This window comes from Scyliorhinus torazame, chromosome 5, assembly GCF_047496885.1.
Source record: "Scyliorhinus torazame isolate Kashiwa2021f chromosome 5, sScyTor2.1, whole genome shotgun sequence".
NCBI lineage: Eukaryota > Metazoa > Chordata > Chondrichthyes > Carcharhiniformes > Scyliorhinidae > Scyliorhinus > Scyliorhinus torazame.
Window position 1 is genome coordinate 90650604 of NC_092711.1, and position 143711 is coordinate 90794314.

At 46.8% G+C, this 143711-nt stretch overlaps 5 protein-coding genes, 2 long non-coding RNA genes and 1 other non-coding gene across 16 annotated transcripts in view; 4 read left to right on the forward strand and 4 right to left on the reverse strand.

Annotated features, from left to right (window-relative positions):
• Nucleotides 1-25990: 25990 nt before the first annotated feature.
• On the reverse strand, nt 25991-56168 carry LOC140417788 (uncharacterized). The gene is made up of 5 exons (XM_072501249.1): nt 55909-56168; nt 49717-49840; nt 44803-46508; nt 36058-36111; nt 25991-27069 (listed from the first exon to the last, which is right to left on the reverse strand). Exons 3-5 carry the CDS (start codon nt 45997-45999, stop codon nt 26134-26136), a joined length of 2187 nt encoding a protein of 728 aa, XP_072357350.1. The 5' UTR covers nt 46000-46508; nt 49717-49840; nt 55909-56168; the 3' UTR covers nt 25991-26133.
• Nucleotides 30991-36550, forward strand: LOC140418918 (uncharacterized). The gene is made up of 2 exons (XR_011945417.1): nt 30991-31387; nt 33773-36550. It is a non-coding gene; the product is annotated as an uncharacterized lncRNA (long non-coding RNA).
• Nucleotides 56169-56329: 161 nt separating the features above from the next.
• LOC140418917 (uncharacterized) lies at nt 56330-68471 on the forward strand. Of its 5 annotated transcripts, none has more exons than XR_011945415.1 (4): nt 61907-61991; nt 62734-62840; nt 65348-65464; nt 67596-68471. XR_011945415.1 is itself a non-coding variant. In XM_072502598.1 (2 exons), exon 2 carries the CDS (start codon nt 57101-57103, stop codon nt 57752-57754), a length of 654 nt encoding a protein of 217 aa, XP_072358699.1. In that variant the 5' UTR covers nt 56330-56476; nt 56766-57100; the 3' UTR covers nt 57755-58207. The 5 variants fall into 5 exon arrangements, 2 of the variants coding, with proteins under 2 accessions (XP_072358699.1, XP_072358698.1); XR_011945414.1 differs by having other exon boundaries at nt 61909-61991; nt 65348-65457; XR_011945416.1 differs by lacking the exon at nt 62734-62840 and having other exon boundaries at nt 65348-65457.
• A 7905-nt stretch (nt 68472-76376) lies between these two features.
• LOC140418909 (uncharacterized) lies at nt 76377-84168 on the reverse strand. Its single transcript, XM_072502572.1, is given in 3 exon segments — nt 76377-79113; nt 79116-80570; nt 84092-84168. Coding segments are annotated over 2 exon segments (1347 nt in total). The 5' UTR covers nt 80161-80570; nt 84092-84168; the 3' UTR covers nt 76377-78811.
• A 14091-nt stretch (nt 84169-98259) lies between these two features.
• Nucleotides 98260-107057, reverse strand: LOC140418913 (uncharacterized). The gene is made up of 2 exons (XM_072502584.1): nt 106986-107057; nt 98260-100625 (listed from the first exon to the last, which is right to left on the reverse strand). Exon 2 carries the CDS (start codon nt 100138-100140, stop codon nt 99190-99192), a length of 951 nt encoding a protein of 316 aa, XP_072358685.1. The 5' UTR covers nt 100141-100625; nt 106986-107057; the 3' UTR covers nt 98260-99189.
• Nucleotides 107058-117331: 10274 nt separating this feature from the next.
• LOC140418910 (uncharacterized) lies at nt 117332-139593 on the forward strand. 5 transcript variants are annotated; one of them, XR_011945409.1, is made up of 4 exons: nt 117332-117476; nt 120707-120799; nt 124496-130218; nt 138719-139593. XR_011945409.1 is itself a non-coding variant. In XM_072502575.1 (3 exons), the coding sequence occupies exon 3, from the start codon at nt 124927-124929 to the stop codon at nt 126115-126117; it is 1191 nt and encodes a 396-aa protein (XP_072358676.1). In that variant the 5' UTR covers nt 117332-117532; nt 120707-120799; nt 124496-124926; the 3' UTR covers nt 126118-126334. The 5 variants fall into 5 exon arrangements, 3 of the variants coding, with proteins under 3 accessions (XP_072358676.1, XP_072358674.1, XP_072358677.1); XM_072502575.1 differs by lacking the exon at nt 138719-139593 and having other exon boundaries at nt 117332-117532; nt 124496-126334; XM_072502573.1 differs by lacking the exon at nt 138719-139593 and having other exon boundaries at nt 117332-117468; nt 124496-126334.
• Nucleotides 118582-118654, reverse strand: trnak-cuu (transfer RNA lysine (anticodon CUU)). The gene has a single exon. It is a non-coding gene; the product is annotated as a tRNA-Lys (tRNA).
• Nucleotides 139594-142163: 2570 nt separating the features above from the next.
• Nucleotides 142164-143711, forward strand: part of LOC140418921 (uncharacterized) — a 3057-nt gene continuing 1509 nt past the window's right edge. Inside the window, exons 1-2 of the long non-coding RNA XR_011945420.1 lie at nt 142164-142824; nt 143409-143711. The exon at nt 143409-143711 is cut by the window's right edge and continues 1509 nt beyond it. This is a non-coding gene — a long non-coding RNA (uncharacterized lncRNA). The remainder of the gene's footprint in view (nt 142825-143408) is intronic.

Below are 143711 nucleotides of genomic sequence, written 5' to 3' on the forward strand. Positions count from 1 at the left end.
GGAGTCTGCACATTCTCCCCGTGTGTGCGTGGGTTTCCTCCGGGTGCTCCGGTTTCCTCCCACAGTCCAAAGATGTGCAGGTTAGGTGGATTGGGGTTGATAAATTGCCCTTGGTGTCCAAAATTGCCCTTAGAGTTGGGTGGGGTTACTGGGTTATGGGGATAGGGTGGAGGTGTTGGCCTTGGGTAGGGTGCTCTTTCCAAGAGCCGGTGCAGACTCGATGGGCCGAATGGCCTCCTTCTGCACTGTAAATTCTATGGAAAATTCCCCTTTAGGGTTAGTCTATCGCGTGGAAGGAGTGATGAAAAAGGCCAATGTTGTTGTGTTGCTAATTCCGGAGTTTCTGAGGAGAAGAGCTTCTCACTGGCCATACTAACTGCCTACGGTCTAAATAGGAGGGGTAATAGGAAGGCAGTGGCCCCGTGAGGTAACTGAAGGGGAAATTGTGGTAAATTACAAAAATAGAAATGAAATACGGAGTGCCCCACGGATTTGAGGAAAATGGGATTATTGGACAAACAAGTAGAATCAGTGATATTTGGGTGGAAAGATCAGTCAGGGGATAATGGAGCTTTAAAGTGAGGGAACGAGTTTCTGAGAAGTCAGATCATGTTGAGGAGTGGAACCAGGAGGATCATTAATTAGTCCCTCTTCAGTGGAGGAAGTGATCAGCTGGAGCAGAAATACACACTCCCCGACCACTGCATTGCTGACCTATCCGATGCCACGAATGGGTCATGTGCAGCAATGTCCCCAACAGCACAATCGTTTCAGAATGAAAATGAGAACAGCAAACGGAAGCTGCTCCCCGGGACACCGCAGACTCGAAACTAGTCAGACTATGTGGCTGGTATCAGCTGCAGGCGGGATTGCCGGAGCGGAAATAGCGACGGTTGAATCTCTAACGTTATGTGACCATCCTGCACCTGCTCACTTTTCAAGTGAGTGAGAACAATTAGCGGGGGACTGGCATGAATCGCCCAGCAGTATCGAAAATTAGGGAACGGAATGAACAATACGCTTACCGTGCAGTGCCTATTTGAAAATGCTATCCCAATCGCATTTCGCACCCCACATTTTCCAGATTGCTTTCCATTTTCAGATTACGACAATCCCCTTTTGAAATTTGCTATTGAATCTTCTTTCATTATTTTACGCGTCGTGTTCTAGATGTTAACAAATGGAATATTATGAATAAATACATTATTCTCTGTCGTATTTTTCCATGAAAACGGGATGATTTGTTTTGGACCTGCTGCTAATGGGAACAATTACAGACGATCTACGCTTCGAAATGGCATATTTTTCAGCAAAACGATTGAGTCTTCCTTCTACCTCCTTTGTGACAGGTAAATGAAGCCAAAATTCTCTGGGTCTTTTGCATAAACGGCCCTCGTCCCTGGTAATCTTTAAATATCCTCACTTTCTCCAACGTCCTCACACTACTTCTCATTTGTCGTGCACCGGATTTGGAAAGAAACGGCCAGCAAAGATTTCATCGATTTAGCATCCCTTTCTGACATAAACATCAACAGCAGTAAAAACTGTTTCGCACCAGATCTAGTTTAGATTTCTGGGAAACATTTGTGTCTTCTTGTGTATTTCAATACCCCCTGAATCCATTCAGTGGCTGAATTGTAACAGGAGTAAAACTACTCCGGCACCAGAGGGCGCCACCTTCAAACATGGGAATGATGAACTTCCGTGACGGCACCGTCAAAACCAATAGGCGTCGTGGTCTGAGTGATGTCACAATGGGCTTTACCCCCTGCAGTGTGTGTGTGGAAAAATGAGCTGAACCAGAGCCCGGTTTCCCTCTCTGCTTCTCAGTCTCTGCCTCAGTCCATTCCCATTCACTCAGAGATTCAGTCAGACATGTTTCTGCTAATACTGGCGGCGCTGTTGGACGGTTAGTAACGGATAATGTTCATAAAATCAGATTAGCAGGTTATAGATTGGAATTACATTTAACATAATTAACGATCAGAAATATCCACATGATGAGTAGAGTTGAGTTTCCACAAACTCACACATATACAAACAAATGTAGATGAATTATGTTTAGACTATTGATGTTTCATTTCTCTCCCTTCGCAGGCGGGCTAAGCGCAGATCCAGTAACTCAATCACCGGTGACAAAAACTGTGTCAGAAGGAGGTTCGGTGCGGCTGGATTGTGAATATACAGACTCCAGCATGGATTACATGCAATGGTATCAGAAGAAAGCGGTACAGCCACCCAGGATTATTACTAATGTACTTGCTCTGAAGCAAGATGCAGTTTCAGGTCGATATCTGGCGGCTGCTGACAAGTCTAAACAGAACGGTTACCTCAATATCAGCGCCCTCAGTGTGGATGACGGGGCGGTCTATTACTGTGCAGTGAGGCACAGCGTTAGAAAGCAGCTAGAGCACCGTACAAAATCCTCAGCGAGTATTCACAGCTCCACTAAGTCTGCTTTGCTGCCGCTGTCTGCGGAAATTGTTGGATTCTGGAGTCATGAACAGTCAGGTGTATGTATCATACAGTTAGATTAGTGTCCCCGCTCTTCTCCGGGTGAACAGAGGAGCGATTTGGGGAATCACGAGACTCATCTCCATGGCGCGATGTAGATGGTAAATTAAAACGTGGAAAGCCCGCGGACCAGCGGGGGAATGAAAGCTCTCAGATGTGGAAATTATGTAGCCGGAAATTATAGTTTGGTCTTCCAGACCCGTTAACTCAGATGAGCCCAAGGCCGCTGAGTCTGTTCCGTCCGTTCCTGTAACAAAACAGAGAGTATCAAACTCTGCTGTTGCATTTAACACATGAAATTCTTCATTTAACACAATAATTTCAACAAGGACTCACGGGCAACCCGATTATTATTATTATGTTGGATCATGGGGTCTGCTTTAGGCTTCAGTATAAATTCGATTTTTCGATCGAAAACACATCTCTTGCCTGCTGCGAGGGAGTCGGCCAGATACGGGACTTGCTTCAGAGGGGTGTGGTTCACGGTGAGGGCCATAAAACTTGCGGCGCTCGGATGAATCCACAAGTCATGAACGTCCGAGACCGCCACAGCCTTGTTCTTGTATCGTCCTTACAGATTTTTGCTGCACTGTCACGGGGGCCAATGTTTCTGACGTTGTCTTGCACCCGAGTGTCCCTGGCAATCAGAGGATTGATCTTCCCTGCTGAGCTGAACAGGGCCTGTTCTGATCGTCAGTAACCCGCTCCTGCTGCTACATTGAGCTGTCTACACTACTGTACATCCTTCCTCTTCCTGTGGTCAGAAAGCTCAACTGTGCTGTATCTCGGTCGGTAACTTATGTACAGGGATTTATCTGGAAGTGAGTCATATTACGATCATTTATACCTTTCTGCTGCGCAGATTCTCTCCAATCAGATGAAACATGAACCATGCAGGCTGCCCGGATGCTGACTGTATCTGTCAGGATCTATTGTATCCACTGTGAGCTGTTGTGTGACGTCACTGTCCTCTTCAACTCTTATCTCAGCCTCCCCACTGTTCCCCTGAGTCCTGGTGGCTCCAGTCTGACAGAAACCAACAGCAAAAATAAAACCAATTTCAACATCAGCCTCATATTGACCAACATAACGGCCACCCCATCATCATCATCATTATTTAATTAACAATAATATCAGGTTACACCGTGGAGGAGTTTTCGCGAGGAGAGATGGTGATGAGGAGAGCTGAGGGGCGGTTTCTCAAGTTCCAGAATTAGTTGCTCTCAGGAAATTATCTGTCCGAGCAGAAAAAACAGACTCAGGTCCCACTGCACGGCTGATCAAACCAATGACAGGAATCGAGAAGCGACAGCAATTTCTAGAATATCACAATGGTGTTAGAGTGAGATCAACAATCGGAAACTGTGACCGGGGACACCACAGACTCTAAACTAGTCGGGTTGTTATCAGGAGCAGGCACGACAGATGGAGCGGAAATAGCTACGGTTCAATCTCTAAAGTTATGTGACCATCCTGCACCTGCTCACTGCTCAGCTGAATGAGAACTATTAGTGGCGGACTGGCATGAATCGCCCAGAGTTGTAGACAATTAGGGAACGGAATGAGCATTCCACTTACCGTGCACGTGCCTATTTGAAAATGCTTTCCCAATCGTCTTTCGCACCCCAAATCTTCCATCTTGTTTTCCCTTTTCACATTATGACAATCCCCTTTTGAAATTTCCCATTGAATCTTCTTCTGTCATCATTTTACGCGTCCTGTTCGAGATGTTAACAAATCGGAATGCTATGAATAAATACATTATTCTCTATCATATTTTTCCACGAAATCGGGATGATTTGCCATTGGAACTGCTGCTAATGGGAACAATTACAGACGATCTACGCCATCGAAAAGGCATATTTTTCAGCAAATGGATTGAGTCTGATTTGTTATGTTGTAGGTGTAACATAAGCGTCTTCCTTGTGGTGCATTTGACAAAGGAAGGTTCAGTCGTGGAGATAACTTCAACACGTTTATTAAACTATTTAGACTTGTATTACTCGGGTTTGACACTACTGCTAATCCTACTATAGCGACCCAGACTGACTAACCAGCTGCTGCAATCCACGTGGTGGGTGTAATATTGAATCAACCCTGTGTCTGTTCTCACTGACTGTCTCCACTGGAAAGAGGCAGATCATGTGTGTGGTGTCCATAAGACATAGGAGTGGAAGTAAGGCCATTCGGCCCATCGAGTCCACTCCACCATTCAATCATGGCTGATTTCAACTCCATTTACCCGCTCTCTCTCCATAGCCCATAATTCCTCGAGAAATCAAGATTTTATCATCTTCTATCTTAAGGACACTCAACGTCCCGGCCTCCACCGCCCTCTGTGGTAATGAATTCCACAGATCCACCACTCTCTGGCTGAAGAAATTTCTCCTCATCTCTGTTCTAAAGTGACTCCCTTTTATTCTAAGGCTGTCCCCCGGGTCCTAGTCTCCCCTGCTAATGGAAACAACTTCCCTACACCCACCCTATCTAAGCCATTCATTATCTTGTAAGTTTCTATTAGATCTCCCCTCAACCTCCTAAACTCCAATGAATATAATCCCAGGATCCTCAGATGTTCATCGTATGTTAGGCCTACCATTCCTGGGATCATCCGTATGAATCTCCGCTGGACCCGCTCCAGTGCCAGTATATTCGTCCTGAGGTGTGGGGCCCAAAATTGCTCACAGTATTCTAAATGGGGCCTAACTAATGCTTTATAAAGCTTCAGAAGTACATCCCTGCTTTTATATTCCAAGCCTCTTGAGATAAATGACAACATTGCATTTGCTTTCTTAATTACGGACTCAACCTGCAAGTTTACCTTTAGAGAATCCTGGACTAGGACTCCCAAGTCCCTTTGCACTTCAGCATTATGAATTTTGTCACCGTTTAGAAAATAGTCCATGCCTCTATTCTTTTTTCCAAAGTGCAAGACCTCGCACTTGCCCACGTTGAATTTCATCAGCCATTTCTTGGACCACTCTCCTAAACTGTCTAAATCTTTCTGCAGCCTCCCCACCTCCTCCATACTACCTGCCCCTCCACCTATCTTTGTATCATCGGCAAACTTAGCCAGAATGCCCCCAGTCCCGTCATCTAGATCGTTAATATATAAAGAGAACAGCTGTGGCCCCAACACTGAACCCTGCGGGACACCACTCATCACCGGTTGCCATTCCGGAAAAGAACCTTTTATCCCAACTCTCTGCCTTTTGCCTGACAGCCAATCATCAATCCATGTTAGTACCTTGCCTCGAATACCATGGGCCCTTATTTTACTCAGCAGTCTCCTGTGAGGTAACTTATCAAAGGCCTTTTGGAAGTCAAGATAGATAAGATCCATTGGCTCTCCTTGGTCTAACCTATTTGTTATCTCTTCAAAGAACTCTAACAGGTTTGTCAGGCACAGCCTCCCCTTACTAAATCCATGCTGACTTGTCCTAATCCGACCCTGCACTTCCAAGAATTTAGAAATCTCATCCTTAATAATGGATTCTAGAATCTTGCCAACAACCGAGGTTAGGCTAATTGGCCTATAATTTTCCATCTTTTTCCTTGTTCCCTTCTTGAACAGGGGGGTTACAACAGCGATTTTCCAATCCTCTGGGACTTTCCCTGGCTCCAGTGACTTTTGAAAGATCATAACTAACGCCTCCACTATTTCTTCAGCTATCTCCTTCAGAACTCTAGGATGTAGTCCATCTGGGCCCGGGGATTTATCAATTTTTAGACCTCTTAGTTTCTCTAGCACTTTCTCCTTTGTGATGGCTACCATATTCAACTCTGCCCCCTGACTCTCCGGAATTGTTGGGATATTACTCATGTCTTCTACTGTGAAGACTGACGCAAAGTACTTATTCAGTTCCTCAGCTATTTCCTTGTCTCCCATCACAAAATTACCACCGTCATTTTGGAGCGGCCCAATGTCAACTTTTGCCTCCCGTTTGTTTTTAATGTATTTAAAGAAACTTTTACTATCATTCCTAATGTTACTGGCTAGCCTACCTTCAAATTTGATCCTCTCTTTCCTTATTTCTCTCTTTGTTATCCTCAGTTTGTTTTTGTAGTCTTACCAATCTTCTGACTTCCCACTACTCTTTGCCACATTATAGGCTTTCTCTTTTGCTTTGATGCATTCCCGAACTTCCTTTGTCAGCCATGGCTGCCTAATCCCCCCTCTGATAACCTTTCTTTTCTTTGGGGTGAACCTCTGTACTGTGTCCTCAATTACTCCCAGAAACTCCTGCCATTGCTGTTCTACTGTCTTTCCCACTAGGCTCTGCTCCCAGTTGATTTTCGTCAGTTCCTCCCTCATGCCCCTGTAGTTACCTTTATTTAACTGTAACACCTTTACATCTGATTCTACCTTCTTTCTTTCAAATTGGAGATTGAATTCGACCATATTATGATCACTGCCTCCAGAGTGTTCCCTTACTTTAAGATCTTTAATCAAGTCTGGCTCATTACATAACACTAAGTCCAGAATGGCCTGTTCCCTCGTGGGCTCCATCACAAGCTGTTCCAAAAAGCCCTCCTGTAAGCATTCAATGAATTCCCTTTCCTTGGGTCCACTGGCAGCATTATTTACCCAGTCCACCTGCATGTTGAAGTCCCCCATGATCACTGTGACCTTGCCTTTCTGACATGCACTTTCTATTTCGTGGTGCATTTTGTGTCCCCGGTCCTGACCACTGTTAGGAGGCCTGTACGTAACTCCCATTATGGTTTTTTTGCCTTTGTGGTTCCTCAACTCTACCCACACAGACTCCACATCATCTGACCCTCTGTCGTTTAGTGCTATTGATTTAATTTCATTCCTAATTAACATGGCAACCCCGCCCCCTCTGCCCACCTCTCTGTCTTTTCAATAGGTTGTGAATCCCTGGATGTTTAAATGCCAGTCCTGAACCCCTGCAACCATGTCCTTTATATATGGGTTGGTGTAATGCCCCCCTGTGGTTGTGTCACCTCCTTGTGTATCGTGAATGCCCATTGGTCATGTCCCATCTACTTGATCTATTGGTTGAGTGTGTGTGTGTGTGATGTTTCTGGTGCTCCCTCTAGTGTCTAGTTAGCCTACATGCATTTACATTGATGCACATCACCACACAGTCTTCCTTCTACCTCCTTTGTGACAGACAAATTAAGCCAAAGTTTTCTGGGTCTTTTGCATAAACGGCCCTCGTCCCTGGCAACATTTACATATACAACATCAGCACTTTCTCCAACGTCCTAACACTACTTCTCATTTGTCGTGCGGGACTTGGAAAGTAACGGCCAGCAAAGAATAATCGATTTAATATCCCTTTCTGACATAAACATCAACAGTAGTAAAAATTGTCTCGTAGCAGATCCAGTTTAGATTTCTGGGAAACATTAGTGTCTTCTTGTGTATTTCAATACGCCCTGAATCCATTCACTGGCTGCATTCCAACAGGAATGAAACTACTCCGGCACCAGGGGGCGCCACCTTCAACCATGGGGATGATGAAGTTCCGTGATGGAACCGCCAAAACCAATGGGCGTCGTGGCCTGAGTGATGTCACAATAGGCATAGCCTCCTGCAGGATGTGGGTGGAACAATGAGCTGAACACAGCATCCCCCCCCCCGCCCCCCTCCTCTCAATCTCTGCCTCATCCCATTCCCATTCACTCAGATAGATTCAGCCAGACATGTTTTTGTTAATACTGGCAGCGCTGATGGACGGTGAGTAATGGACAATGTTCATAATGTCAGATTAGCAGGTTATTTCGTAGAATGTACAGTGCAGAAGGATTCCATTCAACCCATCGAGTCTGCACCAGCCAAACACACGCCTCCACCCGATCCCTGTAACCCAGTAACCGCACCTTACCTTTTTGGACACTAAGGGCAAATTAGCATGGCCACATCTTTTGACTGTGGGAGGAAACCGGAGCACTCGGAGGAAACCCACGCAGACACGGGGAGAATGTGCAGACTCCGCACAAACAGTGACCCAGCAGGAAATCGAACCTGGGACCCTGGAGCTGTGAAGTGACTGTGCTAACCACTGTGCTACCATGCCGCCCAAATTATAGATTGTAATAACATTTAATATAATTAACGATCAGAAATATCCACATGATGAGTAGAGTTGAGTTTCCACAAATTCACACATATACAAACAAATTGGATCAATTATGTTTAAACTATTGATATTTCATTTATCTCCCTTTACAGGCGGTCTGAGCGCAGATCCAGTAACTCAATCACCGATGACAAAACCCATGTCAGAAGGGGGTTCAGTGCGGCTGGATTGTGAATATACAGACTCCAGTATGCAGTACATGCAATGGTATCAGCAACAAGCGGCACATCCACCAATCTGGATTATTAGAAAATTCGTAGCTCTGAAGGAAGATGCAGTTTCAGTTCGATATCTGGCGGCTGCTGACAAATCCAAACAGAACGGTTACCTCAATATCAGCGCCCTCAGTGTGCAGGACGGCGCTGTCTATTACTGTGCAGTGAGGCACAGCGTTAGATAGCAGCTCGAGCATTGTACAAAAACCTCAGCTAGTCTGTACAGCTCCAGTAAACCTGCTTTCCCTTTTCCACGTCAACATGACAACACGTCATTGATGACGATGAACATCTTGCCAAGGTCATCCCCACACCCCCACTACTTGCCTTCAAACAACCGCGCAACCTCAAACAAACCATTGTTTGCAGCAAACTACCCAGTCTTCAGAACAGTGACCACGACACCACACAACCCTGGCATGGCAATCTCTGCAAGACGTGCCAGATCATCGACATGGATACCACTACTACACGTGGGAACACCACCCACCAGGTACGCGGTACATACTCGTGCGACTCGGCCAACGTTGTCTACCTCATACGCTGCAGGAAAGGAAGTCCCGAAGCATGGTACATTGGCGAGACCATGCAGACGCTGCGACAATGAATGAACGGACATCGCGCAACAATCACCAGGCAGGAATGTTCCCTTCCAGTCGGGGAACACTTCAGCAGTCAAGGGCATTCAGCCTCTGATCTCCGGTTAAGCGTTCTCCAAGGCGGCCTTCAGGACGCGCGACAACAACGCAGAATCGCCGAGCAGAAACTTATAGCCAAGTTCCACACACATGAGTGCGGCCTCAACCGGGACCTGGGATTCATGTCGCATTACATTCATCCCCCAGCATCTGGCCTGCAAAATCCTACCAACTGTCCTGGCTTGATACAATTCACGCAATTGAGTGCGCAACAAAGGTAAAACTAAAATGTACAGGAATCGCAGAGAATATAAAATCAAAGCACTGTGGAAAAAGAAATGAGATAAAGTGAAAAGGAACAAGCATCATGCGTTTAAAGATGAGATCAAGTCATAATTGTAAATCATCCCAAATCAATTTATATTTTCTCTTCTTTAACACACCTCACATTTCCTTGATAATTAGACAGTTTAATCCTCTGAAAACGTTCTCTAATAACTGGTCCTTGGATATCGCTGCAGTAAATGAACTGTTTTCTCGTTGTTCTGCAAAATTCTTTCCGATCCCCCCCCCCCCCCCCCCCCCAGCTTGCAGTGATCCCCCGCTCCTCATTATAGCTTGTGAAATGTATTCGTTTTGTACCAACGGTGTCTAAACTAACAATATACTCTGAACAAATAGACAATGTGCACCGGCTGTGGTCAAAGTGACGCAGAAACGGAGAAAGAAGATTGAGAAAGGACTGCACATGAATTCAGACAGACAGGGAAGCTCACAAAAAGACTGAATGCGAGTGAACACAACATACTTTGATTTATGAAATTAATTTTCAGCATGGATCCTAGTTAGAAGTAATTAATATAATTATTCAGTTCCTGCTCAATTGTTTTTGTTTAGTGTTGTGTTTTGTTATTTTATTAATGGCTCTGAGACCCCCACAGGCTGTCGACTCGTTTCTGTCTATCAGTGCGAGCGCGCCCTCTGCTGATCAGTAACTGGATCTCTCAGTGTGGGTTTTTTGTACGAGAGCCCCTCGACCTGCAGCAGTGTGGGCTCCATGGCACAGAAATACACCGCGCTGTCCGATAGACGAGCACTGGCGGTAGTTAAAGTGACCGCTTTGTTTCCGCTGTGCCAAACAGCAGAAAATCTTTCTGGTAAATCTTCAGACGTATCTCCCGTGCTATATATAATGAATAAATAACGGAGTGCTTCTGCGGGAGACTGGATGTGCCAGAGCAGATTTCGAGAACCAGCTGCCGAGTAACTGCAGTCCAATGTGACGGTCTGTTCTTCCAGAACGGTTAATTCAGGGGGATTCTGGGACACTGTATATCTGCCATTGGTTCCTGCAACACATTACAGAATCTGTTAAATGTCTGTAAGAAAACCCTGGCGACAGACACTGACTATTAAAATACAGACTCACTGGGTAACAAGACCAAGAGGATAAGTGAAGAACATCGGGAGAACATGGTTCCTGCTTTGGAATTTCACAGAAGTCACAGCAGTTTTAAAGTATATGAACACTTATAGTCTAACATGAGAAAAGTAAATGCAGATCATGGGCAGGCTTCATTTATTGGGAAACTGAGGGGCGGTGTCCAATGGCATGATTGGCGGACTGTGCGCAGATCCAGTAACTCAGTCACCGGTGACAATACCCGCATCAGAAGGGGGTTCAGTGCGCTTCGATTGCGAATATACAGACTCGACTATGTACCACATGCTCTGGCAGCACAGCCGCCGAAATTGATCATCATTAACATATTGGCGATGAAGAAAGCGGAGATCTCAGGGCGATATCTGGCGGCTGCCAACAAGTCTAAAAAAAATGGTTATCTCAATATAAACGCGCTCAGTCTGGAGGACGGTGCAGTCTATTGCTGGACATTGAGCACAGTGTCACAAAGCAGCTAAACCACGTACAAAAACCTCAGAGTTTTTAAAATTCCACTAATGTTGTGTTCCTGCCCTTGACTGATTCTCCATGTCCTCGAACTTCTCCTGCCATTTCTTATGCAGCACCTCGTGCGCCTCCACCTTCACCGCCAGGCCCAATATCTCGTCCTCATTCTCCGAGGCCTTCTGCCGAACCTCCCGGATCGCAGACCCTTTGGCCTTCTGGGTCTCGACCAGCTTGCCGATCGTAGCCTTCATCGGCTACAGCAGCTCTGCTTTCAATTCCATTAAGCAGCGCTTGAGAAACTCCTGCTGCTCTTGACCCCACTGCGCCTACGCTGCCTGGTCTCCACCCGCCGCCATCTTGGCTTTCCTCCCTCGCACTTTTCGCTGCACCAAAATTACTTTTTTCACCGCTCCACTCCTGGTCCAATCCATACAGTGCCGGGGAAATCGTACTGTCACCTTCCCACACTGGGAACCGTCGAACAAATGCCGCTGGGGCCCCTCAAAAGAGCCCAAAAGTCCGTTTCTGGCAGGAGCTGCCGAACGTGCGACTTAGCTCAGCATAGCCGCAACCGGAAGTCAACCTGTGTATTAGTCAGGTTGATGGTGCTGTCTACCTATGTGACAGGAAGTATTCCTGTATTAGTGTGTGTGTCTGTGGTTCTGTGTATGAGAATGTGGTTGTGTGTCTGCAGAATATCTGTGCTGCTTCTAATCAGCTGCAACACAAACTTCCTCTCTCTGAGCAAATGATGTTGGTTCACTGAGAATCCCATCCAGTGATTTGAAAAGTACCACTCAGAGATTCATAAAATTGTAGGAGGCCATTCGGCCCATCACTTCACCAACAACCCTTTGAAAGACCAATTTAACTAGGCCCAATCCCCTGCCCTATTCCTGCAACCCCACCCTAAGGGGCAATTTAGCATAGCCAATCCACATAACCTGCACATCATTGGACTATGGACAGAAACCAGAGCACTCTGTTGGAGGAAACTCATGCAGATAGAGGGGGGGGGGGGGGGAGGGGGAAAATTCAAGGAGACTGTCACCTCCAGCCACAGAGATCACCATCCCCCTGATGTGGGTCCAGTAAATTGTTCCCACCTGATCCAGGGTCATATGCCTTTTCTGTTTATTTAGCTGATGCATTACATCTAAACTGCTGCTTCTTAATCAACTGCTTTATATTCACCTATGATTTCAACCCCCTTTTTGGATAATCTGTGACTCCCGGACACTTGTCCGTTAGAGTAGCGGAAGGTCTGAGAACTGAAATAATGCAGAGTAATGATGAGGTGTATTTCTATCACCACTTTTCTTTGAAATCTCCCCCTAAACCAAAAAGAGTCAAAAAGGTTCTTTAAATGGTGTACAAGGAGTTTCACTCCTTAAGGCAGACTTAAGTAGGTGCTATTCGACTTCCGGGGGCGGCGATGACCAGCTAAGTCGCATGTTTCGGCAGCTCACGGTGGAACGGACTTTTGGGCTCTTTATAGGAGCCCCAACGGCAATTTTAACGGCTAAAAACGCTGTGCTGTAAACCAGAAGGGAATTCCCCCTGGATACGGATGGAAAAAGGAGGGGAAAGTGACCGGATTGCAGTGGATCCCTTAGAGCAGCAGCAAGGAAGGCAAGCAAAAACCAAGATGGCGTCGGAAGGTGGCAGTTTTACATGGGGCCCTGAACAACAAGAGTTCTTGAAATGCTGTGTGGAAGAACTCAAAAAGGAAATGAAGAAAGAGCTATTGGCCCCGATATTACAGGCGATCAAAGGGCTAAAGGATGAGCAAAAGACCCAGGAGCGGGAGCTTCGGGTCGTGAAGGCAAAGGCTGCCGAGAATGAGGACGACATACAGGGCCTGGTGGTGAAGACGGAGATGCACGAGGCACACCATAAACGATGTGTGGAAAGACTGGAGGTGCTGGAGAACAACGCGAGGAGGAATAACTTAAGGATTCTTGGTCTTCCTGAAGGTGCGGAGGGAGCGGACGTCGGGGCATATGCGAGCACGATGCTGCACTCGTTAATGGGAGCGGAGGCCCCGGCGGGCCCACTGGAGGTGGAGGGAGCATACGGAGTGATGGCGCGAGGACCGAGAGCAGGAGAAATTCCTAGAGCCATAGTGGTGAGATTCCTCCGTTTTAAGGATAGAGAGATGGTCCTTAGATGGGCAAAGAAAACTCGGAGCAGTAAGTGGGAGAACGCGGTGATCCGCGTATACCAAGACTGGAGTGCGGAGGTGGCGAGAAGGAGGGCGAGCTTTAATCGGGCCAAGGCGGTGCTTCACAAAAAGAAGATAAAATTCGGGATGCTGCAACCGGCAAGACTGTGGGTCACATACCAAGGGAGGCACCACTACTTTGAGACGGCGGATGAGGCGTGGACTTTTATCATGGAAGAAAAATTGGAATGATCGGGTTATTAAAAAGAACGTTTGAAACAAAGTGGTGGGGCGAGTATGGGGGGCGAAGTGGGGGGTAAAAAGGGGGGAAAGAGGAGTTTTATGTTATTAATCCTGCGATGTGGTAACTTTTCTCTCTTCCACAGGTGGTGGTGGGGGGAGGAAAGGAGGTGGAGGAGATGGGGCGTTGGCCATTGGGGGCGGGGCCAAGGGGGAAGCGCGGGCTTGGTTCCCGCGCTATGATAATCATGGCGGGAATAGGGAAGCAGGAAGGAGGGGGCGTCGCATGGTGCGAGCCGAGGTCACGGGGGGAAGCCGAGGTCGGCCAGAGTTTGCTGACTTCTGGGAGCAACATGGGGGGTGTAACTACGCTAGTGGGGGATCTAGCTGGGGGGGGCGGGGGGGGGGAGGGGGGAATTATTGGGTTGCTGCTGCTGGGGAGAGGGGGGAGCTGGTATGGGGTGGGGTGGGCGGGGGGGCACCGCCTGGGGGAGATACAGCTGTGTGGGAACCGGGGGAGGAGCTGGAAAAAGGGGATGGCTAATCGACAAGGGGGGTGGTAAAAAGCCCCCCAACCCGGCTGATCACGTGGAATGTGAGAGGGCTGAACGGGCCGATAAAAAGGGCAAGGGTACTCGCACACCTTAAGAAACTTAAGGCAGACGTGGTTATGTTACAGGAGACGCACTTGAAACTGATAGACCAGGTTAGACTATGCAAAGGATGGGTGGGGCAGGTGTTTCATTCGGGGCTAGATGTGAAAAACAGGGGGGTGGCTATATTAGTGGGGAAGCAGGTCATGTTTGAGGCAAAGACTATAGTGGCGGATAGCGGGGGCAGATACGTGATGGTGAGTGGCAAATTACAGGGGGAGACGGTGGTTTTGGTAAACGTATATGCCCCGAACTGGGATGATGCCAATTTTATGAGGCGTATGCTAGGACGCATCCCGGACCTAGAGGTGGGAAAGTTGGTAATGGGGGGAGATTTCAATACAGTGTTGGAACCAGGGCTGGACAGGTCGAGGTCCAGGACTGGAAGGAGGCCGGCAGCAGCCAAGGTGCTTAAAGATTTTATGGAGCAAATGGGAGGAGTAGACCCGTGGAGATTTAGCAGACCTAGGAGTAAGGAGTTTTCGTTTTTCTCCTATGTCCACAAAGTCTATTCGCGAATAGACTTTTTCGTTTTGGGAAGGGCGTTGATCCCGAACGGAGGGGAACGGAGTATACGGCTATAGCCATTTCGGATCTCGCTCCACACTGGGTGGACTTGGAGATTGGGGAGGAAACAGAAGGGCGCCCACCCTGGAGAATGGACATGGGATTAATGTCAGATGAGGGTGTGTGTCTAAGGGTGAGGGGGTGCATTGAAAAGTACTTGGAACTCAATGATAATGGGGAGGTCCAGGTGGGAGTGGTCTGGGAGGCGCTGAAGGCAGTGGTTAGAGGGGAGCTGATATCAATAAGGGCACATGAAGGAAAGCAGGAGAGTAGGGAACGGGAGCGGTTGCTGCAAGAACTTCTGAGGGTGGACAGGCAATATGCGGAGGCACCGGAGGAGGGACTGTACAGGGAGAGGCAAAGGCTACACGTAGAATTTGACTTGCTGACAACGGGTACTGCAGAAGCATAGTGGAGGAAGGCACAGGGTGTACAGTACGAATATGGGGAGAAGGCGAGCAGGTTACTGGCCCACCAATTGAGGAAAAGGGGAGCAGCGAGGGAAATAGGGGGAGTGAGGGATGAGGAAGAAGAGATGGAGCGGGGAGCGGAGAGAGTGAATGGAGTGTTCAAGGCATTTTATAAAAGATTATACGAAGCTCAACCCCTGGATGGGAGGGAGAGAATGATGGGCTTTCTGGACCAGCTGGAATTTCCTAAGGTGGAGGAGCAGGAGAGGGTGGGACTGGGAGCACAGATCGAAATAGAGGAAGGAGTGAAAGGAATTAGGAGCATGCAGGCGGGGAAGGCTCTGGGACCGGATGGATTTCCAGTTGAATTTTATAGGAAATATGTGGACTTGCTCGCCCCGCTACTGATGAGGACCTTTAATGAGGCAAAGGAAAGGGGACAGCTGCCCCCGACTATGTCTGAGGCAACGATATCGCTTCTCCTAAAGAAGGAAAAGGACCCGCTGCAATGCGGGTCCTATAGACCTATTTCCCTCCTAAATGTAGACGCTAAGATTCTGGCCAAGGTAATGGCAATGAGGATAGAGGACTGTGTCCCGGGGGTGGTCCACGAGGACCAAACTGGGTTTGTGAAGGTGAGACAGCTGAATACGAATATACGGAGGCTGCTAGGGGTAATGATGATGCCCCCACCAGAGGGGGAAGCGGAGATAGTGGTGGCGATGGATGCCGAGAAAGCATTTGATAGAGAGGAGTGGGATTACTTGTGGGAGGTGCTGAGGAGATTTGGTTTTGGAGATGAGTATGGTAGATGGGTACAGCTGTTGTATAGGGCCCCGATGGCGAGTGTGGTTACGAATGGACAGGGATCTGCATACTTTCGGCTCCATCGAGGGACAAGGCAGGGATGCCCTCTGTCCCCATTATTGTTTGCACTGGCGATTGAGCCCCTGGCAATAGCATTGAGGGGTTCCAGGAAGTGGAGGGGAGTACTCAGAGGAGAAGAACACCGGGTATCTCTGTATGCGGATGATTTGTTGTTATATGTAGCGGACCCGGCGGAGGGGATGCCAGAGATAATGTGGACACTTCGGGAGTTTGGAGAATTTTCAGGATATAAACTGAACATGGGGTAAAGTGAGTTGTTTGTGGTGCATCCAGGGGCGCAGAGCAGAGAAATAGAGGATTTACCGTTGAGGAAGGTAACGAGGGACTTTCGTTACTTGGGGATCCAGATAGCCAAGAATTGGGGTACATTGCATAGGTTAAATTTAACGCGGTTGGTGGAACAAATGGAGGAGGACTTCAAGAGATGGGACATGGTGTCCCTGTCATTGGCAGGGAGGGTGCAGGCGGTTAAAATGGTAGTCCTCCCGAGATTCCTCTTTGTGTTTCAGTGCCTCCCGGTGGCGATCACGAAGGCTTTTTTCAAAAGGATTGAAAAGAGTATCATGAGTTTTGTGTGGGCCGGGAAGACCCCGAGAGTGAGGAAGGGATTTTTAGTGTAGTAGGGATAGGTCGGGGGGGGGGGGCTGGCACTACCGAGCCTAAGTGGGTACTACTGGGCCGCCAATATCTCAATGGTGAGTAAGTGGATGGGAGAAGAGGAGGGTGCGGCGTGGAAGAGACTGGAGAGGGCGGCCTGTAGGGGGACTAGTCTACAAGCTATGGTGACAGCCCCATTGCCGCTCTCACCGAAGAAATACACCACAAGCCTGGTGGTGGTGGCTACTTTGAAAATTTGGGGACAGTGGAGACGGCATAGGGGAAAGACGGGAGCCTTGGTGGGGTCCCCGATAAGAAATAATCATAGGTTTGCCCCGGGGAGAATGGATGGGGGATTTGGAATATGGCAAAGAGCAGGAGTAACACAATTGAAAGATCTGTTTGTGGATGAGAAGTTTGCAAGTCTGGGAGCGCTGACCGAGAAATATGGGTTGCTCCAAGGGAATGCATTCCGGTATATGCAACTAAGGGCTTTTGCGAGGCAACAGGTGAGGGAATTCCCGCAGCTCCCGACGCAGGAGGTGCAGGACAGAGTGATCTCAAAGACATGGGTGGGGGACGGTAAGGTGTCAGATATATATAGGGAAATGAGGGACGAGGGGGAGATTATGGTAGATGAGCTGAAAGGGAAATGGGAAAAAGAGCTGGGGGAGGAGATTGAGGAGGGGCTGTGGGCGGATGCCCTAAGTAGGGTAAACTCATCGTCCTCGTGTGCCAGGCTAAGCCTGATACAATTTAAGGTGTTACACAGGGCGCATATGACTGGAGCACGGCTCAGTAAATTTTTTGGGGTGGAAGATAGGTGTGCGAGATGCTCGAGAAGCCCAGCAAATCACACCCACATGTTCTGGTCATGTCCGGCACTGCAGGGGTTTTGGGTGGGGGTGACAAAGGTGCTTTCGAAAGTAGTGGGGGTCCGGGTCGAACCAAGCTGGGGGTTGGCTATATTTGGGGTTGCAGAAGAGCCGGGAGTGCAGGAGGCGAGAGAGGCTGATGTTTTGGCCTTTGCGTCCCTAGTAGCCCGGTGCAGGATACTGTTGATGTGGAAGGAAGCCAAGCCCCCGGGGGTGGAGACCTGGATAAATGACATGGCAGGGTTTATAAAGCTGGAACGGATTAAGTTCGTCCTAAGGGGATCAGCTCAAGGGTTCACCAGGCGGTGGCAACCGTTCGTCGAATACGTCACAGAATGATAGAGGGAATGGAAAAGAAGAAGGCAGCAGCAGCAGCCCTGGGGGGGGGGGGGGGGGGGGGGGGGGGGGCGGGGGGAGGAACCAGAAGGACTCTCAGGTCCGTTAATATATATGTATATGTATAGGTTGTTGCTATAGTTAATTGTATATTGGACTGTCAAATCATATTTTTGGAGAGTGTTTATCTGAGACGAGGCAGTTGCCATTTAGAGTTAGTTTTCGTTTTTTGTTAGATATTATTTATTTTTTGTTTATAAAACAGGCCATTGTTATTTATACTGTTATATTACTGTGTAAAGGATACACAATGTACTGTGATGGTTGGCCAAAAAGTTTCAATTAAAAAAATATATATTTTTTTTAAAAAGTAGGTGCTATTCAGGGTCAAACTAATATTTCAAGTTATTCCTGGTATAACCTATATCTACAAAGAAGTAAAAGATCTTGCTTCTGGAGTGCCTTTCGAGTTGATCAGACCTTTGTGACCCCCTTCCAAATCTCTCTTCTTATCTGTGGGTGTTCTCAGTAGTTTAGATTCTCTGTTCGGCTCCTCAGTACTGCAGTCCCCATGCACCGAAGTAGTTGTAAAAGCTCATGCTGGTAATTAGCGATTCAGGGTATTTATTACCCTTCTAGCAGCCTTACCGTTTACATGGCGTTCTCCTGAAGTAATATCTTCTGCTTATTGATATATATATTTTGTCAATTTCTTAACATATGTTTAATTCTGCTGAAGCGTAAGTACACCTCTTTTTAATGTGGTGTTAATATGACCTTAGCTTGTCAGACTTTTACCTAAAGAGTGATACATCTGACCTTAGCTTGTCAGATCACTGGCAGGGAAGCTTCCTGCTAATTATTTTGTTGTATTTCAGTTTTTTAACCCCTTATCATTTTTAAACATTGCACTTTGTCATATTCCTTTCAAATGTTTCAAATGACATTCTTTCTATTTTACTATTTTACAAAAGTGTTGGTTGCTTTTTGGGAAGAAATTGTACCATAGCAAAGGCAACTGTTATATCCAGATTTCCACTTTTAACTCGTGTCATTAAGTTTCTATCTTTCACAAATAAACATTATTTCAAGTAATTCAAATTTAAGACTCTGGCAACTCCAATCAATTGCTTGCTAAAATAATTACCTTCTATCAAAGGGACTTGTTCCCTTTATGTAACTTAAAATTTAACTTTGCTAGAATTTCTCTAACTTTAAGAAAGGTATTGGGTTACAGCACGAGTTGTTGCGAGGTGTTATCTCAAAGCCTGTGTGATAATAACTGTCTGCAGTCTGAAACCTTTTGCTGCTGTTAACCCTTTGAGAGACTTCTGCTTTAACTTCTCTATATTATTTTTAAGCATTGCATTTTCTCATATTCCTTCGGGTTCATCATCAGACCTTCATATATCAATTGACATTCTTCCCATTTTAATTTACAGGTGTTAGTGTGGCTCAGTGGTTACATTCTTATCTCTAAAGTCAGCAGGTTGTGGGTTCAAATCCACCTCCAGAAACATGAGCATCAAATCCAGGTTGATGATCTGATGCAGTCCTGAGGGAGCACTGCACTGTCAAAGGTCCCGTCTTCCAGATCAGATCTTCAACTCTGGCCCCATCTGCTCTCAGTTGGGTGTAAAAGTTTCCATGATGTTATTCCAAAGAGCAGGGGGGTTCGCCCTGGTTTACTGCTTAATATTTATCCCTCAACAAACATGACTGAACAGATTCTCTGGTCACAGTCACATTTCTGTTTGTGGGACCTTGGTGGATTGGCTGTGCTAAATTGCCCCTTAGTGTCCAAAGGTGAAGTGGGGTTACAGGGAAAGGGTGGGGGAAGTGCACCTGAGTGGGGTGCTCTTTTGTAGTATTGGTGGAAGCTCGATGGCCGAATAGCCTCCTTCTGCACTGCAGGGATTCTATGATGCTGCCAGACCTGTTGAGTTAATTTAGCATTTTCTGCTTTTATTCTATATTACACACCCTTTTAATCCACTGATTATATTTATTGAACCACTGTACCATCAACTACCAGGAACAGTGTGTTGATGTTTCAGCTATTCTGGCCTTGGGTGACTGTGTGGAGTTTGTACATTCTCCCCATGTCTTTGTGGGTTCCCTCCGGGTGTCCCAGTTTTCACTCGCTGTCCAAAGATGTGGTTAGGTGGATTGGCTGTGCTAAATTGCCCCTTAGTGTCCAAAAAAAAGTTAGGTGGAGTTACTGGGTTACGGGGATAGGGTGGAGGCATGGGCTTAAGTAGGGTGCTCTTTCCAAGGACCAGTGCAGGCTCGATGGGCGAATGGCCTCCTTCTGCACTGTAAATTCTATGATTCAGTATGATTTTCTCTCTGTCTGATCCAATGGGTCTGTCTGGTAATATTTCCCTGATGGTGTCACAGTGGTTAGCACTGTTGCTTCATAGCACCAGGGTCCCGTGTTCAAATCCCACTTGGGTCACTGTCTGTTCAGATTCTTCCCGTGTCTGCATGGGTTTCCTCCGGGTGCTCCGGTTTCCTCCCACAAGTCCTCAAAGATGTACTTGTTAGGTGAATTGGACAGTCTGAATTCTCCCTGTGTACCCGAACACACACCAGTGTGGCGACCAGGGGCTTTTCACAGTAACTTCATTGCAGAGTTAATGTAAGCCTATTTGTGACAATAATAATAATAGAACATAGAACAATACAGCGCAGTACAGGCCCTTCGGCCCACGATGTTGCACCGAAACAAAAGCCATCTAACCTACACTATGCCATTATCATCCATATGTTTATCCAATAAACTTTTAAATGCCCTCAATGTTGGCGAGTTCACTACTGTTGCAGGTAGGGCATTCCACGGCCTCATTACTCTTTGCGTAAAGAACCTAGCTCTGACCTCTGTCCTATATCTATTACCCCTCAGTTTAAAGTTATGTCCCCTCGTGCCAGCCATATCCATCCGCGGGAGAAGGCTCTCACTGTCCACCCTATCCAACCCCCTGATCATTTTGTATGCCTCTATTAAGTCTCCTCTTAACCTTCTTCTCTCCAACGACAACAACCTCAAGTCCATCAGCCTTTCCTCATAAGATTTTCCCTCCATACCAGGCAACATCCTGGTAAATCTCCTCTGCACCCGCTCCAAAGCCTCCACGTCCTTCCTATAATGCGGTGACCAGAACTGTACGCAATACTCCAAATGCGGCCGTACCAGAGTTCTGTACAGCTGCAACATGACCTCCTGACTCCGGAACTCAATCCCTCTACCAATAAAGGCCCACACTCCATAGGCCTGCTTCACAACCCTATCAACCTGGGTGGCAACTTTCAGGGATCTATGTACATGGATACCTAGATCCCTCTGCTCATCCACACTTTCAAGAACTTTACCATGAGCCAAATATTCCGCATTCCTGTTATTCCTTCCAAAGTGAATCACCTCACACTTCTCTACATTAAACTCCATTTGCCACCTCTCAGCCCAGCTCTGCAGCTTATCTATATCCCTCTGTAACCTGCTACATCCTTCCACCCTATCGACAACACCACCGACTTTAGTATCGTCTGCAAATTTACTCACCCACCCTTCTGCGCCTTCCTCTAGGTCATTGATAAAAATGACAAACAGCAACGGCCCCAGAACAGATCCTTGTGGTACTCCACTTGTGACTGTACTCCATTCTGAACATTTCCCATCAACCACCACCCTCTGTCTTCTTTCAGCTAGCCAATTTCTGATCCACATCTCTAAATCCCCAGCCTTCGTATTTTTTGCAATAGCCTACCGTGGGGAACCTTATCAAACGCTTTGCTGAAATCCATATATCAACTGCTCTACCCTCGTCTACCTGTTCAGTCACCTTCTCAAAGAACTCGATAAGGTTTGTGAGGCATGACCTACCCTTCACAAAGCCATGCTGACTATCCCTGATCATATTATTCCTATCTAGATGATTATAAATCTTGTCTCTTATAATCCCCTCCAAGACTTTACCCACTACAGACGTGAGGCTCACCGGTCTATAGTTGCCGGGGTTGTCTCTGCTCCCCTTTTTGAACAAAGGGACCACATTTGCTGTCCTCCAGTCCTCTGGCACTATTCCTGTAGCCAATGATGACATAAAAATCAAAGCCAAAGGTCCAGCAATCTCTTCCCTGGCCTCCCAGAGAATCCTAGGATAAATCCCATCAGGTCCCGGGGACTTATCTATTTTCAGCCTGTCCAGAATTGCCAACACCTCTTCCCTACGTACCTCAATGCCATCTATTCTATTAGCCTGGGGCTCAGCATTCTCCTCCACAACATTATCTTTTTCCTGAGTGAATACTGACGAAAAATATTCATTTAGTATCTCGCCTATCTCTTCAGACTCCACACACAATTTCCCATCCCTGTCCTTGACTGGTCCTACTCTTTCCCTAGTCATTCGCTTATTCCTGACACACCTATAGAAAGCTTTTGGGTTTTCCTTGATCCTTCCTGCCAAATACTTCTCATGTCCCCTCCTTGCTCGTCTTAGCTCTCTCTTTAGATCCTTCCTCGCTACCTTGTAACTATCCATCGCCCCAACCGAAACTTCACACTTCATCTTCACATAGGCCTCCTTCTTCCTCTTAACAAGAGATTCCACTTCCTTGGTAAACCACGGTTCCCTCGCTCGACGCCTTCCTCCCTGTCTGACCGGTACATACTTATCAAGAACACGCAGTAGCTGATCCTTGAACAAGCCCCACTTATCCAGTGTGCCCAACACTTGCAGCCTACTTCTCCACCTTATCCCCCCCAAGTCACGTCTAATGGCATCATAATTGCCCTTCCCCCAGCTATAACTCTTGCCCTGCGGTGTATACTTATCCCTTTCCATCATTAACGTAAACGTCACCAAATTGTGGTCACTGTCCCCAAAGTGCTCTCCTACCTCCAAATCCAACACCTGGCCTGGTTCATTACCCAAAACCAAATCCAACGTGGCCTCGCCTCTTGTTGGCCTGTCAACATATTGTTTCAGGAAACCCTCCTGCACACACTGTACAAAAAATGACCCACCTATTGTACTCGAACTATATCTTTTCCAGTCAATATTTGGAAAGTTAAAGTCTCCCATAATAACTACCCTGTTACTTTCGCTCATATCCAGAATCATCTTCGCCATCCTTTCCTCTACATCCCTAGAACTATTAGGAGGTCTATAAAAAACTCCCAACAGGGTGACCTCTCCTTTCCTGTTTCTAACTTCAGCCCATACTACCTCGGAAGAAGAGTCCCCATCTAGCATCCTCTCCGCCACCGTAATACTGCTCTTGACTAGCAGCGCCACACCTCCCCCTCTTTTGCCTCCTTCTCTGAGCTTACTAAAACACCTAAACCCCGGAACCTGCAACATCCATTCCTGTCCCTGCTCTATCCATGTCTCCGAAATGGCCACAACATCGAAGTCCCAGGTACCAACCCATGCTGCCAGTTCCCCTACCTTGTTTCGTATACTCCTGGCATTGAAGTAGACACACTTCAAACCACCTACCTGAACACTGGCCCCCTCCTGCGACGTCAAATCTGTGCTCCTGACCTCTATACTCTCATTCTCCCTTACCCTAAAACTACAATCCAGGTTCCCATGCCCCTGCTGCATTAGTTTAAACCCCCCCAAAGAGCACTAACAAATCTCCCCCCCAGGATATTTGTGCCCCTCAGGTTCAGATGTAGACCATCCTGTCTGTAGAGGTCCCACCTTCCCCAGAAAGAGCCCTAGTTATCCAAAAATCTGAATCCCTCCCGCCTGCACCATGCCTGTAGCCACGTGTTTAAATGCTCTCTCTCCCTATTCCTCATCTCACTATCACGTGGCACGGGCAACAACCCAGAGATAACAACTCTGTTTGTTCTAGTTCTGAGCTTCCATCCTAGCTCCCTGAAAGCCTGCCTGACATCCTTGTCCCCTTTCCTACCTATGTCGTTAGTGCCAATGTGGACCACGACTTGGGGCTGCTCCCCCTCCCCCTAAGGACCCGGAAAACACGATCCGAGATATCACGTACCCTTGCACCTGGGAGGCAACATACCAAACGTGAGTCTCTCACGCTCCCACAAAATCTCCTATCTGTGCCCCTGACTATAGAGTCCCCAATTACTAATGCTCTGCTCCTCTCCCCCCTTCCCTTCTGAGCAACAGGGACAGACTCCGTGCCAGAGGCCCGTACCCCATGGCTTACCCCTGGTAAGTCGTCCCCCCCACAAGTATCCAAAGCGGTATACTTGTTTCTCAGGGGAACGACCGCAGGGGATCCCTGCACTGACTGCTTTTTCCCAGTCCCTCTTACAGTTACCCACCTATCTCCAATCTTTGGTGTAACTAATTCCCTGAAGCTGCTATCTATGACCCCTTCTGCCTCCCGAATGATCCGAAGTTCTTCCAACTCCAGCACCAGTTCCCTAACTCGGTCTTGGAGGAGCTGGAGATGGCAGCACTTCCTGCAGGTAAAATCAGCAGGGACACTAACTGCATCCCTCACCTCAAACATCCTGCAGGAGGAACATTGCACTCCCTTCCCTGCCATTCCTCTAACTTTCTACCAAGATCTGGCTTTTAATAAAATTAAATTTTTATAAAAAATAATAATAATATAATAAAATATGGTACTTACCTCAGACCAATGGGTTTTATTATTAGGTTAGAGGAGGAGGGTGGGTGGGAGACTCTACACGTGTAGTGTCTCGGGTTTCCTCTCCACCAGAATTTATTGGTGAGGGTCTTCCCAGACGTCCGCGGGTCGACTTCCTGTTCCCGCCTAAAAAACTAATTAAAAAAAAAAGAAAAATTCTCAGCTCCTGCTGAAATTGACTAACCAGCCAGCTCCACTCCCGCCGAAATCGACTGGCCTGCCCCTGCAAAGACAAGTGCTTTTAAAGGTTAACTTACCTCCCAGCAACCTCCTTCCGCAATGCTCCCGCTGAAACTGACTCACCAGCTGTTCTCACGCCGAAATCGACTGCTATCTTTATATGTTTGGGTGTTTGGTATATTAAGGAGCAGGTAGAACTTCCTTGGTTCGACCTGTTGTCCTCTCAGATATTCCATCTGTTTTTGGTTAATGTGTCTGGAGTCTTTGAGTCCTTCCAGTTCGTCTCCAGTTCTCCTTCCTGTCTCAGGTATATGAGTCAAGGGATCTTGGTACTGTAATTCGTGTTGTTAGTTGTCTGTCTGTCTCCAGCAGGTATTGTTGTCTCTCGATAATGACTGTACTGCTACCCTTGCTTCTGGTCTTATGAACATTTCCGTGTTGGATCCAAGCTCCCGGATTGTCTGTCTTTCTCTCCGGGTAAGATTCTGTTTGTCTCTTGTATTTCCCTACTGTGACAGGGCAGATGATTGAAGAGATTCAAACAAGGGAGTTCTGGGAAAGATGGGCAAAGATTTGGGAGATGACAACATGTTCAATAAGTTTGGAGAGGAGAGGGAGGTTGAAGATGGGGCAGTAATTTGTAAGGATCGCAGGGTCAAGGGTTGTTTTATTGAGGAGGGGGTGATGATGGCAGATTTGAAGGACAGAGGGACAGTAGCTGAAGAGAGAGAAATGTTGACAATATCCATGGACACAGGGTAGTTGGCTGATCAGTAGCTGAGTGGGAATAGGGTCGATGGGAGAGACACTAGAGAAAGCTGTGGGTTTAGGGCTCGGGAAAGTATGAAATTTAGAGACAGTTTGGTCCGGTGGGCTCGTGGAAGGGAGGGAAGCAGCAGAGGCAGCTGATCGGATTTACTAAATCTCAGTTACAAAGAAGCTCCTCACACTTCTTGTTGGAGATGAGGATGGAAGAGACAGGGGAGAGCGAGAGTACTTCAAAAGGAACTAACTTGGGTCAGAGATATTAAAAAGTTTCAACACACTGCGTATTTAACACCAATCTGATTTATTTGACTTTTAGTCAGATTATTAGCCCCTGTAAATGGGCTGGAGTTTATCATCAGCAGAAAGAGATCCAAATGAACACGATTCAGTCCTGAATGTGAGGAACAGCAAAATCCAATCACTGTCGTTACTTGTGGCCTCGTTGGTGACTCAGCAGATGGGATGAAGTGGTGAATCCCTTCCCACACTCAGAGCAGGCGAATGGTCTCTCCCCAGTGTGAATTCGCTGATGTACAGCGAGGTTAGATAATCGCCTGAACCCAGTCCCGCAGTGAGAGCACCTGAACGGTCTCTCGTCAGTGTGAACACGTTGATGGACCATCAGATTCGTAGAACTTTTATAGCACTTCCCACAGTCTGCACATTGAAACGGTCTTTCATCAGTGTGAACTCGCTGGTGACTCAGCAGGTGGGATGACTGAGTGAATCCCTTCCCACACTTGGAGCAGGTGAATGGTCTCTCCCCAGTGTGAATTCGCTGATGTGCAGTGAGGTCAGATGATTGCCTGAACCCAGTCCCGCAATGAGAGCACCTGAACGGTCTCTCATCAGTGTGAACACGTTGATGGAACATCAGATTCCCAGAATTTTTATAGCACTTCCCACAGTCTGGACATTCAAACGGTCTCTCAGCAGTGTGAACTCGCTGGTGACTCAGCAGGTTGGATGACCGAGTGAATCCCTTCCCACACTTGGAGCAGGTGAATGGCCTCTCCCCGGTGTGAACTCGCTGGTGTGTAGACAGACTAGATGACTCAGTGAATCCCTTCCCACACTTGGAGCAGGTGAATGGTCTCTCCCCAGTGTGACTGCGCCGATGAGTTTCAAGCTTGGATGGAGAAGAGAATCCTTTCCCACAGTCTGCACATTTCCACGGTTTCTCCTCAGTGTGACAGCATTTGTGGCTTGTGAGACCTGATGATCGACTGAATTCTCGTCCACACACACAACACGTGTACGGTTTCTCCTCACTGTGAACGATGCTTTTTCCTTCCATGTTCAAAGTACGATGATATTCAGGATATGATAAATTGAGGACTCTGTCAGATCCTGAAGTGATGTTAGGTTAGAGTTTCTGGACTTTGAAGCCTCCCCTTCGAACACCCTGTGAAACTGATTTAAAACAGAAAATAGGGAGTGAGAGAGAACCCACAAAAACACAAAAGGCAGGTTGTGAAATTGAGCTGAATGAATCTGGTCATTTGTGGGGCCGGCCCTGGGAAAACGCGACTATGAAAACTGCTGGATTGTTATAAAACCCAACTTGCCTCTTTGGGAGGAGCGAGAAAGAGGCGAAGAGGGATTTTGTATATCTACAAGACATATTAAGAGAGTAGTTGGCAAAGCATATTCGACCTTGAGCTTCATAAATTGAAATATTGATACTGAAACTATGCTTTAGGTGGCAAAGTGGTTAGCACTGCTGCCTCACAGCTCCAGAGGCCCGGGTTCAATTCGAGTCTCGGTGACTGTGTCTGGAGTTTGCAGTTTCTCCCCGTGTCTGCGCGGGTTTCCTCCGGTTTCCTCCCACAGTCCAAACATGTGCAGGTTAGGTGGTTTGTCCATGTTAAATTGCCCCTTAGTGTCCGAAGGTTAGTTGGCGACACTGGGTTCCGGGGACAGGGTGGAGGCATGGTCTTAAGTTGAAGGAGGGTGCTCTTTGCAAAGGCCAGTGCAGAACTGATGGGCTGAAATGCCGCCTCCTGCACTGTAAATTCTATGATTCTGCACTGTAAGAATTCTATGAAGCTCTGGTCACCACGCGTCAGGAAGGATGTGAAGTGGGCAGCACGTTGGCGCAGAACGTTAGCCCTGCTGCTTCACGGCGCCGAGGTCACAGGTTCGATCCCAGCTCTGGGTCACTGTCCGTGTGGAGTTTGCACATTCTCCCCGTGTTTGCATGGGTTTCGCACCCACAACCCAAAGGTGTGCAGGCTAGGTGGATTGGCCACTCTAATTTGCATTTAAATTCATTTAATTGGAAAAAATGAATTGGGTACTCTGAAATTTAAAAAAAAAGGAAGGATGTGAAGGTTCTTGGAGAAGGTGCAGAGGAGATTTACCAGAATGGTTCCAGCAAAGGAGGTTGAGGGGAGATTTGATTCAGGTACGCAATATTGTGGGCAGCACGGTAGCATTGTGGATAGCACAATTGCTTCACAGCTCCAGGGTCCCAGGTTCGATTCCGGCTTGGGTCACTGTCTGTGCGGAGTCCGCACATCCTCCCCGTGTGTGCGTGGGTTTCCTCCCACAGTCCAAAGATGTGCAGCTTAGGTGGATTGGCCATGATAAATTGCCCTTAGTGTTGGGTTTGGTTACTGGGTTCTGGGGATGGGGTGGAGGTGTTGACCTTGGGTAGGGTGCTCTTTCCAAGAGCCGATGCAGACTCGATGGGCCGAATGGCCTCCTTCTGCACTGTAAATTCTATGATATGCCAGATTTCCATCGGGTGGTCAAAGGAACTGTTTCCATTCACTGATCTTACAAGCAGTCGGGACACAGATTTAAAGTTTTGGGTAAAACCTGGATTGTACGATATAAGATCCTGAGGGGTTTTGACAGGGTGGATGTGCAGAGGATGTTTCCTCTTGTGGGAGAATCGAGAACGAGGGCATCACTGTTGCAAAATAAGGAGTCGCCCATTTAAGATGGAGATGAGGATTTTTTATTCTCTTGAGGGCTGTAAGACTTTGGAACTCACATCCTTAAAAGGCAGTGGCAAGAGAGTCCTTGAATATGTTTAAGGCAGAGCTGGATAGATTCTTGATGAGCAAGGAGGTGAAATGTTATCAGGGGTAGGCAGGAATGTGGAGTTGAGGTTAGAATGAGATCAGCCGCAATCTTATTGAATGTTGAGCAGGCTCGAGGGGCCGAGTGGCCTGTTCCTAGTTTGTATGTAAAAGGTACAGGAGATATGAAGTGATATGAGATATGTTTTTACACAGCGAGCGGCAATGACCTGAAACTTGCTGCCTATGAGGGAGTTTGAAAATAGACACAATGAATGATTTGATTTCAAAAGGAAATTGGATAGACATCTGAGGGAAATAAACCTACGAGGATACAGGGATAGAGCAGGAGAATGGGACTAATTGGATTGCTCCAGAGAGCTAGCATTGTCTCAATGGGCCGAATGCCCTTCTCTGTGCCATCATGTCACTGACTCTTTTGTGCAGGCTAGTTTTGTAATTTAACCCTGGGGGGTTCAGATATCACTCAGATAAATCTGTGCTACACTCCCTCCGAGGCCATTCCATCCTTCCTCAGGTTTGTTGCCCAGAACTGAACACAGTTCTCCAGGTTTGGTCTAACCAGGGTTTGTGAATCTCGAGGCTTTTCCAGTCACACTGAGACCTGAAATCTTCCCTCACAGACAGAACAGACAAACCTTTTACCTTCCACACCTAGATGCTGCTGAAATTCAGTTTTTAATGAATTGAATGACTGTCAGATCACGTTGTGATGTTTGGTTTGCGTTTCCCGCCTGTTCAACCTCCACTTCCAGTATCCTGTAAATTTACAGAAACCTCACTGTCAGTTTACTTTCCTTGCCAACTTTGATTAAATGTATTCCTGGAGGTTTGATCACATGACCTGCCACCATCCTCCAGCCATTAATCGGTCAACATATCCATCCTTGTGACACACTGCCTTCCTCGGCCAATTGGGAAGCAAAAGGACTGGGTACCTTACAGGACAGTGATCGACTGTCAGCCAAACAACCTTTATCCCATTTTCAATATTTTAATGTCCGCTGAAGAGAAATGCTCAAAGAAAATTACCAAAAAATGTTTTTGACTGTCTTAATGATTTCCCTGCTTTGACTCTCACTAAGGCAGAAGGTAAAATTTGAATTCATTGAATGTCTACGGATGACCATGAAACCATGGTAAGAAGTCTTACAACACCAGGTTAAAGTCCAACAGGTTTGTTTGAAATCACGAGCTTTCGGAGCGCTGCACCTTGCTCTGGTGGATGAAGTGGTATGTTCTAGAAACATATAGAGACAAAGTTGATACAAGACGATACTTTGAATGCGAGCATTTGCAGGTAATTAAGTCTTTACAGATCCAGAGAGAGGGGTAATCCCAGGTTAAAGAGGGGAACACTTCAGCAGTCAAGGGCATTCAGCCTCTGATCTCCGGGTAAGCATTCTCCAAGGCAGCCTTCAGGATGTGCGACAACGCAGAATCACCGAGCAGAAGCTTATAGCCAAGTTTCGCACACGTGAGTACGGGCTCAACCGGGACCTTGGATTCATGTCGCATTACATTCACCCCCCACCATCTGGCCTGGGCTTGCGAAATCCTACCAACTGTCCTGGCTTGAGACAATTCACACCAGAGGAAGGAGCAGTGCTCTGAAAGCTAGTGATTTGAACCTGTTGGACTTTAACCTGGTGTTTTAAGACTTCTTACTGTGCTCACCCCAGTCGAACGCCGACATCGCCACATCATGAAACCATGGTCATCTTCGATGGTCAGCACGGTAGCATAGTGGTTAGCACAGGACTGACCGAGCGGCTGGGCCTCCAACCAATCAGGGTGAATGGGAGGCGGAGCAAAGCCGGCGCTCTCGCCCACTACGCATGCGCTCCGACGCGTACTTCGTCCACTCGGGCCTGTCTCGGGTAAAAGCCCGAGCAGCATTCGCCGACTCCACTGCCGTGTCCGAGCTCCGTATTCGGGGCTGAGGGCCTACACGGAATGTTTATGAAGCCTCCCGACCCCTCAACCGGCTCTGTCCATCCCTCATGACTTACCGAGCGGGATCTGACCAGTGGACGATTTCCACCCTACTGCCTGAATCCTGCGCTATCATTGGCACTGCGCATGCTCCAATTCACGTGGGCGACCTCGCTCTGCCCCGCCCCTCATTCACTCCGATTGGTTGGAGGACCAGCCGCTCCGCTCGGTCCCCCAGTCACGTCCCCTCTTCCTATTGGACGACCTGCCGTCAATCATTCCCAGGGCATGGTGAGCTGGAGCATGCGCAGTGCCGATGCTGCACTCGGCCGGGAGGTTTCACTGAAACCCGGTGGAGGCCCCGAACCCCAATAAGAAGTTTCCGGGTCCGGGTTTGCATCGAGCGGCGGGACAGCTGCGGCCTGCTCCCGGTGACAGGCCTGAGTTAACGGCCGCCGTCTTTATAGAGGCTGCAAACCCGCAGGGGGCAAAACATCAGAGTTTGTTGTGAAACCAATGGGATATTGTAAAACAGGAGGTCAGGGTTACAGTCAACAACAACAACTTCTATTTATATAACACCTTTAACATCATAAATCATCCCAGTCAACCTCACAGGAACATTATAAAACAAAGTGAGACACCCAGAAACAACAGGAGGTATTAGGGCAGGTGACCAAAAACTTGGTCAAAGAGGTGAGTTTTAAAGAGTCTGAAAGGAGGTGAGTGAGGTGGAGATGGGGAGGTTTAGGGAGGGAATTCAGTGCTTGGGGCCGAGGGAACTTAAAACCATGGTGGAGTAATTAGAATCGGGGGTGTACAAGAGTCCAGGATCAGAGCTGTACAGATATCTCAGGGGGTTGTGGAGCTGGAGGAGATGGCAGACACAGGGAGAGACGAGGCCATGGAGGGATTTGAAAACAAGGGTGAGAATTGACTGGGAGTGAATGCAAGTCTCGGAGCACAGGGATCATAGAGGAAAGGAACTTGCTGTGAAGTAAGACATGGGGAGCAGATTTTTGGATGGCTTTAATTTGCAGAAGTAGAATGTGGGAGAGCAGCCAGGTGTGTAATGAAATTGTCGAATCGGGAGGTGACGACAGTAAATTGCCTTCGTATCTAAAAAGGTTAGGGGGGGTTACGGGGCTAGGTGGTGGTGTGGGCTTAGCTAGGGTGCTCTTTCCAAGGGCCAGTGCAGATTCGATGGGCCGAATGGCCAGCTTCTGCACTGTAAATTCTATGAGGTCAGAAGCTCCTATTGGATCAAGTGTGAAACCAAGTTTACAAAGAGACTGGCTAAGTCTCAGACTGTTGTGAGGGAGAGGGATAGAGTTGGTATGTCAGGAATGGAGATTGGAGCAGGGACCGAACAGTGTGTTCAGTCTTCTCCATATGTGATTGAAGTTATTTAGTCAGCAGGAAGAGAACCAGAATGAGCCCTGAGTCTGATATCCGGTATAACTTAGTTCGAGAGGAAGAACAAAGGAAACCCAGGAAGGTTTGGAGAAACAACCTTTGCGATTGCTCATCAGATCTCCACACAGTCAGTTCTGGACACAAGGTTCACATCTGTTATTCTAATTGGTTAGTCAGGGTAATTCAGATTAATGTCTGTCACAAGTCATGAAGGAAGTGACTTATGAAGCATATTCTTACCTCTAATTATATAACATTGGTAAAAGGATACAGAAATAATGATCTAATACTTTATTTGGATTTCAGCCCAGGGAGGAGGGAGAGTGTGTGGGACGGGGATTTGCACCTTTGGGGACAGAAGAGAAAAAAAATGTTCCACAGAAACTGGAATTGTCTGTTCTGAATTTCTATCTTGTACTGATTGTGTGACCTTTGTAAACTCCTATTCCAGGGCATTAGGAGAGGATTTTTAAACAGGAAACAAACCAAATATCACATTAAGATCCGACAGTGTCACTTAATTGATCAGGACCTGAATATTCTTAGGCTATGAATGTGGAATGAAAAATGTTTGTTCTGTTTGTGGGAAAATATTTCAAACATCAGTGTGACTGGAAAAGCACCGAGACATACATGCACCCGAGTGAATGTGTTCCAGTGAACTGACTGTAGAAAGAGCTTTAACTAGTTACAGCCTGCAAAATCATACCATTCACTAAGGGGAGAAACCATACACGTGTTCTGTGTGAGGAACAAGCTTCACTTGATTGTCTAAAGAGGAAACGGACAACGACACTGACTCCATGGAGATACCATTGAAACCGTGGGGTATGATTTTCGCTTAGGGGGTTTCCAAAATGTGAGAGTTCCAGGGTTCATATCCTGGACGAGCTCTGCAAAGTGCTTGACTGGGTAGGTGATGGTGTAGTGGGATTGTCACTGGATGAGTAATCCCGAGACCCAGCACAATTCTCTGAGAATGCAGGTTCAAACCCCACCACAGCAGATGCTTCATCGTGGCTTGTATTTGAACTTGAATCCAATAAATCAGGGGCACAGTGGTTAGCACCGTTGCTTCACAGCTCCACTGTCCCAGGTTCGATTCCCGATTGGGTCACTGTCTGTGCAGAGTCTGCACATTCTCCCCATGTCTGCGTGGGTTTACTCCGGGTGCTCCGGTTTTCTCCCACAATCCAAAGATGTGCAGGTTTGGTGGAGTGGCCATGCTAAATTGCCCTTAGTGTCCAAAAGGGTTAAGTGGGGGTTAGGATTACGGGGCTAGGGTAGAGGTGTGTGCTTGAGAAGTGTGCTCTTTCCAAAGGCCAGTGCAGACTCGATGTGCCGAATGGCCTCCTTCTGCACTGTAAATTTTAAGACTGTGAGAATCAGGTCAAAGGAGCAATGGGTAAGTCTCACAGACAAGATGAGCACGATGGGAAATAGCAGGAAAAGAGGGGCAAGATGTGAGTTCAGAATGTGGACAAGAAAGGTCTTCGAGGCAGTTTTACAGAGTGGTTTAGTGGAAGAGGAGCTGTAGAATCAGCTGATCGGATTGTTTCAATGGGAGGGGTTTTCCAGCCCAGCCTGCTGGCTGGATCTTCCAGTCCCACAGATCTCTCAGTCTGCTGTTCTGATTCACTGTTTGTCTCATTGGGTTCGCTTTAGGCCTCTTGGGGTCTGTGGAAGAACTCCCGGTGCCTCATTTGCCTGATGAATTCCCTGGAGCGGAGAAACTACGACATCTTCTTTGCAGCCTTCAACATGTCATCGATAGAGACAAACATCTTGCCAAGGCCATCCCCACTACATTCCATCAAACAACCGCGCAACCTCAAACAGACCATCGATTGCAGCAAACTACCCAGCGTTCAGGAGAACAGCGACCATGACACCACCCAACCCTGCCATGGCAACCTTTGCAAGACGTGTCAGATCATCAACACGGTACCACCATTACACGTAAGAATACCACCCAACCAAGTATGCGGTATATTCTTGTGTGACTCGGCCAACGTTGTCTACCTCATACGCTGCAGCAAAGGATGTCCCGAGGCATGGTGCATTGGTGAGGCCAAGCAGACGCTGTGACAACAGACAAATGGACATCGCGCAACAATCACCAGGCAGGAATGTTCCCTTTAGCAGTAAAGGGCTTTTAGCCTCTGATCTTCGGGTAAGCGTTCTCCAAGGCACGCACGGTGGCATTGTGGTTGGCACAATTGCTTCACAGCTCCAGGGTCCCAGGTTCGATTCCCGGCTTGGGTCACTGTCTGTGCAGAGTCTGCACGTTCTCCCCGTGTGTGTGTGGGTTTCCTCCGGGTGCACCAGTTTTCTCCCACAGCCCAATGATGTGCAGGTTAGGTGGATTGGCCATGCTAAATTGTCCTTTGTGTCCAAAATTGCCCTTAGTGTCCAAAATTGCCCTTAGTGTTGGGTGGGATTACTGGGTAATGGGGATAGGATGGAAGTGTGGGCTTGGGTAGGGTGCTCTTTCCAAGAGTTGGTGCAGACTCGATGGGCCGAATGGCCTCCTTCTGCATTGTAAATTCTATGAAAAGGCGACCTTCAGGACTCGCGATAACGCAGAATCGCCGAGCAGAAACTGATAGCCAAGTTTCGCACACATGAGTATGGCCTCAAACGGGACCCTGGATTCATGTCACATTACATGCACTTGTGAAATCCTACCAACTGTCCTGGCTTGAGACAATTCACACCTCTTTAAACTGTGATTATCCCTCTCTCCAGTCGCACCGTTTTGACCTGTAAAGACTTAATTCCTTGCAAAGCCTCGCATTCAAAGTACCATCTCGCATCATTGAATTTTTCTACATATAGAACATACAGTGCAGAAGGAGGCCATTCGGCCCATCGAGTCTGCACCGACCCACTTAAACTCTCACTTACACCCTATCCCCGTAACCCAATAACCTCTCCTAACCTTTTGGGATAGTATGGCCTATCCACCTAACCTGCACGTCTTTGGACTGTGGGAGGAAACCGGAGCACCCGGAGGAAACCCATGCAGATACAGGGAGAATGTGCAGACTATGCACAAACAGTGACCCAGCGGGAAATTGAACCTGGGACCTGGCACTGTGAAGCCACAGTGCTATCCACTTGTGCTACCCTGCTGCACATATGTGTTTGTGGAACCCACATCTTCATTCATCTGAGGAAAGGAGCTGCGCTCTGAAAGCCAGTGATTCTAAACAAACCTGTTGGACTTTAACCTGGTGTTGTAAGACCTTTTTACTGTGCTCACCCCAGTCCAACACCAGCATCTCCACATCATAAATTAGAAGCATTTAATGCTTCTGCCAATTTCGAATCCGACACCTTTCGCTCGTGAGGTGAATGTGATAACCTCCATGCTACAGAAACAGCTGGAAGACCAGTACCTAATGGACCTGTGCAAGATTCAACTGCACAGTCTTGCTGCGGCTTTCAATGGTTCGGCTGGGAGGCCAGGTCACTTATTACATGAAGACAGTTGTGCCTTTAAAACAGATGTCTCAATTTGTAAGACCATAAGATGTCGAACTTATACTGTACTTTTGCATTTGTTCAGTAAATATGTAATGGAATAATGCTCTCTGTTCAATCATTAATACTTCATTCTTATCTTCCTGCAGAAAATTTCCACCAGTTTTACTCAATATTTGTTTCATTATTCAATGTTGAACATCAGTATATTTATTTGTTATATATGACTTCATTTTGAATTGAATAGCTCTCGAGTTTTCACTCTGAATAACTGAAATATACACCATTGAATTGCAAACATGACTGACCAAGAAAAGAAAGTGTTTCACTGGGTAACAGAAATCCCATGAATCTTTACTCAATATTGGTTTTGTTATTCATTGCATCAGTATATTTATCACGTGTCGTCATTTCAAACTGGATAACTCTGAAATATACACCATTGAATTGCAAACATGACTGACCAAGAAAAGAAAGCGTTTCACTTCGTAATACAGATCCCATGGTGCTTTGTTGAGCTTTTAAATAAAGTCAAATATCGTTAAATGGAAGTGAATTGAGAATTATGTGTTGCTTATATTTGGCCCCTCTGTGTTTTGGTGTGAAACATTCTGCAGCCTAAATACCGTTCAAGTGTAAGAAAGGAGGGCTGACAGCAAATCCGCACTGAGCCTGGATTTCCTCATCTCCCCGAGTGGCTTATTCTGATCCTCTGGCATTAAGGCCGAATTTTTAAAAAATGTGGTTCAGTTAAATCTCTGCCATTTCCTCGAATTCAGTGACAGTATCGTTTGTGTCTGTCTATATGAACTGTCTAGCTATGTTTCAGAGGCTGATTAAAATCTTAATCTGCATCTGGAAAGCCATTAAATTCTTTTGTGAACTGAACAAACTGCCAAGATCCGCAGTTTGTTTTTTCATGTATGGAACGATCTGTCTGGACTGTACGCAGAACAATACTTTTCACTGTACCTCGGTACACGTGACAATAAACCAAATCCAATCAAAGAAACAGTTTCTTACTAGTCTTCAGATTGAACAATGAGCCTTCTTAAAAAATATTCATTCATGGGAGGTGGGGGTCACTGGCTGGGCCAGCATTTACTGCTGTTAAGGGAAATTTACATTAGAGGTTATTCATTTAATCTCTTTATTTTATTATGTTCAATTATTAGCTTATGCCTGCAATAGTGTGGACTGCTGAGTCATTCGACACTAGCTTATGCCTGCAATAGTGTGGACTGACAACGACGGCAATCTAATTCTGCAAGGACCTGATAAGTAGGGTTAGTGGCGAGTCATTCTTTAACTGACCTACGAACACATCTTCAATGTTCCGATTAATTGCTGAGTCATTCTGTAGCTGACAAACTGACCGTTAACTTTTGAGATATCTGTTATCCTTATAATTGAAAACAGAGTTGTGAGCATTAGATAACAAATGGTTTCAGAGGAATGTGATTGGAAGCTAATTGTTGCTGGGGGGTGCCTAATTGGCCGTGTATGTAACCCCCACAAGCTAGTTAGGAACTAACCCACGTACACGTATAAAAGAGGCGAACTGCCATTGTACAATTGAGAAGGTGACCACGAGCACTGCGGAGTGCCTGGCTTTCTCCCAAAAGCTTTTACCAATAAATTGACTTGACTCCATTCTTTGGTGTGAATAAGTTATTTACCGAGGATGGGATTCTGTCTCCGGACTCGAGCAGCTGGCCACCCCTTTGAGAGAGCCGGGACAGAATAACCAAATGGTGGTAAAGACTTGAGTCAATTCATAAAAGGTTCAGTGACTGAGAGAATGAGATGGTTGGAATGTCTCTCAGACATTGGAACAACAAAGGAAATGGATAGATATTGAAAAGAAAGATAAAACTACAAAAGCAGGAGTATTGTTAGTACACCAATTGGCTGGACTAATTGAACAAATATCGACCTCTACCAAAAAATGGACTGAGGACAAAGACAAGATAAGGAAATTAGAATCTAGGGTAAGGGAATTAGAAAAAAGGGATCAGCTGTTGGAGAAGAATCATTGGGGTCTCCTTCCACCTTATGAGACAACACAACAGGGGGCAACAGCCCCCCTCCTACCTCAAGGAATACGGAAGATGTAATATGGCCCCGGTGACCAGGACAAGAACTGAGGCACAACCAAGGGCAACTTATAAACCCTTCATCCCTGGGGAAAGACAGCAAGTATGGGATTTCTTGGGCAAATTACAACCCCAAAGTGCAAATGCTAAATTTTGGACAGACTTAGATACCGTGTGGGTAGGACACCAACTGCATTTGTGGGATATTCACCAGCTGGTCAGAGCCGCGTGCCCTCAGGATAAATGGAGGCTGGTACAGGGGCCTGGACAGACCAATCACCACCAGATTGGTGTCTGGACGCAGGCATTTGGCCTCCTTGTCGAAGTGGACGCCATGGACGCCCAACAGGCGGACTTCGCCCCATTCAAAACAGCAGTACAGACTGCCCCAACTAATTGGAGTAAGATTCAACAAAAGGGAGAGGGAGCCTCTGAACATGGGGAACGATTGTTCAGGGCCTGCGATGAATGTTGAGGAATACGGAGAAGAGAAATGGCAAATAAAACAAGAAAACATTAGCGCTTATGGTAGCGGAGGTGCGACACAGCCAAATTTAAAATGTTACAACTGTGGCAGACAGGGACATTTCGCAAAGAACGGTTGAAAACCAAAGGAAACATCTGGGAATGGAGGACCCCGTTGCAGTCACAAATAGGGGACCGAGGAAAAGATAGACTGACCGTCTGCGGCCCCCATAATTAAGAGCAAAAAAGAGGGGAGGATTTATGTGTCTGCACTGGTGGGGGGCTGACAATGTGAAATGGACACAGGAGCATCTATATCAATTACTGACTTGCCCCTGCCTAACTGAAATAAAATGATTCATATAATCAGGGTAGGGGGAAGTAAAACACCCGCCTATTTAAGCGAAACCACGCTGGTGGAAATAAATAACTAGTATATACCAATGCGATTTTATGAATGTTAAAATAATGAGGGAACATTAATGGGGAGTGACTTAATGAAAGGATATGTACAATATTACAGTATGTAGATGATATACTGATAGCCTCGGAATCCAGGTCCAGACTCCAGGCAGCATTATATGTGGTGTTTAGCGAATTGAACACTGCGGGATTTAAAGTGAGTCCCAAAGAGGCGCAAAATTGGAAAAGAACGAGTGCTATATTTAGGACATCTAATCTCACAAGGACTCAAAGAAATGCCAGTAGACCTAGAGAAATAATAGGGTCCAACAGATGCTACGCCCAGCAACTGTGAGAGGAGTTAGAAAGCTTTTTCGAATTTGCAAAACTAAAGTGGGTAAATGTGTGTGTGTTCAATAAGGATTTGTGAATTTCCTTTGGTGTTTGTAGTTTTAAAAATGTTGTAATTCACAACCGAGTTTCACATCAATTAGAAGTTAATTCGGCAGCTGCTTGCAGGAAGTTACTTTGAAATTGACACGGCATAGGTCCACCTGGGTCCTAGTGCCCAATGATGACATGAAATTCAGAAGGGAAGAAAAAAAAATGATGTTTGGAATGTTAAATACATGGTCGAAGGAGCTTTAGGGAATAAAGATAGTGGACCAGAAATTAGATTAGGAGAATTACTTGCAGTATCAGGAAATGAGAATCTGATGGCAGGAAAGATTTAATGAAAATAGATGCAGGAAAAATTAAGGTATTAAAACCAATTGATAACACAGAGGAAGTTTGGGTGAAGCTACCAACTAAAACCACAGGCAAAGTAATCAGTGACGCTGGAAAAAGTAAAGACACAATTGTTCAGAATTTGGGTAAACATACAGTTGAATTAGAGAAGCATGGTGTCTGGAGCAAAATAAATTGTATCACAATTAAAACACATGACCCAATTGGTGGGAAGACTGTGAATTAAAACCCGTTAGCAGCATTGATAGGACAGATGATAAAGTTAAATGTCATGTTCGGAACTTACCTTCATAACGATCCGGTCATAATCAAAAATAAAGAAATTGAAGTAAAAGCAGCAGCAATACCCGAAATGTATCAGGGTAAGGTTTCGACCGGTTTGGATCACTGAGCGAGCAAAAGAGGAGGCGTTTGTGTTTTTTCGAATCTCACTCGGGGGTGCATGACAGAAGGAGACTTAACAGGCCTTAATTGTATGATGTACATTAATGATAAAGACAACAAACTATTCAAAAAGAAAAAGGAAAGAAATGATGGCAAAGGAAATCTGGAAGTCGTGGAGAGGGCACTTCTGGAGTATCCAAACACAAATAGAAAGTACATCTGTGCATTTCATTTTTCAGATGGAAAAAATAAAAGACATACTTGTTCGGGCGAAGAAAAGAGAACTACACTCCAGAAAAAAATATTTTAGACAGCATTGGGGGGTAACCCTTTTTGTTGATGGCTCCCGTAAATACATGGAGGGGTTACCCCGGACAGGCTGGGCAGTGGTCAATGACAGGTTAAAAACAATAAAGTCAGGAAGGACCGATGGAGGATTTCAGCACAGGTAGCAGAAATAGTGGCACTCACACAAGCCCTAAAATTATCTGAAGGAAAGGCTGTGAATATTTACACTGACAGCCGGTATGCATTCGGGGTAGTACACGACTATATGACATCATGGGGACGACGAGGATTCATAACTACAGACGGAACCCCAATCAAACACAGACAGAGGACAGAAGCCCTATTAAAGGCTAGTGAGATCCCTAGAGCAAGTTCAGTAATCAAGATCAAGGCCCACCAATGGGAACCAGGAAAGGAGGACCCTGAGTGGACACAATTTAAAGGTAATCAAGCCGCAGATAGAGCAGCACAATTCGCATTAGAACAAGAGGTAGTTGATGAACTCCCAGTAGCTGCAGCAGACCCGATAGAAAACAAAATAGATATCCAAAAGCTGCACGCGGACATCTGAGAGAGAGAGATGGACAGCATGCGGAGTCCAGAGAGGGAATGGTGGTGTGTGGAGATATAATGATAAAGTGGTAGCGCCAGAATGTATACTAAATACCCTCCTGAAATTACATCATGGACTCTCGCACGCAGGAAGGGAAGCCATGACAGCTAGTATGAAAAAGGAATGGTGGTGGAAATGAATGGGGAGAGGCATAGCCCGGTATTGCCACCGATGTGTGACCTGTGCGCAATATAATCCCGGTCGATCCATAAAAATGGGACACCAGCCCCGGCCCAAAGGGCCGTGGGAACATCTACAGCTAGACTTCACAGGACCCCTACCACCATCCCATGGGAAGACGTACTGTTTGGTGATTATTGATCAATTTACCCAGTGGGTGGAAACGTTCCTTACTTGGAATTGCACGGCCACCACGGTGGCCAGAATATTGGCAGAAGAGGTCATCCCGAGATGGGGAGTACTGCTACAAATTGATTCTGACCACGGAACACACTTTACTGGGAAAGTAATAAAAACAGTGTGCCAACTCATGGGTATTAAACAAAAATTCCACATCCCCTACCATCCACAAAGCTCTGGAATGGTAGAACGAATGAACTGAACCCTTAAAAATGCTTTGGCAAAAGCTATTCAGGTGTCGGGACTAACATGGACTGAGGTGTTACCCGTAATCCTGATGAAATTAAGGGCTACAACAAACCGGACAACTGGTTTGACCCCGTATGAATTAATGACTGGGTGGGCAATTCAACTACCAGAGAACATTATCACTGGTGGGGCCGATGTAGGTCCGCTGAAAGATAGAATCAGATGTTATGTACTGGAGCTGTGCGCCCAACAGAAAGAGATGCGTAAATCAGTAAAGGACAGTCAGGAACAATGAGACACACAGAGAGAACTTGAGACACTTCCTGACATCCGTGTTGCTGGGAGTCTAATGGTGAAAACGTTATCTGCAAAACCCGATTTTGCCCCTAAATGGAACGGGCCATACCAAGTTATAATTAGTGGCGATACTTGTGCATGTACAGACATGAGAGGGAAAGGGGTCTGGAAACATTGGACTTAACTCAAGACGCACGCAGGCGACAATTGAAACCAATATTTGAATATATGTGATTTGCTTGGCTTACAGACCCTCTCCTCTCTGACCTCCAAGCAAGCTGAACGGGAACGCGGACAGTAGCGCGCGGCCGGTATAGACTTTGGGACATTTTTTATTTAAAGTAATAAGGATGGATCTGATAAAATTGATACTGTGTTTAGGATTGCTGGGAACAGACAGTTGTCTCCATAAAAGCAAACGAGAATTGCATGTGAATACGTACCTTGTCCTATGTGTATGCAAGGGAATCAGTGGATAGTACATGATATCATAATTTACCATTCGAATGAGAAACGGAAAGCAATTTGGATGATGGAAAATGGGACACTAGACAGCCAGTGATGGACAAAGATCCTTTCGGTTACTGATGGACTGAGTTGTGTGCTGTTTCTAAGGGACATGAGGAAGCTTCTACGGTGCTGCTACCCCAAGGAAGTAAAATGCTTTAGAGGTAGTGGGACATATGGATATAGCCATTGTGTTACCTTCCTGTACAGCAACAGCTATGGTTCACGGTGATTGGACTGGAGGGAAGAACGAAAAAGGGTCTATCGGCACTGGTCTAAGATATGGATAAATTTATAATTGATTTCGGAGCATAATTTAAAATCGCGACATGAACACACAAATGACAAAGATCAGGGATATATGTTAGTCAGTACAATTAGAAGGGGGATATAAACCCTAAAAATACAGGGTCAGCTCAGAGCCAGCTCTCATAGCTCGGCCATGGGGGTCCTACCTGATGCATGGATTGATAATACTTGTCGTTATTATAATTGTATGCTGTATAATCATTGGATGCCTTAATCTATGTTGTAAGATGGCTATGGTTCGGATGATGCCAGTAGACATCACCAAGAAGACATCCCGTTCATGTACACCACCGACCCAGACGGAGAAGACGACGCGGAAAAAGGGGGTGACAAATATGATGATGTGTTTATATAAGAAATGCAAACAAGACAGCAACCGGAATAGTGTTGGTCTGAGGAATTGTTAACACAATTCTTGACCAAAAGGAGGGATTGTTAAGGGAAATTTATATTAGAGGTTATTCATTAGGAATCTCTCTATTTTATTATGTTTAATTATTAGCTTAGGCCTGCAATAGTGTGGACTGCTGAGTCATTCTATACTAGCTTACTTACCACGGCAATCTAATTCTGCACTGACCTGTTAAGTATACGGTTACTGGCGAGTCATTCTCTCAGTCACCTACTGACATCTGCCACGTTCCGATTAATTGCTGAGTCATTCTGTAACTGACAAACTGACCGGTAACTATTGAGACACCTATTATCCTTGTAATTGTGGACCAAGAGATGTGCACGATAGTTAACGGATCGTCTCAGAGGAATGTGATTGGAAACTAATTGTTGCTAGCGGGGCCTAATTGGTAGTGTATGGAACCCCCCCCCCAAGCTAATTAGGAACTAACCAAGTGTACATGTATAAAAGAGGCTAATTGCCGTTGTATAATTGAGAAGGTGACCACGAGCACTGCGGAGTGCCTGGCTGTCTCCCAAAAGCATTTGCCAATAAATTGACTTGTCTCAATTCTTTGGTGTGAATAAGTTATTTACCACTTCAACGGGGGTGGGTGCTGAGCTGAAGCCAGTATGGATCATTGCAAAATTTCTTATTTGCCCAAAGTGACTTTATTTTCCTCTTGAGAGCCTGTTTTCACCTTTACACAGACAAATGGTTTATGTATGAGTATAGAGATGCAATAGAGATGTAATTGTATCAGAGTTCAAAACATCTAGTTTCAGGATTTGTGCTCAAGACACAGCCTGGGCAGAGAGAACAGATCAGAACACCCAGCAGCTGCTATGGAAATGAGAGAGGAAATGAGCTATTCCTAGAATATTTGGTCGATTTCTTAATATGTTATCGATTATTTATTACAAATCTCCCAACGTGAGAAGGTGATTGACTTCTGAGAACTGATTTCTAGTTAACTTAGTTATTTCACAACTATAAGCTGCTAATTTCTTGATTACATACCGCTGACAACATACTGAAGCTACGAGAATGATCTGAATCAGCAGCACAAATACTTGAGCTGCCACTAAGTATAAATGTAAAACCTTTCGACTAAAATGTTGTAACGATCAACATAGATTCATCCTCCCCACATGCAGACCATCTTTCACAATTCTAAATTATTGGCATGTCATAAATACATCTGCTTCAAACAGAAGTTCATGCACTGACTTTAAAGATTCTCCAGCTCTCTGTTCACCTGCATCCACCTTGTGAATATTTTCTGAATACAAATTCCAGATCCCGCTTCACTTTAATTTTACTTCCTCTGATAGGTACTGTGCGGGGGAAGTTTTGTTACACAAAGGGTGGTGGCCTGGAATGCACTGCCAAGTGAGGTGGTTGAGGCAGATATGTTAGAGACCTTTAAGACTGATCTGGATAGGTACATGAGCAGACAGGGTATATGATACATGTGGTTGGTCTAGATAGGACACGTGACCACCGCAGGTTTGGAGGGCCGAAGGGCCTGTTCCTCGGCTGTATTGTTTTTTGTTCTATACAGGGCCCTGGTGAGGCCGTACTTGGAACATTGTGTGCAGTTTTGGTCTCCTTATCTGAGGAAGGATGTTCTTGCTCTAGAGGGAGCTCAGCGATGGTTTACCAGACTGATTCCTGGGATGGTGGGACTGACATATGAGAGATTGAATCAGTTAGGATTGTATTCGCTGGAGTTCAGAAGAATGGGGGGATCTCAGAGAAACCTATAATATTCTAACAGGACTTGACAGGGTAGATGCAGGAAAGATTTTCCTGATTGTGGGATTGTACAGAATCAGAGGTTGGAGTCTGTGGATAAGGGGTAGACCATTTAGGCGGAGATGAGGAGAAATCTATTTGACCAGAGAGTGGGGAGCCTGTGGAATTTGTTACCACAGGATATAGTTGAGGCCAATACATTGTATGTTTTCAAGAAGCAGTTAGATATAGCACTCAGGGCGAAGGGGATCAAAGGATACGGAGGGGAAAGCGGGATTAGGCTATGGAGTTGGATGATAAGCCATGATCATAATGAATGGCAGAGCAGGCGCAAAGGGCCAAATGGTCCCTTCCTGCTCCTATTTTCTACGTTTCTCTGTAATCCCTTCCCACACTAAGAGCAGGAGAATGGCCTCTCCCCAGTGTGAACTCGCTGGTGTGTCTGGAGACTGGATAAATCACTGAATCCGTTCCCACACTGAAAGCAGGTGAACAGATTCTCCCCAGTGTGAACTCGCAGATGGCTCCGCAGGCTGGATGAAGCTCGGAATCTCTGCCCACACTGAGAGCAGGTGAATGGCTTCTCCCCAGTGTGAACTCGCTGGTGTGTCTGCAGGCTGGATGACTGAGTGAATCCCTCCCCACACTGAGAGCAGATGAACGGGTGCTCACCAGTGTGAACTCGCTGATGGATCCGCAGGTTGGATAAATCACGGAATCCCTTCCCACACTGAGAGCAGGTGAACGGTCTCTCCCCAGTGTGAATTCGCTGGTGTCTCTGCAGGTTGGATGAATCAATGAATCTCTTCCCACACTGAGAGCAGGTGAATGGCTTCTCCCCAGTGTGAACTCGCTGGTGAGCCTGCAGGCTGGATAACTGAGTGAATCCGTTCCCACACTGAGAGCAGGTGAATGGCCTCTCCCCAGTGTGAACTCGCTGGTGTATCTGCAGGCTGGATAACTGAGTAAATCCCTTCCCACACTGAGAGCAGGTGAACGGCCTCTCCCCAGTGTGACTGCGTCGATGAATCTCCAGCTCCGATGGGAATCTGTATCCCTTCCCACATTCCCCACATTTCCACGGTTTCTCCATATTTTGGGTCTCCTCTTGTCTCTCCAGATTGGACTGTGTAGATCCCTTTCCACAGAGGGAGCAGGTGAATGGCTTCTCCCCAGTGTGAACTCGCTGATGTCTCGGCAGACTGGACAAATCACAGAATCCCTTCCCACACTGAGAGCAGGTGAATGGCCTCTCCCCAGTGTGAACCCGCTGGTGTCTCCGCAGGGTGGATGAATCAATGAATCTCTTCCCACACTGAGAGCAGGTGAATGGCTTCTCCCCAGTGTGAACTCGCTGGTGTGTCTGCAGGCTGGATAACTGAGTGAATCCCTTCCCACACTGAGAGCAGGTGAACGGCCTCTCCCCTGTGTGAACTCGCTGGTGTGTCTGCAGGCTGATTAACTGAGTGAATCCCTTCCCACACTGGGAGCAGGTGAACGGCCTCTCCCCAGTGTGACTGCGTCGATGAATCTCCAGCTCAGATGGGACTCTGTATCCCTTTCCACAGTCCCCACATTTCCACAGTTTCTCCATGTTTTGAGTCTCCTCTTGTCTCTCCAGATTGGACAATCAGTGGAAGCCGTGTATACACACAGAACATGTGCACTGTCTCTCCTCACTGTGAATGGTGTGATGTTTTTTCAGGCTGTGTAATAGTTGAAGCTCTTGTCACAGTCAGTTCACTGGAACACTCTCACCCAGGTGTGTGTTGTGTGGGTCTCGGTGCTTTTCCAGTCACACTCCTGTTTAAATTCATCTGAAGCCAACCGATTGGACAAACATTTCTCCTTCTTGCCGATGATATTCAGAGCCTGATGATATTCAGAGCCCGATGATATTCAGAGCCCGATGATATTCAGAGCCCGATGATATTCAGAGCCCGATGATATTCAGAGCCCGATGATATTCAGAGCCCGATGATATTCAGAGCCCGATGATATTCAGAGCCCGATGATATTCAGATCAGAAGGAATCGAGTGAGTTTGTCATATCAAGGTGTGACATTTGAGATTTCTGTCTACAATTTCTCCTCTTCCAATATCCTTTAAAAACAATTTACAAAAGCCATCAGTTAGTACAGGATAGAAATTCAGAACAGACATTTCTAGTTCCTATGGAACATTATTTCCTCTCTCGTTCTCCAAAAGCTGTAAATCTCCATCGCACACAATCTCCCTCCATTCTCACTCTGCTGGATCTAATATTCACCCTCCCAATTCTCCTGAAGGTGCTGATTCATGTTGATTGACAGATCCAAGCTCAGCTCACTGCTTCCTGACCAGGATGCAGAGATTATAATAGGAGCAAGAGTAGGCCATTCAGCCCACTGAGTCAGCTCAACTATTCAATGAGATCCTTGGCCGATCTACCTCAGCACCATTTTCCCACATGATCCCCATATCTCTTAATATCTTCAATATCTAGAAACCTATCAATATTTGTCTTGAACATAGTTGATGACTGAGGCTCCACATTCCTCTGGGGTAGAGAATTCCAAAGCTTCACCACATCCTCGAGTTAAGAGATCCCCCCTCATCTCAGCTTTCACTCTACTTTCCTACCTGATCCCCATAACCCTTAACTCCATTGTCAATAAAATATTTGTCCAACTTGTGCTTCAATATATTCAATGACCCCCAGATACAACTGGTCCCTGTGGAAGAGAAATCCAAAGACTAACAACCCTCTGAGGGAAGAGATGACTGGAAATCTATAACGTAGCTACAGTCTTATATTACAACACGAGAAATAATAATACATTCACCTTATTCCAGAACGGTAAATAATATATTAAATTTGTTCCATGTAACAACACGAGACATATCTCTGTCCATTATTAATTTGATGTGGAGATGCCGACGTTGGACTGGGGTGAGCACAGTAAGAAGTCTTACAACACCAGGTTAAAGTCCAACAGGTTTTTTTCGAATCACTAGCTTTCGGAGCGCTGCTCCTTCCTCAGGTGAATCTTCGTTTTGCGCGATCTTCCTGGAGATCCTCTCCACTTTGAGCCGGCAGTCTGCGGTGTCAATGGTAGCCATAATGTGGAGATGCCGGCGTTGGACTGGGGTGAGCACAGTAAGAAGTCTTACAACACCAGGTTAAAGTCCAACAGGTTTGTTTCGAATCACTAGCTTTCGGAGCACTGCTCCTTCGTCAGGTGAATGTTTACATTACATTATTAATTTAATTGCCCTGAAATGTCAGCCATCTCCTGGGGAACCCACCCCTTTGATTGTGAACCTGAGGAAAGAGACAATCCTTTTTTGAAATTTAGAGTAACCAATTATTGTTTTTCCAATTCAGGTGCAATTTAGCGTGGCCACTGCACCGATCCTGCACATCTTTGGGTTCTGGAGGTGATACCCATGTAGACACAGGGAGAATGTGCGAACTCCACACGGACAGTGACCCGAGGCCGAGATCAAACCCAGGTCCTCGGCGCCGTAAGCCGGTAGTGCTAATCGCGGTGCCACCAGAAACCATTCTTTTAGTCAGACAAATAAATGCGCCAACCTGTTAAGGAGATGGGTGGGAGGAGTTGGAAACACTTGTGGAGCCTTGAACCTTCATGTATTTTTTTTTCCCAATTAAGGTGCAATTTAGCATGGTTCCAGGATGGGCTCAAATGAGGATTCACAAACACCCGCTGGAGGCCCCAAACCCCCAATAAGACCCATTGATTTTATTGTCAGTCTGCAGACAGGAGCTGGAGAACTGAACCCAGGCAGAGGAGAGGGAGGGAGAAAACTGGGAGTGGAGGAAAGAAATGGTGAGATGGGTTTGGATTTCAGCCCAGGGAGGACGGAGAGTGTGTGGGACGGGGATTTACAGCTTTGGGGGAACAAGAGAGGAAAAAATGTTCCAGAGAAACTAGAATTGTTTCTTCAGAATTTCTATCCTGGACTGACAGTGATAGCTTTTGTTTGTTTTAATTACAAAAATAAATAAATTTCGAGTACCAATTCTTTTTTTCCAATCAAGGAGTAATTTTAGCGTGGCCAATTCACCTACCCTGCACATCTTTTTGGATTGTGAGGGCCAGATCCACGCAGACACGGGGAGACTGTGCAAACTCCATATGAACAGTGACCCAGGACCGGGTCCTCGGCTAACCACTGAGCCACCGTGCCTGCCCATGGTGATGACTTTTGTAAACTCCTTTTACAGAATATTACAAGGGGAGGATTTACAGATGGAAACTCAAATCAAACTTCACATCAGGATTTAACAGTCACTCCATTCATCAGGACCAGCATATCATTGGCCTGTGAACGTGGAAGAAGAAATGTTTGTCTGATCTGTCTGTAGGAAAGATTTTCAAGATCAGTGTGACTGAAAAAATACCAATACACAGACGACTCGTGTGAGAGTGTTCCAGTGAACTGACTGTGGAAAGAGCTTTAACCAGTTACACAGTCTGAAAAAACATCACACCATTCAGAGCGGGGAGAGACCGTACACATGCTCTCTATGGGGACAAAACACAAACATGGAAAGTGACAAGGAGACCAGCAGCATCCTGAAATCATGGAAATGTGGGGACTGTGGGAAGGGATTCAGATCCCCATGTGAGCTGGGGACTCATCACCGTAGTCACACCGGCGACAAGCCATTCACCTGTTCTGAGTGTAGGAAGGGATTCACTCAGTTATCCCAGTGAGGATGTACCAAGATGTGGGAGCCGAGCTGGTGAGCGGCCTTTAATAAGGTTCAGGCTGCTCTGTGTAAGAAAGGAGTTTGATTCGGGGTGGTATACCCGGCAAAGCTGCGGGTGACAAATGAGTCCAAAGACTTCCATTTCGAGACTATGGAGGAGGCGAACATTTTAAAGCATGGACTGGGGTCCAGTTATCTGTATTGGACAATATCTACATTTCCTGTGGGGTGGGATGGGTGTTGTGATATCCTCTGCATAGATTTCATATTTTCTGATAAAATCGTTTTTCTGTTCGGAGTGAAGGGAGATTTTCTTTATGAAGCACAATGTGGATATATAGGGTGGGGAGGGAGACGGGTGAGCTAACTGATGACGAAAGAACTGTTTTTGTTTTACTCTGAGTGTATGGGTGCGTATATGGCGGCCATCTTGGGTGGACTCTTGGCCTGCACATTTTGAAGATTTACTGGATAGTCCCTCATGGCAGATTCCGTGATGGAGGGGGTGGGGGCAGACCTCTGATTCAGCTGGTCACCTGGAACGTAAGGGGATTGGGTGGACCAGTGAAGAGGTGGCGGGTTTTCACTCACCTAAAGAATCTAAATGCTGGTGTGGTGTTCTTGCAGGAGACTCACTTGCGGGTTAGAGATCAGACCAGACTGCGGAGGGGTGAGCCAAGTGTTTCACTCGGGCTTTGACAAAGGTTTCGAGGTGCTGCAATTTTAAAAAAAAAAATTTAGAATACCCAATTCATTTTTACAAATTAAGGGGCAATTTAGCGTGGCCAATTCACCTACCCTGCACATCTTTGGGTTGTGGGGCAAAACCCACGCAAACACGAGCAGAATGTGCAAACTCCACACAGGCAGTGACCGAGGGCCGGGATCAAACCTGGGACCTCGGTGCTGTGACGCAGCAGTGCTAACCACTGCACCACCGTGCTGCCCCTGAGGTGGTGCAATTCTGAACGATAAACAGGTCCCTCTTTTGGTCACTTAAGATCTTTGCGGACACTAATGGGAGATACGTGGTGGTCAGTGGGTCATTGGTGGGTATATTGGTGGTGCTGGTGAATGGCTAAGCCCCTAACTGGGACGATGTGTCATTTGTAAAACAATTGTTGGGATCCATCCCAGATCTGGATACACAACAATTGATTCTTGGAGCAAACATCAATTGCGTACTGGATCCTAAAATGGACTGGTCCAAGCCCATTCAACCGCTACAAAAACAGGAAAAAGGAATGAAACCGGACGGATCACCCGGCAGCGACCCAGGCACCGGAAATGACAACGGCAAATCCAGCAAAAGATAAAGAAAAGCTGTTCATTAGCAGATTGTGAAAGGATTATGGGACACATATTTAGGATTGTGAGCAAGACCGACAGGGGAGATATGAGGAAGAAATTTTACACAGTGAGTGGTAATGATCTGAACTCAATGCTTACACACAAAGGTCGATAATCTCTAGGTCCTGATAACTCGAATGGTGCTGTCAGAATTTGATGTGAGGATCGGTTGTGAGTTTCCTGTCTGCGAATCCCTTTCTCAGCCCCCGTGAAAGAAGTTTACAAAGGCATCACTGCGTTCACTTGCTTTGTTCTTTCGAGTTCAAGGTGAGAGGGGAAAAGTTTAAGGGAGATATGCGTGGAAAGTTCTTTACGCAGAGGGTGGTGGGTGCCTGGAACGCATTGCCCGCAGAGGTGGAAGAGGCGGGCACGATAGCGTCATTTAAGATGTATCTAGACAGATACATACAAGGGCAGGGAGCAGAGGGATACAGATCCTGAGAAAATAGGCCACAATTTTAGATAGAGGATCTGGATCGGCACAGGCTTGGAGGGCCGAAGGGCCTGTTCCTGTGCTATAATTTTTCTTTGTTCTCTTTGTCAGTCTGGAAATAAAATTCAGGAAAGATAAACAGGAAAGATAAAATTGAGTTTGCTGTGTGTAAATCCTCCCCGACTAATCCCCTTTAAATGAGTTCCCAAAATTAATCACAGTCAGTCCAGGATAGAAATTCAGAACATTCTCCCCTCCTGCTCCCTGGTCCAGGATGACCGCTCGTGCCCCCCCCCCCCCCCCCCCCCCCCCCCCCCGGCCGGTTGCACACTGACCCTCTTGTCATCAGCAGTCCCCTGATTTGAGGGCGACGTCTACTCAGGGTTGGATGTTTCTGCCCTGGGTCTTCATGTGACTGAACAGAGCCGCAGAGCTTTGGACACATGGGACAGGATGTCCAATGAATCTTGTATTTACAGTGCAGAAGGAGGCCATTCAGCCCATCGAGTCTGCACGGCCCTTGGAAAGAGCACCCCATTTCAAGCCACACTTCCAACCTATCCCACCAACCCAGTCACCCCATTGCCCTTTCGACACGAAGGGCAATTTAGCATGGCCAGTCCACCGAACCTGCACATCTTTGGACTGTAGGAGGAAACCAGAGCACCCGGCGGAAACCCACGCAGACAGTGAAATGAGACAGTGAAATCTGGAGAGCAGGTTTTCTTCCTTTTCTTTCCATCTTTGCCACCGCTTTGCATCGTCAATAAGACATTGGGACTCAAAGACTAATCCAGTTTGATGGACAAGTTGTCTCCATCCTGAACAATGGGGAACAAGCTCCACTCATTGAAACATCGCCCCTACAAAGATGACAAACGCGCATGCACCCTGACGCACATCCAATAAAGATGGTGGCCGTTAACCCGAGCATGAGGAGCTGCAGCCCCGCTCGGTACAAACGGGGTCCCGTCAACATTTCCGAGGTTTGCGGCTTACAACAGCTTTACACAACGTTTCCGCCCACTCCCGCGATCTCTCGCTCCCTCCATATTGTTAAACGCTTCTTACCAATTTCGCATTTGAAAAAGACGCCCTTCTGCTCCGCCATCACCCACACTGTGCATGCTTCAATCAAAGTCTGCCCCCACCCCCCCTCATTCATTCCGATTAGTTGGAGGACCAGCCGCTCCCGGTCGGTCCTCCAATCCTGCCCCTCCTCTTCCAATTTTCCTCGGATGGTGATGTCTCGCATGAGGGGACATAGCTTTAAATTGAGGGGAGATAGATATAGGACAGATGTCAGAGGTAGGTTCTTTACTCAGAGAGTAGTAAGGGCGTGGAATGCCCTGCCTGCAACAGTAGTGGACTCGCCAACATTAAGGGCATTCAAATGGTCATTGGATAGACATTTGGACGATAAGGGAATAGTGTAGAGCTTTAGAGTGGTTTCACAGGTTGGCGCAACACCAAGGGCCGAAGGGCCTGTACTGCACTGTAATATTCTATGTTCTATTGGTCTGGAGCTACCGTCGATCACCCGGACATTGTGACGGTTCCAGATGGTGAGAGCGGCCACAGGCTCAGGCTGACTTGCTGATTGTCCAATAATCACAGTGAGAGTGTCAGTGGGACAATCAGACAATAATAGTGGAGATGGGGCCCAGAGGAGAAACAGCAAAGGATTCACTCACTTTGACAGCAACAAACACAGTGTCTGTTCCCATAATAAGAGTCAGGCTCCATTGTGTGAGTGAACACATCATTGGATCCAATGTAGGATCATAGAATCCCCTCAGTGCAGGAGGTCCCCTCAGTGCAGGAGGTCATTCGGCCCATCGGATCTGCAGCAATCCTCTGAAAGGGCAGCACGGTAGCCTTGTAGATAGCACAATTGCTTCACAGCTCCAGGGTCCCAGGTTCGATTCCCGGCTTGGGTCACTGTCTGTGCGGAGTCTGCACATCCTCCCCATGTGTGCGTGGGTTTCCTCCGGGTGCTCCGGTTTCCTCCCAGTCCAAAGATGTGCAGGTTAGGTGGATTGGCCATGATAAATTGGCCTTAGTGTTGGGTGGGGTTACTGGGTTATGGGGATAGGGTGGAGGTGTTGACCTTGGGTAGGGTGCTCTTTCCAAGAGCCGGTGCAGACTCGATGGGCCGAATGGCCTCCTTCTGCACTGTAAATTCTATGAAAGAGTATCCTACCATGGCGAATTCCCCACCCTATCCCCACAACCCCTCCCAGCGACAATTTAACACAGCCAATCCATCTAACCTGCATATCTGTGGACTGTGGGAGGAAACCAGAGCACCTGGAGGAAATCTACGCAGACACAGGAAGAACGTACAAACTCAACACAGACAGTGACCCAAGGTCGGAATTAATCATAGAATCTACAGTGCAGAAGGAGATCATTCGGCCCAATGAGTCTGCACCGGAATTACCTGATCTGGCCAACTCACTGAAATGTGGTTAATTCCGAATTGCCTAGCAAGCCACTCAGTTTAAGTACATTTAGGAATGAGAAACCAAGCTGGTTTGCCCGTGACACTCAAATCCCATAAAGAATGGAAAATATCAAAGTGCTGTTTCCAGTGCCGGTTTCAAAGGAATCAGTACTGGGCCCTTCACTGCTGGTTACATCACGGATTTGAAAATAAATGCAGGAACATGAATAAGAAGATTACCTGTGACACAAAAATGATTAAACACTTGATAGTGAGGAAGAAAGCTGGAGGGAAAACAAGGCAAAGGATTACATGATAAATGGCAGGACAGGACTAGTTAGGCCAGAGCTAGATTCGTGTGTACAGGAAGATTGCACTCTAGAGAGTAGAACAAAGAAAACTATGGCACAGGAACAGGCCCTTCGGCCCTCCAAGCCTGTGCCGACCATGCTGCCCATCTAAACTAAAACCTTCTACACTTCCTGGGTCCGTATCCCTCTCTTCCCATCCTATTCATGTATTTGTCAAGATGCCCCTTAAATATCACTATCGTCCCTGCTTCCACCACCTCCTCCGGCAGTGAGTTCCAGACACCCACTACACTCTGTGTAAAAAACTTGCCTGTACAGTACATCTCCTCTAAACCTTGCCCCTCGCACCTTAAACCTATGTCCCCTAGTAATTGACCTCTCTACCCTGGGGAAAAGCCTCTGACTATCTACTCTGTCTATGCCCCTCATAATTTTGTAGAACTCTATCAGGTCGCCCCTCAACCTCCGTCGTTCCAACGAGAACAAATCTAGTTTATTCAACCGCTCCTCATAGCTAATGCACTCCACACCAAACAACATCCTGGTAAATCTCTTCTGCACCCTCTCTAAAGCCTCCACATCCTTCTGGTAGTGTGGCGGCCAGAATTGAACACTTTTCTCCAAGTGTGGCCTAACTAATGTTCTATACAGCTGAAACATGACTTGCCAATTCTTATACTCAATGCCGCGGCCAATGATCACAGATCATAGAACTTACAGTGCAGAAGGAGGCCATTCGGCCCATCGAGTCTGCACCGGCTCTTGGAAAGAACACCCCACCCAAGGTCAACACCTCCACCCTATCCCCACAACCCAGTAACCCCACCCAACACTAAGGCAATTTTGGACACTAAGGGCAATTTATCATGGCCAATCCACTTAACCTGCACATCTTTGGACTGAAGGCAGTACAGAGGGGATTTACGAACATCAGCCAGAAATTGAAAATGTTTGCTCAGAGGAAAGTTTGGATAAACTGGGGCGGTTTTCTTTGGAACAAAAAAGGCTGAAGGGAGACCAAAATGAAATTTTGAAAAGCAGCCTGGCTAGCTCAGTCGGTAGAGCATGGGCGTCTTAATCCCAGGGCAGTGGGTTCAAGACCCACTCTGGGCGCTTCAGCTTCTTTAATCTGAGAACATTGAGCTGAACTGTTTTATGGGTGGCACAGTAGCACAGTGGTTAGCACTGTTGCTTCACAGCACCAAGGTCCCAGGATTCAATTCCCACTTGGGACACTGTCTGTGTGGAGTTTGCATTCTCCAGTGTCTGTATGGGTTTCCTCCCACAAATCCCGAAAGACGTGCTTGTCAGGTGAATTGGACATTCTGAATTCTCCCTCTGTGTACCCGAATAAGTGCCAGAGAGTTACTAGGTGATTTTCACAGTCACTTCATTGCAGTGTGAATGTAAGCATGCGTGTGACAATAATAAAGATTATTCTAAATGTATAAAATTCTGGGGGATCATGGTGGCACAGTGGCTGTGTGCCTGCATGCTGGGGACCCGGGTTCGATCCTGGCCCCGGGTCAGTCTGTAAGGAGTTTGCAGATTCTCCCATCGTCTGTATGGGTTTCACCCCCACAGTCCAAATATGTGCAGTATAGGTGGCTTGGCCAAATTAAATTGCCCCTTAATTGGAAAAATATATACATTTATATTTTTTTTAAACTCAAATTTATATATTTTTTAAATTCTGAGGGATCGAAATAGATTGGATGGGAATGTCCTATTGCCTTTGGTTGAGGGATACAGATAAAAGGGGGCAGAGATTTAGGGAAGGACTAGGAGGTTTAGAGGGTGGTGAGGATCTGTGACATGCTGCCTGAAATGATGGCAGAAACCATCATAACATTTAAAAGTATTCAGATAGACATTTGAATTGATGTAACTTAAAAAGCTACAGGCCACAATCTGGAAACTGATATTAGGCTGAATACCTACTTTGTAGCCACGATGAACTGAATGAAATGCAACAGGAACAACAAACTTTAATAAAATCCGGGATAGCATCTCTCACTACTAACAAGGTCAGCAGTTTGCCCCAGTTTAGCTGCCAAGTATGCTAATGCGGTCATTTTAAAATTTACCTGCATACAAAAGAGTACAACAGCAAATTATTTAACTTCCCCAATGTGATCGGTGTATTTAGTCTCAAATTTAACCTGGAATGGTCATTCAAAGTTTCCCAGTCACTCTGATATCTGAAATCTTTGTCCTCAGACAGAACAGACAACCCATTTTACCTCCCAATGATATTCAGGTCCAGATGATTCGAGTAACTCAGTCAGAGGATGATGTGATGTTTGGTTTCAGATTCCCGGTGGCAAATCCTCCTCTTTCCAAAGGAATTTTACTCTGAGTCCAGGAGAGAAATTCACAAGATTCTCTCTTCCGGCTTCCGGGTCCAGGACGGCCGCACATGCGCCCTGATAGACCTGAGAAAAATGGCGGCCGCGCAGGCGCCCTGCTGCATATCGCCCCCCGAAACAGATGACAGCCGTTAACAGGGGCCGGTCAGAGAGAAAAACACCGATGCGGCCGCCCCATTCCGTACAGACACCGAATTGTATCAAAAGTGCTGGAACCAAATTATCACCCTGAGGAACGTAATGGAATAATGGTGGATAAAGCTACCCGGAATGTCGGGCGCGGAACAGGAGCCAGAACGCGCAGGCGTCAGAATGTCCCGCCCCCGGAAGTCGCCTCTCTCTGCGAAGCATGCGCGGTGCTGCTCCGGGCTGAGCGCAGCCGCGGTGAGAGTGAGTGTGGCTCCCAGAGGCTGAATGAGAGCCGCCGCGAGCGGGGACAATGGTGAGAACCCAAACACCCCAATAAGACCCATTGGTTTTATTGTCAGTCTGCAGACAGGAGCTGGAGAACCCAGGCAGAGGAGAGGGAGGGAGAAAACTGGGAGTGGAGGAAAGAAATGGTGAGATGGGTTTGGATTTCAGCCCAGGGAGGAGAGAGAGAGTGTGTAGGACGGGGATTGACAGCTTTGGGGGAACAAGAGAGGGAAAAATGTTCCAGAGAAACTAGAATTGTCTGTTCAGAATTTCTATCCTGGACTGACAGTGATGTCTTTTGTAAACTCCTTTTACAGGATATTGGAAGTGGAGAATTGGCCAACAGAAAACTCAAACCAAATATCATATCGAAATCACTCAATTCATTCAGAGCTCAATATCTTCAGTCTTTGAATTTGGAAGGAGATGTGTTTGTTCTGTTTCAGCTGTGTGACTGCAAAAGCACCCGAGACCCACCCCCAATGAGAGTTTTCCAGTCCACTGACTATGGAGACAGTTTTAACCAGTTACACAGCCTCAAAAAAAGTATCACATCATTCACTGCAGGGAGAAATTAAACGCTTATTTGTGTGTGGACAAAGCTTCAACCGGGAGAGACATAAAGACCCCTCACCATGGAGAAACTGTGGAAATGTGCGGACTGTGGGAAGGGATTCAGTTACCATCACAACTGGAAGTTCATCATCGCAGTCACACCGGGGAGAGACCGTTCATCTGCTCCATTTGTGGGAAGGGATTCACCCATTCATACAACCTTATGACACCCCAGCGACTTCACACTGAGGAGAGGCCATTCACCTGCCCTGTGTGTGGGAAGGGATTCACTCGGTCATCCCACATTGTTACTCATCAGCTTGTTCACACTGATAAGAGACCGTTTACATGTCCTGACTGTGAGAAGAGTTTTAAATGTAATAAGGATCTGCTGACACATCAACGTATTCACACTGGGGAGAGACCGTTCTCCTGCTCCTTGTGTGGGAAAGGATTCATTCAGTCATCCCACCTGCAGACACATCAACTTGTTCACTCTGATAACAAACATTTTAACTGTCCTGACTATGAGAAGAGCTTTAAAAACAAAAAGGATTTACTAACACACCAATATGCTCACACTGGGGAGAGACCATTCACCTTCTCTGACTGTGGGAAAGGATTCATTAATTCATCCAACCTTCTGATACACCAGCAACTTCATACAGGGGATAGACCGTTCACCTGCTCTGAATGTGGGAAGGGATTCACGTTCATACAACCTTCTGACACATTAGCAGGTTCACAGTGAGGAGAGGCCGTTCACTTGCTCAGTGTGTGGGAAGGGATTCACTCGTTCATCCAACCTATTGAATCACCAGCGAGTTCACACTGGGGAGAGGCCATTCACCTGCTCCATGTGTGGGAAGGGATTCAGTCAGTCATCCAACCTGCTGACACACCAGAGAGTTCACAGTGGGGAGAGGCCATTCACTTGCTCCATATGTGGGAAGGAATTTTCTCATTTATCTTATCTTCTGAAACACCATCGAGTTCACACTGGAGAGCGGCCATTCAACTATAATGTCTGTGGAAAGGGGTTCACTCACTCATCCCACCTGTTAACACACCAGCGAGTTCACAAGCAACCACAAGGTTTAGATTATCCCCTTATTGATGCTGTTAATCATGTACAGGACTGAATAATGTTCACTCTGACAGTCTTAATCTGCTGATGAGGTTTATTATTCTGAATAAATGTGTTTGAAACTTTGTTGCAGATTTTTGTCTTTCCCACCTGAATGTTGAACATCACCTGCCTGCAGCTCAGAAAGGACAATCTGGGGGAGGATCATACGTCAGGAACAGAACTTCAGCCTGGACGCAGTCTTTCAGGGTCACACTGAGAGGGACAAACAACACTTTGGTCTCTTCACTGACAGCAAAGTACCCGTGTGGGTTAATCCTGAGGCGTCGAAGAAATGTGTCCCAGCCGCTCTCTTCCATATCTCAGAGCTCCTAGACACGGAACAGAAGCTCCTTTACAACTGTGTTTAGAGTCAGGAAGAACAATGGTGAATGCTGGAAACGTGCTGTCAAATCTGAGATTGGTGTAAAACTAATGTTCCTGATTGAATGTAAAGCAGCTGGTTCCAGACTGAAAATGTGTTTGTGTGACAGTCACAATGAATTAATTGAATAGAAACCTACTTAACATAGATTGGTTGAATCTGCGTTAAAATAGCAGCTGTTAACTGCTGGGACAATTAGACAATAGTTTCATTCCTGGATAAAGAAGGAGCTCCAGTGTGTGTCCAAGAATTCCCAATTTTATTGATGTGTGCTTCCCACATTCTGTCCTTTTAAATAAACCTCACCCCTACCAGCCTTTAACAATCAGAAACACAAAAGAGAAAAGGGCGAAGCTGTGTCTGCCCCTTTAACTGGGAGCTGAACAGTGTCAGAGCCCCGACTGTCCCTTTAAGATTAAGTGATGTGTTCAGCTGAAGATTCCTATTGGCCATTTTCTGGGTAGTCTCCTTATTCTGATCATTCTCAGTGATCCTCGGGTATGTGAACCTGCTTTCCTGTCTCTCATTCTCTTCTCTCTCAGATTCTCACCTAACCTCTCTCCGCTCTCTCACACACTCATTTCACATACCTCCCACCTCTCTCTATCTTTCTCTCAGACACTCACTCCTTTAACCTTTCTATTTCACAGAGCGCCTAAACTTAATTTCTCTCTCTGAAGAAGCACCAAACACACTGAACCTCTCCTCCAACATCTCATTTATGGAGACTCAATCCTTTCTCTCTCTATTTCCCACTTTCTTTCTCTCACTGATTGGCCCTGACTAACTTTAAAACTCCTATTTTCTAATAACCCTCTTCGGGGAAAATTTAATTTTGTATAATGTGCCCTTAATTCTCCCAGTTATAATCCTCAGTCCATCTCAGTGAATATGTAAAAAATCTAAATAACCTCATATTTTGATGTTTAAAATGGGAATGGAGGTGAATGTAATGCTGAGACCGGCAACAATCTGTGTGGGTGTTCTTGATGCTGTTAGAGTGAGGTCACCCTCACAGGCAGGAAGACTGTTCATGGTGACAACATGAAACTGATGCCTGCTGTTTCATTCTCAGGTAACACAACTTCCTGTTTCTCTGCTGCCGGTTCCAAACCGCACATCTCACTTCTGAGCAGAAAATAAATACAAGGACCACAATCTGGTGAGAACATCTGTCAGTGCGGCCTTTATCTGTCCACCGAGTCAGGGCAGAGTCCCACAGATCACATTGTGGTGACATTTACAAATGAGCCGGTTATTTCTGTTCAGAGTCTCCATTCCCAGACAGAAGCGGCTGCGTCTGTGAATCAGTCACTGAGTTCCCTCTGCTCTCTGTAGCTGGAAACTGATCACTTTCTCCCTTATATTTTATATAATTCTTTCGGTGTTACTTGTTTCCTCAATTTCTCAACTTTTATTTCTCGCCACCTCATCTTTCTGTTGTTTAAAATCTCAGTTTTTCTCACAGTTCTTCTGCTTCTCCTTTCCTCTGTATGTCTCTCTTTGTGTGTGTATGTTCCAATTTTATAGAGGTGTTGAATTTCATGAAAGGATTGTCATTGATTAAAGAAAGAAAGAAGGAGAAAACCAGTAAATGGTGGAAAAACTCAGCAGTTATGGCAGCATCGGTACTGAGAGAAACAGAGTTAACGTTTCGAGTCCCTGTGACTCAGAGCAGGAGAAACAGGGATTGGCCCTCTGAGATCAGGGAAGGTGAAGGGGAGATTTAATAGAGGTGTTTAAAATGAGGAAGGATTTGTGATAGTGTCGATGGGGAGAAACTGTTTCCCAAGAGCAGGAGGGTTTGTAACCAGATGACACAGAAATTTAAGATATTTGACAACAGAACCCAAGGGGGTGATGAGGAAAATTGTTTTTACACAGTGATGTTATATGATCTGGAATTCACACTGACAGGCTGCTGGAAGCAGATTTACAGTAACTTTCAAAGGCAGTTACACTTGTAGAGGGTGAATTGGCAGTGTTCTGGTGAATCAGATTAATTCAACAGTTCACTCATAGAATCTCTACAGTGCAAAAGGAGGCCATTCGGCCCATTGAGTTTGCACTATACCGAGGCCCAATCCCCCACCCTATCCCTGTAACCCCACCTAACCAACACATTTTTGGACACTAAATTGCTCATGGCCAATCCAGCTAAGCTGCAAATCTTTGAATGGTGGTCGGAAACCCATGCAGACACTGGGAGAAAGTGCAAACTGCACACACACAGTCACCCAAGGCCAGAATTGAACCAGGGTCCATGGTGCTCTAAGGTAGCAATGATGCCCTTTGCGACAGTCCGAATTTTCCTTTCCTGATGTTTTAACATTTGATCTTTTCAATCACAATGTGTCTCAAAGAGAAGATTGAAACTTTGGTTTTAGCTGTCATATATATTTCCTGTGTGACTGTGTAAATCGAGAACCACTAGAATGATTTCAGTTCCTCGACTGATGCACCTCAGATACCAGAAATCTCTGGAGTTCCCCATGTCCTCATTGCTCTCACCTTGGGTAGAACAGCTCTGAATCAGGTGGAGTCAGCCACACGTGCACGTCATGATGTTTCCATTCCTATTTTATCACACACCTCCGAGTGACACTGACTATAACACGGAAACATCAAATTATCATTGCTACCTTGCATCTTGCCCTCTTATTATTGTATAATGATAACAGTGACAGAGTAACACACACCAGAATTGGAATGACAGGCAGGTTATTGTGTAATAATAACAGTAACAGGCCTGTTACTGTTAACAGGCATTCCCGTACCAGCCTCCCCGAACAGGCGCCGGAATGTGGCGACTAGGGGCTTTTCACAGTAACTTCATTTGAAGCCTGCTTGTGACAATAAGCAATTTTCATTTCAGGCAGGTTATTGTCTAATAATAACAGTGACAGAGTTATTATCTGGGACCCTGGATCTGGGAAGCAACAGTGCTACCCACTGTGCTACCATGCCGCCCTAGATTGGCCCAGGTCGGGTGATATTTCATAGGGTCGGTGCAGATTCGATGGGCCGAATGGCCTCCTTCTGCACTGTAGGGATTCATGATTCTACATTGGATCCAATGATATATTCACTCACACACTGCAGCCTGACTCTTATTATGGGAACAGACACTGTGTTTGTCAGTCTCAAAGTGAGTGAATCCTTTGCTGTTTCTCCTCTGGGCCCCATCTCCATTATTATTGTCTGATTGTCCCACTGAGACTCTCACTGTTATTATTGGACAATCAGCGAGTCAGCCTGAGCTTGTGGCCACACTCACCTTCTGGAACCGTCACAATGCCCGGGTAATTGACGGCAGCTCCGAACCAATAGGAAGAGGGGGGCGGGACTGCAGGACGACGGGAGCAGCTGGTCCTCCAACCAATAGGAGTGAATGAGGGGCGGGGCCCGCTGTTATTGAAGCATGCGCAGTGTGGGTAATGGCGACGGAGAAGTGCTGCGTCTTCAGATCCAAAATTGGTAAGGGGCGTTGAACAATATGGAGGGAGCGAGAGATCGCGGGAGTGGGCGGAAACATTGTGTAAAGCTGTTGCAAACTGCAATCCTCGGAAAAGAGCTTCCGGGATCCAGTTCGAAACGAACGGGGCTGCAGCTTCTCATGTTATGCTCGGTTTAACGGCCGCCATTTTTATTGGATGTGCATCAGGGCGCATGCGCGTTTGTCATCTTTGTCGGGGCGATGTTTCAATGAGTGGGAGGAGCTTGTTCCCATTGTTCAGAATGGAGACAACCTGTCCATCAAACTGGATTAGTCTTTGAGTCCCAATGTCTTATTGATGATGCAAAGTGGCGGCAGAAATGGAAGGAAAAGGAAGCAAATCCTGCTCTCCGGATTTCACTGTCTTATTAGACATCCTGTCCTATGTGTCCAAAGCTCTGCGGCTCTGTTCAGCCACATGAAGACCCCTAGTAGAAATTCACAACCCTGAGTAGAAGTTACCCTCAAATTGAGGGACTGCTGATGACAAGAGGGTCAGTGTGCAACGGGGGGCATAAGCGGTCATCCTGGACCAGGGAGCAGGAGGGGAGAATGTAGTGAATGTATATCCTGGACTGATAGTGATTAATTTTGGAAACTCCTTTTACAAGGGATTAGTAGGGGAGGATTTACACACAGCAAACTCAAACCAGGAGAAATGTTTATCTTTCCTGAATTTCATTTCTGGACTGACAGTGATGCCTTTGTAAACTTCTTTCACAGGGGCTTAGAAAGGGATACACAGGCAGGAAACTCACAACTAACCCTCACATCAAATTCTGACAGCACCATTCGAGTTATCAGGACCCAGAGATTATCGACCATTGTGTGTAAGCATTGAGTTCCATATCATTATCGCTCACTGTATAAAATGTCTGCCTCCTATCTCCCCTGTAGATCTTGTTCACAATCTTAAATCTGTGTCCCGTAATCCTTTTACAATCTACTGATGGGAACAGTTTTTAAAAAACTTTTGCTGGGTTTGCTGTTGTCGTTTCTGGTGCCTGGGTCGATGCCAGGTGGTCCATCAGGTTTCATTCCTTTTTCATGTTTTTGTTGTGGTTGAATCAGCTTGGATCAGTCCATTTAGGATCCAGAACACAATTGAAGTCTCCTCCAAGAATCAATTGATCTGTATCCAGGTCTGGGATGGCTTCCAACAATTTTTTAACAAATGTTTCTATGAGAATCCCCTCATTAAAAAAATAGATAGAGAAGCAGAATTAGGCCTATCAGCCCATCGAGTTTTCGAGTTTGCTCTGCCGTTCGATCATGGCTGATATGTTTCCCATCCCACTTCATCTTGTATTGTAGCTCTCTTGAAATGAATGCGAACATTGCATTTGCCTTTGTAACTGCCGACTTTCCTTTATTTGTTCTTCGGATGTGGGTGTCGCTGGCTGAGCCGTCATTTGCTGCCCACCCCTAATTGCCCTTGAACTGAGTGGCTTGCTGGGCCATTTCAGAGGGGGCAGTTTGGGAGGATGTGAGGCTGAAGTGATTAACTGACAAGGGGGATAATGGTGCAAGACAAAACTGGGAGACAATGAGATAAGTAAATAAACTATTAGGACAAGAGAAGAAATAAAAGACAGGTCCAGGTGAGGTATAAATGGCAACAGCAGAACCGTTAACAGCACCAACTGTCTAAAAATATAGGTGTGATGATTATAATCTGAAATTACTGAAATGAATGTTGTGTCTGGAAGGTCAGAAATTGCCTGATCAAGGATGAGGTTCTGTTCCTCGAGTTTCCTTTGAGCTTTATTGGAGCAGTGCAGGAGGCCGAGGACAGAGTGCGAATGGGGCAGGGAATTAAAATATTAAATGGTCAGAAGCTCAGGATTATGCTTGCAGACTGAATGGTGATGTTCCACAGTCACCAATCCAGATTTAATCTCCTCAGTGTAGGGGAGACCAAATCGTGAGCAGTGAATACACAATACTGCATAGCAAGAAATACAAGTAAATCACTGTCACCTGGAAAGTGTGTTTGGAATCCTGGATTATGGGAAGGATGGCGATTAACTGGTGGTTGTTGCATCTGTTGTGTCTGCATGGAAATGATTTACAGTGATGTTCATAACACAAGAAATGGAAGGGGGTGGAAACCATATGGCTCATCGAGCCTCTGCATTTCTTGCTGGCTGTAACCTCGTTCAGGCATCATTCTGGTACACTTTCCCTGTATCTTCCCCAGTCCTTCCAGAACCATTTTATGACATGGATACATTAGCTCAACAATCCTGTGTACTAATTTAGTCTGGCCTAGTGTCACCGAGCTGAAATCCAGTCTTTCTCTGACACATTATTCTTAATGCCATAACTGACAGGTTAAGAGTGGAAAAAGTCAACTGTTTAGCAGTAAGGGGAAGAGGCAAGTTTGCAGATGCTCTACAGTGTTACAGACTCGTTAGATCTGCTTCTTCTGTCCCATCTTATATTCAGCTAATAGTAAAATTATTAAAATACTGCAACATACAGGCATTTGGGGGCAATTGTGAGTTTGCTGCTCAGATTAGTTAAAGTCTCTATATTGTAAAATGGATCGAGAACTGGAGAAGATGCAGGAAAAGATATTTAAATTATGCCTGAACTGGCAGGTTATACCCGGCAAGAGGGATTGGACAGGGTGTAAACCTTTTCTCTGGAAAAAGGAATGAAGGATGGCCTGATCCTTTAAGATTATAAAAAGGTTTGACATGATCGACAAGTGGAAGATGTTTCCATTGGAAGAGAATAAATATGAGTTAGTCATTAGTTAATCTAATGTGCAGTTCAGAGGGAGATCACTCTCACACTTCACGTGTACAAAGGGATTTCCTCAGTTTTCCCACCGGTTAACACTCCAACTTTAAAAGCTCAAACTATTTGACCCATCCCTAATTGCCCTTGAACTGAGTATATCTCAGAGAGAATTTTAAGAGTCAACCAGCTGACTGGATCTGGAATCACATGTAGGCCAGACCAGGTAAGGATAGAAGATTTCCTTCACTGAAGGACATGAGTGAACCAGATGGGTCTTTACAACAATCAGCAATGGTTTCATGGTCATCAGTATACTTTCAATGAATTCAAATTTTACCTTCTACCTTGATGAGATTCATGTCTGGGAAATCATTAGGACAGTAAAAAAGATTTCTTGAGTCCTTTTGCTTCCAAATGGCCGAGGACGGCAGTGTGTCACAAGGATGGATGTGTTGACCGATTAATGGCTGGAAGATGGGGGCAGGTCATGTGATCAAACCTCCAGAAATACATTTAATCAAAGTTGGTGAGGAGAGAATGTTGTGAATTTCTATCCTAAACTGACAGTGAGGTTTCTGTAAATTTACAGGATACTGGAAGTGGAGGTTTAACAGACGGGAAACGCAAACCAAACGTTACATCTGACAGAGTCACTCGATTCACCAGAACCTGAATATCAGCAGCATCTGGGTGTGGAAGGTAAAAGGTTTGTCTGTTCTGTCTGTGAGGGAAGATTTCAGGTCTCAATGTGACTGGAAAAGCCCCAAGATTCACAAACCCTGGTTAGACCAAACCCGGAGAACTGTGTTCAGTTCTGGGCAACAAACCCGAGAAAGGATAGAATGGCCTCGGAGGGAGTGTAGCACAGATTTACCTGAGTGATATCTGAACCTCTAGGGTTAAATTGCAAGGTGAGATTACACAAAAAAGTTAGAGTCAGCTGACACAAAAAAGGGCATTCGGCTCATTGAGTCCATGATAGCTCGGTAGCGCGGTGGTTAGGACTATTGCTCACAGCGCCAGGGACCCAAGTTCGATTCCCAGCTTGGGTCACTGTCTGTGCGGAGTCTGCACCTTCTCCGTGTCTGCGCGGTTTCCTCCGGGTGCTCCAGTTTCCTCCCACAATTCCACTCCACCCGATCAAAGGCCTTCTCCCTCTGAGGGCATCATGATAACGTTTAAGAGCCTTCTAACATTAGCCGTGAGTACCTAGCCCGTTACAAATCCCGTCTGGTCTTCCCCTACCACCCCCGGGACACAGTCTTCTATCCTTGTGGCCAATATCTTAGCCAGCAGGTTGGCGTCCACATTCAATAGAGAGATTGGTCTGTATGACCCGCATAGCTCAGGGTCCTTCTCCCGTTTCAGAATCAATGTGATCGAGGCCTGCGACATTGTTGGGGGAAGGACTCCCCTCTCCCTTGCCTCATTAAATGCCCTCACCAGCAGTGGGCCCAATATCTCCGAGAACTTCATGTAGAATTCCACCGGGTAGCCGTCAGGCCCTCAGGCCTTGCCCGACTGCATGACCTCCAGCCCCTCCATTATGTCCTCAATTTCAATTGGGGCTCCCAGCCCTTCCACCAGATCCTCATCAACCCTCGGGAACCTCAACTGACCCAAGAACTGCCTCATCCCCTCCACCCCAGCCGGGGTTCTGACTCGTATAAACTTGCTATAAAAGTCCTTAAACACCTCATTCACCGCCACTGGGTCCAGGGCCACATTCCCACCTCTGTTCTTTACTCTCCCTATCTCCCTGGCCGCCTCCCTTTTCCTCAGCTGGTGCGCTAACATTCTGTTGGCCTTTTCCCCAAACTCATACACCGCTCCCCTTGCCTTTCTCAGTTGTTCCACCGGTTTCCCTGTAGATAACAGCCCAAACTCCATCTGTAACCTCCACCGCTCCTTCAATAACCCCCCGTCCGGGGCTTCCGCATAAATCCTATCCACCTGGAGTATCTCCCTAACCAACTTATCCCTCTCTTCTCGTTCCACCTTTTCTCTATGGGCCTGTATCAAAATGAATTCCCTCTAACCACTGCCTTCAGAGCTTCCCACACCGCTGCTGCCGAGACTTCCCCTGTATCATTTATTTCCAGATCGACTTGCTCACCCGCCCACAGACTTCCTCATCTGCGAATAGTCCCACATCCAACCTCCATAATGGACGCTGCCCACTCTCCATACTAACCCGTAGATCCACCCAATGTGGGGCTGATCCTACAGAGCAGAAGGAGGCCATTCGGCCCATCACATCTGCACTGATTCTCTGAAAGGGCACCCTGCCTAGGCCCACACCCCAACCCTGTCCCTGTAACCCCATAGCCCCACCGAACCTGCACATCCCTGGACACTAAGGGGCAATTTATCAAGGCCAATCCACCTAACCTGCTCTTCTTTGGACTGTTGGAGGAAACCGGAGCACCGGGTGGAAACACACACAGACACGGGAAGAAAGTGCAAACTCCACACAGACAGTCACCAAGGCCGGAATTGAACCCGGGTCCCTGGCGCTGTGAGGCAGCAATGCTAATCACTGTGCCACCAGAAGCATAGTTTCAGTATCAATATTACTGTTAATGAAGCTCAAGATCGAATTTGCTTTGCCAACTACTCTCTTAATATGTCTTGTAGATATACGAAATCCCTCTTCACCTCTTTCTCTCTCCTCCCAAAGACGCCAGTTGGGTTTTTGTGACAATCCGGCAGTTTTCATGGTCACTTCTTCCCAGTGCCGGCCCCACAAATGACCAGAATAATTCAGCTCAATTTCACAACCTGCCTTTGTATTTTTGTGGCTTCTCTCTCACTCCCTATTTTCTGTTTTCAATCAGTTTCACAGGGTGTTCGAAGGGGAAGCTTCAAAATCGGGAAACTCAAACCAAGCATCACATCAGGATCTGACAGAGCCCTCAATTTATCATATCCTGAATATCAGCAGATTTTGAACATGGAAGGAAAAAGCATCGTTCAAAGTGGGGAGAAACCGTACACGTGTTGTGTGTGTGGACGAGGATTCAGTCGATCATCAGGCCTCCAAAGCCACAAATGCAGTCACACTGAAGGGAAACCGTGGAAATGTGCGGACTGTGGGAAAGGATTCACTTCCCCATCCCAGCTGGAAACTCATCGACGCGTTCACACTGGGGAGAGACCATTCACGTGCTCCGAGTGTGGCAAGGGATTCACTCAGTTATCCGACCTGCTGAGACACCAGCAAGTTCACACTGATGAGAGACTGTTTCAATGTCCAGACTGCGGGAAGTGCTATAAACGTTCTGGGGATCTGATGAGCCATCAACGTGTTCACACTGAGGAGAGACCGTTCAGGTGCTCTCACTGCGGGACTGGGTTCAGACACTCATCTTACCTCACTGTACATCAGCGAATTCACACTGGGGAGAGACCATTCACCTGCGCCCAGTGTGGGAAGGGATTCACTCAGTCATCCGACCTGCGGAAGCACCAGCGAATTCACACTGGGGAGAAGCCATTCGCATGCTCCAAGTGTGGGAAGGGATTCACCACTTCATCCCACCTGCTGAGACACCAACGAGGCCACAAGTAACCATAGTGATTGGATTTTGCTGTTACTCACATTCAGGACTGAACCATGTTCATTTGGGTCTCTTTCTGCTGATAACAAACTCCAGCCCATTTACAGGAGCCAAAATTCTGCTAAAAGTCTAATAAATCAGATTTGTGTGAAATACGCAGTGTGTTGAAACTTTTTAATATCTCTGACACAGGTTAGATCCTTTTGAAGTACTCTCGCTCTCCCCTGTCTCTTCCATCCTCACCTCCAACAAGAAGTGTGAGGAGCTTGTGGAGTTTCTTTGTGACTGAGATTGAGTAAATCCGATCAGCTGCCTCTGCTGCTTCCCTCCCTTCCACGAGCCCACCGGACCAAACTGTCTCTAAATGTCATCCTTTCCCGAGCCCTGAACCCACATCTTTCTCTAGTTTCTCTCCCCTCTCCCCTCGTGCCCCCTCAGAGCTCATCTTGTCCATGAGACCCAGCTCCTGCTCCATCGACCCTATTCCCACTGAGCTACTGATCAGCAAACTACCCTGTGTCCATGGATATTGTCAACATTTCTCTCTCTTCAAGTACTGTCCCTCTGTCCTTCAAATCTGCCATCATCACCCCCTCCTCAATAAAACAAACCCTTGATCCTGCCATCCTTACAAATTTTTGCCCCATCTTCAACCTCCCTCTCCTCAACTTTTTGAACGTGTTGTCACCTCCCAAATCATTGCCCATCTATTCCAGGCCTCCCAAGGACAGCACAGTGGTTAGCACAGTTGCTTCACCGCTCCAGGGGCTCAGGTTAGATTCCCGACTTGGGTCACCGTGTGGAGTCAGAACGTTCTCCCAGTGTCTGCTTGAGTTTCCTCCCACAGTCCAAAAATGTGCAGGTCAGGTGGATTGGCCATGTTAAATTTCCCTTAGTGTCCAAAAAGGTGGGGTAGGGTTAACTGGGTTACGGAAATAGGGTGGAAGTTTGGGCTTGGGTATGCTGCTCTTTCTCGGGGTGTTGCAGACTTGATGGGCTGAATGGCCTCCTTCTGCACTGTAAATTCTATGATTCTATGAATCCCTTCAATCATCTGCCCTGTCACAGTGAAATACAAGAGACAAACAGAATCTTACCCGGAGAGAAAGACAGACAATCTGGGAGCTTGGATGCAACACGGATATGTTCATAAGACCAGAAGACAAGGGTAGCAGCACAGTCATTATCGATAGACAACTATACCTGCTGGAGACAGACAGACAATAGAACAACACTAATCACAACACCAAGCTACCTCGACCCATCTACCCGAGACAGGAAGGAGATTTGGAGATGGGCTGGAAGAACTCAGACTCCAGACACATTAACCAAAAACAGATGGAATATATGAGGGGACAACAGTTAGAACCAAGGAAATTCTACCTGCTCCTTAAAATACCCACACACATAATAATCTTTATTATTGTCACAAGTAGGCTTACATTAGCACTGCAATGAAGTTCCTGTGAAAATCTCCTAGTCGCCATATTCTGGCGCCTGAGTGGGTACACAAGAGGGAGAATTCAGAATGTCCAATTCACCTGACAAGCTCGTCTTTCAGGAGTTCTGGGAGGTAACCCACGCAGACATGGGGAGAATGTGCAGACTCTGCATAGACAGTAACCCAAATCGGAATTGAACTGGGGACCCAGGTACTGTGAAGCAACAGTGCTAACCACTGTGCTACCGTCACGGCATAACCACTGTGCTACCGTCACGGCATTACCACCAGACAGAGCAATCGGAAGAGAATGTGAGATAGAAAATTCGACTGAATGATACAACTAACAGTGCAAAAGGAGATTATTCGGCCCATCAAGCCTGCACTAGCCCTTGGAAAGAGCACCCCACTCAAACCCATGCCTCCACCCTATCCCCATAATCCAGTAACCCCACCGATCCTTTTTTTGGACACTAAGGGCAACTTAGCATGGTCAATCCACCTAACCTGCACATCTTTGGACGGTGGGAGAAAACTAGAGCACCCAAAAGGAACCCACACAGGCACGGGGAGAATGTGCAAACTCCACACAGTCACCCAAGGTCAGAATAGCTGAAACATCAACACACTGCTCCTGGTAGCGATGGTACAGTGGTTCAATAAATATAATTAGTGGATTAAAAAAGTGTGTTATGTAGAGTAAAAACAGAAAATGGGAGATTAACTAAACAGAAAATGGGAGATTAACTTAACAGATCTGGCAGCATCACAGAATCCCTACAGTGCAGAAGGAGGAATCGTCCCATCGAGTTTGCACCAACCCGACAAAAGAGCACCCCACCCAGGCGCACCTCCCCCGCCCTCTCCCCCGAATCCAACTTCACCTTTGGTCACTAAGGGGCAATTTAGCTTGGCCAATCCACCAAACCTGTATATCTTTGGATGGTGGGAGAAAACTGGAGCATCCGGAGGGAACCCACGCAGACATGGGGAGAATGTGCAAACTCCACAGTTACACTAGGCTGGAATTGAACCCAGGTCGCTAGTGCGGCAGTGCTAACCACTGTGCGATGCAGCAGTGCTAACCACTGCGCCACCATGCCACATCTGTGGCAAGTGAAACAGAGTTAATGTTTGTTGTTCCTTGTTGTGACAGTTCTGCAGAAGGCTCAATGGACTCTAAAAGCGTCCACTGAAGTGGAAAGAAATTATTCAAGTTTGACTCAGGAAGCAGTTTCAGTCTGTGTGAAGCTCAATCTTCAATCACACAAAACCTGCAGTCTGATTGGTGGGAGGACCAGAGTCCGCCCGGTCCTCCCACGTCTTCCAGTTGGTCAACAATTCTCAGGTAGGAAATGAGAATCTGGAAACCACACCCACGTGGCCAATGGGAAGAAAAAATAATCCAGAATCTCAGCCAATGAGGGAGATCCACAATCAGGGCCGCCCCTCATTCACTCCGAATGGTTGGCGAACCGGCCTCTCCCGCTCGGTCCTCCCCCTTTTCTATTGGTCCGGAGCTGCCGTCAATCACTCCCCGAGCATTGTGATGTGGCACATGCGCAGTGCGGCTCATGTCCAGGGACAGACACTTGTTTGTCTCATCTTCCCGTAACAGCCTCCCCGAACAGGCGCCGGAATGTGGCGACTAGGGGCTTTTCACAGTAACTTCATTGAAGTCTACTTGTGACAATAAGCGATTTTCATTTCATTCATTCAGGCGTGAAGGAGGCGGATAAGCAGAGGCAGCGTTAGATGCAGTGGGTGGGAGGGGAGGCTTCACAAAGACCCAGTGGAGGCCTCAAAGCTAAAACAAGAAATTACCGCTCCCGAGTTTGCACCGAGCGGGAAGGTTTTCCTGCAGAGCCTTTCCCCAGTTAACCACCAGCATCCTCATAGGGGACAGTGTGCAGCAGGGCGCATGCGCGGTGAGCCCTGTCCACTCAGCAGGACTGACAGTGATGGATTCTGGAAACTCCTTTTACAGGGGGTTACAAGGAGAGGATTTAAACACAGCAAAGTGAAATCAAATAAGACATTAAGACCTGAACTTCTGTTTTGAACCAGATGTATTGACAATTTTCATATGATGCAGTGCAAGGCCAGCAGTGTGGGCAGCGCGGTAGCACGGTGGTTAGCATTGTTGCTTCACAGCGCCTGGCTTGGGTCACTGTCTGTGCAGTGTCTTCATATTCTCCCTGTGTCTGTGTGGGTTTCCTCCGGGTGCTCCGGTTTCCTCCACAAGCCCCGAAAGACGTGCTGTTAGGTAATTTGGACATTCTGCATTCTCCCTCAGTGTACCCGAACAGGCCCGGAATGTGGCGGATTAGGGGCTTTTCACAGTAACCTCATGGAAGCCGACTTGTGACAATAAAGATTATTATTATAAATAAATCAAATCCTGGGTGACGGTCACATTCAGGAGAAGTTATTAAAATGGAACCATATACAGATAAACTATATCAGGATTTACTGATATTTCCATTTTAATCACTGCTCCTGGTACCTGACCGCTTAATCCATCACATCAACACTTGGCGTAACTGATTGCGCCGAGGTCTGTCTTGGATAAAAACCCGAGGATCACTTGTCATCACAGAATCCTAGACATTTACAGCACAGAGGTCATTCAGCCCATTGTGTCTGTGTTGGCTGAAAATTCCTTATCCAGTCTAATCCCACTTTCCACTTCTTGGTCTGTAGCCTGCAGGTCACAGAAACTCCACATCAGGGTGTCTTTAAATGTGATGAGGGTTTCTGTCTCTACCTCCCTTTCATTCAGAGTTCCAGATCCCCACCACACCCCTGGGTGAAGAAAATCCTCAATTCCCCTCTAATCCTTCCAATAGATAACTTAAATCTCTGCCCCCAGGTTACTGAGCTGTCTGTTAATGAAATAGGTCCTTCTGCCAGCTGATCCACTATATCTGGGACCCTCATAATTTTATGCACCTCAATTAAATGCCCACTCAGCCTCCTCTGTTCCACAGAAAACAATCCTAGTCAATCCAATCTTTCCTCAGTTAACATTCCCCAATCCTGGAAACATCCAGATAAATCTCTTCTGTACCACCAGATATGGCAGGGGGGTGGGCAAGGGAGCAATAGGTCAGAAGGTGAGAGCATTGAGGGAGAACTAGGGAATAGGGACAGTGTGGCTCTGAGGCAGAGCAGACAGGGAGAAGTTGCTGAACACAGCGGGTCTGGTGGCCTGAAGTGCATATGTTTTAATGCAAGAAGTATTACGGATAAGGCAGATGAACTTAGAGCTTGGATTAGTACTTGGAACTATGATGTTGTTGCCATTACAGAGACCTGGTTGAGGGAAGGGCAGGATTGGCAGCTAAACGTTCCAGGATTTAGATGTTTCAGGCGGGATAGAGGGGGATGTAAAAGGGGAGGCGGAGTTGCGCTACTGGTTCGGGAGAATATCACAGCTGTACTGCGAGAGGACACTCAGAGGGCAGTGAGGCTATATGGGTAGAGATCAGGAATAAGAAGGGTGCAGTCACAATGTTGGGGTTATACTACAGGCCTCCCAATAGCCAGCGGGAGATAGAGGAGCAGATAGGTAGACAGATTTTGGAAAAGAGTAAAAACAACAGGGTTGTGGTGATGGGAGACTTCAACTTCCCCAATATTGACTGGGACTCACTTAGTGCCAGGGGCTTAGACGGGGCGGAGTTTGTAAGGAGCATCCAGGAGGGCTTCTTAAAACAATATGTAGACAGTCCAACTAGGGAAGGGGCGGTACTGGACCTGGTATTGGGGAATGAGCCCGGCCAGATGGTAGATGTTTCAGTAGGGGAGCATTTCGGTAACAGTGACCACAATTCAGTAAGTTTTAAAGTACTGGTGGACAAGGATAGGAGTGGACCTAGGATGAATGTGCTAAATTGGGGGAAGGCTAATTATAACAATATTAGGCGGGAACTGAAGAACATAGATTGGGGGCGGATGTTTGAGGGCAAATCAACATCTGACATGTGGGAGGCTTTCAAGTGGCAGTTGAAAGGAATACAGGACCGGCATGTTCCTGTGAGGAAGAAGGATAAATACGGCAATTTTCGGGAACCTTGGATGACGAGTGATATTGTAGGCCACGTCAAAAAGAAAAAGGAGGCATTTGTCAGGGCTAAAAGGCTGGGAACAGACGAAGCCTGCGTGGAATATAAGGAAAGTAGGAAGGAACTTAAGCAAGGAGTCAGGAGGGCTAGAAGGGGTCACGAAAAGTCATTGGCAAATAGGGTTAAGGAAAATCCCAAGGCTTTTTACACATACGTAAAAAGCAAGAGGGTAGCCAGGGATAGGGTTGGCCCACTGAAGGATAGGCAAGGGAATCTATGTGTGGAGCCAGAGGAAATGGGCGAGGTACTAAATGAATACTTTGCATCGGTATTCACCAAAGAGAAGGAATTGGTAGATGTTGAGTCTGGAGAATGGGGTGTAGATAGCCTGGGTCACATTGTGATCCAAAAAGACGAGGTGTTGGGTGTCTTAAAAAATATTAAGGTAGATAAGTCCCCAGGGCCTGATGGGATCTACCCCAGAATACTGAAGGAGGCTGGAGAGGAAATTGCTGAGGCCTTGACAGAAATCTTTGGATCCTCGCTGTATTCAGGGGATGTCCCGGAGGACTGGAGAATAGCCAATGTTGTTCCTCTGTTTAAGAAGGGTAGCAAGGATAATCCCGGGAACTACAGGCCGGTGAGCCTTACTTCAGTGGTAGGGAAATTGCTGGGGAGAATTCTTCGAGACAGGATCTACTCCCATTTGGAAGCAAATGGACGTATTAGTGAGAAGCAGCACGGTTTTGTGAAGGGGAGGTCGTGTCTCACTAACTTGATAGAGTTTTTCGAGGAGGTCACTAAGATGATTGATGCAGGCAGGGCAGTGGATGTTGTCTATATGGACTTCAGTAAGGCCCTTGACAAGGTCCCTCATGGTAGACTAGTACAAAAGGTGAAGTCACACGGGATCAGGGGTGAGCTGGCAAGGTGGATACAGAACTGGCTCGGCCATAGAAGGCAGAGAGTAGCAATGGAAGGATGCTTTTCTCATTGGAGGGCTGTGACCAGTGGTGTTCCACAGGGATCAGTGCTGGGACCTTTGCTCTTTGTAGTATATATAAATGATTTGGAGGAAAATGTAACTGGTCTGATTAGTAAGTTTGCAGACGACAAAGGTTGGTGGAATTGCGGATAGCGATGAGGACTGTCGGAGGATACAGCAGGATTTAGATAGTCTGGAGACTTGGGCGGAGAGATGGCAGATGGAGTTTAATCCGGACAAATGTGAGGTAATGCATTTTGGAAGGACTAACGCAGGTAGGGAATATACAGTGAATGGTAGAACCCTCAAGAGTATTGAAAGTCAAAGAGATCTAGGAGTACAGGTCCACAGGTCATTGAAAGGGGCAACACAGGTGAAGAAGGTAGTCAAGAAGGCATACGGCATGCTTGCCTTCATTGGCCGGGGCATTGAGTATAAGAATTGGCAAGTCATGTTGCAGCTATATGGAACCTTAGTTAGGCCACACTTGGAGTATAGTGTTCAATTCTGGTCGCCACACTACCAGAAGGATGTGGAGGCTTTAGAGAGGGTGCAGAAGAGATTTACCAGAATGTTGCCTGGTATGGAGGGCATTAGCTATGAGGAGCGGTTGAATAAACTTAGTTTGTTCTCACTGGAACGAAGGAGGTTGAGGGGAGACCTGATAGAGGTATACAAAATTATGAGGGGCATAGACAGAGTGGATAGTCAGAGGCTTTTCCCCAGGGTAGAGGGGTCAATTACTAGGGGGCATAGGTTTAAGGTGAGAGGGGCAAGGTTTAGAGTAGATGTACGAGGCAAGTTTTTTACGCAGAGGGCAGTGGGTGCCTCAAACTCGCTACCGGAGGAGGTGGTGGAATCAGGGACGATAGGGACATTTAAGGGGAATCTTGACAAATACATGAATAGGATGGGAATAGAAGGATACGGACCCAGGAAGTGTAGAAGATTGTAGTTTAGTCGGGCAGCATGGTCGGCGCGGGCTTGGAGGGCCGAAGGGCCTGTTCCTGTGCTGTACATTTCTTTGTTCTTTGTTCTTACTCACTCCAGTACAATCACATTCTTCCTGTAATGTGGTGACCAGAACTGTACTCAGTGGTCTAGCTGTGATATAACTCGTGTTTTTTAGTTCCAGAATAACCATTCTCTAACCTTTCATTGGCATCAATGTGATGGAAACTGACAGCTGCAACCTGTCAGCATTTGAAAGATATTTACAAATGATTTGAGTTTCTTACAACTGGGATCTTAGCACAGGGCTAAATTGCTGGCTTTGAAAGCAGACCAAGGCAGGCCAGCAACACGGTTCGATTCCCGCAACAGCCTCCCCGAACAGGTGCCAGAATGTGGTGACTAGGGGCTTTTCACAGTAACTTCATTTGAAGCCTACTTGTGACAATAAGTGATTTTCATTTCATTCATTCGAGGTGTTTGATAACAGACTTTCTCCTGTGAATATCCAGCTGGAGTTTTGCGCCTTGATGTGTTTCCTTGTTCATCTTGTTGCCTCTAAACATTGAATCTTGTGGTTTCAGACACCAGAGAATCAAACTCCCAACAACAGATTGTCTTTTACTGATTTTATTAATAGCTCTGCAATAAAACAGAGTCAAATCCTTACATAGTTCCTGGTCCTCAGTGAAATACTTAAATAATGAGTTTTAAATGTACTTCGTATGTTCCACAGGAAACTAAGGACATTTGGTATGTCCACATTGACTCTTGCCAATTTTTACAGATGCACCATAGAAAGCTTTCTGCTGCATCACAGCTTGGTATGGTAACTGATCGGCCCAAGACCGTTGCTTCATAGGTGGATTAACCATGCTAAATTGTCCCTCAGTTTCCAGAAAAGATGCTTAGGTTAGGAGTTATTAAGATAGAGAAGGGGAGTGGGCTTGGGTTGAGTGTTATTCCAGAGGGTCGGTGCAAACTCGATGGGCTGAATGGCCTCCATCTGCACTGGAGTGATTTTAACTAGAGAGAGACGTGAACACAGTCCAGGACGTCACGTGAACCTGCCTCCCACCCACTGACTCTGTCTACACCTCCCGCTGCCTTGGGAAAGTGGGCAGCATAGGGGCTTTTCACAGTAAGTTCATACTTGTGACAATAAAAGATTATCATAATCAAAGACCCTTCCCATCCAGGATATTCTCTCTTCCATCAGGCAGAAGATACAAAAGTTTGAGATCACGCACCAACAGATTCATAAACAGCTTCTTACCCGCTGCTGCCAGACTCCTAAGTGACCCTCTTACAGACTGAACTCAACTCTTCACACATCTTCTCTGGTGTAGCACCATACTCCATACGGTTCACCCGATGTCTGTGTATTTACATTGTATCTATTGTATGCCCTACGTTTTTCATGTATGGACGATCTGACTGGACTGTATGCAGAACAATAATTTTCACTGTACCTCGGTACATGTGACAATAAATGTAAATCTATTTCTGAGCCTGTAATATAGGAATGATGTATAGGTCTGTAACTGTAATATAATTTTCTTTTTTTAAATTTAGAGTACCCAATTCATTTTTTCCAATTAAGGGGCAATTTTGCATTGCCAATCCACCTACCTTGAGCATCTTTGGGTTGTGGGGGTGAGACCCATGCAAACACAGGGAGAATGTACAAACTCCAATTGTAATATAATTTTAATTTAATATTCCTTCTTTTAATATCCCATCCACCATTTCCCTGTCACCTGATTAATTTATTAACTGTTGTTATCACAGGATTGTCTCAGATTTCCATTGTTTTAGCTTGATTCCTTCATCCAAATCTGAATTTTATGTACTTTACACTGCAATTCTGCCTTTGGGCTGTGAACTCGATGCCCCATCCAATGAAGGTAAGCGTTATGTATGTTTTCTTGACTACCTTGTCCACTTGTGTTGCCACCTTCAAAGATTTTAAGGCAATTGGAGGAAGGTATAGGGGAGATGTCAGAGGTAGGTTCTTTACACAGAGAGTGGTGGGTGTGTGGAATGCACTGCCAGCAGAGGTGGTAGAGTCAGAGCCATTAGGGACATTTAAGCGACTCTTAGACAGGCACATGGACAGCAGTAAATTGAAGGGGTGAAGGTTAGGATAAATGGTCGGCACAACACCGTGAGCTGAAGGGCCTGTATTGTGCTGCACTGTTCTATGGTCTATCTGTGGACCTGCACGCCCAGATCTCTCTGACTTTCTGTATTCCTAAGAGTTTTGCCATTTACGGTCCCCTCAATGTTAGACTTACCAAAATGCATTACCTGACATTTGTCCAGATTAAACTCCATTTGCCATTTCTCTGGGAGATGCTCTGAGACATCAGTCAGTCTTACAACACCAAATTGAAGCCTACTTGTGACAATAAACGATTATTAAAAGAGGCCCCTTCGGCCCATCGTGCCTGTGCCGGCCATCAAGCACCGATTATTCTAATCCCATTTTCCAGCACTTGATCCATAGTATTGTACGTTCTGACGTTTTAAGTGCTGACGTAAATGCTTCTTAAATGTGAGGGTTCCCGCCTCGAGCAGCCTTTCAGGCAGTGAGTTCCAGATTCCCACCACACTCTGTGTGAAAACATTTCTCCTCAAATCCCCTCAATCTCCTGCTCCTTACCATAAAAATCTGCTTCGTGGTTACTGACTCCTCTATTAAGGGAAAAGGTTTCTTTCTATCCACCCTATGGCCCTCATAATTTTGGACACTTCAATAAAGTTTCCCCCCCAGTCGCACAGCCTTCTCTGCTGTAAGGAAAACAACCCCAACCTAACCAGCCTCTCTTCACAGCTGAAAATCTCCAGTCCAGGCAATGTGTCCAGTATCTGAAAGTGATTAACAGACAGGGTTTTGTTTTATTGATCACTGGGAATGTTAGTGATACTTCCCTGGATTCCAAGGCCAGGAGAGGCACTCTGGAAGGTATGGGGAGCTGGGACTTATCCATGAGAGTAACTGGAAGTTTGAGACTGAAATAATCTAGAGTTAGAAAGTAGAAAAGGTTCAATCCTGGGTGTGATTCTCAACAGGAACAACAGAATTCAACTTTTCTGGTAACGTGTGAAGTTTCTGGTGTCTCAGCAGGTTGGATGACTGAGTAAATCTCTTCTCACACACAGAGCAGGTGAGCAGCTTCTTCCTGGTGTGAACTCTCCGGTGTTTCAGCAGATTGAATGACTGAATAAATCTCGTCCCACAAACAGAGCAGGTGAACGGCCTCTTCCCAGTGTGGATGTGGTTGTGTCTCCGGAGGCTGGACAACTCAGGGAAAGCCTTCCCACACACAGAGCAGATAAACGGCTTCTCCCGGTGTGAACAAGCTGGTGTCTCTGCAGGTGGTGTAAACTAGTAAATCCCTTCCCACATACGTGACAAAGATACCGCCTCTCCCCGGTGTGAACTCGCTCATGTATCAAAACCTGGGACAAACAAGAGAAACTCTTCCCACACACAAAGCAGGTGAACGGCCTCTCCCCGGTGTGAACTCGCTTGTGTGCGCGCAGGGCAGCTGACTGAGTAAATCTCTTCGCACACACAAAGCAAGAGAATGGCCTCTCCCCAGTGTGAACCGTTTTGTGCATCAAAAGGTGGACTAAACGAGTGAATCCCTTCCCACACTCGGAGCAGGCATATGGCCTCTCTCCAGTGTGAATCCTTTTGTGTATCACGAGGTCAGATGAGCGACTGTAGGCTTTCCCACACATGGAACAGGTGAATGGTCTCTCCCCAGTGTGAACTTGCTTGTGTCTCCGAAGGTGGAATGAATGAGCGAATCTCTTCCCACATCTAGAGCAGGGGAACGGCCTCTCCCCGGTGTGAGTGCGCTGGTGTCTCAGCAGATTAAAGTTTCTTTTAAAGGTCTTCTCACACACTGAGCATTTAAAAGGTCCCTTCCTCTCACCAACGGAGGAAATGAGCTGGTGCTCAGTGTAGTGGGAGGACTGAGTGAATCTCTTTCCATGCTGAGAGCTGCTGAATGGCCTGTCCTTGTTGTGAACTTGCTGGTGCTCAATGAGATGCACAGAATCAGTGAACAACTCCCCACAGTGGGAGCAGCTGAATGGTCTCTCGTGTGTGTGAAGGAGCTGGTGCTCCGCGAGGCGGTAGGACTGACTGAACCTCTTCCCACAGTGGGAGCAGCTGAATGGTCTGGCATCAGTGTGAACTCGCTGGTATTGGACCAGTTCCTCGGAGGTATCAGAGCCATCCTCAGAATCAGAGCTTTGAAGAGGCTCCTCATCAATATGATCGAGTTGATGAGCCAGCTGGTTGGATGAACACATGAATTTCTTCCCACACACGGAGCAGGGGAACGGACTCTCGCTATTGCGAGCTCGCTGTCGTGTCAACATGTTTACAGCTGTATCAATCCCCTCCCACACAAGGTGAACGGACTCTCACTATTGCAAGCTCGCTGTCGTGTCTGCATGTTTACAGCTGTATCAATCCCCTCTCACACACGGAGCAGGTCAACTCTCACTATTGCGACCTCGCTGTCGTGTCAGCATGTTTACAGCTGTATCAATCACCTCCCACACAAGGAGCAGGTTAATGGACTCTCACTATTGCGAGCTCGCTGTCGTGTCTGCATGTTTACAGCTGTATCAGTCCCTTCCCACACACGGAGCAGGCGAACGGACTCTCACCAATTTCCAGCTGAGTCATCAATTAAATTCCTTCAGATCCCGATGATTCGATTGACTCCGTCAGACCTGAGAACTGGTTTGATTCTCCGGACTGCAATTCCTCCTCTTCTATTACCCTGTAAAATAATTTACAATTAATTACAAAGAATATATGATACATAATTGGCCATTCGACCCATCTGGTCCGTACTAGAGTTTCTGCTTCACATAAGACTCTCCTCATTCTGCTGACCTCATCTCAGCTCGAGAGCTTCGCATTCTGATCCCATTTCTCTCAGCTCCTCATTTAGTTTCCTGGTGTACGCAACTCAGTTATTTATGTCAACCACTTCCAGTCTTAGTGAACTCCACATTTTAGCAACTGTCTGAAGAAAGGATTATTTCCTATTTTTCTTTAGGATTTATTAGTCTCGATTGTGTTTCAGAGATGTTATGGTGCAGCGGTAGATTACCCTGACTCTGAACCAGCTCTGGGTTCCAGTCCCACTCTAGGAGTTGATGACCAAGGAAAGTGCATTTAAAACTTGGCCAAACGGATTGAGTATCAAGAAAAGTAAAGTCCTGTGGATGCTGGAATCTGAAACAGAGACAGGGAATGCTGGAAAACGCAGCAGGTCTGGCAGCGTCTGTGGAGAGTGAAAATAGAGTTAACATTTTGAGTCTGTATGACTCTTCTTCACAGCATCAGCCTGTAAATCCTTCCAACAGACACCAACAGCAGATGACAGGAGTGGGAGAGATTCCTGGTCAGCCACATGATAGAATGAAATTGGAGCCTCCCCATCTCAATCTTCAGCTCCAAGCTGCAACCCAGTAAAAGACCTATCTCAGAAGAGACAAACATTTCTCTTGGTTTGAGTTTGCTGTGTTTAAATCCTCCCCTTCTAACCCCCTGCAAAAGGAGTATCCAGAATCCATCACTGTTCGTCTGGGTTAGAAATTCACAATATTCTCTCCTCCTGCTGACAGGGAGCACCACACGTGCACCCTGCTGCACATTGCCCCCTATAAAGATGGCGGCTCTGCATGCACATTATTATCGTTGCCTCCCATAAAGATGGCGGCCGTTCACTTGGGCCTGGTGAATCGCTATTTGTTCTCAGACATGATGGGCCAAGGGGCCTCTTTCTGTGCTGTAAAACTCTATGATGTTGCCTGGGCTGTTGCGGTCCCAGCACTGATCCTTATGGCACATCACTCAATATATCTTGCCAACCTCAAAAAGACGCATTGTGCCTAATCTCTGCTTTCTGTCATAGTGTCATAGAGTTTTAAAGCATAGGAAGAGGCTCTTCAGCCCATTGTGTCTGTGCTGGCCATCAAACACCTATCTATTCCCATTTTCCTGTGCTTTCTAGTAATTAACTAATCCTTTATCCATGCTACTACTTTCCCCTTAATGCCATGCATCTTTATCTTATGCAGCATCCTTTTGTGTGGCACATTGTCAAAGACTTTCTGGAAATCCAGATATACCACATCCAGGGCAGCACGGTAGCATTGTGGATAGCACAATTGCTTCACAGCTCCAGGGTCCCAGGTTCGATTCCGGCTTGGGTCACTGTCTGTGTGGAGTCTGCACATCCTCCCAGTGTGTGCGTGGGTTTCCTCCGGGTGCTCCGGTTTCCTCCCACAGTCCAAAGATGTGCAGGTTAGGTGGATTGGCCATGATAAATGGCCCTTAGTGTTGGGTGGGGTTGCTGGGTTGTGGGGTAGGGTGGAGGTGTTGGCCTTCGGTAGGGTGCTCTTTCCAACAGCCGGTGCAGACTCGATGGGCCGAATGGCCTCCTTCTGCACTGTAAATTCTATGATTCTATGATTGGCTCCCTGTTATCTACTGCACTGGTAATGTCCTCAAAAAATTCCACTAAATTAGTTAGGCACGACCTGCCCTTTATGAACCCATGCTGCGTATGCCCAATGGGACAATTTCCAACCAGATGCCTCCCTTTTTCGTTCTTGATGATAGATTCCAGCATCTTCCCTACTACTGAAGTTAAGCTCACTGGCCTATAATTACCCACTTTCTGCCTACCTCCTTTTTTAAACAGTGGTGTCACGTTTGCTAATTTCCACTCCGCCGGGACCACCCCAGAGTCTAGTGAATTTTGGTAAATTATTAGTGCATTTGCAATTTCCTTATCCATCTCTTTTAGCACTCTGGGATGCATTCCATCAGAGCCAGGAGACTTGTCTACCTTTAGCCCCATTAGCTTGCCCATCACTACTTCCTTAGTGATAACAATCCTCTCAAGGTCCTCACCTGTCATGGCCTCATTTCTATCAGTCACTGGCATGTTATTTGTGTCTTCCACTGTGAATACCGACCCAAAAAACCTGTTCAGTTTCTCAGCCATTTCCTCATCTCCCATTATGAAATCTCCCTCCTCATCCTCTAAAGGACCAATATTTACCTTCGCCACTCTTTTTTTGTTTTATATATTTGTAGAAACTTTTACTGTCTGTTTTTATATTCTGAGCAACTTTACTCTCATAATCTATCTTACTCTTCTTTATAGCTTTTTTAAGTAGCTTTCTGTTGCCTCCTAAAGATTCCCCAGTCCTCTAGTCTCCCACTAATCTTTGCCACTTTGTATGGTTTTTCCTTCAATGTGATACTCTCCCTTATTTCCTCAGATATCCACGGTCGATTTTCCCATCGAGGCTACACCGGTTCTTTGAAAGAGTGCCCTACCCAAACCCACACCTCCACCCGATCTCCATAATCCAATAACCCCACCCAACATTAAGGGCAATTTTGGACACTAAGGGCAATTTAGCATGGCCAATCCACCTAACCTGCACATCTTTGGACTGTGGGAGGAAACCGGAGCACCCAGAGGAAACCCACGCACACACGAGAACGTGCAGACTCCGCACAGTGACTCGAACCTGGGACCCTGGAGCTGTGAAGCAATTGTGCGAACCACTATGCTACCATGCTGCCCATCTCACCATCTGCACCATTTCTTTCCTCCACTCTGTTTCTCCCTCCGTCTCCTCTGCCTGGGTTCAGTTCTCCAGCTCCTGTCTGCAGACTGACAATAAAACCAATGGATCTTATTGGGGTTTGGGGCCTCCAACAGGTGTTTGTGAATCCTCCCCGCCCACCTGCCAGGGTTTCCTTCCTTGCCAGAGATCAGACTCCTCATTGATTTGAGTGCGAAGTGGAAGCGCTTATTTCTTGTCCCCCTCCGCCATCCTCTGATGTGAACCATCCTCCAGTGTCTGAAGCAGGATGGGGCCCGTTAACCTGGGCCTGTTCCCGGGAGGGAGAAGCTCCGCAGCTGCAAACCAGGGAGCTGACAATGATTGGGAAGGGTTTGCTCCAGCTCACAATGCACGGGGACTGATTGACGGCGGTTTCGGACCAATAGGAAGAGGGGACGGGGCTGGAGAATCGAACAAGAGCAGCTGGCCCTCCAGCCAATCAGAGTGAATGGGAGGCGGGGCAAAGCCGGGGCTCTCGCTCCCTGCGCATGCACCCGGCCACTCGGGCCTGTCTCGGGGAAAAGCCCGAGCAGCTTTCGCCGGTTCAACTGCTGTATGTAGCTTCGTATTCCGGGCTTGGGCTGCACGGAGTGTTTATGAAGCCTCCCGACCCATCCGGCGGCTCCATCCCTCCCTCATGACTCACCAGACCGAATTTGACCGGCTGAGTATTTCCACCCGACCACCTGAATCCGGAGTTGTCATTTGTACTGCGCATGCTCCAAATCACGTGGTAGACCGGGCTCAGCTCCGCCCCTCATTCACTCCGATTGGTTGGAGGACCCGGTGCAACCACTTGGTCTCCAGACCCACCCCTCTCTTCCTATTGGTTTACAGCTGCCGTCAATCACTCTCTGAGCCTTGTGAACTGGAGCATGCGCAGTGCCGATGCTGGACTCGGCCAGGAGGTTTCACTGAAATCCGGTGCAGACTCCAAATTCCAATAAGAAGTTTCCGGGCCCGGGTTTGCATCGAGCGGGGGGACAGCTGCGGCCTGCTCCCGGTGACAGGCCTGAGTTAACGGCTGCCGTCTGTCATGATATTCAAACACACACATCATGGTGGACACACCAACAGACAAATCAGAGCACACAACACCACAACCAATCACACACAAGGACAGCAACCACATAAAAGCACGAGCACGACACCTAGTGGACAGTAGGTCTGGGGACAAAGACACGGACAAGACCTGTTACAAGATCACAAACAGGGAATCCCCACGTGCAGAGTATCAAGACAAAACTGTACATAGAAAGTTTAAATAAAATAGCGTTGTACCATATACAACCGTGTTGGCTCATCTGTGTGTCAGAACGCCCAACACCACACCGTCTTTATAGCGGCTGCAAACCCGCAGGGGGCAAAACATCAGAGAGTTTGTTGTGAAACCAATGGGATATTGTAAAACAGGAGGTCAGGGTTACAGTCAACAACAACAACTTCTATTTATATAACACCTTTAACATCATAAATCATCCCAGTCAACTTCACAGGAGCATTATAAAACAAAGTGAGACACCCAGACACAAAAGGAGATATTAGGACAGGTGACCAAAAACTTGGTTAAAGAGGTGACTTTTGAAGAGAATCTTCAAGGAGGTGAGTGAGGTGGAGACGGGGAGGTTTTGGGAGGGAATTCAGTGCTTGGGGCCGAGGGAACTTAAAACCATGGCGGAGTAATTAGAATCCGGGGGCGGGGGCGGGGGGGGGGTGGGGGGAATGCAAGAGTCCAGGATCAGTGTAGATATCTCGGGGGGTTGTGGGGCTGGAGGAGATGACAGACACAGGGAGAGACGAGGCCATGGAGGGATTTGAAAACAAGGGTGAGAATTGACTGGAAGTGAATGCAAGTCTCGGAGCACAGAGATCATAGGGGAAAGGAACTTGCTGTGAATTAAGGCATAGGCAGCAGACTTTTGGATGGCTTTGTTTACCGAGGTAGAATGTGGGAGAGCAGCCAGGTGTGTAATGGAATTGCCGAATCGGGAGGTGACAATGGTAAATTGCCTTAGTATCTAAAATGGTTAGGGGGTTACAGGGATAGGTGGAGGTGTGGGCTTAGCCAGGGTGCTCTTTCCAAGGGCAGGCGCAGACTCGATAGGCCGAATGGCCTCCCTCTGCACTGTAAATTCTATGAGGTCAGAAGCTCATATCGGATCAAGTATGAAACCAAGTTTACAAAGAGACTGGCTAAGTCTCAGACTGTTGCGAGGGAGAGGGATAGAGTCGGTATGTCAGGAATGGAGATTGGAGCAGGGACCGAACAGTGGATTCAGTCTTCTCCATATTTGATTGAAGTTATTTAGTCAGCAGCAAGAGAACCAGAATGGGCCCTGAGTCTGATATCCGGTATAACTTAGTTCGAGAGGGAGAGGAAGAACAAAGGAAACCCTGGAAGGTTTGGAGAAACGACCTTTGTGATTGCTCATCAAATCTCCACACAGTCAGTTCTGGACACAAGTTTAGCATCTGTTATTATGTCTGCTCAGTCAGCGTGATTCAGATTAATGTCTGTCACAAGTCATGGATGAAGTGACTTATAAAGCATATTCTTATCTCTAATTCTATAAATTTGGTAACAGGAGACAGAAATAATGATTTGAATACTTTATTTGGATTTCTGCCCAGGGTGGAGGGAGATTGTGTGCAACGGGGATTTACAGCTTTGGGGAAAGAAGAGAGAAAAATATGTTCCCCACCAACTGGAATTAACTGTTCTGAATTTCTATCCTGTACTGATAGTGTGACCTTTGTAAACTCCTTTTCCAGGGCATTAGGAGAAGATTTTCAGACAGGAAACACAAACCAAATATCACATTTAGATCCGACAGTGTCACTCAATTGATCAGGACCTGAACATCCTCAGACTATAAATGTGGAATGAAAAATGTTTGTTCTGTTTGTGGGAAAATATTTCAAACATCAGTGTGACTGGAAAAGCACCGAGACACACACGCACCCGAGTGAGTGTGTTCCAGTGAACTGACTGTGGAAAGAGCTTTAACCAGTTACAGCCTGAAAAAACACCACACCATTCACTAAGGGGAGAAACCATACACGTGTTCTGTGTGAGGACGAAGCTTCACTTGATTATCTAAAGAGGAAACAGACAAAGACACTGACTCCATGAAGATACCATGGAAACCGTGGGGTATGATTTTCGCTTCGGGGTTTCCAAAATACGAGAGGTCCCGGGTTCATATCCCGGACGAGCTCTGCAAAGCGCTTGACTGGGGAGGTGATGGTGTAGTGGTATTGTCACTGGATGAGTAATCCTGAGACCCAGTACAATTCTCTGAGAATGCAGGTTCAAACCACGGCAGATGCTTCATTGTGGCTTGTATTTGAACTTGTATCCAATAAAACAGGGGCAGCATGGTAGCACAAGGTTAGCAAGTTGCTTCACAGCTCCAGGGTCCCAGGTTCGGTTCCCGGTTTGGGTCACTGTCTGTGCGGAGTCTGCACATTCTCCCCGTGTCTGCATGGGTTTCCTCTGGGTGCTCCGGTTTTCTCCCACAGTCCAAAGATGTGCAGGTTATGTGGAGAGGCCATACTAAATTGCCCTTAGTGTCCAAACGGGTTAAGTTGGGTTACGGGGATAGGATGGAGGTGTGGACTTGAGTTGGGTGCTCTTTCCAAGGGCAAGTGCAGACTCGATGGGCCGAATGGCCTGCTTCTGCACTGTAAATTCTATGATTGTGGAACAGTATAGTGAGAATCAGGTCAAAGGAGCAACGGGTAAGTCGCACAGACAAGATGAGCTCTGAGAGAGCATGGTGGGATTTAACGGGGAAAGAGGCGAGTTCAGAATTTGGACAAGAAAGGACTTTCGTGGAAGTTTTACTGAGTAGTTTCATGGAAGAAGAGCAGCAGAATCAGCTGATCGGATTGTTTCAATGGGTGGGGTTTTCCAGCCCTTCCTGCTGGCTGGATCTTCCAGTCCCACAGATCTCTCGCTCTGCTGTTCCAGTTCATTGGTTGTCTCATTGAGTTCGGTGTAGGCCTCTTGGGGTCTGTGGAAAAACTCCCGGAGCCTCATTCGCCTGATGAATTCCCCGGAGGAGAAAAACTACATTTTCTTCACAGCCTTCAACACGTCATCGATGAAGACGAACATTTTGCCAAGGCCATCCCCACACCCCCACTACTTTCCTTCAAATAACTGCGCAAACTCAAACAGACCATTGATTGCAGCAAACGACCCAGCCTTCAGAAGAACAGCGACCACGACACCACACAACCCTGCCATGGCAAAATCTGCATGACGTGCCAGATCATCGACATAGGTACCACCACATAGGTGGAACACAATCCACCGACTTCCGGTGACGGCGGGCGGGAGGCGGCCGCACAATGGAGGGCTCCCGTTCAGGAACGGCATTTTCGGGGCTTTAAGCCCGGTCCCAGGGTCCACGCAGGCGGCAAAAGCAGGAAGAAACAGTGAAGGCACAGTGAAGAAAAATGTCGAGGGTAAGCAAAAAATCGTCCGTAAAGAAAACAGCTGAAGGTCCGTCGGGGAGTGGAAAGGCCACTGTGGGGTCATCAAGGAAAATGGAGGCTGGAGCACCAGTGGAGGCCGCATTGCTTACGGCTGAAGAAATAACTAAGGTGATGGCTGCGGAATTCGAAAGGCAGTTTACAAGATACATGGAGACAATGAGGAAGGAGATGAGAGAGGTTTTGAGTGTGCTGGTGGAGGAGGCGATTTCCCCAGTGATGACAGCGGTGGCGAGCGCAGTGGCGGAGGTGCGTGAACAAGGGGAGGCGCTGACGGAAGTGGAAGAGACATTATTGCAGCACGGTGATCAACTTGCCTCGATGGGGAAGGAGATGCGGAAGGTGATGGACATTAACAAGGATCTGCGAGGAAAAATGGAAGACCTGGGAAACCGATCCAGGCGACAGAATCTGAGGATTGTGGGGCTGCCCGAAGGAGTTGAAGGACCGAGGCCGATTGCGTATTTTGCCGAGATGCTGGCAAAACTATCGGGGGAGGGGGAGGATCCCTCCCGATGTGAACTGGATCAGGCTCATCGGTCGTGGAGGCCTGTACCAATGGCGAGTGAGCCGCCAAGGGTAGTGACTCTGTGCTTCCATAGGTACAGTGTGAAGGAAAAGGTCCTGAGCTGGGCCAAGCAGAAGCTGGTGGTGCAGTGGGCTGGAGCTGGTATACGTGTATACCAGGAATTTACGGTGGAGCTGGCGAGGAGGCGGGCTGCCTTCAACCGGGTGAAGAGGGCACTGTACATTAGCAAGGTATTGCGGCATTGTATTTCCAGCGAAGCTGAGGGTGACTTACAAGCTCAGGGACTTTTATTTTGGAACGGCGGAAGCAGCGGAGGAGTTTGCGAAGGCAGAAGGACTGTGGCAGAACTGAGAAATTGAGAAATGGCCAAGTGCCGATGTGACCTCATGACTGACTGTATTTTCTTCTTTTTCTGTTTCACTGCGTGCGGGTGTAGGGGCTAAAGGAGCCAATGTTGTATATATTTGGACAAGGGAAGTGACGGGACTTTCACTCGAAATGAGGGCTCTTTGGGGTGTAGGTGGATATGCGGGGTTTGTGTGCTAAAGGGGATTTCTGGGCTTTCCTAGGGCCGGGCAAGGGGGAAAGGGACCCGGGCGGGGCTCTCCACGCTGGCCGGTTTAAGCCGGCCAGTGAACGGGAGTGAGGTGGGGGGAGGGGCTGTGGCCATCGGAGCCTGGCAGAACAGGGTCCGAGTGGTCTAGCTGGGGTGGAAAGTTGGGGGGAAGGAACCGATGTTGGGGGGAGGAGTTTTACAAGAGGCAATGGACGGGAGGAGTTGGAGACGGGGGGGGGGGGGGGGGTGGAGGAAGAGGAGAAACTCTTGGGTATCATGTACGGTACTCTTTCAGAGGTTGGATGGCGTTGAGTGTATGGGGGGGGGAGGGGGAGTGGACTCTATAGGTCAATGGTGACCATGGGCGGTCCCGGACTCCTTTTTCTCCTTTGTTTTTTGTTGCCACCGTGGGAGGGTTTGTTTTATTGGATGCATATATTGACAGGTGGGCCGTTTGGGGTGGTGGGAGGATGGGATCGTTGGTATTGTTAAGGGGATTGATTTTGTATTTGTTACCGTTTACTGTTTGTGGGTGGGGTGTAAATTTTGAAGGAAAATGTGAAAATGGAGAATAAAAACATTTTTTAAAAAAAGAACACAATCCACCAGTACGCGGTACATACTTGTGTGACTCGGCCAACGTTGTCTACCTCATACGCTGCAGGAAAGGATGTCCCGAGGCGTGGTACATTGGCAAGACCATGCAGACGCTGCGACAATGGATGAACAGACATCACGCAACAATCGTCAGGCAGGAGTGTTCCCTTCCAGAGGGGAACACTTTAGCAGTCAAGGGCATTCAGCCTCTGATCTTCAGGTAAGCGTTCTCCAAGGCAGATTTCAGGATGCGCGGCAACGCAGAATCGCCGAGCAGTAACTTCTGGCCAAGTTCCGCACACGGGTATGGCCTCCATCGGGACCTTGGATTCATGTCACATTACATTCACCCCCTACCATCTGGCCTGGGCTTGCAAAATCCTACCAACTGTCTTGGTTTGAGACAATTCGCACCTCTTTAATCTGTGATTATCTCTCTCTCCAGAGGCACCGTCTGGACCTGTAAAGCCTTAATTACTCACATTCAAAGAATCATCTTGCATCATTGACATTGCCCATATATGTGTTTGTGGAACCCACCCCTTCATTCACCCGAGGAAAGAGCTGCGCTCCGAAAGCTGGTGATTCAAAACAAACCTGTTGGACTTTAACCTGGCGTTGTAAGACTTCTTACTGTGCCCACCCCTGTCCAATGCCATCATCTCCACATCATAAATGAGAAGCATTTAATGCTTCTGCCAGTTTCGAACCAGGCACCTTTCGTGCATTAGGTGAATGTGATAACATCTAAGGGATAACATATCTACAGAAACAGCTGGCAGCACAGTACCCAGTGGCCCTGTGCAACGTTTAACTGCACAGTCTTGCAGCAGCTTTCAATGGTTTGGCTGGGAGGCCAGGTCACTGATTACATGAAGACAGCTGTTCCTTTAAATCAAATGTCTCAACTTGTCAGACCATAAGCTATGGAACTTGTGTTGAACTTTAGCATTTGTTCAGCAAATATCTAATGGAACAATGCTCTCTGTTCAATCATTAATGCATCATTCTTATCTTCCTGCAGAAAATTTCCACCAATTTTACTCAATATTTGTTTCATTATTCAATGTTGAACATCAGTATATTTATTTGTTATATATGACTTCATTTTGAATTGAATAGCTCTCGGGTCTTCACTCTGAATAACTCTGAAATATACACCATTGAATTGCAAACACGACTGACCAAGAAAAGAAAGCGTTTCACTGGGTAATACAAATCCCATGAATTTTTGTTGAGATTGACCACAATCAGCCTTTGAACAAAGTCAAATATAGTTAAATGGAAGTGAATTGAGAATTATGTGTTGTGTATATTTGACCCCTCTGTGTTTTGGTGTGAAACGTTCTGCAGCCTAAATCCCGTTCATGTATAAGAAAGGAGGGCTGACAGCAAATCCGCACTGAGCCTGGATTTCCTCATCTCCCTGAGTGGCTTTTCCTGTTTCTCCATCATGAAGGCCGAATTATTCAAGACAGTGGTTCAGTTAAATCTCTGCCATTTCCTCTAATTCAGTTACAGTATCGTATGTGTCTGTCTATACGAGTGCACATTACGGTTAGAAATGTTTTGGATGGTAATTAAAATGTTAATCTACGTTTACAAAGCCATTAAATTCTTTTGTGAACTGAGCAAACTGCCAAGATCCACGCTTTGTTTTTTCATGTATGGAACGATCTGTCTGGACTGTACGCAGAACAATACTTTTCACTGTACCTCGGTACACGTGACAATAAATCAAATCCAATCAAAGAGACAGTTTCTTACTCGTCTTCAGATTGAACAATGAGTCTTCTTAAAAATTATTCATTCATGGGAGGTGGGCGTCACTGGCCGGGTAGCATTGTGGATAGCACGATTGCTTCACAGCTCCAGGGTTCCAGGTTTGATTCCCAGCTTGGGTCACTGTCTGTGTGGAGTCTGCACATTCTCCCCGTGTGTGCGTGGGTTCCCCCCGGGTGCTCCGGTTTCCTCCCACAGCCCAAAGATGTGCAGGTTAGGTGGATTGGCCATGCTAAATTGCCCTTAAGTGTCCAAAATTGCCCTTAGCATTGGGTGGGGCTACTGGGTTATGGGGATAGGGTGGAGGTGTGGGCTTGTGTAGGGTGCTCTTTCAAAGAGCCGGTGCAGACTCGATGGGACAAATGGCCTCCTTCTGCACTGTAAATTCTATGATTCTATGATTTACTGCTCATTCCAATTGCCTTTGAACTGCGTGTCTTGTGAGGTTATTTCCTGGGGCAGTTACAAATCAATCACAACATTGCTGTGGATCTGGAGTCACGTGTAGGCCAGGCCACATAAGGAGAGCTGATTTCCTGAAGGACATCAGTGAACCAGGTGGGTTTTTACAACAATTGACAATGTTATCATCAGATTTTTAATTCAAGACTTTTATCAATTTCAATTTCACCATCTGTCAAAGGCAAATTCTATCCCAGATCCCCAGAGCATTAACCTGGGTCTCTGGATTACTCGCCCAGTAACAATACAGGGCAGCACCGTGGCTGAGTGGTTAGCATTACTGCTTCACGGCACCGCGGTCCCAGGTTCGATCACACCTCTGGGTCACTGTCTGTGTGGAGTTTGCACATTCTCCCCACGTTTGCGTGGGTTTCGTCCCCACAACCCAAAGATGTGCAGGGTAGGTGGATTGGCCACGCTAAATTGCCCCTTAATTGGAAAAAATTAATTGGGTACTCTTTAAAAAAAATTTTTTAAACAATACCATTACACCACTGCCGAGAATAAGTTGTCTGGTGTTGTATTCTGTGATCTTGTCTTGCAATGATTCTACAGAACTGCTGGTGACTTAGCCAGAATGATGATTTATTAATGTACACGTGGTAAGGTAATGATCAGAATGCTATACAGACCAAGTTATCACAGTTACATTGGACACTCTTGGAACTACACTGACGTGCGACTGTCCTCGTGCACGCCTCACAAAGTTCTGCTGGTAGCCGGATGTCACCTGACTGATGCCGGACGCCTCCTACTGGTGGGAGTTCACACTGCTGAGTACATGTAATATTATATACAGGCTTATCACCACATCTCGTAACTTCTCAAAATTATCGAGTAATTTATTTTTTTCAAACAAATTCTGATAGCTCTGCAGTTTCTGGAAACATTTTGGTTGATTGTGTTATTTTTAAAAATAAATATCTAGTCTTTGCAATATAATTACCGAACACACCAATTCACTTATGATAATCAATGTTCACTACTGAATAATCATGACTATAATTATTGTTTTTTGCTATGAAATCAATGCATAGTTAATTTGGAAAAGGTACAGAAGGTGAAATGGTTGCAGGAAGCCACATGTTAAAGGTATAAAAGAGCTTCCTTGACCTTGTTACAAATGACAGTGAATACACTATGAAAAAGACAATTTTATAACTAAATGTGATCACACCTGGTGCTTACAGTTTCCTACATTACAGCAGTTAATATATATTTCAAAAGTACTCCATTGGCTTTAAAACACTTTAGGAGGTCCAGTGGTAGTGAGGGGTTTTATAGAATTGTACACTTGTTCTAATTGTTCGCAAACTCGGATACATTACACTTGGTGTCCTCACCAGAATCATTAATAAAGATTGAGTCTTAATTTTGTGTAATAACCACAACATTGACACCATTTTGAAAACTCTGTGAAACTCCAGACGCACTATATGCACAATTATTTGTAGTAAAATACAGCAATTTGTTGTGGTTTAGCATACACTGTCTATAAATGGTACTGGAATCTCATTGGACTGTCACATCCAAAAGATTATTTGATTCATTCTGAATAAGAAAACAAAATCGTTGAACTCTGGGATTAAATGGGTCGCTGTACAGAGAGCTGGCATAGGGAAAATGGGTCAAATAGACTCCTCTGTGCTCTAGCAGCCTTATGTACATATAAAGCGAATGGTAATGACCTGGAACCTACTGCCTATGTGGGTAGGAGATGCAGAGATGACGGAAGGATTTCAAGAGGAAATTGGACAGACACTGAGAGAAATAAACCTGCACAGATTTGGGGATAGAACGGGGCAATGGACAGACTGGCTTCCTCCACAGGGAGCCGACACGGTCTCAAAGGGCTGAATGGCCCCATTCCCCACCCTCCAGATGCTGTGATCTCAGGAGAGAAATTCAGCTGCTCCAGTCACTCCAACTAACTGGAGTCCCTCATCTCTGGTGTCATTCTATCACAATGGTTAGCACTAATGCTTCACAGCACCAGGGTCCCAGGTTTGATTCCCGGTTTGGGTCACTGACTGTGCAGAGTCTGCACATTCTACCCGTGTCTGGGTGGGTTTCCTCTGGGTGCTCCAGTTTCTATCAAGAAAACACAAGTCCCGAAAAATGTGCAGGTTAGGTGAATTGGACATTTTGAATTCTCCCTCGATGTACCTGAACAGGTGCCGGAGTGTGGCAACGAGGGGATTTTCACAGTAACTTCATTGCACTGTAATCTTTATAGTGACCATAAAGATTATTATTGTTAATGTCCTCTACACCCTGTCAAAGAACTTCACATCTTTCCTAAAGTGTGGGACCCATATATAGGCTAGCATTCCAGAGGGATAGAATTGAAAAGCACGGAGGAAATGTTCAACTTGGTTAGAACCAGGGTTAGACGACACTGGGAGCTCTGTCAACATTGGTGATCTCCATTTAGAAAATGGAAATAGAGGCACTGGAGAAGGTGCAACAAAGATTCATAATATACAGAACTGAGAGCATTTAACACTCAGGAAAGGCTGGGGCTGCTTTTTTCTGGAAAAGAGAAGACTGATGGGTGAAGGAATTCAATAATCCAATTGGAATTTCAGTAGAAACCTCTTTACTCAGCGAGTGGTTGAGATGAACAGCATGAATCCATTGACGTAAAGCTAGATACACACGAGGGAGAAAGAATAGGAAATGCTAATAGGGGGAGATGTAGAGGGGTGGGTGGCAGCTCATGTGGAGCATAAATACTGACACAGACCATGGCTAACTTCAGCCAGTATGGGAATTTAACCTGTGCTGTTGGTGTCACTCAGCACGAACCAGCCATCCAGCCAACTGAGCGAACCGATCCCCGTGTAAATCTGTAATAATTCCTTAAATATTAGTGATTGCCTGTCTCCCACCATACTATTTAATGTAGTTTCCCAGTGCACCTCAGACAACTTGCCCCTCACACCCGGATAGTTTCCTTCTGTGAGAAGCACCAAGATAAAATAAACCAAACAACCATGTAACCACCATAGCCCAACTTCATGGCAATGTGGCATGATTTTTGAAGTTTCCAAACAGATATGGTAATGAAACATCTTCTAACCTCCAAACACCCTTTCACTCTTTGATCTTTGTGAAATGCGAAACCAGATATTCGCAAGAAGGCTCAGAGAGAATCAGCCCACTGGAGGCGAAGTCGTGAGACCGGCCAGTCCAGCAGAAACCCTCTGACCATCCCCATTGACCAACAGAATGAACAAACTGCAGTCCTGGATGTAATTGAGAACTGAAACAATAACAGCAGAATCCAATCCCTGTAATAAGTTGTGAACCTATTGGTGTCTCAGAAAGTGCGATAAATTACAAAATCCCTTCACACATTGAGAGCAGGTGAACGGCCTCTCCCCAGTATGAACTCCCTGGTGTGACTGTAGACGGCATAACCGAGTGAATCACGCAAAGAGACGTAAACGGATGTGAGATAATGGGGATTATGGAGACACGGCTGCAGGATGACCAGGGATGGGAATTGAATATATTCAGTATTTAGGAAGGACAGACAAAAAGGAAAAGGCAGTGGAGTGGCAGTGCTGGTTAAAGAGGAAATTAATGCAATAGTGAGGAAGGATATTAGCTCTGACAAAGTGGAATCTGTATGGTTGGAGCTGAGAAACACCAAGGGGCAAAAGAAATTAGTGGGCATCGTACACAGACCCCAAACTGCAGTGGTGATGTTGGGAATGGCATAAAACAGGAAATTACGCTGATTGTAAAAGTTTCTATAGGAATGTGAAGAGAAAAAGGTTGGTGAAGACAAATGTAGGTTCCTTATGATGGGGAAATCGTGCTTGACAAATCTACTGGAATTCTTCGCAGGTATAACTGGTAGAGTTGACAAGGGAGAGCCAGTGGATACAAAGAACAAAGAAAAGTACAGCACAGGAACAGGCCCTTCGACCCTCCAAGCCTGCGCTGACCATGCTGCCCGTCAAAACTAAAATTGTCTACACTTCCTGGGTCTGTATCCCTCTATTCCCATCCTGTTCATGTATTTGTCAAGATGCCCCTGAAACATCACTACCATCCCTGCTTCCACCACCTCCTCCGGCAGCGAGTTCCAGGCACCCACTACCCTCTGTGTAAAAAACTTGCTTCATACATCTCCACGAAACCTTGCCCCTCACACCTAAGACCTATGCTCCTTAGTAATTGACACCTCTACCCTGGGAAAAAGTCTCTGACTATCCACTCTGTCTATGCCCCTCATAATTTTGTAGATCTCTATCAGGTCACCCCTCAACCTCATTCCAATGAGAACAAACCGAGTTTATTCAACCTCTCCTCATAGCTAATGCACTCCATACCAGGCAACATCCTAGTAAATCTCTTCTGCACCCTCTCTAAAGCCTCCACATCCTTCTGGTAGTGTGACAACCAGAATTGAACACTATACTCCAACTGTGGCTAACTAAGGTTCTATAGAGCTACAACATGACTTGCCAATTTTTACACTCAATGCCCCGGCCAATGAAGGCAAGCATGCCGTATGCCTTCTTGACTACTTTCTTCACCTGTGTTGGCCCTTTCAGTGACCTGTGGACCTAGATCTCTCTGACTGTCAATACTCTTGAGGGTTCTACCATTCACTGTATATTCCCTCCCTGTAATAGACCTTCCAAAATTCATTACGTCACATTTTTCCGGATTAAACTCCATCTGCCATCTCTCCTCCCAAGTCTCCAAACAATCTAAATCCTGCTGTATCCTCTGACAGTCCTCATCGCTATACGCAATTCCACCAATCTTTGTGTCGTCTGCAAACTTACTAATTAGACCAGTTACATTTTCCTCCAAATCATTTATTTCTACTACGTACAGCAAAAGTCCCAGCACTGATCCCTGCAGAACACCACTAGTTACAGCCCTCCAATCAGAAAACCACCCTTCCATTGTTACTCTCTGCCTTCTCTGACTTGGCCAGTTCTGTCTCTATCTTGCCAGCTCACCTCTGATCCCGTGTGACTTCATCTTTTGTACCAGTCTGCCTTGAGCGACCTTGTCAAAGGCCTTACTGAAGTCCATATGGACAACATCTACTGCCCCACCTGCATCAACCATCTTTGTGACCTCTTCGAAAAACTCTATCAAGCGAGTCAGACACGACCTCCCCTTCACAAAACCATGCTGCCTCTCACGAATACGTCCATGTGCTTCCAAATGGGAGTAAATCCTGTCTCGAATTCTCTCCAGTAATTTCCCTACCACTGATGTAAGGCTCACCGGCCTGGAGTTCCCTTGCTACCCTTCTTAAAAAAGGAACAACATTGGCTACTCTGCCATCCTCCGGGACATCACCTGAAGACAGTGAGGATTTAAAGATTTCTGTCAAGGCCTCAGCAATTTCCTCTCTTGCCTCCTTCAGTATTCTTGGGTAGATCCCATCAGGCCCTTGGGACTTATCCACCTTAATATTTTTCAAAACGTATGTGGTATATTTGGACTTTCAGATGGCTTTCGATAAAGTCCCGCATCAGTACTTAGTGTGTAAAATTAAAGCACATGGGATTAGGGGTAGTGTATTGAGATGGATAGAAAAACTGGTTGGCAGACAGGAAACAAAGAGTCAGAATTAATGGATCCTTTTCAAATTAGCAGGCAGCGGCTAGTGGGGTACCGCAGAGATTGGTGCTCGGATTCCAGATATATTAATGAATTTATTTTTCAAATTTAAAGTACCCAATTCTTTTTTTCAATTAAGGTGCAATTTAGCCTGGCCAGTTTACTTACCCTGCTCATCTTTGGGTTATGGGGGTCAGACCCACACAGACATGGGCAGAACTTGTCTCCACATAGACAGTGATCCGGGGCCAGGATTGAACCCTGGTCCTCAGCTCCGTGAGGCAGCAGTGCTAACCACTGCATCACCCTATATATGAATGATTTAGATGAGGGAACAAAATGCAATATCTCCAAATTTGCAGATGACACCAAATTGCGTGGGTGGGTGAGCTGTGAGGAGGATGCAGAGCTCCTTCAGTGTGATTGGGACAAGTTGAGTGAGTGGGCAAATGAATGGCAGATACAGTATAATTTGGAGAAATTTGAGGTTATCCACTTTGGTTGCAAAAACGAGAAGGCAGACTATTAGCTGAACGGCCATAGATTAGGAGAAGGGAATGTGGAACGAGACCTGGGTATCCTTGTACACGGAGGTTGAGGGGCGACCTGATAGAGATCTACAAAATTATGAGGGGCATGGAGAGAGTGGATAGTCAGAGGCTTTTTCCCAGGGTAGAGGGGTCAATTACTAGGGGGCATACGTTTAAGGGGCAAGGTTTAGAGATGTACGAGGCAACTGTTTTATACAGAGGGTAGTGGGTGCCTGGAACTCGCTGCCGGAGGAAGTGGTGGAAGCAGGGACGATAGTGACGTTTAAGGGGCATCTTGACAAATACATGAATAGGATGGGAATAGAGGGTTGCGGACCCCGGAAGTGTGGAAGATTTTACTTTAGATGGGCAGCATGTTCGGCGCAGGCTTGGAGGGCCGAAGGGCCTGTTCCCATGCTGTACTTTCCTTTGTTCTTTTGTAGCTGAAGGTAAGCATGCAGCTACAGCAGGCGGTAAATGTTATGCCAGCCTTCATTGCGAGTGGATTCAAGTACAGGAGCAGGGAATCTTGCTGCAATTATACAGGATCTTGGCACGACCATACCTGGAATATTGTGTGCAGTTTTGGTCTCCTTATCTGAGGAAGGATGTTCTTGCTCTAGCGAGAGTGCAGCGAAGGTTTACCAGACTGATTGCTGGGATGGTGCAACTGACATATGGGAGAATGAATCAGTTAGGTTTGAATTCGCTGGAGTTCAGAACAATGGGGGATCTCATAGAACCCTATAATATTGAATATAGGACTTGACAGGGTAGATCGGGCTGATTTAGCCCAGTGGGCTAAACAGTTGGTTTGTGATACAGAAGAAAACCAGCAGCGCGGGTTCAATTCCCTTACCAGCTGATCCTAATATGCGCCGGAATTTGGTGACTAGGGGCTTTACACATTAACTTTATACTTGTGACAATAAAAGATTATTATTATTATTAGATGCAGGAAAGATTTTCCTAATGGTGGGAGTGTACAGAACCAGAAGTCGCAGTCTGAGGATATAAGGTAGATCTCATATGAGGGCGAAGGGGATCAAAGGATATGGAGGGGAAAGCAGGATTAGGCTATTGAGTTGGATGATGAGCCATGATCATAATGAATGGCAGAGCAGGCGCAAACGGCCAAATGGTCCCTTCCTGCTCCTATTTTCTATGTTTCTATGTAATCCCTTCCCACACTAAGAGCAGGTGAACGGCCTCTCCCCAGTGTGAACTCGCTGATGTCTCTGCAGACTGGATAACTGTGTGAATCCCTTCCCACACTGAGAGCAGCTGAATGGCCTCTCCCCAGTGTGAATTCGCTGATGTCTCTGCAGACTGGATAAAGCACGGAATCTCTGCCAACACTGAGAGCAGGTGAATGGTTTCTCCCCAGTGTGAACTCGCTGGTGTTTCCGCAAGTTGAATGAATGGCTGAATCCCTTCCCACACTGAGAGCAGGTGAACGGCTTCTCCCCAGTGTGGACTCGCTGGTGTGACTGCAGGCTGGACAACTGAGTGAATACCTTCCCACACTGAGAGCAGGTGAATGGCATCTCCCCAGTGTGAATTCGTTGATGTTTCCGCAGGGCGGATGAATCAATGAATCCCTTCCCACACTGAAAGCAGGTAAACGGCCTCTCCCCAGTGTGAACTCGCTGGTGTGTCTGCAGACTGGATAACCGAGTGAATCCATTCCCACAGAGGGAGCAGGTGAATGGCCTCTCCCCAGTGTGGACTCGCTGGTGTGTCTGCAGACTGGATAACCGAGTAAATCCATTCCCACAGAGGGAGCAGGTGAATGGCCTCTCCCCAGTGTGAACTCGCTGATGTTTCTGCAGGGTGGATGAATCAATGAATTGCTTCCCACACTGAGAGCAGGTGAACGGCCTCTCCCCAGTGTGAACTCGCTGATGTGTCTGCAGGTGGGATGCTTGAGTGAATCCCTTCCCACAATAAGAGCAGGTGAACGGTCCCTTCCCAGTGTGAACTCGCTGGTGTGACTGCAGGGTGGATAACTGAGTGAATCCCTGCCCACATGTAGAGCAGGTGAACGGCCTCTCCCCAGTGTGACTGCGGCGATGAACCTCCAGCTGAGATGGGAATCTGTATCCCTTCCCACAGTCACCACATTTCCACGGTTTCTCCATGTTTTGGGTCTCCTTGTGTCTCTCCAGATTGGTCAATCAGTGGAAGCCTTGTCTACACTCAGAACATGTGCACTGTCTCACCTCACTGTGAATGGCGTGATGTCTACACACAGAACGTGTGCACTGTCTCTCTGCACTCTGAATGGTGTGATGTTTTTTCAGGCTGTGTAACTGGTTTAGGCTCTTTTCACAGTCAGTTCACTGGAACACTCTCACTCGGGTGTGTTGTGTGGGTCTCGGTGCTTTTCCAGTCACACTGATGTTTCCACAGTCAGTTCACTGGAACACTCTCACTCGGGTGTGTGTTGTGTTGTTCTTGGTGCTTTTCCAGTCACGCTAAAGTTTAAAATCTTTTGAAGCCGACAGATCGGACAAACATTTTCCTTCTCACCGATGATATTCAGATCAGAATGAATCGATTGAGTTTGTCACATTGTGACGTGATGTTTGAGATTTCTGTCTGTAATTCCTCCTCTTCCAATATCCTTTAAAAACAATTTACAAAAGTCATCAGTTAGAAATTCAGAACAGACAATTCTAGTTCCTATGGAACATTATTTCCTCTCTCATTCTCCAAAAGCTGTAAATCTCCATCGCACACAACCTCCCTCCATTCTCACTCTGCTGTATCGAATATTCACCCTCCCAATTCTCCTGAAGGTGCTGATTCATGTTGATTGACAGATCCGAGCTCAGCTCACTGCTTCCTGACCAGGACACCGAGATTATACCAGGAGCAAGAGTAGGCCATTCGGCCCACCAAGACCGCTCACATATTCAATGAGATCCTTGGTCGATCTACCTCAGCACCATTTTCTCACACAATCCCCATATCCCTCGATATCTTCAATATCTAGAAACATGTCAATATTTGTCTTGAACATACTTGATGGCTGAGACTCCACATTCCTCAGGGGTAGAGAATTCCAAAGCTTCACCACATCCTCGAGTGAAGAAATCCCTCATCTCAGTTTTCTCTCTATTTTCCTACCTGTTCCCCATAACCCTGAACTCCATTGTCAATAAAATATCTGTCAAACTTGTGCTTCAATATATTCAATGACCCCCAGATACAACTGGTCCCTGTGGAAGAGAAATCCAAAGACTAACATCCCTCTGAGAGAAGAGATGAAGAGATCAATCTATAACGGAGCTGCAGTCTTATATTACAAGATGAGAAATAATAATTTATTTACTTTATTACAAACATCTAATCACACATCTAATCTGTACCACGCAACAACACGAGACATATCTCTGTCCATTATTAATTTAATGTCCCCTGAAATGTCAGCCATCTCCTGGGGAACCCACCTCCTTTTTGAAGTAAACCCATTTTTGAAATAAATTTAGAGTAACCATTTTTTTTTTTGCGATTACGGTGCAATTTAGCGTGGCCAATCCTGTGAGACCCATTCAGACACAGGGAGAATGTGCAAAGTCCACACGGACAGCGACCTGGGGCCGGGATTGAACCCGGGTCCTTGGCGCCGTGGAGCAGCAGTGCTAAGCACCAGGCTTTTAGTCAGTCAAATATATGCATGAACCTGTTAAGGAGATGGGTGGCAGGAGTTGGAAACACTTTGTGGAGCCGCGAACCTTCATATAATTCTTTTTCTCCCAATTAAGGGGCAATTTAGCGTGGCTCCTGTTTGGGCTCAAATCATCAATGAGGACTCTGATCTGGGAAGGAAGGAAACACTGGGAGGTGGGCGGGAGGATTCACAAACACCGACTGGAGGCCCTAAACCCCCAATGAGACCCATTGATTTTATTGTCAGTCTGCAGACAGGAGCTGGAGAACTGAACCCAGGCGGAGGAGAGGGAGGGAGAAAAAGCTGGGAGTGGAGGAAAGAAATGGTGCAGATGGTGAGATGGGTTTGGATTTCAGCCCAGGGAGGAGGGAGAGTGTGTGGGACGGAGAAAAATGTTCCAGAGAAACTAGAATTGTCTGTTCAAAATTTCTATCCTGGACTGACAGTGATGACTTTTGTAAACTCCTTTGCAGGATATTACAAGGGGAGGATTTACAGATGGAAAATCAAATCAACCTTCACATTGGATTGGATTTGTTTATTGTCACGTGTACCGAGGTACAGTGAAAAGTATTTTTCTGCGAGCAGCTCAACAGATCATTAAGTACATGGGAAGAAAAGGGAATAAAAGAAAATACATAATAGGGCAACACAGCATATACAATGTAACTACATAAGCACTGGCATCGGATGAAGCATACAGCGTGTAGTGTTAATGAGGTCAGTCCATAAGGGGGTCATTTAGGAGTTTGGTGACTGTGGGGAAGAAGCTGTTTTTGAATCTGTTTGTGTGTGTTCTCAGACTTCTGTATCTCCTGCCCGATGGAAGAAGTTGGAAGAGTAAGTAAGCCGGGTGGGAGGGATCTTTGATTATGCTGCCCGCTTTCCCCAGGCAGCGGGTGGTGTAGATGGAATCAATGGATGGGAGGCAGGTTTGTGTGATGGACTGGGCGGTGTTCACGACTCTCTGAAGTTTCTTGCGGTCGAGCAGTTGCCATACCAGGCTGTGATGCAGCCCGATAGGATGCTTTCTATGGTACATCTGTAAAAGTTGGTAAGGGTTAATGTGGACATGCCGAATTTCCTTAGTTTCCTGAGGAAGTATAGGCGCTGTTGTGCTTTCTTGGTGGTCGCGTCGACATGGGTGGACCAGGGCAGATTTTTGGAGATGTGCACCCCTAGGAATTTGAAACTGCTAACCATCTCCACCTAGGCCCTAACCATCTCCACCTAGGGTGTGTACAGTACTTTGCTTCCTGAAGTCAATGACCAGCTCTTTAGTTTTGCTGGCATTGAGGGAGAGATTGTTGTCGCTACACCACTCCACTAGGTTCTCTATCTCCCTCCTGTATTCGGACTCATCGTTATTCGAGATCCAGCCCACTATGGTCATATCGTCAGCAAACATGTAGATGGAGTTGGAACCAAGTTTTGCCACGCAGTCGTGTGTGTACAGGGAGTAGAGTAGGGGGCTAAGTAGGCAGCCTTGTGGGGCCCCGGTGTTGAGGACTATTATGGAGGAGGTGTTGTTGTTCATTCTTACTGATTGTGGTCTGTTGGTCAGAAAATCGAGGATCCAGTTGCAGAGTGGGGAGCCAAGTCCTAGGTTTTGGAGCTTTGATATGAGCTTGGTTGGGATTATGGGGTGTTGAAGGCGGAGCTGTAGTCAATAAACAGGAGCCTGATGTAGGAGTCCTTGTTTTCGAGATGCTGTAGGGATGAGTGTAGGGCCAGGGAAATGGCGTCCGATGTGGACCAGTTGCAGCGGTATGCGAATTGCAGTGGATCAAGGCGTTCTGGGAGTATGGAGGTGATGCGCTTCGTGATCAATCTCTCGAAGCACTTCATTACGACTGAAGTCAGGGCCACTGGACGGTAGTCATTGAGGCACGTTGCCTGGTTCTTCTTTGGTGCCAGTATGATGGTGGTCTTCTTAAAGCAGGTGGGGACCTCGGAGTGGAGTAGGGACAGGTTAAAGATGTCCGGAAATACCTCTGCCAGCTGGTCCGCGCAGGCTCTGAGTGCACGACCAGGGATCCCATCCGGGCCCGTCGCCTTCCGAGGGTTCACTTTCAGGAAGACCAATCTGACTTTGGAAGCTGTGATGGTGGGTATGGGTGAATTACGGGCTGCTGGGGCACTCGACAGCGGATTGTTGGTTACCCGCTCGAACCGAGCATAGAATGCATTGAGTTCATCGGGGAGGGGTGCGCTGCTGCCAGAGATACTGTTCGGCTTCGGTTTGTAACCCGTTATGTTGTTTAGTCCTTGCCACAACTGCTGAGAGTCTATCTGTGACTCTAGCTTGGTTTGATATTCTCTCTTGGCATCTCGGATGGCTTTGCGGAGGTCGTACCTGGATTTCTTGCGTAGGTCAGGGTCGTCTGTCTTGAACGCCTCAGATCTGTCCTTCAGTAGGGAGTCAATCTCGTGATTGAGCCATGGTTTCCGGTTGGGGAACGCACGTACTGCTTTCTTTGGCACGCAGTCGTCCACGCATTTGCTGATGAAGTCTGTGATGGTGATGGCATACTCATTTAAGTTGGTCGCTGAGTTCTTAAATATGGACCAGTCCACTGTCTCTAAACAGTCACCTAAGAGCTCTTCTGTCTTCTCGAACCAGCACTGCACAACCTTCTTAGCTGGATTCTCCCACTTGAGTTTCTGCTTGTATTCCGGGAGAAGGAGCACCGTCTCAGGGACTGATTTCCCAAAGTGCGGTCGGGGGATAGAACGGTAGGCGCCCTTGATTTTTGAGTAGCAGTGGTCAAGAGTGTTGTCGCCCTGGTGGGACAGGAGATGTGCTGGTGGAATTTTGGCAGTACACTCTTGACGTTGGTCTTGTTGAAGTCTCCGGCCACGATGAACATGGCCTCCGGATGTTCTGTTTCGTAGTTGTTTATTACTGTGTATAGTTCGTCCAGCGACTTCCTCACTTCTGCCTGGGGTGGGATGTAGACTGCTGTGATAATGGCTGAAGTGAACTCACGTGGAAGATAATATGGGCGGCACTTCACGGTCAGGTATTCCAGGTCTGGGGAGCAGGAGGTCGCCAGGGTCACCACATCCAAGCACCAGGAGTTGATGAGGAGGCACACCCCTCCACCCTTCGCTTCGCCTGATGATGCCGTGCGGTCCGCCCGGTGAATTGAGAAGCCTTCAGGTTGTATGGCACAGTCCGGTGAGGCCGGGGTGAGCCATGTCTCTGTGAAACAGAGCACCTCTGAGAGGTAAGTCTGGCGTTAAGTTCATCCAGCTTGTTTTCGATCGCTTGGACGTTTGCCAGGAGTATGCTGGGGAGAGGGGTCTTGAAACCGCGTTGCTTCAGTCTAACCTGCAGCCAGCCGCATTTTCCTCGGTCGGCGGCTGCTGCTGGATGACCTGGGATCCGATGGGAGATGTCAGCTCTTGTGGAAGGTAGGTGGTTGCGTCTGGCGGGGTCCAGGGCGCTGACGGGGACCAGGGCGCTGTTTACGTATCTGGGGTCGCGTCTGGCAGGGTCCCAGGCACTGGCTGAGGTAGAGGGGTTGCTACGGGGGCATGTTTGCGATCTGGATGGGTCCCGGCGTTCTGCGGGCGTGGGAATGCCTTGCAGGGCGTTTGGGTCCTCGCACGGGGTCTCTGCCATTTTGGGGGTCCTGGGTCGTGGGCAGGGGCTTTCTGAGGCAGGTTGGGCTCGGTCCCATGGTCTGTTCCCTCCCTGGGCACTCCTGGGGATGGATCTTGAAGTAGGCCCGGTCGGGCCTCCATGTGGACTTCTCTTTCTTCCATCACCAGGTATGTCAGCTTGTTGGGCGGGCGTCTCCAGGTCGGGTCGCTGGGCGGGTCTCTCGGGGTCGCATTGGGCCGGGCCGGGTTTTGCCGTCGGGGATCGGGTCGGGAGCTCCGGGGACTGGGCAAGACGATCCGGGGGCTGGCGTCGGTAGTCAAGATTAAACACAGTTGGGTAGCAAGGTGGCGCAGTGGATAGCACTGCTGCCTCACGGCATGAAGGTCCCAGGTTCGATCCGGCTCTGGGTCACTGTCCGAGTGGAGTTTGCACATTCTCCCCGTGTTTGCGTGGGTTTCGCCCCCACAACCCAGAGATGTGCAGGATAGGTGGATTGGCCATGCTAAATTGCCCCTTAATTGGAAAAAATAAATTGGGTACTCTAATTTTTTTATTTTTTTTAAAGATTTAACAGAGTCACTCCATTCATCAGGGCCTGAATATCATTGGCCTGTGAATGTGGCAGAAGAAATGTTTGTCTGTTCTGCCTGTAGGAAAAGATTTTCAAGTTCAGTGTGAACGAAAAAAACCCCGATCCACACACACTTGACTCGAGTGAGAATGTTCCAGGGAACTGACTGTGGAAAGAGGTTTAACCAGTTACACAGTCTGAAAAAACATCACCCATCCAGAGCGGGGAGAGACCGTACACGTTCTCTCTGTGGGGACAAGACACAAACTGATCTTCAAATGTGGAAAGCGACAAGGACACCAGCAGCATGCTGAAACCGTGGGAATGTGGAAAAGGATTCACTCAGTTATCCTACTGAGCATTTACCAAGATGTGGGAACCGAGCTGGTGAGGAAGCGAGCCCCCTTTAGTAAGGTTCAGGCTGCTCTATGTAAGAAAGAAATTTAATTTGGGTGGTACACCCGGCAAATCTGCGGCTCACATGAGTCCAAAGACTTCCATTGAGACACTGGAGGAGGCAAATGGCTTCATTGTAAAGCATGGACTGGGGTCCATTTATCTGTATTGGGCAAGCTCTACGTTTTCTGTGGGGTGGGGTGGGCGTTGTGAGAACCTCTATATAGTTTTTGATCTTTTCTGATAAAATCTGTTTTTCTGTGTGGGGACTGAGGGAGATTTTCTTTTTGAAGCACAATGTAGACATATGGGGAGGGCGGAGAGAGAAATTAGAGAGAGAGATATTAATAAGACAGTGAAATCTGGAGAGCAGGATTGGCTTCCTTTTTTTCCCATCTCTGCCACCGCTTTGCCTCATCAATAAGACATTGGGACTCAAAGACTAATCCAGTTTGATGGACAAGTTGTCTCCATTCTGAACAATGGGGAACAAGCTCCTCCCACTCATTGAAACATCGCCCCGACAAAGATGACAATCGCGCATGCGCACTGATGCACATCCAACAAAGATGGCGGCTATTAACCCGAGCGAATATGAGGAGTTGCAGCCCCGCTCGGTACAAACGGGGTCCCGCAACCTTTTCCGAGGTTTGCGACTCACAATAGCTTTACACAACGTTTCCGCCCACTCCCGCAATCTCTCACTCCCTCCATATTGTCAAACGCCCCTTACCAATTTCGGATCTGAAGACAGTCCTTCTCCTTCACCATTACCCACGCTGCGCATGCTTCAATCACAGCGGGCCCCGCCCCTCATTCACTCCGATTGGTTGGAGGACCAGCCGCTCCAGTCGTCCTCCAGTCCCGCCCCTCCTCTTCCTATTGGTCCGCAACCGCCGTCAATCACCCGGGCATTGTGACGGTGACAGATGCTGAGAGTGGCCACAGGCTCAGGCTGACTCGCTGATTGTCCAATAATAACAGTGAGAGTCTCAGTGGGACAGTCAGACAATAATAGTGGAGATGGGCCCAGAGGATAAACAGCAAAGGATTCACTCACTTTGAGAGTGACAAACACAGTGTCTGTTCCCATAATAAGTCAGACTGCAATGTGTGAGTGAATATATCATTGGATCTAATGTAGAAACATGCGCCTGTACTGCGCTGTAATGTTCTATGTCCGCAACAGTAGTGGACTCGCCAACACTAAGTGCATTCAAATGGTCATTGGATAGACATGGATGATAAGGGAATAGTGTAGTTGAGCTTTAGAGTGGTAATCAGGTCGGCGCAACATCGAGGGCCGAAGGGCCTGTACTGTGCTGTAATGTTCCCTACAGTGCAGAAGGAGGCCATTCGGCCCATCGAATCTGCACCGACCCTATGAAATATCACCCTACCTGGGCCAATCTAGGCCGGCAGGTAGCACAGTGGGTAGCACTGTTGCTTCCCAGATCCATGATCCCAGATAATAATTCTGTCACTGTTATTATTAGACAATAACCTGCCTGTCATTCCAATTCTGGTGTGTGTTACTCTGAAGTTATCATTAGACAATAATAAGAGGGCAAGATGCAAGATAGCAATGATATTTTGAAGTTTCTGTGTTACAATGAGTGTCACTTGGAGGTGTGTGATAAAATAGGAATGGAAACATCATGACAGAGACACGTGTGACTGACTCCACCTGATTCAGAGCTGTTCTACCCAAGGTGAGAGCAATGAGGACTTGTGGAATTCCAGAGATTTCTGGTATCTGAGGTGCATCTGTAGAGGAACTGAAATCATTCTAGTGGTTCTCGATTTACTCAGTCACACAGGAAATATATCTGACAGCTAAAACCAAAGTTTCAATCTTCTCTTTGAGACACATTGTGATTGAAAAGATCAATGGTAAAACATCAGGAGAGGAAAATTCAGACTGTCGCAAAGGGCATCATTGCTACCTCACAGCACCATGGACCCTGGTTCAATTCCGGCCTTGGGTGACTGTCTGTGCGGAGTTTGCACTTTCTCCCAGTGTCTGCATGGGTTTCCTACCACCATTCAAAGATTTGCAGCTGAGGTGGATTGGCCATGATCAACTTCCCCTCAGTGTCTAAAAATGTGTTGGTTAGGTGGGGTTATAGGGATAGGATGGGGGATTGGGCCTCGGTATAGTGCAAACTCAATGGGCCGAATTGCCTCCTTTTGCACTGTGAGATTCTGAGTGAACTGTCGAATTCATCTGATTCACCTTAAAAACTACCAATTTACCCGCAAAAGTGGAACTCCCTTTGAAAGTTACTGTAAATCTGTTTCCAGCAGCCTGTCAGTCTGAATTCCAGATCACATCACATCACTGTGTAAAAACAATTCTCTTCATCACCCCCTTGGGTTCTGTTGTCAAATATCTTAAATCTCTGTGTCCTCTGGTTACAAACCCTCCTGCTCTTGGGAAACAGTTTCTCCCCATCGACACCATCACAAATCCTTCCTCATTTTAAACACCTCTATTAAATCTCCCCTTCACCTTCCCTGATCTCAGAGGGACAATCCCTGTTTCTCCTGCTCTGAGTCACAGGGACTCGAAACGTTAACTCTGATTCTCTCAGTGCCGATGCTGCCAGAACTGCTGAGCTTTCCCACCATTTACTGGTTTTCTCCCTCTTTCTTTCTTTAATCTATTACAACACCCTCATGAAATTCAACACTTCTATTAAATAGGATCAGACAGACATAGAGAGAGATACAGAGGAAAGGAGAGACAGAAGAACTGTGAGAAAAAATGAGATTTTAAACAGCAGAAAGGTGAGGTGGCGAGAGATAAAAGCTGAGAAATAGAGGAAACAAGCAACACAGAAAGAATGATATAAAATATAAGGGAGCAGGTTATCAGTTCCCAGCTACAGAGAGCAGAGGGAACTCAGCGACTGATCCACAGTCACAGCCGCTTCTGTCCGGGAATGGAGACTCTGAACAGAAATAACCGGCTCATTTGTAAATGTCACCACAATGTGATCTGTGTGACTCTGCACTGACTCTGTGGACAGATATAGGCCGCCTTGACAGATGTTCTCACCAGATTGTGGTCCCTGGATTTATTTTCAGCTCAGAAGTGAGATGTGCGGTTTGGAACCGGCAGCAGAGAAACAGGACGTTGTGTTTCCTGAGAATGAAACAGCAGGCATCAGTCTCATGTTATCACCGTGAACAGTCTTCCTGCCTGTGAGGGTGAACTCACTCTGACAGCATCAAGAACACACACAGATTGCTGCCGGTCTCAGCATCACATTCACCTCCATTCCCATTTTAAACATCAAAATAGGAGGTTATTTAGATTTTTAACATATTCACTGAACAGGAAGATGGACTGAGGATTATCACTGGGAGAAATGAGGGGACATTATAAAAATTAAATTTTCCTCAAAGAGGGTTATTAGAAAATAGGAGATTTAAAGTTAATCTGAGCCAATCAGAGAGAGAGAAAGTGGGAGATAGAGAGAGAAAGGATTCAGTCTCCAGAAATGAGATGTTGGAGGAGAGGTTCAGTGTGTTCTGTGCTTCTTCAGAGAGAGAAATTAAGTAAGTTTAGGTGCTCTCTGAAATAGAAAGTTTAAAGGAGAGAGTGTCAGAGAGAAAGATAGAGAGAGGTGGGAGGTATGTGAAATGAGTGAGTGTGAGAGCGGAGAGAGGTTAAGTGAGAATATGAGAGAGAACAGAGATGTTCTGTGAATGAGAGACAGGAGAGCAGGTTCATATACCTGAGGATCACTGAGAATGATCAGAATAAGGAGACCACCCAGAAAACGGCCAATAGGAATCTTCAGCTGAACACATCACTCATTCTTAAAGGGACAGTCGGGGCTCTGACACTGTTCAGCTCCCAGTTAAAGGGGCAGGCACAGCTTCGCCCTTTTCTCTGTTATGTTTATGATTGTTAAAGGCTGGTAGGAGTGAGATTCATTTAAAAGGGCAGAATGTGGGAAGCATACAAGTCCAAAGATGTGCAGGTTTGGTGGATTGCCCTGATCTTAAATTGCCCTCAGTGTCCGAAAAGGTGCAGTGGGGTTGCTGGGTTATGGGGATGGGGTAGAGGTGTGGGCTTACGTAGGGTGCTCTTTCCAAGAGCCGATGCAGACTCGATGGGCCGAATGACCTCCTTCTGCACTGTAAATTCTATGCTTCTATGAAAACTGGGAATTCTTGGACACAAGCCTCAGCTCCTTCTTTATCTGGGAATCAAACTGTTGTCTAATTGTCCCAGCAGTTACCAGGCTCCTGTGAGCTGCTCCAGCTGCTATTTTAATGCAGACTTCAATCAATCTATTTTAAGTAGGGTTCTATTCAATTCATTGTGACTGTCACACAAACACATTTTCAGTCTGGAAACATAAACCAGCTGCTTTACATTCAATCAGAAACATCGCAGTTTTACACCAATCTCAGATTTGACAGCACGTTTCCAGCATTCACCATTGTTCTTCCTGACTCTAAACACAATTGTAAAGGTGCTTCTGTTCTGTGTCTATGAGCCCTGAGATATGGAAGATACTGGGACACATTTCTTACACGCCTCAGGATTAACCCACACGGGTATTTTGCTGACAGTGAAGAGAGATGAGAAAGACCAAAGTGTTGTTTGTCCCTCTCAGTGTGACCCTGAAGGACTGTGTCCAGGCTCAAGTTCTGTTCCTGCCGTATGATCCTTCCCCAGATTGTCCTTTCTGAGCTCCAGACCGGTGATGTTCAGCACTCAGGTGGGAAAGACAAAAGTCTGTAACAACGTTTCAAACACATTTATTCAGAATAATAAACATCATCAGCAGATTAAGACAGTCAGAGTGAACATTATTAGGTCCTGTACATGATTAACAGCATCAATCAGGGTATAATCTAAACCTTGTAGTCGCTTGTGAACTCGCTGGTGTGTTAGCAGGTGGGATGAGTGAGTAAACCCCTTTCCTCAGACATTGCAGTTGAATGGCCCCTCCCCAGTGTGAACTCTCTGGTGATTCAATAGGCTGGATGAACGAGTGAATCCCTTCCCACACACTGAGCAAGTGAACGGCCTCTCCTCACTGTGAACCTGCTGATGTGTCAGAAGATTGTATGAACGTGTGAATCCCTTCCCACATTCAGAGCAGGTGAACGGTCTATCCCCTGTATGAAGTTGCTGCTGTATCAGAAGGTTGGATGAATTAATGAATCCTTTCCCACAGTCAGAGCAAGTGAATGGCCTCTCCCCAGTGAGAATTCTCATGTGGTTCAGTAGGGCAGGTGGACGGTTGAATCCTTTCCCACGCACAGAGCAGGTGAATGGTCTCTCCCCAGTGTGAGCATATTGGTGTGTTAGTAAATTCTTTGTGTTTTCAAAGCTCTTCTCACAGTCAGGACAGTTAAAAAATGTGTTATCAGAGTGAACAAGTTGATGTGTCTGCAGGTGGGATGACTAAATGAATCCTTTCCCACACAGGGAGCAGGAGAACATTCTCTCCCCAGTGTTAATACGTTGATGTGTCAGCAGATCCTTTTTACATTTAAAACTCTTCTCACAGTCAGGACATATAAATGGTCTCTTATCAGTATGAACAAGTTGGTGAATCCCTTCCCACAAACAGGGCAGGTGAATGACCTTTCCTCAGTGTTAACTCGCTGGTGTGTCAGACGTTTGTATGAATGGGTGAATCCCTTCCCACAAATGGAGCAGATGAACGGTCTCTCCCCAGTGTGACTTCGACGATGAACTTCCAGCTGTGATGGGTAACTGAATCCCTTCCCACAGTCCGCACATTTCCACAGTTTCTCCATGGTGAGGGGTCTTTCTGTCTCTCCCGGTTGAAGCTTTGTCCACACACAAACAAGTGTTTAATTTCTCCCTGCAGTGAATGATGTGATACTTTTTTTGAGGCTGTGTAACTGGTTAAAACTCTCTCCACAGTCAGTGGATTGGTAAACTCTCATTGGGGGTGGGTCTCGGTGCTTTTGCAGTCACACTGCTGAAACAGAACAAACACTTCTCCTTCCAAATTCAAAGACTGAAGATATTGAGCTCTTAATGAATTGAGTGACTGTCAGATTTCGATGTGATGTTTGGTTTGAATTTTCTGTCGGCCAATCCTCCACTTCGAATATCCTGGAAAAGGAGTTTACAAAAGTCATCACTGTCAATCCAGGGTAGAAATTCTGAACAGACAATTCCAGTTTATCTGGAACTTTTTTCCCTCTCTTGTTCCCCCAAAGCTGTAAATCCCCGTCCCACACACTCTCCCTCCTCCCTGGGCTGAAATCCAAACCCATCTCACCATCTGCACCATTTCTTTCCTCCACTCCCAGTTTTCTGCCTCCCTCACCCTAACTTGAAGGTGGTCTGTGGAGGAGCTGTTGTCAAGTGACACTTAAACCTGAAACACTTCTTCAGTGTTTCCCTCCCTACCCCCTTCTCTAACCAAAAAAAAGCAACCGCTGTAAAGATCAAGACTTCTACCTCTAGTCGAGGTAGAAGTAGAAAGCAGTTGAACCGTGAGGTCAAAGCCTGCAGGTAAAGGATTGGCTGGTGACTGGTAAGTAGTTTTTCTTTTATTTTCCCTCAGGTGTTATAGTGCGGGGCACAGAGGTTGCTGAGTGAGTGCTTGCTGAGAAGGGGAGTGAATAAGAAGTAAGCTCTTTCATTCTTTTTCTTTTTTTTTCTAGAGGGGATGGCAGTGAAGGTAGTGCAATGTTCCTCCTGCAGAATGTTTGAGGTGAGGGACGCCGTCAGTTTCCGTGCTGATTTCATCTGTGGGAAGTGCACCCATCTCAGCTCCTCAGGAACCGCATTAAGGAACTGGAGATCGAGCTGGATGAACTTCGGATCATTCTGGAGGCAGAGGTCATCATCGATAGAAGCTTCAGGGATGTAGTTACTCCGAAGAATAAAGATAGATGGGTGATGGTGAAAGGGGCTGGGAGGAAGCAGTCAGTACAGGGAACCCTTGTGGTCATTCCCCTTAGTAACAAGTATACCGCTTTGGGTACTGTTGGGGGGGCGGGCACTTACCAGGAGTAAGCCATGGGGTACAGGTCTCTGGCACAGAGTCTGTCCCTGTTGATCAGAATGGAAGGGGGGAGAGGAGTAGAGCATTAGTCATTGGAGACGCCATAGTTAGGGGGATAGAAAGGAGATTCAGTGGGAACGAGAGAGACTCGCGGTTGGTGTGTTGCCTCCCAGGTGCCAGGGTGCGTGATGTCTTGGATCGTGTTTTCGGGATCCTTAAGGGGGAGGGGGAGCAGCCCCAAGTCGTGGTCCACATAGGTACCAATAACATAGGTAGGAAAAGGGATAGGGATGTAAGGCAGGAATTCAGGGAGCTAGGGTGGGAACTTAGATCCAGGACAAACAGAGTTATTATCTCTGGGTTGTTACCCGTGCCACGTGATAGTGAGACGAGGAATAGGGAGAGAGAGGAGTTGAACACTTGGCTACAGGGATGGTGCAGGATGGGGGGGTTTCAGATTTCTGGATAATTGGGGCTCATTCTGGGGTCGGTAGGACCTCTACAAATGGAATGGTCTACACCTGGACCAGAGGGGTACCAATATCCTGGGGGGGAAATTTGCTAATGCCTTTCGGGAGGGTTTAAACAAGTTCAGCAGGGGCTTTGGAACCTGAATTGTAGCTCCAGTATACAGGAGGTTGAGAGTAGTGAAGTCATGAGTAAGGTTTCAAAGTTGCAGGAGTGTACCGGCAGGCAGGAAGGTGGGTTAAAGTGTGTCTTCTTCAATGCCAGGAACATCCGGAATAAGGTGGGTGAACTTGCGGCATGGGTTGGTACCTGGGACTTCGATGTTGTGGCCATTTCGGAGACATGGATAGAGCAGGGACAGGAATGGTTGTTGCAGGTGCCGGGGTTTAGATATTTCATTAAGCTCAGGGAAGGTGGTAACAGAGGTGGAGGGGTGGCACTGTTAGTCAAGGACAGTATTACGGTGGCAGAAAGGGCGTTTGATGAGGACTCGTCTACTGAGGTAGTATGGGCTGAGGTTAGAAACAGGAAAGGAGAGGTCACCCTGTTAGGGGTTTTCTCTAGGCCTCCGAAAAGTTCCAGAGATGTAGAGGAAAGGATTGCAAAGATGATTCTCGATAGGAGCGAAAGCAACAGGGGAGTTGTTATGGGGGACTTTAACTTTCCAAATATTGACTGGAAACGCTATAGTTCGAGTACATTAGATGGGTCCGTTTTTGTCCAATGTGTGCAGGAGGATTTCCTGACACAGTATGTAGATAGGCCAACGAGAGGTGAGGCCATATTGGATTTGGTACTGGGTAATGAACCAGGACAGGTGTTAGATTTGGAGGTAGATGAGCACTTTGGTGATAGTGACCACAATTCGATTACGTTTACTTTAGTGATGGAAAGGGATAGGTATATACTGCAGGGCAAGAGTTATATCTGGGGGAAAGGCAATTATGATGCAATGAGGCATGACTTAGGATGCATCGGATGGAGAGGAAAACTCTCAGGGGATGGGCACAATGGAAATGTGGAGCTTGTTCAAGGAACAGCTACTGCGTGTCCTTGATAAGTATGTACCTGTCAGGCAGGGAGGAAGTGGTCGAGCAAGGGAACCATGGTTTACTAACTCAGTCAAAACACTTGTCAAGAGGAAGAAGGAGGCTTATGTAAAGATGAGACATGAAGGTTCAGTTAGGGCGCTCGAGAGTTACAAGTTAGCTAGAAAGGACCTAAAGAGAGAGCTAAGAAGAGCCAGGAGGGGACATGCGAAGTCTTTGGCAGGTAGGATCAAGGATAACCCTAAAACTTTTTATAGATATGTCAGGAATAAACGAATGACTAGGGTAAGAGTAGGGCCAGTCAAGGACAGTCGTGGGAAGTTGTGCTTGGAGTCCGAGGAGATAGGAGAGGTGCTAAATTAAATTTTTTCATTGGTATTCTCACAGGAAAAAGACAATGTTGTTGAGGAGAATACTGAGATTCAGACTACTCGACTAGAAGGGCTTGAGGTTCATAAGGAGGAGGTGTTAGCAATTCTGGAAAGTGTGAAAATAGATAAGTCCCCTGGGCCGGATGGGATTTATCCTAGGATTCTCTGGGAAGCTAGGGCGGAGATTGCTGAGCCTTTGGCTTTGATCTTTAAGTCATCTTTGTCTACAGGAATAGTGCCAGAAGACTGGAGGATAGCAAATGTTGTCCCCTTGTTCAAGAAGGGGAGTAGAGACAAACCCGGTAATTATAGACCAGTGAGCCGTACTTCTGTTGTGGGCAAAATCTTGGAAAGGTTTATAAGAGATAGGATGTATACTCATCTGGAAAGGAATAATTTGATTAGAGATAGTCAACACGGTTTTGTGAAGAGTAGGTCGTGCCTCACAAACCTTATTGAGTTCTTTGAGAAGGTGACCAAACAGGTGGATGAGGGTAAAGCATTTGATGTGGTGTATATGGATTTCAGTAAAGCATTTGATAAGGTTCCCCACGGTAGGCTACTGCAGAAAATACGGAGGCATGGGATTCAGGGTGATTTAGCAGTTTGGATCAGAAATTGGCTAGCTGGAAGAAGTCAAAGAGTGGTGGTTGATGGGAAATGTTCAGACTGGAGTCCAGTTACTAGTGGTGTACCACAAGGATCTGCTTTGGGGCCACTGCTGTTTGTCATTTTTATAAATGACCTGGAGGAGGGCGTAGAAGGATGGGTGAGTAAATTTGCAGATGACACTAAAGTCGGTGGAGTTGTGGACAGTGCGGAAGGATGTTACAAGTTACAGAGGGACATAGATAAGCTGCAGCGCTGGGCTGAGAGGTGGCAAATGGAGTTTAATGCAGAAAAGTGTGAGGTGATTCATTTTGGAAGGAATAACAGGAAGACAGAGTACTGGGTTAATGGTAAGATTCTTGGCAGTGTGGATGAGCAGAGAGATCGAGGTGTCCATGTACATAGATCCCTGAAAGTTGCCACCCAGGTTGAGAGGGTTGGTAAGAAGGCATACGGTGTGTTAGCGTTTATTGGTAGAGGGATTGAGTTTCGGAGCCATGGGGTCATGTTGCAGCTGTACAAAACTCTGGTGCGGCCGCATTTGGAGTCTTGCGGACAATTCTGGTCGCTGCATTATAGGAAGGATGTGGAAGCATTGGAAAGGGTGCAGAGGAGATTTACCAGAATGTTGCCTGGTATGGAGGGAAGATCTTATGAGGAAAGGCTGAGGGACTTGAGGCTGTTTTCGTTAGAGAGAAGAAGGTCAAGAGGTGACTTAATTGAGGCATACAAGATGATCAGAGGATTGGATAGGGTGGACAGTGAGAGCCTTTTTCCTCGGATGGTGATGTCTAGCACGAGGGGACATAGCTTTAAATTGAGGGGAGATAGATATAAGACAGATGTTCTTTACTCAGAGAGTAGTAAGGGTGTGGAATGCCCTGCCTGCAACAGTACTGGACTCGCCAACACTAAGGGCATTCAAATGGTCATTGGATAGACATATGGAAGATAGCCGAATAGTATAGATGGGCTTTAGAGTGGTTTCACAGGTCGGCGCAACATCGAGGGCCGTAGGACCGGTACTGCGCTGTAATGTTCTATGTCCTCCTCTGCCTGGGTTCAGTTCTCCAGCTCCTGTCTGCAGACTGACACTAAAATCAATGGGTCTTATTGGGGAGTTTGGGTTCTCCCCATTGTCCCAGCTCGCGGAGGATCTAATTCAGCCTCTGGGAGCCGCACTCACTCTCACTGCGGCTACGCTCAGCCAGGAGCAGCACCGCGCATGCTCCGTACAGGGAGGCAACTTCCGGGGGCGGGACATTCGGACGCCTGCGCCTCCTGTGATGGAGATAGGGCGTATTCATCCGCGCCTGGCATTCCGGGTAGTCTTATCCGCCATTATTCCATTACGTTTCTCAGGGTGATAAATTGGTTCCGGCACCTTTGATACAGTTCGGTGTTTGCACCGAATGGGGCGGCCGCCTCGGTGTCTTTCTCTCTGATTGGCCTCTGTTAACGGCTGTCATCTGTTTAGGAGGCGATATGCAGCAGGACACCTGCGCGGCCGCCATCTTTCTCAGGTGCAGCAGGGCGCATGTGCGGCCGTCGTTGAACCGGAAGCCGGAAGAGAGAATCTTTTGAAATTCCTTTGGAAACTCCTTTCGAAATACGATGATTTACTGATGGGAACGTCAAACCAAACATCACATCATCCTCTGACTGAGTTACTCGATTCATCAGGACCTGAAAATCATTGGGCGGTAAAATGGTTTGTCTGTTCTGTCTGAGGGCAAAGATTTCAGATATCAGAGTGACTGGGAAAATGTAAATGACCATTCCGGGTTAAATTTGAGACTAATTACACCGATCACATTGGGGAAGTTAAATAATTTGCTGTTGTACTCTTATGTATGCAGATACATTTTAAAATTACCGCATTAGCATACTTGGCAGTTAAACTGGGCAAACTGCTGACCTTGTTCGTAGTGAGAGTTACTATCCGGGATTTTGTTAAAGTTTGTTGTTTCTGTTGCATTTCATTCAGCTCATCGTGGCTACAAAGTAGGTATTCAGCCGAATCCCAATTTCCAGATTGTGGTCTGTAGCTTTTTAAGTTACATCAATTCGAATGTCTATCTGAATACTTTTTAAATGTTATGAGGGTTTCTGCCATCATTTCAGGCAGCATGTCACAGATCCTCACCACCCTCTAAACCTCCGAGTCCTTCCCTAAATCTCTGCCCCCTTTTATATGTATCCCTCAACCAAAGGGAATAGGACCCTCCTTTCCAATCTATTTAAATCCCTCTGAATTAAAAAAATATATAAATTTATATTTTTCTCCAATTAAGGGGCAATTTAATTTTGCCAAGCCATCTAACGTGCACATATTTGGGTTGTGGGGGTGAAACCCACACAGAAAATGGGAGAATGTGCAAACTCCTTACAGACTGTGACCCAGGGCCAGGATCGAACCCATGTCCCCAACACGCAGGCGCACAACCACTGTGCCACCATGAAACGCCAGAATTTTATACATTTAGAATAATCTTTACTATTGTCACAAGTAGTCTTACATTAACACTGCAATGAAGTTACTGTGAAAATCCCCGTAATCACATTCAGGCACCTATTCGGGTACGCAGAGGGAGAATTCGGAATGTCCAATTCACCTAACAAGCATGTCTTTCGGGACATGTGGGAGGAAACCCATACAGACACTGGGAGAGCCTGTTGACTCTACGCAGACAGTGTCCCAAGTGGGAATTGAACCCTGGGACCCTGGTGCTGTGAAGCAACAGTGCTAACCACTGTGCTACCGTGCCGCCCATAAAACAGTCCAGCTCTATATTCTCACATTAAAGAAGCTGAAGCGCCCAGAGTGGGTCTTGAACCCACGGCCCTGGGATTAAGACTCCCATGCTCTGCCGACTGAGCTAGCCAGGCTGCTTTTCACAATTTCATTTTGGTCTCCCCTCAGTCTTTTCTGTTCCAAAGAAAACAGTCCCAGTTTATCCAAACTTTCCTCAGAGCAAACATTGTCAATTTCTGGCTGATGTTCGTAAATCCCCTCTGTACTTTCTCTAGTGCAATCTTCCTGTACAGGAATCTAGCTCTGGCCTAACTAGTCCTGTCCTGCCATTTATCATGTAATCCTTTGCCTTGTTTTCCATCCAGTTTTCTTCCTCACTATCACCAATGTTTAATCATCTTTGTGTCACATGTAAACTTCTTATTCATGTTCCTACATTTACTTTCAAATCAATGATGTAAACCAGGAGTGAAGGGCCAGTACTGATTGCTTTGAAACCGGCACAGGCAACAGCCCTTTGATTTTCTCTTTTTTATGGGATGTGAGTGTCACGGGCAAACCAGCTGGGTTGCCCATTCCTAATTGTCCTTAAACTGAGTGGCTTGCTAGGCAATTCAGAATTAAGTACATTTCAGTGAGTTGGCCAGATCAGGTAACGCAGGTACAGACTTAATGGGCCGAATGGTCTCCTTCTGCACTGTAGATTCTATGATTAATTCTGACCTTGGGTCACTGTCTCTGCGGAGTTTTCCTGCGTCTGCGTAGATTTCCTTTCCGGGTGCTCTGGTTTCCTCCCACAGTCCAAGAATGTGCAGATTAGGTGGATTGGCTGTGCTAAATTGTCCCTGGGAGGTGTTACGGGGAAAGGGTGGGGAATTTGCCAAGGTAGGGTGCTCTTTCAGAGGGTTGCTATGGACTCGATGGGCCGAATGGCCTCCTTCTGCACTGGGGGGATTCTATGATTCTACATTGGATCCAATGATGTGTTCACTCACACACTGCAGCCTGACTCTTATTATTGGAACAGACAGTGTTTGTTACACTCAAAGTGAGTGAATCCTTTGCTGTTTATCCTCTGGGCCCCATCTCCACTATTAGTGTCTAATTGTCCTACTGAGACTCTCACTGTTATTATTGGACAATCAGCGCACAGTCTGAGCCTGTGGCCGCTCTCACCATCTGGAACCGTCATAATGCCTGGGTGATTGACGGCAGCTCCAGACCAATAGGAGGTGGAGGGGCAGGATTGGAGGACCGACCGAGAGCGGCTAGTCCTCCAACCAATCGGAGTGAATGAGGGGTGGGGCCCGCTGTGATTGAAGCATGCGCTGTGTGGGTAATGGAGATGCAGAAGGGCTGTGTCTTCAGATCCGAAATCGTGAGAGGCGATTAACAATATGGAGGGAGCGAGAGATCGTGGGGGTGGGTGGAAACGTTGTGTAAAGCTGTTGTAAGCCGCAAACTTCGGAAGAGAGTTCACGGTTGTTTATAAATATGAGAAATGCCAATAAAAAGTTTTTTTTTTAAAAAGGAAAAGAGTTTAAGGTACCCAGTTTGTACTGAGCGGAGCTACGGCTCCTCGTGTTCGGCTCGGGTTAATGGCCGTCATCTTTATTGGATGTGCATCAGGTCGCATGCGCGTTTGTCATCTTTGTCGGGGCGATGTTTCAAAGAGTGGGAGGAGCTTGTTCCCCATTGTTCAGAATGGAGGCAACTTATCCATCAAACTGGATTAGTCTTTGAGTCCCAATGTCTTATTGATGATGCAAAGCGGTGGCAGAGATGGAAAGAAAAGGAAGCCAATCCTGCTCTCCGATTTCACTGTCTCATTGGACGTCCTGTCCCATGTGTCCAAAGCTCTGCGGCTCTGTTCAGTCACATGAAGACCCAGGGTAGAAATTCACAACCTTGAGTCAACATCACCCTCAAATCAGGGGACTGCTGATGACAAGAGGGACAGTGTGCAGCGGGGTGGGGGGGAGGATGAGCGATCATCCTGGACCAGGAGGAGAGAATGTTGTGAATTTCTATCCTGGACTGACGGTGATTAATTTTGGAAACTCCTTTTACAGGGGATTAGTAGGGGAGGATTTATACTCAGCAAATTCAAACCGGGAGAAATGTTTATCTTTCCCAAATTTTATTTCTGGACTGACAGTGATGCCTTTTGTAATCTTCTTTCACAGGGACTTAGCTAGGGTTTCGCAGACAGGAAATTCACAACCAATCCTCACATCAATTCTGACAGCACCATTCGAGTTATCAGGACCTGGAGATGTGTAAGCATTGAATTCCATATCATTATCACTCACTGCGTAAAATTTCTTCCTCATATCCTCCCTGTAGATCTTGCTCACAACCTTAAATCTGTGTCCCGTAATCCTTTTACAATCTACTGATGGGAACAGATTGATTTATCTTTTTTCCGGGTTTGCTGTTATCGTTTCCGGTGTCTGGGTCATGCCAGATGGTCCGTCCAGGTTCCACTCCGTTATTGTGTATTTATAGCGGTTGAATGGACTTGGACCAGTCCATTTCCAGATCCAGTACACAAGTGAAGTCTCCGCCAAGCATTGATTGACGTGTATCCAGGTCTGGGATGGATCCCAATCATTTTTTTTACAAATGCCAGATCGGCCCAGTTAGGGGCTTAGCCATTCACTAGCACCCAATGACCCACTGACCACCACGTAACTCTCATTAGTGTCCGCAATGATCCCAGTGACCGAAAGAGGAATCTTTATTGATTAGAATTGCAGCAGCTCGAGCCCTTTGTCAAAGCCCGAGTGAAACACTTGGCTCACCCCTCCGCAGTCTGGTCTGATCTCTAACCCGCAAGTGAGTCTCCTGCAAGAACACCACACCAGCATTTTGATTCTTTAGGTGAGCGAAAACCCTTGACCTTCACTGGTCCACTCAATCCCCTTGCGTTCCAGGTGACCAGCTGTATCAAGGGTCTCTGCACCAGTCCCCATCATGGACTCAGCCATTTCCACCGTGAGGGTCTATCCAGCAAATTTTCAAAAAGTACAGGCCAAGGGTCCACCCAAGATGACCGCCACACACACACATCTTCAGAGTAAAACAAAAACAGTTTTATAGTCTTCATCAGCAAAGTAACCCCCCTCCCCCATTTTTCACCAACGTCCCACCGAGACACACAAATCTAACCGCCCCCCCCCCCCCCCCCCCCCCCCCCCCCCCGGGCTGAGCTTGTCGAACCAGCTAAAACTGGTTCACCGGCTGCAGCCCCCCCCTCCATCTCACTCCCATTCACCAGCTGACTGCTGGCAGGGCAGCTCCTCTCAGGACACCAAGAAAATAAAAACAACAATGTTGCCCACTCGAGAATAAAATGTGCCGTCACCCCCCACCCCTCCCCATAGATCTACGTTGTGCTTTGTAAAGAAAATCTCTCTTCATCTCCACACAGAAAAACAATCTATCAGAAAATGTCAAAACTATAGACAGGATATCACAACACCCACCCCACCCCACAGGGAACGTACATCTTGTCCAATACAGATAACTGGACCCAGTCCATGCTTTACAATAAAGGCATTCGCCTCCTCCAGTGTCTCAAAATGGAATTCTTTGGACTCATTTGTCACCTGCAGCTTTGCCGGGTATACCACCCCGAATCAAACTCCTTTCTTACACCGAGCAGCCTGAACCTTATTAAAGGCCGCTCGCTTCCTCACCAGCTCGGCTCCCACATCCTGGTAAATCCTCACTCGGATAACTGAGTGAATCCCTTCCCACACTCAGAACAGGTGAAAGGTCTGTCGCTGGTGTGATTGAGGTGATGAATTTCCAGCTCACATGTGGACTTGAATCCCTTCCCACTGTCCCCACATGAAAAATGAAATGAAAATCGCTTATTGTCACAAGTAGGCTTCAAATGAAGTTACTGTGAGAAACCCCTAGTCGCCACATTCCGGCGCCTGTTCAGGAGGCTGGTACGGGAATTGAACCGTGCTGCTGGCCTGCCATGGTCTGCTTTAAAAGGCAGCTATTTAGCCCTGTGCTAAACCAGCTCCTGTTTCCACGGTTTCAGCATGCTGTTGGTGTCCTTGTCCCTCTCCACGTTTGATGATCAGTTGAATAATAAACTTTATTAGTGTCACAAATAGGCTTACATTAACACTGCAATGATGACTGAGAAAATCCCTTAGTCGCCACACTCCGGCGTCTGTTCGGGTAATCAGAGGGAGAATTCAGAATGTCCAAATCACCAAACAAGCACGTTTTTGGGGACTTGTGGGAGGAAACAGGAACACCCGGAGGAAACCTACACAGACACTGGGAGATCGTGCAGACTCTGCACAGACAATGACCCAAGCCGGAAATCGAACCCAGGTCCGTGGTGCTGTGAATCGACAAAGCTACCCACTGTGCTAGCGTGGTGCCCTTGTCTCCACAGAAGCATGAGTGGGTCTCTCTCCGCTCTGGTTTGATGTTTCAGATTATCCAGTACCGATGACAACTCAGGATTCAGGCGGTAGGGTGGAAATCCTCAGCCGGTCAAATTCGGTCGGGTGAGGCATGAGGGAGGGATGGAGCCGGCGCATGGGTCAGTAGGCTTCATAAACACTCCGTGTAGCCCGAAGCCCCGAATACGAAGCTAGGATACAGCAGTTGAACTGGCGAAAGCTGCTCGTCTTTTCCCCGAGACAGGCCTGAGTGGACGAAGTGTGGGGCCGGGTGAATGCGGAGGGAGCGATAGCCCCGGCTTAGCTCCACCTCCCATTCACTCTGATTGGCTGGAGGACCAGCCGCTCATATTTGGTCTTCCAGGCCCGTCGCCTCTTCCTATTGGTCCGAACCTGCCGTCAATCAGTCCCCGGGCATTGTGAGCTGGAGCAAACCCTTCACAATCATTGTCAGCTCCCTGGTTTGCAGCTGCGGGGCTTCTCCCTCCCTCCCGGGAACAGGCCCAGGTTAATGGGCACCATCCTGCTTCAGCCACTGGAGGCTGATTCACATCAGAGGATGGGGGAGGGGGACAAGAAATAAGAGCTTACACTTTGCACTCAAATCAATGAGGACCCTGATCTCTGGCAAGGAAGCAAACCGTGGCAGGTGGGCGGGGAGGATTCACAAACCCGCACTGGAGGCCCCAAACCCCCAATAAGACCCATTGGTTTTATTGTCAGTCTGCAGACAGGAGCTGGAGAACTGAACCCAGGCAGAGGAGAGGGAGGGAGAAAACTGGGAGTGGAGGAAAGAAATGGTGAGATGGGTTTGGATTTCAGCCCAAGGAGGAGGGAGAGTGTGTGGGACGGGGATTTACAGCTTTGGGGGAACAAGAGAGGAAAAAATGTTCCAGAGAAACTAGAATTGCCTGTTCAGAATTTCTATCCTGGACTGACAGTGGTAGCTTTTGTAAACTCCTTTCAGAGGGGGTTAGAACTGGAGAATTTGCACAGAACAAACTGAACCCAACAGAAAGGTTTGTCTGTTTGCGAATTCTATCCTGCATTGATAGTGATGACTTTTGTAACATGAGAGATTACAGCGATCAGGAAAGATTAAATGGAGTGGGGCCTTTTTTCTATCGACAACAACAAATTTAGCAGTGACCTGCTATAAATCTTTTAAATTATCAGTAGTTTGGAGAGGGGCGATGTGAGAGAATCCAAAACCAGGGACCATCAATAAACAACAAGTCATAAATACAAGATAGTTACGAATAAATCCAAGGGGGCAATACGGACAAATTTATTTATCACATGTTGAGAATATGCAACTCATTACCATGGAAAGGAGTTGAGGAAAGTGCTGAGATGTTTTCAAAAGGAAACGGGACAAGCACATGAGAGAAAATGGAATTGAAAATCAGCTGAAAGGCTGAGATTTGATAGGTGTGACAGTCGGAGATGTGTGCCGAGTATTGACAGCAGCAAAATCTGTGACAGAATGGCCTGTTTGTGTCTTATATTTTCACAGTAATTCAATGTAATCTCCTTTTACAGAATATTTGCAGATGCAAACATCATGTTGAGATCTGACAGTCACTTGATTCATCAGGACCGGCCTTTCAACGTGGAAGGAGAAATGTTTGTCTGTTTTGTCTTTCGGAAAAAAATTCAAAAGTCACTGTGATTGGAAAAGCACCGAGACACAGACATCTAAGTCATTTTCCACAGTTAGCTGGAACTGAGCTTTAACCAATCACACAGCATGAAATTAAATTGCAGCATTTACATCAGGGAGACACCGTACTCAGGCTTCAACTGATGATCCAAGTTGGAGAGACATAAGGACATTCGGACCAAAGGAATCAAGAAGCAGCAATTGGACATTCAGCCCCGTGAGCCTGTTCCACCATTTAATAACTTCCCGGCTGATCTGATAGTGACCTCAAATCTGCATCCCACCTGTACCTGATAACCTGTCAATAACCATGGAGAAACCGTGGCAATGTGGGGACTGTGGGATGGGATTCAATTACCCGTCTGAATTGGAAACTCATCGCCGCAGCCACACTGGGGAAAGGCCATTCACCTGCTCCGTGTGTGGGAAGGGATTCACTAAGCTATCCAACCTCATCACACACCAGCATGTTCATACTGACCAGAGACCATTTAAATGTGCTGACTGTGAGAAGAGCTTTAAAAGCAGAAAGGATTTACTGATACATCAACAAACTCACACTGGGGAGAGGCCGTTCACCTGCTCCGTGTGTGGGAAGGGATTCACTCTGTCACCCCACCTCCTGAAACACCAACTTGTTCATAATGATGAGAGACCGTTTAAATGTTCTGACTGTGAGAAGAGCTTTAAAAGCAGAAAGGATTTACTGATACACCAACGTACTCATACTGGGGAGAGGCCGTTCACCTGCTCCGTGTGTGGGAAGGGATCCACTCGGTCATCCGACCTCCTGAAACATCAACTTGTTCACACTGATCAGAGACCTTTTAAATGTTCTGACTGTGAAAAGAGCTTTAAAAGCAGAAAGAATTTACTGTCACATCAACGCACTCACACTGGGGCGAGGCCATTCACCTGTCTGGAATGTGGGAAGGGTTTTAATGATTTGTCAAACCTCCGGACTCACCATCAGGTTCACTCTGACCAGAGACCGTTTAAATGTGCTGACTGTGAGAAGAAGTATAAAAGCAGAAAGAATTTACTGATACATCAATGCACTCACACTGGGGAGAGACCATTCAGCTGCTCCATGTGTGGGATGGGATTTACTCAGTCATCACTCCTCCTGAGCCATCAACTTGTTCATACTGATCAGAAACCTTTTAAATGTGCTGACTGTGTGAAGAGCTATAAAAGCAGAAAGAATTTACTGATCCATCAACGCACTCACACTGGGGAGAGGCCATTCACCTGCTCCGTGTGTGGGAAGGGATTCATTTGTTCATCCCAGCTTCTGAGACACCAGCGAGTTCACACTGGACAGAGACCGTACACTTGCCCCGTATGTGACAAGAAATTCACTCCGTCATCCCACCTGACTTCACACCAACTTGTTCACACTGACCAGAAACCTTTTAAATGTTCTGACTGTGAAAAGAGATTTAAAAGTAAACAGAATCTGCTGAAACACCAGCGAGTTCACACTGAAACAGAATCATAGAATTTACAGTGCAGAAAGAGGGCATTTGGCCCATCGAGTGCACCGGCCCTTGGAAAGAGCACCTTACTTAAGCCCATACCTCCAACCTAACCCATAACCCCACCTCAATTTTTGGACACTCAGGGTAATTTAGCATGGCCAATCCATCTAACCCGTGACAAATGTTGAATTCTTTACCCATCAGTCTGGTCTCAATAAAACTCGAGATGGATTTGTAGGCATAGAATTATTTATTTTAAACCAAATTGCAAGTCTGACTCGCTTCTCAGGGACACAGAACACAGAACCAGTCTCCTGGACCCCTTGGAAACGAATGAGGAAGGATACAAAGGGATCTCTGCAAATACATTCAAATGGCATCAAGTTTCACAGACACGATTCCCATAGGTCATCCTATGCCCTTCCTGACCTGGCCATACATCCTAATTGGCTCACTTCTCATTCCTTAACCCTGGCCACTTGTTACCCAGCATCCTTTTCTCCTCCTCTACCAGACACACCTCCCCCCTTCCTTACCATGCTTTCTGAAATCCTTTGTCTGTGAACTCACTAGAATTAGACCGGCCTACATCTACATTACTATAACTAATATATTTAAACTAACTATTTTATATCACATTCGTCACCCGCACATCTTTGGACTGTGGGGGGAAACCGGAGCACCCGGAGGAAACCCACACAGACACGGGGACAACACGCAGACTCCGCACAGCCAGTGACCCAAGCCGGGAATCAAACCAGGGACCCTGGAGCTGTGAAGCAACAGTGCTAGCCACTGTGCTGCCGTGTCTCCCACACGTGGGAGCGGTACTGGGGCGAGGTTGTTCAACTGCTCCGTGCGTGGGAGGAGATTCATTCAGTCAAACAACCTAAACAGACATCAGCCAGCAAGTTCACAGGCAACAGCGGGGTTTGGATTCAGCTGTTGTTGCTGCTGTTAGTCACATCCAGGACTGAATGATGCCTTGACGTCTGATTCCAGTGAGGCGCCACAGTTTTCTGGTATATAATCAGTGATTTAGACTTAAATGCATACTCCAGGATTATACAAAAGTTGCTCATGTGTTTTAGACAATGAGGGAGAAAGCCATGGACTGGGTCAGGTGGACAGAAAAGTGGTAAATGAAAATTTAGATAATGAGCCATTGGGAACGCACTTCAGTTAACTCCCAATAAAAATAAGGTCACTTTAGGGGAATGGAAAAAAACTGATTGGTGGGGAAGTTTAAAAAAAATAAATTCAGACCCAATTATTATTATTATTTTTCCAATCAAGTGGCAATTTAGCCTGGCCAATCCACCTAACCTGCACATCTTTGGGTTGTGGGGGTGAAACCCATGCAGACAAGTGGAGAATGTGCGAACTCCACACGGACAGTGACCCAGGGCCGGGACTCAAACCCGGGTCCTCAGCGCTGCAGTCCCAGTGCTAACCACTGCTCCACGTGCTGCCCTAGCTACAAATAATTCTAATAACTTTATTGAACAGTTCTCAAATGGAAAGGCACTTGACCACATTAAAACTAAGGATCTGCAATAGACGTTTGATCTAGCAAGTCATATTTAGGGCAAGATTATAAACAGAGGGCATTCATTTAAAGTGATTAGAAAAATAAGCAATGCTGAGCAAGGCTAGGAGAGTGGGCAAAGTGGCAGATGGAATACAATGTGGAAAAGTGTGAGGTTATCCACTTTGGAAGGAGAAATGGAGGCATAGACTATTTTCTAAATGGGAAAATGCTGAGGAAATCACAAGCACAAAGGGACTTGGGAGACCTTGTTCAAGATTCTCTTCAGGTTAACGTGCAGGTGCACTGCAGCCTCACGGCACCGAGATCCCAGATTTGATCCCGGCTCTGGGTCACTGTCCGTGTGGAGTTTGCACATTCTCCCCGTGTTTGCATGGGTTTCGCTCCCACAACCCAAAGATGTGCAGGGTAGGTGGATAGGGCACACTAAATTGCCCCTTAATTGGAAAAATGAATTGGGAACTCCAAATTTTTTTTTTAAATGTAAAAAAAAAGGTTAACGTGCAGGTTCAGTCGGCAGTTAGGAAGGCAAATGCAATGTCTTCAAGTCGAGAGGGCTAGAATACAAGACCAGGGATGTACTTCTGAGGTTATATAGGGGCTGGTTTAGCACACTGGGCTAAATCGCTGGCATTTAAAGCAGACCAAGGCAGGCCAGCAGCACGGTTCAATTCCTGTACCAGCCTCCCCGAACAGGCGTGGAATGTGGTGACTAGGGGCTTTTCACAGTAACTTCATTTGAAGCCTACTTGTGACAATAAGCAATTTTCATTTTCATTTCATTTAAGGCCCTGATCAGACCCCATTTGGAGTATTTTGAGCAGTTTGGGGCCCCGTATCTAATGAAGGATGTGTTGGCCTTGGAAAGCGTCCAGAGGAGGTTTACAAGAATGATCCCTGGAATGAAGAGCTTGTCGTATGATGAACGGTTGAGGACTCTGGGTCTGTACTCGTTGGAGTTTAGAAGGATATGGGGGAATCTTATTAAAACTTATGGGATATTGCGAGGCCTGGTTAGAGTGGACATGGAGAAGATGTTTCCACTTGTAGGAAAAACTAGAAGCAGAGGACACAATCTCAGACTAAAGGGCGATCCTTCAAAACAGAGGAAGAAGTCTTACAACACCAGGTTAAAGTCCAACCGGTTTGTTTCGACTCACTAGCTTCAGGGGCACAGTTCCTTCCTCACGTCATGAGGAGGAATTCAAACAGATGAGGAATTTCTTCAGCCAGAGGGTGGTGAATCAGTGGAACTCTTTGCCACAGAATGCCGTGGAGGCCAAATCACTGAGTGTCTTTAAGATAGAGATAGATAGGTTCTTGATTAATCAGGGGATCAGGGGTTATGGGGAGAAGGCAGAATGGGGATGAGAAAAATATCAGCCATGATTGAATGGCGGAGCCGATCCGATGGGCCGAGTGGCCTAATTCTGTTCCTATGTCTTATGATGTGAAGAAAAACATTCTGTGCTGCGTGTGGGATCATGAAGGCACTGCTCGAAAATGTGATGGAGGCAGATTCAATTGATGCCTTTAAAATAATTGGACAACTATCTGTGACTATCAGATCAGCCATGAGCTTATTAAATGGTGGAGCAGACTGGGCTGAATAGCCAACTCCAGCTCCTTGCTCATCTGTTCGTATCTTTTGAGGAGAAAAATATCTGCAGAGTTCAGGGCCAATGACGGCGGATTGTGACTGTTGCAGAAAGTTGGCACAGATACAATTTGTTGAGTGCCTTTGTTTTGTGCTGTCACCTTTCTATGCCACTGTGTTATGAGGGAAATGCAGAGCACCAATGCAAGAGAGGCAGATTACTCCCTCGATATGGATTGGATTGGTTTATTGTCACGGACACCGAGGTACAGTGGAAAGTATTATTCTGCGAGCAGCTCAAACAGATCATTTCGTACATGAAAAAGTAAACTAAAAAGAAAATACATAATATGGCAACACAAGGTACACAATGTCAATATATAGACAAAGGCATTGAGTGAAGCATACAGGAGTGTAGTACTAATTCGGTCAGTCCATAAGAGGTTTAGCGGGGAAGAAGCTGTTTTGAATCTGTTCATGCGTGTTCTCAGACTTTTGTATCTCCTGCCTGATGGAAGAAGTTGGAAGAGTGAGTAAGCTGGGTGGGAGGGATCTTTGATTATGCTGCCCGCTTTCCCAAGGCAGCAGGAGGTGTGGATAGAGTCACTGAATGGGGGGCAGGTTTGTGTGATGGACTGGGCTGTGTTCACTACTCTCTGAAGTTTCTTGCAGTCTTGGGCCGAGCAGTTGCCATATCAGGTTGTGATGCAGTCAGATAAGATGATTTCTATGGTGCATCTGTAAAAGTTGGTAAGAGTCAGTGTGGACATGCCAAATTTCCTTAGTTTCCTGAAGAAGTATAGGCGCTGTTGTGCTTTCTTGGTCGTAGCGTCGATGTGGGTGGACCAGGACAGATTTTTGGTGATGGAAACCCTGTGCCCAGTGCAGGAGAGGCGGTTGTTGGGCAGTGTGAGCTGAACATACACGGCTGGATAAAAACTAAGGCAGATGTCAAGACCCTTGGAGCGAAAACAGGTCTGGAGGGAGTGGGTCAGTGAACCTGGGGAGTTGCATTTTGCATGAATCGTATGACCCAGTCACAATTATGAACAGTAAACAAACCTATCACTGGTTTGATGAGATGATATACCGTGTCCCAGGTGTTGTAAATACTGTACATACTGTAGATCAGCCTGCTTGCTGCCCATGTCTAAGTGATATCAGAATAATGTGCTTCTGTATTAAATAAAGTATCCGAACCTCTCATTGTGCTTCATGCCCAGCATCTTGCCTAACTGTGGATCTTCTGTTTTGCGGACTGGGAAATAGAATCTTCCTGTTTACTAATTGCTCTATATGGCGGCTGCATTACCCAGAATCCCCCATGCTGCAGAAAGTCCCCGATCAGTTAGTGTACGAGGCCCGTGCACAGGTGCAGTGTGGGTGTGTGCTCTGAGCATGCTCAGTGTCAGTCATGGTGAGAGAGTAAGGAGGAGCTGGGTTGAACACAACAGTGAGCTGTACACCTGTGAGAAGGGCATCGCCCAGTCTCTGTTTGACTCTCCTGCAGCTTCCTGTCATGGTTGAGTTGGTCGAGGAACTCTCATCATTTGAGCTGGAAAAGGCCATTGATTGCTGAGCAAGCAGAAAGGTGCCCGGCAAGGATGGAATTCCAGCTGAACGGCTCACACACAGAAAGTCCCATTGACTGTCACACCTTCCTGCCCTCCCCTTTTGGGCTGTGAGACTGGTCCACGGAACATGTGTGATGCAATAAAAACAGCAGTGACAGAGGAGACAGCATCAACTACAGGGACATCTCACTCCTTAAGAGTCAGGGGAAGACCTTCACTTGGGTGATGTTTAAAAGATTAATCTACTTGCAGATTGGGTATATCCAGAAGCACAGTGCGGTTTCTGTGCTGACAGATCTACAGTGAACATGATCTTCTCCACACACCAGCTACAGGGGAAGAGAACAATTGGGATTTAATCTAAAGTGTCAGTGCTGAGAAAGTGAAATGTTCTAATTACTGAGTGAAAGTAAACCTTTCAGTGTGAATCATAATTTACTGGTCCAATTGGAAAAGGCACCAAAACGTTTCATTCTCTGAAGATAAACTTCAGCATTGAAGTAATGTTTCGGAGATCACAAGCTGTGGGATGCTTTGTGAATGTTTCCTCTTCCCTTTTGTAAATAAGCAGAGAAGTTAACCCTTTCCCTGACAGCACGGCAATGATTTGAAATAAAGACTTTGACTTTTAAAGATTTGGCTTCATCCCATTTGTTGGGGTCATATTTCCGGCTGCGGGAATCATCGCGGGCGGGATGGAAATTTGCCGGAACATTTTTTAAAAATAATCCTAATCTTCATTGTCACAAGTAGTCTTACATGAACACTGCAATGAAGTTACAGTGAAAAGCCCCCAGTCAGCACATTCCGGAGCCTGTTCAGGTACACAGAGGGAGAATTCAGAATTGCCATGTGAGAATACCTTTAAGAAATGGGTGTTTATCAAATAGCTGCAGTGAAGACAGACAGCCCAGCTACACTCACACTCTGGGGGGAAGCTGGAGCATCCGGAGGAAACCCACGCAGACACAGGGAGAACGTGCAGACTCTGCACAGACAGTGGCCCAAACCGGAATCGAACCTGGAACCCTAGCTCTGTGAAGCAACTGTGCTGATCACTGTGCCACCCCTTTAAAGGTCTTTTACCTTGGGCGGGAATTTCCAGTCTCGGGTTGGGGGAAGTGGGGGGAGGAGTGGGTGGCGATGGATGGGGTGGGGGGCGCAACCGGAGAAAAGTCCCTTCCCACTCTCGGAGCAGTGAACAGTCTGTCTCCAGTGTGAGCGCGTTGGTGAGTCAGCAGATCCATTTTGCTTCCAAAGTTCTTCTCACAGTCAGAACACACAAAATGTCTTGTGTCAGAGTGAAGATGTTGGTGTGAAGTGAGATGGGTTTGAGTTGTAGAGTTTTACAGCGCAAAACAAGTCCCTTTGTCCCATTGTGTCTGTGCCGGCGATCAAGCACCAATCTATTCTAATCTCAGTTTCAGGGATTATTAACAATCAACTCAAACAAACTCCAGCTGTCAGAATGAACATGGTTCTGTCCTGGATGTGATTTTGGCTCAGTCCTGGATGTGATTAACATCAATAACAGCAGAGTCCTGGAGGCACTTGTGAACTCGCTGGTGTGTCTGCTGGGTAGATGACCGAATGAATCCCTTCCCACACAGGGAACAGATGAACGCTCCCTCCCTGGTGTGAATGCGCTGGTGTTTCAGCCGGAGGGAATGCTGAGTGAATCCCTTCCCACACACGGAGCAGGTTAACGGCCTCTCTCCAGTGTGACTGTGCTGGTGAATCAGCAGATCCATTTTGCCTTTGAAGCTCTTCTCACAGGGGGAACGTTTAAAAGGTCTCATTTCAGAGTGAATACGTTGGTGTGAAGTGAGGTGGGCAGACTGAGTGAATCCCTTCCCACACTCCAGGCAGGTGAATGGTCCCTCCCCAGTGTGAACGCGCTGGTGTCTCATCGGGATTGATAACGGAGTGAATCCCTTCCCACACACAGAACAAGAGAACGGTCTCTCCCCAGTGTGAACTCGCTGGTGATCCAACAGTTTGCAGAACTGAGTGAATGCCATCCCACACTTGGGACAGGCAAATGGTTTCTCCCCAGTGTGAACTCGCTGGTGTAACAGAAAGCTGGATAACTGAGTGAATCTCTTCCGACACTCAGAGCAGGTGAATGGTCTTTCGCCGGTGTGACTGCAGCGATGAATATAGATCAACATAGAATTTACAGTGCAGAAGGAGGTCATTCGGCCCATCGAGACTGCGCCGGCTCTTGGCAAGAGCACCCTACCCAAGGTCAACACCTCCACCCGATCCCCATAACCCAGTAACCCCACCCAACACTAAGGGCAATTTTGGACATGAAGGGCAATTTATCATGGCCAATCCACCTAACCTGCACATATTTGGACTGTGGGAGGAAACAGGAGGAAACCCACGCACACACGGGGAGGATGTGCAGACTCCGCACAGACAGTGACCCAAGCCGGAATCAAACCTGGGACCCAGGAGCTGTGAAGCAAATGTGCTATCCACGATGCTACCATGCTGCCCATATCCAGCACAAACGGGGATATGAATCCCTTCCCACAGTCCCCACATTTCCACGGTTTGTCCATGGTGCCGGGGTCCTTGTGCCTCTCCTTTTGGGGTTATGGGGAGAGGACAGGGTAAGTACACCTGGATGGGGTGCTCTTTTGTCGGTTTATAGAACACAGAACATAGAACAATACAGCGCAGTACAGGCCCTTCGGCCCACGATGTTGCACCGAAACAAAAGCCATCCAACCTACACTATGCCATTATCATCCATATGTTTATCCAATAAACTTTTAAATGCCCTCAATGTTGGCGAGTTCACCACTGTAGCAGGTAGGGCATTCCACGGCCTCACTACTCTTTGCGTAAAGAACCTACCTCTGACCTCTGTCCTATATCTATTACCCCTCAGTTTAAAGTTATGTCCCCTCGTGCCAGCCATATCCATCCGCGGGAGAAGGCTCCCACTGTCCACCATATCCAACCCCCTGATCATTTTGTATGCCTCTATTAAGTCTCCTCTTAACCTTCTTCTCTCCAACGAAAACAACCTCAAGTCCATCAGCCTTTCCTCATAAGATTTTCCCTCCATACCAGGCAACATCCTGGTAAATCTCCTCTGCACCCGCTCCAAAGCCTCCACGTCCTTCCTATAATGCGGTGACCAGAACTGTACGCAATACTCCAAATGCGGCCGTACCAGAGTTCTGTACAGCTGCAACATGACCTCCCGACTCCGGAACTCAATCCCTCTACCAATAAAGGCCAACACTCCATAGGCCTTCTTCACAACCCTATCAACCTGGGTGGCAACTTTCAGGGATCTATGTACATGGACACCTAGATCCCTCTGCTCATCCACACTTTCAAGAACTTTACCATTAGCCAAATATTCCGCATTCCTGTTATTCCTACCAAAGTGAATCACCTCACACTTCTCTACATTAAACTCCATTTGCCACCTCTCGGCCCAGCTCTGCAGCTTATCTATATCCCTCTGTAATCTGCTACATCCTTCCACACTATCGACAACACCACCGACTTTAGTATCGTCTGCAAATTTACTCACCCACCCTTCTGCGCCTTCCTCTAGGTCATTGATGAAAATGACAAACAGCAACGGCCCCAGAACAGATCCTTGTGGTACTCCACTTGTGACTGTACTCCATTCTGAACATTCCCATCAACCACCACCCTCTGTCTTCTTTCAGCTAGCCAATTTCTGATCCACATCTCTAAATCACCCTCAATCCCCAGCCTCCGTATTTTTTGCAATAGCCTACCGTGGGGAACCTTATCAAACGCTTTGCTGAAATCCATATACACCACATCAACTGCTCTACCCTCGTCTACCTGTTCAGTCACCTTCTCAAAGAACTCAATAAGGTTTGTGAGGCATGACCTACCCTTCACAAAGCCATGCTGACTATCCCTGATCATATTATTCCTATCTAGATGATTATAAATCTTGTCTCTTATAATCCCCTCCAAGACTTTACCCACTACAGACGTGAGGCTCACCGGCCTATAGTTGCCGGGGTTGTCTCTGCTCCCCTTTTTGAACAAAGGGACCACATTTGCTGTCCTCCAGTCCTCTGGCACTATTCCTGTAGCCAATGATGACATAAAAATCAAAGCCAAAGGTCCAGCAATCTCTTCCCTGGCCTCCCAGAGAATCCTAGGATAAATCCCATCAGGTCCCGGGGACTTATCTATTTTCAGCCTGTCCAGAATTGCCAACACCTCTTCCCTACGTACCTCAATGCCATCTATTCTATTAGCCTGGGGCTCAGCATTCTCCTCCACAACATTATCTTTTTCCTGAGTGAATACTGACGAAAAATATTCATTTAGTATCTCGCCTATCTCTTCAGACTCCACACACAATTTAGTTTAGTTCTAACTCGATGGGCCTAATGGCCTCCTTCTGCGCTGCAGGGATTCTGTGATGCTGCCAGACCTGTTGAGTTCATCCAGCATAGGGCAGCACCGTAGCATAGTGGTTGTCACTGTTGCTTCACAGCTCCAGGGTCCAAGGTTTGATTCCGGCTTGGGTCACTGTCTGTGTGGAGTCTGCACGTTCTCCCCGTGTCTGTGTGGGTTTCCTCCGGGTGCTCCGGTTTCCTCCCAAAGTCCTGAAAGACGTGCTGTTTGGTAATTTGGACATTCTCCCTCAGTGTACCCAAACAGGCGTCTGAGTGTGGCGACGAGGGGATTTTCACAGCAACTTCATTGCAGTGTTAATGTACGCCTACTTGTGACAATAATAAATATTATTATTATTTCCTGTTTTTACTCTATATTACACACATTTTTCATCCACACATTAGATTTATTGAACCACTATACCATCAACTACCAGGACCAGGGGCAGCACAGTATCATGGTGATTAGCATTGTGGCGCCGAGGTCCCAGGTTCGTTCCCGGCCCTGGGTCACTGTCCATGTGGAGTTTGCACATTCTCCCCGTGTTTGAGTGGGTTTCGCCCCCACAACCTAAAGGTGTGCAGGGTAGGTGGATTGGTCACACTCAATTGTCCCTTAATTGGAAAAAATGAATTGGGTACTCTAAATTTATTTAAAAACTACGAGGATCAGTGTGTTGATGTTTCAGCAATTCTGTAGGATTTTCTCAGTGATCTGATGGGTCTGTCTGGTGGTATTTCCCTGGTACTGTCCATTCGTTTGTGTGTTTGTGTATTTTAGGGAGCAGGTAGAACTTCCTTGGTTCTGCCTGTTGTACCTCAGATATTCCACCTGTTTTTGGTTAATGTATCTGGAATCTTTGAGTTCTTCCAGTCTGTCTCCAATTCTCCTTCCTGTCTCGGGTATATGGGTCCAGGTAGGTTGGTGTTGTGATTCGTGTTGTCAAGTTGTCTGTCTCATCTCCGGCATGTATTGTTGTCTCTCAATAATGACTGTGCTCCTTTGGATCGGAGGACCTGGGTTCGATCCTGGCCCTGGGTTCCAACCTGGCCCTGGGTTCCAACCTGGCCCTGGGTCATTGTCTGTGTGGAGTTTGCACATTCTCCCCGTGTCTGCATGGGTTTCACCCCCACAACCCAAAGTGGTTAAGTGGATTAGCCACGCTAAATTGCCCCTTAATTAGAAAAAATATAATTGGGTACTCTGAATTTAAGAAGATAAACTAATGACTGTGCTGTTGTCCTTGTCTTCTGGTCTTATGAACATATCCGTGTTGGATCCAAGCTCTCGGATTGTCTGTCTTTCTCTCCGGGTAAGATTCTGTTGTCTCTTGTATTTCACTGTGACAGGGCAGAGACCTGATTGAAGGGATTCAAACATGGGAGTTCTGGGAAAGATAGGCAAGGATTTGGGAGGGACAGCATTTTCAAAGAGTTTGGAGAGGAGAGGGAGGTTGAAGATGGGGCAGTAATTTGTAAGGATGGCAGGGTCAAGGGTTTGTTTTATTGAGGGGGTGATGATGGCAGATTTGAAGGACAGAGGGATAGTACCTGAAGAGAGAGAAATGTTGACAATATCCATGGACACAGGGTAGTTGACTGATCAGTAGCTGAGTGGGAATAGGGTCGATGGAGCAGGAGCTGGGTCTCATGGATAAGATGAGCTCTGAGAGGGCATGAGGGGAGATGGGAGAGAAACTAGAGAAAGATGTCCGGTGGGCTCGTGGAAGGGAGGGAAGCAGCAGAGGCAGCTGATCGGATTTACTCAATCTCAGTCACAAAGAAGCTCCACAAGCTCCTCACACTTCTTGTTGGAGGTGAGGATGGAAGAGACAGGGGGGAGCGAGAGTACTTCAAAAGGAACTAACTTGTGTCAGAGATATTAAAACGTTTCAACACACTGCGTATTTCACACAAATCTAATTTATTTGACTTTTAGCCAGAATATTAGCCCCTGTAAATGGGCTGGAGTTTGTTATCAGCAGAAAGAGACCCAAATGAATATGGTTCAGTCCTGAATGTGAGTAACAGCAAAATCCAATCACTGTGGTTACTTGTGGCCTCGTTGGTGTCTCAGCAGGTTGGATGATCGAGCGAATCCCTTCCCACACTGGGAGCAGGCAAATGGTCTCTCCCCAGTGTGAATTCGCTGATGTGCAGTGAGGTCAGATGATTGTCTGAACCCATTCCCGCAGTGACAGCACCTGAACGGTCTCTCGTCAGTGTGAACACGTTGATGGCTCAGCAGAGCCCCAGAACTTTTATAGCACTTCCCACAGTCTGGACATTAAAACGGTCTCTCATCAGTGTGAACTCGCTGGTGCTTCTGCAGGTGGGATGACTGAGTGAATCCCTTCCCACACTTGGAACAGGTGAATGGTTCCCTTTACCTGCCTGACTTGCAGTCACACCCTGCTGTCCCTGGCCACTGGCAGGATTTAAAGTACTTACTCTGACAGATGTGACTGCCTCCTGAAACACAGTGTCCAGGTAAGTCTCCCCCTCCCGGATGTGCCTCAGTGTTTGAAGCTCAGACTCCAGCTCATCAACTCTGAGCCGGAGCTCTTCGAGCAGCCAACACTTACTGCAGATGTGGTCGCTGCAGCTCGCAATGGGATCTGCCAGCTCCCACATCAAGCAGCTCAAACACATCACCTGACCAGCCATCACTAATTAATTAATTAGTTTAATTTAAGTTTACGAGTTTAGCTGTGTTTTTTTAAAATTTGGGGCAGATTTGCTATCAACCAATCAGATCACAGCTTCCCTCTGACGTCACTTTTGGAGAAAAAAAACTGGAAAACAGGAAGTTACCATTAGGTTTTTATACTCACAGAGACTGCTCCTCCTCCTCCGAACGGCTCCCAAAATTAGGCCCGGTGAAAGAGAGAGAACAAAACAGTCGGGAAAAAGCACCTTCTCCCACTCTGCACCGAATTACCTCACTGCACCAAATTACCAAATTCTCACTCTGTCTGTGTCTCACTCACTCAGGCTGTGTCTCCTTGACCTGCGCAATGCTTACTAAGTGCGATTTATGTTTGTCTTTTATACAGACTTTAGGATTACTCCCACTAAAACTTCAAAGAGAAGAATACAATGTGTACCTTTGTGCCCCTTAACAGGCCTTAGGTGACTGCCAGATAACTGCCTCTCAGCAATTAGTGTGGGGGCAGCTTCAGCCAATCAGACACTAATCTACACTGCACTTTTAACTGAAAAACAGCAAAATTAGATTAACCATTTGCCTTTCCTGGTTACCTCACTGCACCAAATTACAAAATTCTCACTCTGTCTGTGTCTGTGTCTCACTCACTCAGGCTGTGTCTCCTTGACCTGGGCAATGCTGACAATCCAGCAGTTTTCATGGTCACTTTTTCCCAGAGCCGGCCCCACAAATGACCAGATTCATTCAGCTCAATTTCACAACCTACCTTTGTGTTTTTTTGGCTTATCTCTCACTCCCTATTTTCTGTTTTAAATCAGTTTCACAGGGTGTTCGAAGGGGAGGCTTCAAAGTCCGGAAACCCAAACCTAACATCACATCCGGATCTGACAGAGTCCGTAATTTGTCATATCCTGAATATCATCGTACTTTGAACATGGAAGGAAAAAGCATCGTTCACAGTGGTGAGAAACTGTACACGTGTTGAGTGTGTGGACGAGTATTTGCTCGATCATCAGGCCTCACAAGACACAAATGTAGTCACACTGAGAAACAGTGGAAATGTATGGACTGTGGGAAAGGATTCACTTCTCCATCCCAGCTGGAAATTCATTGACGCAGTCACACTGGAGAGAGACCATTCACCTGCTTCAAGTGTGGGAAGAGATTCACTCAGTCATCCAATCTGTCTGCACACCAGCACGTTCACACTGGGGAGAGACCATTCACCTGCTCCAAATGTGGGAAAGGATTTACTGTTTCAGCCCACTTGCTGAGACACCAGCGAGTTCACACTGATGAGATACCCTTTCAATGTCCAGATTGTGGGAATTGCTATAAAAGTTCTAGGAATCTGATGTTCCATCAACGTTTTCACACTGACGAGAGACCGGTCCGGTGCTCTCACTGCGGGACTGGGTTCAGACAATCATCTGACCTCACTGTACATCAGTGAATTCGCACTGGGGGGAGACCATTCATCTGCTCTCAGTGTGGGAAGGGATTCACTCGATCATCCAATCTGCTGACACACCAACGAGGTCACAAGTAACCACAGTAATTGGATTTTGCTGTTTCTCACATTCAGGACTGAACCATGTTCATTTCGGTCTCTTTCTGCTGATAACAAACTCCAGCCCATTTACAGGGGGCTAATATTCTGGCTAAAAGTCAAATAAATTAGATTTGTGTGAAATACGCAGTGTGTTGAAACTTTTCAATATCTCTGATACAAGTTAGTTCCTTTTGAAGTACTCTCGCTCTCCCCTGTCTCTTCCATCCTCACCTCCAACAAGAGGTGTGAGGAGCTTGTGGAGCTTCTTTGTGACTGAGATTGAGTAAATCCGATCAGCTGCCTCTGCTGCTTCCCTCCCTTCCACAAGCACCAAACTGTCCCTAACTTTCATGCTTTCCCGAGCCCTGAACTCACATCTTTCTCTAGTTTCTCTCCCATCTCCACTCATGCCCTCTCTGAGCTCATCTTGTCCATGAGACCCAGCTCCTGCTCCACCCACTGAGCTACTGATCAGCCAACTACCCTGTGTCCATGGATATTGTCAACATTTCTCTCTCTTCAGGTACTGTCCCTCTGTCCTTCAAATCTGCCATCATCACCCCCTCCTCAATAAAACAAACCCTTGACCCTGCCATCTTTACAAATTACTGCCCCATCTTCAACCTCCCTCTCCTCGCCAAACTCTTTGAACATGTTGCCACCTCCGAAATCCTTGCCCATTTTTCCCAGAACTCCCATGTTTAAATCCCTTCAATCATGTCTCTGCCCTGTCACCGCAGTGAAATACAAGAGACAAACAGAATCTTACCCAGAGAGAAGACAGGCAATCTGGGAGCTTGGATGCAAGGGCGGCACGGTAGCACAGTGGGTAGCACTGTTGATTCACAGCACCAAGGACCCGGGTTCGATTCCCGGCTTGGGTCACTGCCTGTGCGGAGTCTGCAAGTTCTCCCAGTGTCTGCATGGTTTTCCTCCGGGTGCTCCGGTTTCCTCCCACACTCCAAATATATGCAGGTTAGGTGGATTAACTATGCTAAATTGCCCTTGGTGTCCAAAAAGGTTGGGTGGGGTTATGGGGATAGGTTGGAAGTGTGTGGGATTAAATGGGGTGTACTTTCAAAAGGGCCGGTGCAGACCCGATGGGTCGAATGGCCTCCTTATGCACTGTACATTCTACGATTATATTCTATCTATGATTCTGAGATCGAGATAGCTGAGGAAATTGTGGAGGTATTGGTGATGATCTTTCAGGAATCACTGGAGGCAGGAAGTGTCCCAGAGGACTGGAATGTGGCTCACTGTTTAACACCACTGTTTAAGAATGGAGGGAGGCAGAAGACGGGAAATTAAAGGCCGGTTAGCCTGATTTTGTTCATTGGTAAGATTTTAGAGTCTGTTATTAAAGAAGAGATCGTGGAGTACTTGGAAGTGCATGGTAAAATAGGACTGAGTCAGCAAGGCTTTGTCAAAGGGAGGTCGTGCCTGACAAATCTGTTAAGAGTTCTTTGAGGCGGTAACAAGGAAGTTAGACAAAGGAGAACCAGTAGACGTGCTTTATTTAGATTTCCAGAAGGCATTTGACAAGGTGCCACATAGGAGACTGTTAAATAAGTTAAAATCCCATGGTGTTAAGAGTAAGATCCTGGCTTGGATAGATGATTGGCTGACTGGCAGAAGGCAGAGAGTGGGGATAAAGGGGTCTTTTTCAGAATGGCAGCCAGTGACTAGTGATGTGCCTCAGGGGTCTGTGCTGGGACCACAACTTTTTACAATATACATTAATGATCTGGAAAAAGGAACTGAAGGCACTGTTGCTAAGTTTGCACATGATACCAGATATTGAGGAAGCAAGGGGGCTGCAGAAGGATTTGGACAAGCTAGGAGATGGCCAATGAAGTGGCAAATGATTTCCAATGTGGAAAAGTGTGAGGTTATGCACTTTGGAAGGAGGAATTTAGGCACAGACTATTTTCTAAATGGGGAAATGCTTAGAAAATCAGAAGCACAAAGGAACTTGGGAGTCTTTGTTCATGATACTCTTAAGGTTGATGTGCAGGTTCAGTCGGCAGTTAAGAAGCCAAATGCAATGTTCGCATTTATGTCAAGACGGCTCGACTACAAGACCAAGGATGTACTTCTGAGGCTGTATCAGGCTCTGGTCAGACCCCATGTGGAGTATTGTGAGCAGTTTTGGGCCCTGTATCTAAGGAAGGATGTGCTGGCCTTGGAAAGGGTCCAGAGGAGGTTCACAAGAATGATCCCTGGAATAAAGAACTTGTAAGAGGAATGGTTGAGGGCTCTGGGTCTGTACTCGTTGGAGTTTAGAAGGATGAGGGGGGATCTTATTGAGACTTACAGGATATTGCGAGGCCTGGATAGAGTGCACGTGGAGAGGATCTTTCCACTTGTAGGAAAAACTAGAACCAGAGGACACCATCTCAGACTAAAGGGACGATCCTTTAAAACAGTGATGAGGAGGAATTTCTTCAGCCAGAGGGTAGTGAATCTGTGGAACTCTTTGCCGCAGAAGGCTGTGGAGGCCAAATCACTGAGTGTCTTTAAGACAGAGATAGATAGGTTTTTGATCAATAAGGGGATCAGGGGTTATGGGGAGAAGGCAGGAGAATGGGGATGAGAAAATATCAGCCATTGAATGGCGGAGCGGACTCGATGGGCCGAGTCGCCTAATTCTGCTCCTATATCTTTTGGTGATTCTAGAATCGCCAAACCTGCACATCTTTAGACGGTGGGAGAAAACTGGAGCACCTGGAGGAAACACACACAGTCACGGGGAGAAGGTGCAAACTTCACACAGTCACCCAAGGCCGGAATTGAACCCAGGTCACTGGTGCTGCGATGCAACAGTGCTAACCACTGTGCTACATCTGTGGTGAGAGAAACAGAGTTAATATTTGTTGTTCTTTGTTGTAACAGTTCTGTGGAAGGGTCAATGGACTCTTTAAAAAAAGTCCATGAAATGAAAAGAAGTAGAAAGAAAGTGTTTTACGCAGAGAAGATTCAGTCTGTGTGAAGCTCAATCTTCATTCACACAAAGCCTGCAATCTGGTTGGCTGGGGAACAGAGTCCATCCAGTCCTCCAAATCTTCCCATTGGTCAACACCTCTCAGGCAGGAAATGAGGTTTGGAACCCGCGCCCACGTGGCCAATGCGAAGAACTCAAAATGATGCAGACTCTCAGCCAATGAGGGATCAGCCGCGCCCCTCATTCACTCCAATTGCTTGGAGGACCAGCCGCTCCCTCTCGGTTCCCCAGCCCTCACCCTCTTCCTATTGGTCCTGAGCTGCCGTCAATCAGCCCCGGGCATTGTGATTCGGAGCATGCGCAGTGTGGCTGCGGGACATGGATTTTGGCGCTTGTTTGTCCCGGAGAAACGGAGTCAGCGTCAGGCGGTGGGTGGGAGGATTTGGAAACACTTTGTGGGTCCGCAAACCCTTCACAATCATTGTCAGCTCCCTGGTTTGCAGCTGCGGAGCTTCTCCCTCCCTCCCGGGAACAGGCCCAGGTTAACGGGCACCATCCTGCTTCAGACACTGGAGGATGGTTCACATCAGAGGATGGGGGAGGGGGACAAGAAATAAGAGCTTCCACTTTGCACTCAAATCAATGAGGCCTCTGATCTCTGGCAAGGAAGGAAACCCTGGCAGGTGGGCTGGGAGGATTCGCAAACACCCGCTGGAGGCCCCAAACCCCCAATAAGACCCATTGATTTTATTGTCAGTCTGCAGACAGGAGCTGGAGAACTGAACCCAGGCAGAGGAGAGGGAGGGAGAAAACTGGGAGTGGAGGAAAGAAATGGTGCAGATGGTGAGATGGGCTTGGATTTCAGCCCAGGGAGGAGGGAGAGTGTGTGGGACAGGGATTTACAGCTTTGGGGGAACAAGAGAGGAAAAAATGTTCCAGAGAAACTAGAATTGTTTGTTCAGAATTTCTATCCTGGACTGACAGTGATGGCTTTTGTAAACTCCTTTTACAGGATATTGGAAGTGGAGGATTGGCCAACAGGAAGCTCAAACCAAACATCTCATCGAGCTCTCAAAGAGTCACTCAATTCATTACAACCTGAATATCATCAGTGGAAGCTAAAATGTTTCTCTTTTGTGTCTGTGGGAAAAGATTTCAAACATCAGTGACTGGAAAAGCATCGCGACGCACACACACCCGAGTGAGAATGTTCCAGTGAACTGACTGTAGAAAGAACTTTAACCAGACATACAGCGTGAAAAAACATCGCCATTCACAGCGGGGAGAAACCGTACAAGTATTCTGTGTGTCTTCG

Excerpts from the sequence above, each read along its gene's own strand:
- LOC140418910 (XM_072502575.1), top strand. The coding sequence starts at position 124,927 with ATGGAGAAACCGTGGCAATGTGGGGACTGTGGGATGGGATTCAATTAC.
- LOC140418917 (XM_072502598.1), top strand. The coding sequence starts at position 57,101 with ATGTGCGGACTGTGGGAAGGGATTCAGTTACCATCACAACTGGAAGTT.
- LOC140418913 (XM_072502584.1), bottom strand. The coding sequence starts at position 100,140 with ATGGAGAAACCGTGGAAATGTGGTGACTGTGGGAAGGGATACAGATTC.
- LOC140417788 (XM_072501249.1), bottom strand. The coding sequence starts at position 45,999 with ATGGAGAAACTGTGGAAATGTGGGGACTGTGGAAAGGGATACAGAGTC. Across the intron at positions 36,112-44,802 it reads AGAGGCCATTCTCCTGCTCT|CTCAACAAAGCACCATGGGA; the intron begins TAGTGTGGGAAG and ends TTTATTTAAAAG. Across the intron at positions 27,070-36,057 it reads TGAAACGCTTTCTTTTCTTG|AACATCACTTCAGGATCTGA; the intron begins GTCAGTCATGTT and ends AAACTCTAACCT.